General features: G+C 34.5%; 1 long non-coding RNA gene across 1 annotated transcript; it reads right to left on the bottom strand.

The window, feature by feature from the left end:
- Positions 1-53,295: 53,295 nt before the first annotated feature.
- LOC127561119 (uncharacterized) lies at positions 53,296-99,230 on the bottom strand. The gene is made up of 4 exons (XR_007953465.1): positions 99,116-99,230; positions 98,344-98,457; positions 58,323-58,355; positions 53,296-53,708 (listed from the first exon to the last, which is right to left on the bottom strand). It is a non-coding gene; the product is annotated as an uncharacterized LOC127561119 (long non-coding RNA).
- Positions 99,231-144,179: the final 44,949 nt, after the last annotated feature.

Here is a 144,179-nt window from a genome sequence, read left to right as displayed (position 1 = left end):
GGTGATTTGCAAAATAAAAGAAAAAAATCTATAATTTACTATCTTTAATGAATGAATTGAAAGCATTTAGTATTTAATATGTGACAAAAACATATATACCAGTGAAATCACAGGTCTAGGCCTTATCTTTTTATGTGTCAAGTGCTGTATGGGACTCAAAATACAAATGCAAAAAAAGAGATAGTGCCTGCTCCAAAGGAGCTAAGAATCTAAAAGTGGAAGTAAAATGGATGAAAGAATAATGAGCAGGAGGATCATTTGGTTTAGTGAGATTCTGGGATGGTGATTGGGAGTAGATTGATGCATTTTCCAATAGAGATGACAATATTGATTCAGTTGATTTGGAAATGGGATGAGTTGAGTACAGATATATGGCAGCAGAGTAGATTGCAAGAAGATGACCATCATGGATATCTTTGTGCCAGCTTTCATGTTTCACAATTTTCTCCCCTATTTGAAGTTGTCATCTTTTTCTTCACCAACATATTCAGTCAAAATCATATTTTTCCAAAGGTTTTTTGTATCTATCAACTTGCTAGAAAAAGGAATTGTCAATGCCCAATAAAACCAACTGGTGGATCAATGGTGACTGTCCCCATTTGGTAAGTAGTGTATAAAATCTATTTTTATAGGATGGGATGATTTTCTTTTTAAGAAGGCACGGAAGATCTTCTGGAGATTTGGTCAATCTGAACTCTAGGAGATTATAAACTGATAAATTACCATTAATTTCTTGTCCCATGAGACATAAAAGGCCATTCTATAGGAATCTAGGATGCTGTATCTTTAGCAGAATTACCACTATATTATGCTGCAGAAGCAGAAGGAAGTAGCATTGATTTTGATACATAATCTATGTTTTCAATCTTTTATTTTGATACATTTATTTTTATTGAATAGTATTGTTCATGAGCATTTCAGTTCTCTGTTTTGATTCCTAGATTGACCCAAGCAAAACCTGATTTTAATCACCTTTAAGTAATGAACTATTGCATTCATGGATAATGGTACAACACATCTACAAAACACAGATACAAACTAATTAAATAAAATATCAAAAACACCAACAAAAAAAATTCACTGCTTTTTGTTTGCTATATATACCAATAGCTGTCTTGTTCAAGTTGCTTTCCACATTAATGGGTGATTTATCCTGTCTAATAAATGCCTAGAGATATTCATAATCTGGAGAGTTCCTGATAGCACCTGTTTTCGAAGGTGAGTTCATATTTAGACTTTTACACCTTTGAAAGTTGTATCATTTGTGTGATACTGTTCCCCTTAAGAAATGAAATATTGCAACACATACTTACATATGTTGGGTTCCATTTTTATTGGGTAATACCCACAAAAATACACATTACATAGCTAGTCTGTCCTTGAAAGAACTGATTAACTAGTTGTCTCCCCCATCTTTTTCTTCGGCTACCTCCTCATCTTATCTCCTTTCTTCTCTACCTATTCCTGCCACAGAAACTTGCTTAAATTCCTCAGAAACATATCTTTGGTTCTATGTAAATACACACCAAAGCCAAGCAAGAAACATCCCCAAATGAAGAAGGCATAGTTTTATTTCTTTTTATGCTATAAAATTGTTCTTTGGACATTCTCCAGATATTCAAAGTCTTTCTTCAAATAAGATAAACTGAATGGAACATGATGCTCCAGATGTATGTTGATCCAAGTAGATTGTAATATAATCATCCCTTGATTTGTTCTGGACCCTTTGTTTTTTTGGCCACCATATTACACCATGGACTGACTCATCTTGAATTTGCTAAAACTCCAAGATCTTTTTTCTGACAAATTGCTATGTAGCTATGGCTTTCTTATCTTGAACTTGTGAAATTCATTTTTGAATCCTAGTTCATGTCTGAATCCTTACATATTCCTATTAAATTTCATTTTATTAGATCATCCTAATATTCTAGCTTGTAGAGATCTTTGGGGATCTTGACTGTCATTCTAATATCTTGACACATACAATAGGTATGTTTTCACTTTTTTTAATCTATCTTTAATAAAACAGCAATGGGCCAAACAAATCCCAATGGAAAATCACTTAAATGAAAGATTTGAAATCTCTTCTCACTCTAGATATATAATCCTATAATCTTTTAGCTGATATTGACTTATTTAAAGATCTTATAATTTAGGTAGTTCCCAATCCTATTTTTAATATTGTCATCCTATCCCCTTCTCTCCAAATTGTCCTCATGATGTCCCATCAGAATGCAAACTCCTTCAGGGCAGGAGCTGATTTTGCTTTTTCTTTGTATTTCTAGTGTTTATCACAATAGCTGAAATTTAGGAAGAGCTTCATAAAATGCTCACTGATTGAATGAAAACATGAGAGACTTTTTTTTTTTTTTGCTGGAATCAACTTTTTACGTAAGTTTATTTTTTTAACCATTACTCAAACTTAGCTTACATCCTTTAGTGAAAATAAAGGGAGATCCCACCCAATTATGTTGCTGCGGGTGAATCATACATTTACAGAACTACGGAGGTCATCTGATGAGCCTCTAAACCACAAAGCATCAAGGAATTATGTAATTTCCCCAAAATTGGACCACCCACTATATAAAGTATTTTTTGAACAGTGATCCCAGAGCTAGGTGCCTTTAAAATAGTCATCTCTAAAACATGACCAATATTTCTAATATCCGCATTGTTGATCTTCAGAGTTTCCATTTCTCAATTTCCCTACATTTTCTAGTATTGACTTCTGACATAGAAGTTTTAAGCCAGAAAACAGTATCTACCTAAGAAGAAATAGAGAAAGCCCAATGGCCAAGACATGAACTTTTTTTTGGATAGACAGGAAAAGACTTTAATGTGAAATTTGTCCACAAAAAAGCTTGCTCCCTCTAATTAGACCACATGCAAGCCACATGCAAATAAACATCTGGCCCTCTTAAATAATTTATACACCTCAGGAAAATCTGGATGAAACCCACCTGCTTCAAATTATACTACCAGAATGGAGAGGAAGTCAGAATTTCTTGACAAAGAAAAACAAAGTAAATAACTGCTATCTCCTCCCTTCTCTGCACTCCTCTCTTGCCCACAATAATGTAGGAGATGAAATGTCACATGTTCCAGCTGATTAGTTCTTTGGGGTAGCTATAGCCCAAGAAGTGGGATAATTTGTATAACTTGGCTGATTCATACTCTCATATACAGTGACTCCCAACTTTTTCAAGGAAGACAAATCTTAAAAAAAACAATAATAATAATGTGAGACATTTGAGAAGACCCTCACAAGCATAGAAGTTATAATCTATTTGTATCTACCTATTGAGAGGATCTATGATAAGAAAAAAAATCCTTGTTTATTTACCCATTGATTAATTTTAAAAGATTTTATTAATTGCCTACTTGTGTCAACCATGGGTGCCAAACGCAGAATTCACAAGAGAAAAGCTGAGGAGTCCTTGCTTATATTAGGATCTCATAAATACTTTTAAGTGAATCTTTATTTGGGAGAATACTTGGAAGAGGACCTCCTTCCACTTAATTCTCACAGGAATCCTTCTCAGTTTCCTCTGTTATGTATCACTCTCCCTTAATCTTCTTCCCCATGGGGCTCAAGAATTGGCCCTCTTTGGCCAACTAGTTATCCACTTTTGTTCGATTTACCTAAGTCCTCTACTGAATACATTTGTGACTTCCTCCCTCTCTTACTACCTAAAATAAACTTGTGGTTCTTCCTTAGACTTAGTAAAGATTTTTTTTTTTTTTTAAGTTTTGGTCTTGTTTTTCACTGCCAGTGGCTATCATGAAAATCAACTCTTCTCAGGGAGACAAGAAGAAAATAGAGGGAAGAGAAGAATGGGAAGAAGGGAACAACAGAAAAACTTGCTTCTTGAATAAAATAAAGATAAAAACCATAAAAGATTATAAAGTATGGATCTTAAAAATCTAAAATAAGACCTTTGGTCTTGAATGGTAATTAAGATTGTCTGCTGAAATCAGATTTAAGATCATAGGATTTTGAGTTAGAATAGAATTTCTATGTCATATAGTATATGATAAATTCTTTGTTTTATATAGATGACAAATTGATATTCAGAGATTCTGAGTGATTTATTCAAAACTCGGGAGTAGGAAAATCAGTATTCAACTAGATACTTTCTATTTGTGTACACACACACACACACACACACACACACCATATATGGGTATGTATTTATGTGTGTGTGTGTATACTGAACAACAAACAGTTATATATGTATATATATTATATGTATATATACATATATAACTGTTTGTTGTTCAGTTGTTATAGTCATGTCCAACTCTTTGTGACCCTATTTGGGGACTTTTTAGGCAAAGATACTAGAGTGGTTTGCCACTTCCTTTTCCAATTCATTTCATAGATGAGGAAACTGAGGCAAGCAAGGTTGAGTGACTTGTCTGGCATCATACAGTTAGTGTTTGAGATCAGATTTGAACTCATGAAGATGAATCTTCCAGACTCCAGGCCTGGCACTTCTCCACTGCAAAATTTAATAGTACCACAGATATACACATATGTATAATATAACTTGTACTGTTATTAATAGTATAGTTTACATATTTTTATTATATATACTGTATATGTATATATACTGTATAACATATATATTTAATATACTTTTAAAATATATATAATTAGACAGCAACTTTATATTTTATATATATGCATACATAAATACATACACAATATGTGTATATAGTTGCTTCCTAAATATATAAAAAATTATTTTGGCCTATGAGTGTCATGGATAGATATAATATATGGAATCTGACTCACTCCTCTTTGAGGAAGTGGGCATAATTATGTCTCTCCATTATATTTCATATATTTGTGGTCTAAGGGAATAATAGATTCCAAATAAAAAATATTTTTCCTTATTGCTCTCAGGTGGAGGTTATCACTTAGTTTATATTCACCAAATCAACTCCCTCACACCAAATAATGATTATATTAGTCTAATAATAAGAATAAAGACAGCTAACATTAAAATAGTATTTTAAGGTTTGCAAAGTACTTTACAAATATTATCTTGTTTTATCCTTACAACCTTGAGAAGTAGATATTATTATTACTCTATTTTACAAATGAAGAAACTGCAGTAGTAAGAGATTAAGTGACTTCCCCAAGCTAGTAAGTATCTTCACGTCAGGTTAGAATTCATGAATAGAAAATTAGTGAATAAATACATTTTCTTAAGCAAAACAGTAAACAGAATTCAGAATGTTACTCAAATAAGAATAAATAAAAGAATATACAATAGCAAAGTAGCTTTTTGAGATAAGATACCTAAGCTTAATGAAGAAAAAAGAATGATCTCATTGATCTTACTAAGGAAAAATTCCTCTCCATAATTTTGAGAGTTGCAAATGCTTGAAGTCAAGAGACACTGGCAGATACAGAGATTGAAGAGACATTCCCCTAAGTATCAGTGGCCATGAAGGTTCTGGGAGTCATTCAAAAAGTTTGTGCTTGTCCTTGTCTGTTGAATTGTATCTCCGGAAGTCCTTCAAAATTCTCCCACAATTTGAAGAATTCCCTTCTCCAATTATAAAGATATATAAAGGTACATACTCCTCATTTTCTCAGTCAATCAAGAATCTTATCTTCTTCTACACAGCTTCCCAGGAAGATCCCACAAAACAACTCTCTGAATGATGTAATTTTCAAACACTATGTCATACATTTTTTTTGAGGGGAGAAAGAGTATAAGCAAAGAAGAACTAGGCTGAGCATAGGTTTCCCATCATCCACTGGTAAAATCTTCTCTACTAAAGTTGTCCCTGGATACCTCCTCATGGCATTGAAGTAATTCTGGATAATTCAAGAATATACCTAAAAAGTTCAAGGTTGGCAGAACTTACCTACCTGGGAAGTTTTAAAATATGAACCCCAGTATTGAACCTGTAAGTTGAACTTGGACCATCCCAGCAAGGATAAGAGACTGATCACCATCATGGTTCATAGATATTGAAAATTTTAGCTATTGCAATTCTCAAAGACAAATCTATGATTGGATAATATTAGGAGAAAGGGACATGAACCATCTTTCCACTCATAGAATGTTGGACCACATGCCATTTAGGGTCAAGTCAGCCCCATAGAAGTCCCTTTACCACATTGGAAACCACAGGCTTAAGAGGACAGCCACCATTCTTCAATTCAATGTGGGTTGGACACTCTATTTACTCATCCTCTAAGCCTAGTCACATAGTTATGTCTGGTGAGATTCTTAGATTCTCTCAGCACCTTCTCTTTATATGTACCTTCTAGATACAGCTTGATTTAGCTCTGTCCTGCAACCTCATTGCAACACCCATGTTTTGGGTGCTATCATGATTTTTAACCAATGGGTGAAAATACTCCCTTATATTTCCTTTAAAAATAAATGAGCTTTAGGCTATTTTGCTATAATGTTGATGTTACCTCCCCTTCATTTTCCTTGTAGATGTTTATGGGTTTAGTATCCAGAAGATATCCCTTCACATATAACCCATTCATTTCTGGTCTAATCCATTTATTGAAAGCATATTCACCTATTGCTATGGCTAGTTCTTCACAATTTAGACATCTTCATCTCTGGTACTAAGTATCTTAGCTAAGTTTTACTGGTGATTATGAGGCTTTGGTAGAAGATATTATCATTCCTTAGCCTGTTTGAATCTTATTTGATCCTTCAGATATCTAGCATGAGATTTTCTCTCCTTGTTGCAAATTTCGTGTCTCCATTGAACCTCCCAATAGGGTTATGTTTGGGTCTGAGAGATGCCTTTAGGATACAGATGACTAACATATTACCATACTTTGAGTCCAATGACTGATCACCCTTTTCCTGGCTCAGGTTACCAGCCTTACCCACTTCCTCAAGTTTTCTTTGATGACTCATTGAGATATACCCCAAGGGCATTCTCTTTCCTCCAAAGAAATCATATCTTTTCACATTTAAAAAAAATACTTTTTATACACATAATGACAATAACAATTTCCACCAAAAGAGAGAGGTTTACTCTCCTAGACCTTAAAGTAGTCACCTGTCCTAAATATTCACTAATTGAAACCCTTAGCATTTGACTGTGATGTTTACTCCTAACAAAGCATAACTTCCTTTTCTTAAATAAGTTGGGGAGAGGGCCAAAGAAAAGGCACTTAAGACTCCTTGGATATCAAATAACTCTTACCAAAGAGCATTTTGTTGAGTTAAGTGTAAATGAATCGGAAACATATGTATTACATTTCTCCTAAGATGCACATGTTTAAAATGTGGGGAAATGGACTTGGCCAAATACATTAGAATTTCATCAAATAATCATTTAGGGTATTTAAGAAATCCACAACATGAAGGAGTCTGTCCATTTCTCCTTCTCTCTGTAGTGTTGTTGACCTTTGAGGAGGTGAACAATAAACCTTTACTGACTGTGTCTGTTTCCACTTATAATAGTATCATTCCAAGCATGATTTTGGACTTGCTAAGTAGTTAAAAATCAAGTCTAATCACATTTGTACAGTGCTTTGAGGTTTATAACATGTTTTACATCTCAATATTCCCTAAAGTGAGAATAACATTTAAGTAGTTCCTCATTAAAGCTACATACTTTGGAGACTTTTAATTTAATAAATAAAGAACCACGAATCATTTGCCATTAGAAGATCATTTAGCAGAAGTCTTTGTGTACCCAAATTAGCTTTTTTAGCATAGAAAATGTTTATGCTATTCACATACTGAAAAACCATATTTTAGGAGCTTTCACTGGTTCAGATAACTTCTCCATATCTTCTCAAACTGTAGAATTTTCCCACTTGTATTTTCATAAAACTTTTATAGAATTCAGTAAGCAAATTTTGCCTTCTATTTCTTTTCATAGTGCTTAGTACATTGCATGGTACATAGTAGAGTCTTTATGTTTATTGACTGACATATTTCGCACATGCTAGTATATTTTGGCTCTATCTCTGTTATATTTAATTTTTACTACATAATCAGTCCATCATCATCATATGTGTCCTTGATAATGTTCCCATCGTAGGAGCAATATCCTAATCATTATCTCTCCTTCTGTCCCATCCCATCCCATATAGTTTTTAGGCTCTCTTCCATAAAAGATATTGAGACACTCCTTGAAACTTTGTTGGCTTAAGGGGGTAATCTTATTGCCTGGGTATGAAGCAGTTGTGAGGGACTGAAGAGGCTCTCAGTTGTTTGCTAGTGGATCACTAATGGGATCTTTGCTCACCTAAATCAACTCTTTGTTGAATATTCTCCTCTTTAAGTTATTAAGCACAGTTATCCTTTCTACATCACAGGGGTAAGGGCACAGCACCCCTTCATCTGGAAAAGCCACATAAAATTTTTTGGCTCTTCCTTCATATCAAAGAGGAAGTCTGATTTTTTTCTTCTTTGGAAGGGGTGTTTATAGTACTTTATTGTAAAATTTGAGTTGACATTATATAATGTTATATGTTTTTATACTGAGTTTCTAAACTTTTTCTATAGAGTCTTCTGACTTTCACAAATCATCTGTGGCTTCAATAAAACTCCCCCCAAATGTTAATTTAGGTTGTTGGGTTTTTTTTTTTTTTTTTTGCCAGCTCATGATATATCTAAACCAGGATGGGGAAAGTCACAATGTGAAAGAATAATTGTAGATGTCTTTTAATAACTGTTCAGTGACCAATGAGTATCTTCTTTTGTTTCAATTTGTTGCTGTTATTGGGTTATTTCAGTCATGTCTGATTCTTTGTGAACCCATTTGGAGGTTTCATATCAAAGATGCTGAAGAGGTTTGCCATGACCTTCTCCACTTTATTTTATGGGTGAAGAAACTGAAGCAAATAAGGGTAAGTGGCCTGTTGAAGATCACACAGTTAGTAAGTGTCTGAGATAAGATTTGAATTCAGGAAGTTGCATCTGCTTGGCTCCAGGCCTGGATATCTATTCACTGCATTAATGTTGAATTAGCAAGGGACTAGCCCAAGTTAGGTCCATACTAAAACAGTCTTTAGGCTAACCCTTCAACATAAATCTTTGCTGTTAACATACTACAATTTACTAATCCCACATTTTCATTGTTATATGTTTTATTTATAATTTTTATCATTCTGGATTACTTTATGATTAAAAGTCATATATACCTTACACAGTCACTACCGATATAAAAATAAAAGCAATTAGTTTGGGATCATTTAAAACATTGAGTAATTTCCCAATTTTCATCCTTATATACTTCAACAACAATACTATATGATGATCAATTCTTATGGATATGGCTCTCTTCAACAATGAGATGAACCAAATCAGTTCCATTTGTTCAATAATGAATAGAACCAGCTACACCCAACAAAAGAACTATGGGAAATGAGTGTGAACCACTACATAGCATTTCCAATCCCTCTATTTTTGTCTGCTTGCATTTTTGATTTCTTTCTCAGGTTAATTTTATGTCATTTCAAAGTCCGATTCTTCTTGTGCAGCAAAATAATTGTATGGATATGTATACATATATTGTATTTAACATACACTTTAACATATTTAACATGTATTAGTCTACCTGCCATCTGGGGGAGGTGGGTAGGAGGAAGGAGGGAAAAAGGTGCAATAGAAGATTTTGCAAGGGTCAATGCTGAAAAATTACCTATGCATATATCTTGTAAATAAAAAGCTATAATAAAATTAAAAAAATCATTTTTGGCATCAGTTCATTGTTTATCAGAAATGCCTATCTAAGAAACATATATTGGGGGACTAATTTGACAGGTAGCCAATTTATCAGCACGAATGTGTTTCCATTTTGAATATGTTTCCATTCATATGTTTGAATTCATATATCTATTTTTTTTTATTACCAGAATGATGACATTTTTGTCATTTATTTTATAGTAGAGTTCACTAAGGAGACATTTTAGCATTCAAAGACTTAATTAAATTAATGTAGAATCATATAGGAAAAGGAACATTTAGACAATTCTAACATACAGAAGGAACACACACACACATATATGTATAGTAAAGTTGGACTTATGAATAAGACCTCCTTGATGTTGCAGGGAGAGCATAGCTCCTTATTTCACATTTTATTTCATATCAATATCCAGTGAATCATTGAATATTATTATCTCTGTGTTGTCTAAGAGCAGCAGGAGGTGAAAACTGATTCTTGCACAAAGCCCCAGGTTAAGAAATAAGGCTGGAGAAGTTAATACATACAAGAAAATATAAATTACTATAAAGAATTTTTATAATCCACAAATACTTTAGAATCTAAGCTAGAGAAATTCCATAACAATTACAAGAAGAGACTCAAAGCAAAAAAATATTTTTTCACAAGTACTGCATGAATATTTAGAAGGAAGAAAGCAAATGATTTTTTAAAAATGAAATTAAACATCTAGGGCAAAAAATAGAAGAAGACGTAGCTTAGAAAAGAAGATGGCAACTCTTATATAACAGATTCCCTGAAAATTAGAATAGTCCAAACACAAATCAATGACTTTGTGAAACAGCAAGAAATATCAGGAAAAAACCAAAAACAACAAGCAACCGATTTTTTAAAAAAACAATTTTAAGGAGCCTTATATCTATATATAAGCTTGGAAGACAGTTCAAGGACAAATAATTTAAGAATAATTAAATTCCTGAAAATCATAATTAAAAACATTCTGAACAACTTATTTCAAGAAATCATAAAGGAAAACTGCCCAGAAGTATTAAAATCAGAGGGCAAAATGAAATATAAAAAGAATTCACCAATTACATCATGAAAGAAACCACAAAAGGTCTTAGGATTGTTATAGTCAAAATCCAGAGCTCCTGTATAAAATAAAAAAAAAAATATTGCAAGAAGCCAATTTTTTTTTAAGGAATTCAAATTCTGAGGAACCACAATGAGGCTCATGTAAGATGTAAGGGAGAAGAAAGTGGATGGCAGTGGTGATGTTTTAAAAATAAAAAGGAATAGAAAAAATAGAAGGGTCATTGAAATGTTTTATAAAGTGTAAAGTGGTTTAGAAAAGGATTTAGAGGATGGTACAATTAATCACTTTTTAAAATCTATTTAAAATCTATTTAGAATAGACATTTATAATTTCATGTGCTATTCTCCTTTTGTGTTTTGTTTTGCATATGAAAGTGCTTTTGAGATTTTGTTGTTTTGTGGGATGTTTTTGGCATTTATTAAGCTTAGAATTTTTGAAATTAAATTTAAAAAACCCCAATATTCATACAACATCTTTTTTTCTAACCATTCTTCAACTAATGGGTACATACTTGCTTCCAGTTTCTCTCATCTAGACTATAATATAAATGATATTGTGAATATTCACGTTTATGTGAATGATTTCCTCTCTGATATCTTTAGGGATAAAAAAAATAGGATATTTCTAGGTCAAAAGGCACAATTTTGAGACATCAAGAGCATTATAATGCTGTCCTATAACCTCTCCAACAACTGTCATTTTCATTGTATTTTCCTTAATTTCTTATGTTGTTTTGGTACCAAGAAAAAGACAAGCAACAACAATAACAAAATCCCATCATCTGATGGCCAATCTTCATAGAATTAATTTCTGGTACTTTGACAATAGACACTGTCAGATCATTACCTAAAGCCTTCCTGATTTTGTATAAAATCTAGTAGACTTTGGTCTACTTGATAAAAGAACCTACAGTTGTCTTGATGCTAAATAAGGCACATACTTTTTGGACTGAATATAATGCATTTTTTTTTTTTTTTGCCATGGAAAGAGTGATTCATTGTACTAGATTAATCATAGCAGTGAGAGTGTATGTTTGAGAGCCTCAACAGTATCCTAGGACAGAAGCTAAAAGTCCTCTCATAACTTATTTAATTGTTAAAATTGAAATCATATAAAGAACTATAGGTTTTTTAGCTTGTTTGTCTTGAGTCTAATCAGTATTCACTACATATTCTGGAATATACAACTGTCAATTTTTGCTACTTTTTTTGTTTTTCATATTTGTCATCACCTCTTTTCTTCCTGTTAATTCAGAGTTGTTGGTCAAACATACTATTCATTGCCTTCCTCCATCCCTAGGCTATGAGTTGCTCATACTTCTCATTTCTTCAGGTAAGAATACCTTAATCTGCATTATAATTCTACATCTAGATGACATCAAGTGTATTTCCTGAGGGTATTGCCATGATTTTGCTGTATTTGTTTCTCATCTGTCAGGCTAAGTTAAGGTGTGTATGTGTGTGTGTGTGTGTGTGTGTGTTTGTGTGTGTGTGTGTGTGTGTGTGTGTGTATTTTGTTTTGTTTTGGTTTTTAGAAAAGTGTTTTTCACATTAAAATATATTAACTTATGGAATCTTATTGGAATGGGTCTTGGAAGTGATTTAGTTCAGTTCTGCCAACAAGGTCAGAAGTATAACTTTCACAGTAGGCAATCACGTCTTCATTTGACTGGAAAGGAGTGCCTTTGTGAGGCAGCCCATTTTATTGTTGAAAAGTTTTAGAAAGTTGCACCATATACTGTGCTAAAAATTGATTTGTTGTGACTTTTAACCATTGGTCAACATTTTAACCTCTGGAACAATGTGGAACATTTATTTGCTTCTCCATATATTAGTTCCTCAAACATTTGAAGATATTTAGCTTGAAGATGATGGTTTGCTTAAGGAAAAGAAGAGAGAGAAAAACTATTTCTCTATTTTTTCTTCTTCAGGATAAATATCTCAAATTTCTCAGTCTTTGTATTGGCTTTTTGGTCCCTCATTTACCATCATTACTGTCCTACTCTGAATGTTATAATTTGTTAATGCATCTCTTAAAATTTGATGCTCAGACATGGAAATTTCAGATGTAGTTTGACCCACTCAGAGTGTGGTACAATTATTTTTTTTATCTTAATTTACATACTCAGATGGGAAGTTCTATTCCAAGGATGTATTCAATCCCATTCATTCCTGCTCATCTGTGCATCTCCTGTTTTCATGACTTTCTACAAATTCACCAGAGGAAGCTCATCCAATGTGCTGGAAGCTCACTTCACTTTCTCTTCATATCATGAGAGATACTCATGTCATGAATACCAGTGGATATTGGACAGAGGGTAGGATAACTGTTAACACATCATCCCTCACTCTCACCAAGTAACTAGTCAATAGTTCTTTCTCATACTACAATTCCCTGTCAATGATCTTTATTCTTTTTCTTCTTCAAATTCCTTATTGATTGTATTGTGGCTTATACCTTTCATCCACATGTCTATTATTCTCTGTGTGATACACATGTTTAATTCTTTGAAAACTGTTACATACCATGTCTGGGTGGTATACAGTAAGACTGATAGAATGAGAATTTTTTTTATTATTATAGCTTTTTATTTACAAAACATATGCATTATATGCATAATTTTTCAAACCTGACTCTTGCAAAACCTCTGTTCCAACTTTTCCCCTCCTTCCTCACGCCCCCTCCCCTAGATGGTAGGTAGACCAATACATATTAAATATGTTAAGTATATATTAAATACAATATATGTATGCATATTTATACAGTTATCTTGCTGCAAAAAAAATGGATTTAGAAAGAAGGTAAAAATAATCTGAGAAGGAAAACAAGAATGCAAGCAGACAATAACAGAAAGAGTAGAAATGCTATATTGTGGTCCACATTCATTTCCCATAGTTCATTCTCTGGGTGTAGCTGGTTCTCTTCATTACTGAACAATTGGAACTAATTTGAATCATCTCATTGTTGAAGAGAGCCACATTCATCAGAATTGATCATTATATAGTATTGTTGTTGAAATGTATAATGATCTCTTGGTTCTGCTCATTTCACTTAGCATCAGTTCATGTAAGTCTCTCCAGGCCTCTCTGAAATCATCCTGCTGGTCATTTCTTATAGAACAATAATATGCCATAACATTCATATTCCATAGCTTATTCAGCCATTCTCCAATTGATGGGCATCCATTCAATTTCCAGTTTCTAGCCCTACAAAAAGGGCTGCCACAAACATTTTGGCACATATAGGTCCCTTTCCCTTCTTTAAGATCTCTTGGGGTATAAGCCCAGTAGTAACATTGCTGGATCAAAGGGTATGTACAGTTTGATAACTTTTTTGAGCATAATTCCAAATTGCTCTCCATAATGATTGGATTCATTCACAATTCCACCTACAATGTATCAGTGTCCCAGTTTTCCCACACCCCTCCAATATTTATCATTATCTTTTCCTATCATTTTAGTCCATCTGAGAGTTGTGTGGTGGTATCTCAGAGATATCTTAATTTGCATTTCTCTAATCAATAATGATTTTGAGTACCTTTTTCATATGACTAGAAATAGTTTCAATTTCTTCATCTGAAAATTGTCTGTTCATATCCTTTGACCATTTATCAATTGGAGAATGGCTTGATTTCATATAAATTATATTTTGGAAATGAGGCCTTTATCAGAACCTTTGACTGTAAAAATGTTTTCCAAGTTTATTGCTTCCCTTCTAATCTTGTCTGCATTAGTTTTGTTTGTACAAAAACTTTTCAGCTTGATATAATAAAAATTTCTATTTTATGATCAATAATGATCTCTAATTCTTCTTTGGTCACAAATTCCTTCCTTCTCCACAGGTCTGAGAGGTAAACTATACTATGTTCTTCTAATTTATTTATAATCTCATAGAATGAGAAATAAAAAGATGGGCCTCTACTTTAATAAAATGTTGGCATCATTAATAAAATCTTATGGTTTTCTAAAGGTACTCTATTTTGCTTTCTATCTTTTGTTTCACTCTGTAACAAATTCTTTCTCTATTTCTATTGTCTAACCCAGATGAATGCACTAATGTACAAGTGTTATCTATAAGTTGTCTGTCCAAATCTGCTATAATCTAGACATTACACTATAGGAGAGTGTTGTGCAAAAGCATAGACTTGGATCCTGAGTTATGCATCAATTGGAAGAAAACATGAAAATATTATACTTGCCTCTAAGTTTTTCAATTTTCCGTTGATGTCCAGGGATTAACATGTACATATTTTTGTTTTGTTATTTGTATTTTGCTTATATCATAAATTTCCTCATGAATCAACTAAAGTGGACAGTGGAATGATTAGATCTGGCAGGCTTTCTGTCAGATCTTGGCTACACACTGGGTAGAGAGCTAGGTAGCATAGTAGATAGAGTCCTAAGTTATCAGGAAGACAGTTCAAATCCTGCCTCAGATATTTACTGGCTGTATGACTCAGAACAAATCATTTTATCTCTCTTAATTAGTTTCCTCTTTTGTAAAATAAAGGTATTGGACTAGATGATATCAAATTCTAAATCTACGATTATTTACAAAAGGCTCATCTCATTAACCATGCCTCCCTTCAGCTACCTTCCTATGCCTCCGTGAAGGAATCTTCAATATAATGGATCGCTTTTAGTAATAGTCAAGACATTCCTGCTTTCTTCTTTTATCAATATGTCTTTTTTTGGTTCTGTTAAGCATGAACAACCATTCTTCTGAAGGTCAAGATTCCTATTTCATCGAATGTAAATCACATCCATTTATAGCTTCTAAACTCTTGATTAACTCCTATGGTGTCAGAGTTCTTTCCCTTTTTTTCTCCTTCATATTTTTTCATCCATTCTCCTCCCAACATCAGATTAAATTCTCTTATAATCCCTCCTAAATTTTCTTTTTCTTCCTGGCTTCCTTCCTAGATTATTCCTTCTTTTATATTTAGGAACCCTTCATTGCCTTTATAAGCTAGAGGGAGAAAGGTGTTCTCTCAAGTAGGTTCACTTTATTCTCTAAAAGGAGAAATAACGTGCATGCAAAACCCATAATTAATGACTACTTCATTTGGGAAAACAAACATACTTCATACCCTGTAGGTCCCTGGAACAGATCCCTGAGAGGCATATTTCATGTCTCACAATGAATCGTAGTACTTTGTGGCTTCTCTTGGGAACTCCCCTTGTAAACTGTGGTAGAAATTGTCCTTTCCCATATGTGTTCATATTGGTAATGGAACAGAATGGTTTTATACCTACTTGGGTCTGTCTTCTATCATGTAATTGTGAATATATAACAGATTTATCAAGGAATTCCCTAATTAACTCTATAACCTCATGGGGAAGTGAGTTTTGACTGTATTTCCCTGTGAAGAGTACAAATAGATGAAGAATCAATGAGTAGTTATTGCCTCAGTCAAGCTGAGACCTGGGAAAAACTTAGCTTTAAAAGGACAAGCTCTCTCCCTGTATCTGGGCCATCTTTATAGTCATCCTGATCTATATCTTGCCACTGTATTCAAATAACTCTGTAGGAGTGAATCAGGTCTTGTGAGATAGTCACCCTTTTATTCTGAGCCTATAAAAAGAAATTGACAATCCTGTTAGGGTTTTTGTTGTTGTTGTTGTTTTATTTTTAAATCCTTGTTCCTTTTACATTTTTTGCTTTTTTCACTTTCATAAGTTAAAGCAAAAGGCAATAAAATTAACAATAGATTTGGGCCTCTATGTATATGTAGTGCGAGGGGGAAGGAAAGAGGAACATTCCTTGTCCTTTGCTTAACACTTAGGGAAAAAAGATATATGCACCTGTACAACTCAAGCAGGGAGTTTTTGGACTCTAAGTTCCTATAACTATCCTTGGTTAGGCAATCGTTTAACCTTTCAGCCTGAGTGATGGCAAAAGAGATTAGAGTTTCTTGACCAAAGTAGTGGAAGCTCCTGAACTCCAGCCTCCTGGAGAGAAGGGGACTTCCTGGGAGAATCTTAGGACTCTCCCTTTTTTTTTTTTTTTTTTTTTTTTAACAAATCCAATTTTGAGGGATCTTACATTAATTATTCTAGTGAAAGAAAGAGAGATCCTGGGTAGAGGCAAATTCTTGGAGCTATCAAGCTGAAGAAGAAGCAGAGAACTCTAAACCAATATAGCTGTTGTTTAGTTTTAGGTTTTTTTTTTTTCTTTCAGTTGTGTGTGACTTTTTGTAACACTTTTTGGGTTTTCTTGGCAACATTGAATGGTTTGCCATTTCCTTCCCCAGCTCTTTTCACAGACAAGGAAACTGAAGCAAACAGGATTAAATAGCAAACAGGATTCAGTGACTTGCCCAGGGTCACATAGCTACTAAGTATCTGAATTTGATTTGAACTCAGAAAGGTTAGTCTTCAGGCTTGGTAACATACCCACTGAGCTACCTAGTTGCCATCATACAGGAAAGTAAGTCATGTAGTCTTTGCCCTATTCTATTTGTGTGAATTGTTCATATTCATCTAGGAAGGGGGTCGCCCTTCTAGCAACCTAATTTGTTTTGCATATGGATCAAGTACTGTATAAATCCAAGGATAATTCCATAAATCTGTGATACTCTAGGAATTCCTTGGACAACAAAGGGATTCTCTAGAATTGGGTATGATGGGAGAAGGGAAGGGCTGCTCCTCTAATAACTGAAAGTTAATTTCCTTTCTGATACATTTAGAAAGCACAAGATGGCACAAGAAATCTGAAGGATTGTGTGGACCCTGGGACTGAATGGACCTACCATAAAGGAATACTTATAAAATACTCTGAGTTCTTCATTCATTTCCTCTATTTCCATGGGATGAAATAAAGATCATACCTTGCTACTCTCAGAACTTATATGGAACCTGGGGATCCTTTAGCCTATATCTATAGAAGACTAGATATAAATTATTTTCATATACTTTTCCAGCAAAAACTCTTGAGTGAAGATAAATCAAGACAAATCAATATGATTTGGGGAATTTTCCTTAAAGCAGAACTTTAATGAAAAAAGCACAGAGATTTAATTTATATTTTAACATATTTAACATGTATTGCTCAACCTCCCATCTGGGGGAGAAAGAAGGGGGGGAGGAGGGGAAAAATTGGAACAAAAGGTTTGCAGTTGTCAATGCTGTAAAATTACCCATGCATAATTTGTAAATAAAAAGCTATAATAAAAAAAAAAGAAAAAAAAACACAGAGCTTGGGGTGCTGGGATATATTACATATAGTGACAGCCAGTTAGAGTCCAGAATACTGGACTTGGAGTCAGCAAGTCCCGAACTCAAACTGAATTGAGATATATATTAGCTGTATGATTCTAAGCTTACGTCTATCTACCCCAATGTCCTCATCTGTGGAATGAGGATAATAATAAAAATAATACCTCTAAGGTCCCCAAATTCATTATTCTTTCCATGCTACATGATTCTTTCTTGTGGGATCAATTAAGAAAGGTAATCTGTAAACTGAAGGTTGAAGATTCAGACTTAAACCTCATAGATCAGGAGAGGAATTGCTATTATTGCCATGATTAATAACAAAACCATGAGATTGAGGTTCTTATTTCCTAAATATTCAAGATTACAGACTTTCATGAAATCCAAATTTACAAGTATTCTTTTAACCAGCCCAAATAAAGCCTTGCTTTGCATCAGTTCCATTTAACAAGCATTCCTAATTTACCTAACAAGTATTCTAGTTAGAGAAAGGGAGGTCCTGGGCAGAGGCAGATGCTTGGGGCCATCAAAGCTGGAGAAGCAGCAGAGAAGCCCAAGTTATTATTGTTGTTGTTTAGCCATTTTTTCTTCCCCCACCTTTTTTCCCTTGTCTTCCCCCCCTTTCCTCTTACTTACTTATAACGTAAGATAAAATTTTACACCATTTTTACACTATTATTCTTGGAGGGTTCAAAGGCAAAATCTGAAAATACATGCTGCCTTCAAGGAGCTTACATTTTACATATTAATTAATTAATCAATCAAACAGTTAACTACCTATGATATACTATGTATCAGACACTGTGTAAAACTATGTTGTCAATGTATCAATCATCAAGTGATACTAAGCCCTTACTGTATAATAATGTAACAGGGTTTGAAGAGTTTATATTCCAAGACTACTACTGGTAGTGGTGAGGAATAGCACATTTCTATATAATTATGTAATAAATACTAAGTACTTTGTAGAGGATGGGGCCGGGGGAGGCGGGGAGAGGGGGAATGAAGGATAGCAGAAGAGAAAGGGTTGTATGCAGAAGCTTACATTCCAGAGGTTTGAATGATATTATTTGGAGTGAGGAGGGATTACATTATATCCATGGTTGGCAGTCACTAACAAAGAATAGATTCAGGAAATGGAGCGTTGTGGATAAGGAAAGTACAGTTAGAAAAGGAGCAGTAATAAGCAAGTGGCCTTGATAATGAGAACTGATTCCAGTAAGTAAGTAAAGATTTTTTTGGAAGGAAATCTCACCCATATGAAAGAAAACCAATTGAGAAATAATAAACTAATGGGAAAAAAAAAAAAAACAACAAACCATTGCATTAATGATTAGAACATAGGTTGGAGTTCAGCCTCAACTAAGTCTATCAACTTCTTCAGAAATGAGTTTATGCATCTGAAATGTGTATGCTAACTTTGCCATTATTATCACGGAAGATTGTAAGGACAAAGAGAGATAGTACATATGAAAGTCTTTTTAAAACCATAAAGCTTATGTGACTAGTAATAGCTCCATATAGCAAACTCTGTGAGATCAGCTATACAAATATTATCTTTCCCATTTCACAGATGAGGAGACTGATGAGGCTCAGAAAAATTATCCAACTTGCTTCACATCACATAGCTATTATGCACCAAAGTTGAATTTCATCCAACCCCAGACTTTTGACTCCAAGCTCAATGTTCTTTTCATTTTTTTTTAGTAAGGCAATTGGGGTTAAATGAATTGCCCAGGGCTGCACAGCTAGTAAGGGTTAAATGTCTGAAGCCAGATTTGAACTTGGATCCTCCTGACTTCAGGGTCGGTGCTTTCTCCACTGTGCCATCTAGCTATTTCCCATTTCTTTATCCCTTAGAAAAAGTTATTTTGATCACTATAAGACATCAATTAACTTTGATTTAAAAAGTGAGTCTTAACAATTTGATAGCATTTTATACACTCTGATTTTCAACATTAGCAAACCATAATAATAATTGATATGATAACAATTATAATAGAGCTAGTTGGGTGGCACAGTTGATAAGGCACATAGTAATTACTATATAAATATTTATTATTATTACCAATATTGTGGTTGCAATACAGGTAGGAGACTGTCAGACATTTGTTGAATTAGTGAGCCACTTATTGCCCATAATGTCAAATGACATTAAATACTCTATTTGAAATTGCACTTTAAAGATATAAGCTCAAGAAAAATGTAAAGGATCATTATTATTTTGCCATCAGGGGAATATTACCTTCTTTCACATTAAAATTAGAGTCAACTATAACCCAGATTTTTAAACTCTGGTTCATGACTACATATGGAAGCTTGTAACTAAATGTGGTCATGAAGTTAGGATTTATTATCAGTAAATGTTTGATTTACATACCCATTTTATATGTCTATATACTGAGATCACATAAAAACTTCTCAGGTGAAAAGGATTGTGAGTAGAAAAAAATTTAAGAAACCCTTAATTATATCATTTCCCCTGATGGAGTTGACACAGCTAAAATGATTTTCCTTAAAAGAAGAAAAAACAATTTTATAAAAATCATTGCTTTCTTTTTCAGATGAGGGAATCAGAAGTTTTGATATATTATGGTTGATCTTAAATTGCCTTATGAACAGATGGTCCCTAAAATTATTTTGAATTGATTCATGTTCTGTAACTTCAGGCATTTAGGTATCACAGTAGATTTGAGACTTGGCAACAGGAATACCTGAGTTCAAATCCTTCCTCAAATACTTAATAGATGTGTGATCCTGGACAACTGGCCTTCATCAGCATCAGATTCTTCATCTATAATGGAGAAAACTGTAGTACCTATTTCTCAGGGGGTTTCTATGGCTCAAATGAGATATTTTTTTCTTGTAAAGCATTTTATAAACCCTATGCCATAGAAATGCTAGTTATTATTATTATCTTTCCATAACTTTGAAGAAGAAGTAAGAATTGAGCATTCTAGCTTTAGAGATGTAATAGAAGAAAATAGGAGGCTTATCCAAAATCGTTGTTCTTTGAAGACATGCTATGGGAACAGGGGCCAGATAGTGAGCCTGTGCTTCATTAATTATGGTTGAAAGGATAAGGGGATAGATGTAAGAGAGGTACTTGTAAATATTCCTCCACCCAATTCACTAGTGAGCTTCTTGATATAAATCATTTTGAGCAGCTGGTCATCTGACTGAGCTGGAATCTTAGTTCAAAGAAATCAGTTGCCCAAAGGATAAAGATTTTTCTAAGGAAGTAAAAAGAGAGCAAAGGAAATGATGAATGTGGCTGAGTAAAGTATGATCTCAGTGAGACTGATTGAAATATAGTGAAGTATTTGTATCCCCAAGGAATTGGTCATTTTCTCCTTGTTTACTGAGCATCTTAATAAGTGTGTGTGCAATGTCTATTTTGGAAGTAAGAAAAAGGATGAAATCTCTTAATGAGTCAAACTTCAACTATGCTACCTTATTATGAAGAGTTTTGGCATTTGAAATTAAATTCAGAATGATTCAACATCTGGAAAACCAGTTTGAAAAAAGCATAGCAGAAGGAATAAAAGGTTTTAGAGTAAGCAATGAGTTATTTAGAAGGCTGAAAGATGTGTGGTGCTGATTTTTCCTCATTGTGGCACCTTCTCAAATGTGAGAAGCATACCAAGAGTTTTTTGTGGTTGGGTCAGAAAATTAGTGAAGTCTCAGAGATGCTGGCTACTTTGAGGATCCCTAGAACCCCTTCTCCATTTTCATGAATAGAAATGGAACATTGGCTCATGGGCACATTGCCTCAATACTCCAGGAATGGGGAAGGAAATTGTTTTTCATTTGGAATGCTAAGCATTTATGAGAATAATATTTGAGAAGCCAAGCTAGATACCAACCTTTGGTGGTAATGGTGAATGGAGATATTCTTTGGGAAAAAAAAGTAGGAATTGGTAACATATTTCACTTGAAGGCACAATATCAAAGCTAAGTCTCCTTTTCTGCTAAGATAGAATGGTTAATAGGGAGTTATAACTCAAAATAGATAAGGAGATGATAAGAAAGTATCTAATTGATGTAAATGAGTCTAAATCACTAGTCTCAGGTGGGCAACATTCCAAAGAGTTTGCAGATGTGACTGCTGAACGCTGCAGTGTTTGGAGATTCTGGTAGATAAAACTTTAGAAGAGCAATTTTAAAAGAGAAATTTTAAAATGTTGCTGCTTTAAATTAAAGACATACATTTGATAATGCTTTTTGGTCAAATTTCAGAACAGATTATTCAAAGGATGGTTTGTGAGCAATTAGAAAGAAAGAATCATTAAGAACCAGTATGGATTCATTAAGCACAAATCATTACTATTTTTGACATAAATATTAGACTAATGGATCAGAGAAATATTATGCACATAAAATATCTATAGGTTAATAACGGACTTCACAGAATCTCCTGAAATATTATTTGGACAAGATAAAGATGACACCACAAATGGAATGATAGTTCAATTAGATGGCTCAGAATATACTGACTGATATGAATTAAAGAGTGTTGAACACTTTAACTCTGAAGAGAGTTTTCAGATAGGTAGATCATCTAAAACTAGAAGAGAGACCTTAAATATGTTAAATGATAAAATTGGGAATTTAAAAGATGTCAGTGGGCTGGAATAGTGGTTTAAGCTAAAATTATAGGATGCCATAAGTATGCAAAAAACTCTAGCCTTGGATTTAAAGAAGTACAGAACAAAGTAGGCATGGTGAGGAAATCATTACTAAAAGGTTCTAGCAGGTCATAAATTTAACATGAATCAACATTATGAGATGGGAATGAAAAAATTTACTGTTATCTTAGCTGTATTAGCAGACAGTATTAACAGTAATGACAAGATTATATGATGATCAACAGTGATGGACTTGGCTATTCTCAACAATGCAGTGATTTGAGGCAATTCCAATAGACTTGAGATGGAAAATGCCATCCATGTCCAGAGAGAGAACAATGGAAATCATAGTTTTCAATCTTTTTGTTGTTGTTTGCTTGCTTTTTTTCTTTCTTGAGGTTTTTTTCCCCCACATATTTAATCTATATCAGATTGCTTGATGTCTTGGAGGGGGAGAAGTAAGAGAGAGGGGGAGAAAAACTTGGACCACAAAGTTTTACAAAAATGAATGTTGGAAACTATCTTTACATATATTTAGAAAAATAAAATGCTATTGAAAAATAGACTGCATTAATAGAAACATAGTATTTAGAGTGAAGGAGTGAGAGGAGGATATGATAGCCCTGCTGTTATTCTTCAGTTGTGTCTGATTCTTTATGAATCCAAAGATCATAGCACACCTGGCCCTTTGACATTCCAAGGAGTAGTCAAAGTTAATTTAAGTATTAGCTGATCTGGGGTAGTTAGGTGGTACAGTGGTTAGGGCACCAGTCTTGAAGACAGGAGGACCTGAGTTCAAATGTGACCTCAGACACTTAACATGTTTTCTGTATGACCCTGGGCAAGTCACTTAACTCCAATTGCCTCAGGGAAAACAAGTATTAGCTGATTTGGTCTGGCTGTCCAAGGGACTCTTAAAAGTCTTCTCAAGTAACACAGTTCTAAAGAACTGATTCTGCCATGCTCAACTTTACTTGAAGTTCAGCACTCATACATATATTGGAAAAAACATAGCTTTGACTAGATGGACTAGGTGAATTGGCAAGGTGAATTCTCTGCTTTTTAGTATTATGTCCAGATTTGCCATAGCTTTCCTTCCCAGAAGCAAATGTTTTTAATTTCATGGCTGTAGTCACTTTCTACAATGAACTTTGAACTCAAGAATATAAATTCTGACACTACTTTCAATACTACTCTCTATTTGCCAGGAAGTAATGGGACCAGTTGCCAAGATCTTAGTTTGCTTTTTTTTTTTTTTTAATGCTAAGCTTCAAGCCAGCTTTTATGTTCTCTTCTTTCACTCTTATAAAAAAAGTTTTTTAATTCTCCATTTTCTGCCACCATTATCTGTCAATTCTGAGATTGCTAATATTTCTCCTAGCAACCTTAATTTTGGTTTCTGATTAATCCAGCCTGGTGTAATGTATATACTCTGTGTCTAAGTTAAATAAATGAATTGGCAATTTTCCCAATCTTGGACTAATTGGTTATTACATGTTTGGCTCTAACTGTTGCTTCTTAATCTGCATATAGGTTCTTCAAGAGACAAGTAAGATGATCTGGTATTCCCATCTTTTTGAGGATTTATCACAATTTGTTGTGATACACATAGTCAAAGACTTGAGGGTAGTCAGTGAAACAGAAATATGATTTTCTGGAACTCCCTTGCTTTCTCCATAATTTATTGAATGTTGGCAATTTGGTTTCTAGTTACTCCACTTTGAAAACCTGCTTGCTCTTCTGGTAATTCTCAGTTCACATATTTCTGAAGCCTTAAGCATAATCTTGCTGGTGTGTGAAATGAGCACAATTAGTTGATGTTTTGAACATTCCTTGGCATTTCCTTTCTTTAGGAATGGAATATAAACTGCCCTTTTTCAATCCAGTGGCCACTATTAAATTTTCCAAATTTGTTGGCATACTGAATGCAACACTTTAATAGAATAATCTTTTAGGGTTTTAAATAGTTCATCCAGAATTCTGTCATCTCACTAGCCTTGTTGTTAGCTGTGCTTCCTAAGTCCCACTTGATATCATTGTCCAGGATGTCTGATTTCTTGTACTATTATACAAGAAATATATCTGATATTTCTTGTATAGTTCTTTTGTGTACTCTTGCCACCTTCTCTTAATCGCTTCTGTTTTTGTTAAATCCCTGACATTTTTGTCTGCTGTACTATGCCATTATTAGGGCACATTTGGACTGTTGTGTCCATGTTTGGTATTTTAGGACAGATATTTAAAGCCAGGAAGAAAACAATAGACTGAGGGAACTGGAAAGCTTGCCATACAAGGATCAGTTAAACAAGCGTGGAGTGATTATCCTGGAGATGAGAAGACTCAAGACTTTTTTTTTAAGCTTTTTATTTACAAAACATATGCATGGGTAATTTTTTAAACCTGACCCTTGCAAAATCTTCGGTTCCAACTTTTCCCCTCCTTCCCCACATCCCCTTCCCCTAGATGGCAGGTAGTCCAATACATGTTAAATATGTTAAAGTATATGTTAAATCCAATATATGTATACATATATATATATATATATATATATATATATATATATATATATATATATATATACACAGTGATCTTGCTGCGTATGGAAAATTGGATCTAGAAAGAAAGAAAAAAACCTGAGAAGGAAAACAAAAATGCAAGCAAACAATAACAAAGAGTGGAAATGCTATGTTGTGGTCCACACTCATTTCCCATAGTACACTCTCTGGGTGCAGCTGATTCTCTTCTTTATTGAACAATTGGAACTGATTTGAATCATCATATAGTATTGTTGTTGAAGTATATAATGATCTCCTGGTCCTGCTCATTTCACTTAGCATCAATTCATGTAAGTCTCTCCAGACCTCCCTGAAATCATCCTGCTGATCATTTCTTACAGAACAACAATATTCCATAACATTCATATACCACAATTTATTCAGCCATTCTCCAATTGATGGGCATTCACTCAATTTCCAGGGCTGCCACAAACATTCTTGCACATACAGGTCCCTTTCCCTCTTTTATGATCTCTTTGGGATATAAGCCCAGTAATAACACTGCTGGATCAAAGGATATGCACAGTTTGATAACTCTTTGAATATTGTTCCAAATTGCTCTCCAGAATGGTTGGATTCGTTCACAATTTTACCAACAATGTATCAGTGCTCCAGTTTTCCCATATCCCCTCCAACAATCACCATTATCTTTTCCTGGTCATCTTAGCCAATCTGACAGGTATGTAGTGGTATCTCAATTCTGAGATTGTCTTAATTTGCATTTCTCTGATCAATAATGATTTGGAGCACCTTTTTGTATGGCTAGAAATAGTTTCAATTTCTTCATCTGAAAATTGTCTGTTCATATCCTTTGACCATTTATCAACTAGAGAGAGAAGACTTAAGACTTTGTCAAGAAGAAGCCTCATATTGTAGTCTTTTAGGAATTCTTAGAACTAGTTTTTGGGACTTCAGAACTGCAATCACTTCAGGGTACTTTCTGCTACAGGTTACAAACCTTCCCTCCTGACTCCAAATCAGGGCAGAAGACTCATTGTTTCCTATAAAAAGGGTTGAGGAAAGCTTCTCATAAAGAAGGGTTAAAACATTTCTTTAATGTTATAAAGCAAAAGAGATGCAATCGTCACACAAACCTGGGATTTTTAATCTTTTGTTTCCTGTTTTATGAATTCAATTCTGTTTTGGGGAGGAGAGAAAGAAAAATACAATAGATAGACAGAGATAAAGGAAGACAAAGAAGCAGGAAAAGAGAGATAGAAATCAACATACCGAAGGACAAAGAAAGAGAGTGGAGAAAAGAGGGAGGAATTGAAGAAGGCAAGGGAGGGAGGGAGACAGACAGAAGACAAGCAGAGACAGAGATAGAAACAGAGAGACACAGAGAGAAACAGAGATAGACAGAAACAGAGACAGAAACACACAGAGAGAAGTGTGAAGGGAGGAGGGGTAGGGAGAAAGAGACAGAGATGGGAGAGAGGGAGGGAGAAAAGGGGAGAGGGAGAAAGGAGAAAAATGGGAGAAAGAGACAGAGATAAAGGCAGAGCCAAAGACAAATAGAGAGAATTGGTTAGTGTTTTGGCTACATTGATAGCTAAATTGGAAATTACTGTTATCTTATTAGTTGGCCATTTCCCATCTAATATAGTTAATTTCTTTTTATATAATATTATTCAGTACTTAACCACAAACAGTTTTTCTCTCTCAAATGGAAACATGAAACAGAGAGGGAAAGAGACAGAGATGGAGATAGAGAATCAGAGAGAGAGAGAGAGAGAGAGAAGAGAGAGAGAGAGAGAGAGAGAGAGGAGAGAGAGAGAGAGAGAAAGAGACACAGAGACACAGAGAGACAGAAACAGAGAGAAAAAGATAGAGAGAGGGAAGGAGGGAAAAAGAGAGAGAGAGAGAGAGGAAAATTTTGAAGCAGTATGACACTCATGAGCCCAGTATCAGTACTGACTGTCAGAGAAGCAGTGGTTTGCTTTGTTTTTTAATCTGGACCAATTTGTCCCTCCTAAAACAGTTTAAAAATTTCTTACTTCTCCAGTTTGCTCCCAAAGGGTCATCATATTAGTAACTGATTTATGATGGATACTTGAGAGGATTTAGCTCATTTATAGCTCACAGCTCATGAGCTCAGAACACTGGGGAATCTCAGTTTCCCCAGAAACAGAGATTACAGGCCACCACATTTTTTGTGGCATTTTTGTCCTTATTTGCCTCATGGTAAATAAAGTAAAGAAACAGTTATGCAACATTTCCATATAGTTATTTCCATAACAACCATCTCTGTTTTCTGATACAAACTGACTTCTACAAATTCTTTTTAGTTACAATCATTTAAAGATACTGTGGGATTTTTCAAAGGTAATTTTGACTGCATTCAATTTTTCCTTTATGTACTGTAGAATTTAACTTATATGTAATATAATATTATATTGTATTGGAATGCTATTATATCATTCTTGATATTCTCACTTACATGATGAAAAACATTTTAGGAAATATGCTTCAGAATTAAGAAATCACATGATCCAAAGATTTGTAGACTACATAGAAATCTTATCTCTCTGTTTCATGTTTCCATTTGAGAGAGAAAAACTGTTTGTGGTTAAGTACTGAATAATATTATATAAAAAGAAATTAACTATATTAGATGGGAAATGGCCAACTAATAAGATAACAGTAATTTCCAATTTAGCTATCAATGTAGCCAAAACACTAACCAATTAAAACAAAGATAAAAATCAATACCAAAGTAGGGGGAAAAAGACTACAATTTGGAAGATTTGTCATACCATTAAAAGCAGCTCTAAAGACCTATTTAAATAAGCTATTGATGTTGAAAAATAGGGAAAAGATAAAAGAACAAGTTATTACTATTTTCTAAGGAGGGATAACTAATATAAACTATTCACACAACAAGAGCAGAACCTAAAAATCACTCTAGTTAGTAGTCAATTGATTTCCTCATCAATCAAAGTAATTTGTCAATTAAGAGTTATAATGTTTTATAATAAGAACTTATTTGTAAAATATTACTGATGAAGATTATGAGCAATGTTGCTTCACAAAACTTCAGAAATGATGGTAAAAGGCAAAACATGTTTACAGAAAGTTTGGCAAAAGACCTAACTAAGCCATATGATACCAAGAACATATAGTGACCAAAATTATATAGTGAACAGATGAAAAAGATACAGATCTTTCAACATAGCTATAAGAAACTCTTTTCTTCATAATGGCAATGGTACCACTAATACTGTTTATGCTCAATATAATTAACAAGAGTTAAAAAAAAATCAACCTATATGTTTCCTTTCCTATCTCTTTAATTTAAAATCTTTGTGTCTGATCTACACACATATCAAAGGCAGCCTTGATGAATGTCTGAGAAAGAGTCAGATAAATTTTCTCAAATAATATTCTGAAGCAGATAAGATTTTTTTAACAGTTGATCTATTAATTTAAAAAAAGAATACAAAATTCTATTTTGCTTATTCTTTGCTGATTATCAAATAGCTTTTGAATTAGCAATGAAAAATGTGACCATGAGTCTAAATCCCAACAAGATGTCTTTCATTTATTTGTTATTTTACTCAATGTAATATGAATTTTAGAGACTATTTTTTTTTATTTTTGAATTCCCAGCACTTAGTAACAGCATATGGCAAATAGCAGACATTTAATAAATTGTTTTTAATAGAAGAAATTTTAAAAGTTTGCATATTTGTTAGTGAATATTCTTATGATATGATTGGTTGATAAATATACTATGAAGAAATGAGGAATATGAAAGCTACAAAGAAGCATGGGATGAATATGTACATATATATGTATATATATGTATATATATATGTATATATGTATTCTATGCATAGAATAAATCCAAGATAATTTAAGGAATAAGATTAAGGAAAGGCTTCTCATAGAAATTGATGTTTGAGGAAAATCTTAAAGGAGTTTAGAATTCTATAGATGTAAGTAAAGAGAAAGGACATTCTAGACATGGGAATTGGCTACTTTCAAAGCAGGAATAGAGACAGAGTCCCTGTGTGAGGAATTGCAAAAAAGGCTACTTTGGCTATACTAAAGGGGTCTAATATATGAGAAGGCTGGCAAGGTACATAGGATTAAGTTATTAAAGACTTAAAATGTAAAATCTATGGCCCAAATTTGGGAGAGGTGCCTGCTTCCCATTGAGGACACAGTTCTGGGATTATCTAGATTTGGGGGAATCTGAATTCTAAAGGGACATGATCAAGTTTCTTATACTCACTGCTTCATCACTATCCCAAACATAGTTTAGGAATGGTTCATATCTAAGTTCCAGAAAAATTCTCAATTTACAAAGTAGATCAGGTATAGAATTATTTATTTCCTCTTCTATAGAAGAAATGCTTAAGACAAAAAGAATCACAAGTACATATTGACAAATATGTAAAAAAGACATGGTAACCATTATTCCTTTCTGGTCTCCTAGAAAGCAAAGATTCATGGGAGACTTGTGGAACTACTGAACAGTTCAGTTTTTAAAAGTCTTACTTTGAAAGTTTTTCTTTCATTTCTGGCCTCCCTCTGTGCGCCTAACAAATCCAGACCTTTGGACAAACTAGGCTATAATCAGAGCCTTCTTAATTCTTTTAATTATAGGATTTTTCTGTCATCTTCTCCAAGAAGTGATTGAAGAGTTCATTTCCTACTGGGCAACTGGGAACCAAATTCAAGTGTTTCCAATTTCTCAATCTCTCTTCTATCCCTAAAGCTAGAAATAACTACTTCGGATCATTACTTAATCACCTGAGTTTAGGGAAAGGAATAGAAAGCAAGAGAATTAGTCTAAGACATGAGGTTCAATCTCAAACTGATCTAGGCAAACACAAATTCACACTACCATGAACATGCAGTTACCATTTTTGAAGTTGGGGAGGGGAAAAGATTCCCCTCACTGCCTCGTAGGAGGTCAGAGAGATGGCTTGTTTGAATCCCAATTGATGCAGTATAAAAAGAGAAAGAGAGAGAAGGAGAGAGAGAGAGAGAGAGAGAGAGAGAGAGAGAGAGAGAGAGAGAGAGAGAGAGAGAGAGAGAGAGAGAGAGAGACACAGAGACAGAGACAGACAGATAGAAAATTTCTCTTTTAAAGCTTCCTGAGTGCATAACAACTTCTCACTTACATATCAATTTGAGATAGACAAACTTTCCTACCCCATCAGAAAAGTGAAGAAAAGGACCAACCACAAGCTTCTGGTTAAACAGTCTTCTCAATAAGAGACTAGTAGTACATACTTAATTCCAGAGGTAGCTGAAACACATATTCCCAGATACAACAGTCTTATTTCAAAAGCCAAAGAAATTTATATTTTATGTTAGAGGCAGTACGGATCTATTCCATTCATGAACTACAGATTACTTAGGCATCCTAGAATTAATGGACAGTAATGCTCTTTCCAGTTTTTTGTTACCATCCCTCCCCCCAAACAATGCTATTACTAGCATAGTTTGGTATATGTTATAACTTTCCTTTTAACACTGATCTCTTTGAGATATAGTGTTAGGAGTAGGATCTCTGGATCAAAAATATAGATATTTTAGTCACTTTCCTAACTTTTCAAAATGATTAGAATTGTTTTAAATAGAATTTATATTTTTTGAACCATTTCCTTAAAGTTACCTGTGTCTCTTTTAAAACTTTTAAAAATCTATTTCATGAATATACTTTTCTAGCCTTCAAAGAACACAGAATTTTTCTGGGCAGATCACTATTAGTTCATGACCCACATATATTAATTTTTAAAATGACATACTAAAATTTCTCTGTTCTTATCTCCCTTGAAAAGTCCACTGAGATCTTTATTATTTTTATTTGGTAAATTTTTTTTTGTATTTGTTCTGACAACTTAGAGTATTATTTTTTCTTTATAATTATAATGTTGAGTTTAACTATGGTGCATCCAGGAGTGTTAAATCTTGAGTTCTTTCTTTTTGGGGTCATGTGGGTTTTTCTCTGTATTTTGCCAATTGTTTTTGTCAATTCTGGGAATTTTTCTTTGATGATTTCCTGGAATTTAGAGTTTCTATTGCTTTTACAAAAAAATTTCTGGGATGTCTGTAATCCTGAGATTGCTTTGTCTTGATCTATCCTCCAGGCCTGTCACTTGGGTCTGTATGTTTTCCAATAATTTGGATACTTCTGTAACTATTCAAACTTCAATTTCTAATTGCTCTGTACTGTGTTCAATTCTGTTTTTTTCTTTGTATTGTCTATGATTTGTTGTATGTATTTTTAGAGATATTTTTATTATTTTCTCTTTGTTGGTCATTTTCTTAATTCCTCAAATATTTTTTTAAGGTTTCTTTTAATTTTAGCTTGATTTCTTCTGTGATTTGCTTTCTTCAAATTCTTTTTTAATTTAGGTTTGTGGTTTTATTAGCATTGCCAGTCCTTGCCTAATTTCTTTGAATGTTCTATTTATCCATTTGAGAACATCTCTTGGGATCTGTCTAGTAATTCTTTTGCCATTTCTGTTGCTTGATCCTTCAACTACTTCATTCACTTGCTCTGTAGAAATTGAAAAAAAAACTGTTTTGCTTAGCTCTTTTGAAACTTTTGGCTGACTAATTTTTCTCATGTGTTTTTTAGCTGTTCTCCTTGGAATCTTTGCTTTATTGCTTTGATTATTGTTTGTTGTTAGCATTCAATCAACTCTGTAAAAATAGAATGTATACACAATAAATTAGATATAATCTCAGAGGGAAAGTATTAAGATTAAGGAGGACTAAAAATTACTTCTTGCAGAAAGCAGGATTTTAGCAGACTTGAAAGAATCCAAGGAATACAGGACATGGAAATCCAATGGAATACAGGAGAGAAATAATATTTCAGGTATGAGGGTTAGATAGTGAAAATGGAAGTTGGAGTGTCAGGTATGAGGAACAAGAAGACCATCATCACTGGACAGTGAAGTACATGGAAGGGAATAAGAAAGGAGACAATATGCAAACAAATTATATCTATCAATCTATCAATGCAGAAAGTTGAATAATTATACACAATTAGATATGCATATAAAAATAATTATACATATATAGTAAATATAGGTATATGTATATGTTTATATATGTATGTGTATATATGTAATTATATTACATATATTAGTATATGTGTGTTTGTATAGCTAATCCTCAACTTTTGCAGGGGATATTTCTAGAAAATGTTATAAAAGTCAAAAAGAGGAGGATCAACTGAATAAGGGAAGAGTATTGAGTCAAAGTTTTTTTGCAGTCTTCCAATGCCTTAATAGAGACTCATCATGAGTCTAAATATTCATCACCTGGTAGTCTTCTCATGACGACCTGTCATCAAATTTAGAGATAGTGGCCTCATAGCTCATTCTTGGGCATATCCTTAAAGCCTTTATAGCTTGGTAAGAACTTTCTTCATGGCACAAAAATCAAAGTAATAGGATATTATAGAAAGATCACATTATCATTAGCACCATATTGTTAAGTTTAGTATTTATACTTTCAATGTGCTTTTTAGTAATTTTTTTGTTTATTCACTCCACCAATCTTTAAGACTTCCACAGGTTGTTTGGTTTGTTTTTTTCCCCCCAAAATTATGTAAATTGTCTAGGGTGACTGGTTAATAATGAGACTGAAACAGTCTGATTCAGTGTACCTAAATTAAAAGTGCATTATTTATCTCATGATTTTATATTTAGTTCTTTATCTTTGTAACAAGCTAATTAATTTACTGTATTTATTCAGCTTACCTTGAGAGTATGCTTTTTCCATTGTGTTTCAGAACATATGCTTACATATAACATAATACTCACTATTATTGCTCCCCAACAGACTTCTACCCCCTAGATACACAATTTATTGTGCCTGAATAGAATTCTATGGGTTGAAAGTACTAGAAATAGGGAGAATAAATGATTGAGGCCAATACATATTTTCCATACCACTGCATTTCATTCAGCCCATGAGGTCCATTAAAGTATTTACTAGTGGAGCCAGATGTGTGGTCTGTCTCTATTGCTTTCTCTTTATCTTTAATTTTTTTTGGCAAAACTTCATATCCAATGATGACATCTAAATATAGAGTTTCATAATTAGAGACATTTTCCTCAATTGTTTTCTTGAATTGCTCTGACTTGATCATGTTATGAGATTTTAAACATCTGCAAAGCTCTTAATCCTTGCAAAATGTTAATTGGATTTCAACTCATCTTTCAGCAATTCTATTTTCATTCACCCTAATTAATTTCTCAAATTCAAAATTAGTAGGACCCAGAACAATTTTCTCTTTCTGGTTTACTTTTCTCACAAGTATCTGAAAATGTTTGAAAATGAAATAAAACAGAGCAGCCCCAATCAAGTCCTTAATGCTTAAACTATACTCTCACACTATACCAGCAGTTTTAATTGAGCTAAATTGAAGTTTGGGTTATATAAAGATTGTAATCCAGACCACTAAACTACTGATGAGCAATTTGGAGCCAACTGACTTCAGATGAAGCTCTGGACAGCAATACACCCCTATGAGAATACCTTCCAGTTTCCATATATATATATATGTGTGTGTGTGTGTGTGTGTGTGTGTGTGTGTGTGTGTGTGTGTATTTGTTTACATGTAGGATCCCCCATTGGCTTGTGAATTCCTTGAGAAAATAATTCTGGTTTTGCATTTTTTAAAATGTCCTCAGCTCTTAGCCCACAGTGCATGGCATATAGTAAGAGCTTAATAAGTTCTTCGAGACTGACTAGTAACTGAGGTGCTGCTTTGGTAGAATTTTGAAGACAAGAAGTAATTCAAAGAAACAGGGCAAGAGTAGGTAGTATGGCTATATGGAATGGGAGATAGCTGCTACAAAAGTCACAATAGAGAGAAAATATTCTATTTGTAGATCATCAAGTAGACTTGATCAACAAACAAACAAAAAAATAGGACTATATTTTCCCATATTCTTGATAGAATTTTGTTTGGTCAGTGGAGCAATATGACATAAAGGGAGTAGTAAAGTTGGTCAAGTGCTGAAGTAATAAGATCTGCAACAGAGAACAAAAAAATCAGATAGATAGCAAGTAAAATAAACAGAAATACTACCTTACCAGTCCAAGCCAACCACAGATACAAGGGGTGGGTCAGATAAAAAGTCCAACTAAGCAGGATGTTTCAATTATCTTCTGAGTATTTTATTGGGATAATCTTTGAAAATTCAGAGATAACTCCATGCCATGGTTGGATATTGAATTGCAGAGGGAATAATAATAATAATAATAAACTTATTATTGCTATTATTACTATTACATGCTTAATTGCAGTTTTTGGAGCAACTTTTATTAGAAAGTATGTAGAATTAGGGAAATTAAAGGAAAAATTTGTCAAGATTCTCCAAATTAAGTCAGCATATACCTTGATAACTGTTGACTTGATACTCTGTAAGCATGGTGAAGGGTATGTTGGACAATAAAATTTCAACTTAATCTGTTTAAACAATCTATAACAAACAATGGGAAGTGGGAAAAAGTAAAGGCATAGATTCTATTACTGTTTTCTAGAGAAGTTTAACTTATGTAATATAGTTTGAAGGTTAAAGATATAATAAAAGAGATATCTTTTGGCCTGATGATCCTATGTCTATTATCTAGATTAGAAGAAATTTATAGAGCTACTTCATTAGGATGTACATGTGGGATAGATGATATGAGTTGGAAAATGAGTTGTCTAGAGTTGAATAGGCAGAAGAGATAAATGAGGAGGAGGAGAAGGAGAGAGAGCCTAAAGATTGATTGAGGAAATTACAAAGGTTTTTTTTTTTTTTTGAGATAAAACTTACCTTTCCCCAGAGACAAAGATAAGGATAAATTGAGAAGTATTTATAAGCACTTACTGTGTGCCAGGAACTTTGTTAAGCACTGAGAATACAAATATACATTGAAAGATAGTCTCTACCCTAAAAGAGCATACAGTCTAATAAAGGCAACAACATATTAAAGGGATATGTGAAAAGCAGCTCTGAAGTATGCAAAGTCAAAAGCAAAACCTGGAAAAGAATAAAGATCAGTCAGCTCGGACTCTCCCCAGGAAGAAGATAGCCAGCATGGAGGAACTAAACATAGGATGACAAAATCTCTGGAGAAGAGGAATGTCCTAGAATAAGTAGACTCCAGTCACTGGAGGGAATTCCAGGTGAGACAGAGGCTGAGGCAAGGTAGCAAACTCTAGAAAATCTGAATCACAGCTTGGAGAGGAACAAAAGTTCATTGGTTGCATAACAACACCCATCAGTGTGGACCTGTATCATTAGACATGTGATACAAAAGTCTTAGAAGAATTAAAAATCAGTATCACTGTGAGAGCAATGGAAAGACATATGGTAGGTATGAGCAGTCTGAGAAACTTTGAAGAAGTTTAAGATGGCTAATAATAATGATGATGATGATGATGATGACAATGATAACTCACTTTTATCTAGTATCTACTATGTGTCAGGAATTGTGTTAAATGCTTCACAATTGTTAACTCATTTGATCTCCACACCCCTGGGAGGTAGGTGCTATTTTTATCCTGATTTTAGAGATGGTAAGGAAACTGAAGCAAACTGAAAGACCTTTATAATTCCTTTCCTTATAGCTACTTCACTGATGTAGATGTAGCCTTGCATTCAAAGATCAGAGTATAAAATCTAAAAAAATGAAGGGAGAGAATGAGACTAAATTATGAAGTATTTCAATCATTCAACAAGTCAGAGAGAATGATAATGTCATTAGCTGTCAAATATATGTAAACAGGCTCTTCTAAAGTACTTTTATGTAAAAGTACCTGCAATTTAGAGATTTGTCTATTGAGATTAAGTGATTTACTTTGTCATATACAAATGACTTGAACTTAGCCAGCTTAGTCAGGGCTCTAAGGTTGGCTCTTAACTCTTCATATTATTTCTTTGCGATTGTTCAGTCATTTTTAAGTATTGTCTGAGTATTCATGACCCCATTTAGAATTTTCCTGGCAAAGATACTGGAGTGGTTAACCGTTTCCTTCTCCAGCTCATTTTACAGATGAGGAAACTGAGACAAACAGGGTTAAGTGACTTGCCCAGGGTCACATAACTAGTAAGTGTCTAAGTCAGGATTTAAACACAGGAAGATGAGTTTTCCTGATCCTATGCCTCTATCCACTGTGCACCTTTATATTATTTCTTCAAAATGTAGCAATTTTTCATACATTCTTGTATCACAATTGGCCATTTTCTAAGTATCTATTTTGTTTCTAGTTCTTTGTTAACAAGAAAAGGCTTGTTCAGAATATGATGGTATAAATGGGACCTTTTTTCCCTCCCTCCTTGGTCTATATGTCTAGTTTTGGGATTTTTATGTCAAAGGGCATAGTTATTTTTAGTAATATTTTGTACAGCAATTTCCAAAATGTTTTGTAGTATGGTTGGACAGATTCATAGCTCCAACATTATATGCCTGTCTCCGCTGTGGATTATTTCCATGTCATCTTTGCTAGTATATTGGGTGTGAGATCCTTTAATATATATGTTGTCTCTTCTGATAGAATATAAGTTTCCTGAGAGTAGTAACTGTTTAATTTTTGCCTTTATAGCCTTGGTGCTTGAAATTGGCATGTTGAAGGTACTTAAGAGATACTTACTGATCAAAGTACTTCAGAGTTGTTTTGATTTATAGTTCTCCTATGTTTAGTGTTTTGGAGGAATGTTTTATATAATTATTAACTATTTGGAATTCTTCTCCTGGGAATCATTTGTTGACATCCTTTGACCATGAATTTAAGTTTATGTACTTTTACTTATTCTGTATATTTGGGTATTTATCCCTTTTAGAGATAATTAGTTCAGGAAATTTTCTTTATCCTAATTGTATACATTAATTTTATTCATGCAAAAGTTTTTCAAATTGCTTGTAATTAAAATATTTTATTTTATCCTTTATGATCCTTTTTATCCTTTATTTATCATCAAAGGATGATCCTTTATGATCATCCTATTTGCCATATTTGTGAAAAATTATTTCATTCTCTTTTCATTTTTAGGCTACTGTCAAAATAAGCAAAGAAGAAATGGTCCAAACTAGAAACAACCTCCTGTTCCATCTTAGACAAAGGGAGAAACTTAAAAAAAAAAACCCTAACAACCCACGGATGTTGCCAATTCCCTGTCTGTGACTCTATCTCCAAGATATCAGTTAGTAAATTGAGATGATTATTACATAATTCAAGTCCCCAAAAGGAGAAATTTTTTTTCACTTTTAAAAACAATTCTTTTTAGTTTGAATGTCTTCAATTCTTCAGTTTCCCGAGTATAGATGTAACTCTCAATACATCTTTTAACTCTAAATGAGAACTGATTGAGAAAAAAGTGGAAAGGATCTGTTTAAAGATATATTAGAAACTAATTGACTTGTAAAGATGTTTGCTCTTTGCTTTCAATACTTTTACCTTGATGCAGGGGGCAGCCCAAAAAGGGAAAATATTTGAGACCATTTTCTTTTTGCTATACCAGCTAATTAAAACATCATGTTTTCACAGCTCCAGATGTGCAGGGGCAGCAGTGGTGGGCCTTTCTTATAGAATGTATTTACTCTATAGACATCAATCACACATACTGTTTATTTCGGATTTTAAATAAAGGCCTGCCAATCAACCTTAATTTCTTGACACCTATTCTCCAAGGCCTTTGGATGTAACCTAACAAAAACAAAACCATTCATTCAAAAGTGAATATCTACTAGATGTACTATGCTAGATATTGCAGGATCTGCAGGAAAAAAAATCACAGAACCATAGATTTGGAATTAGAAGATACTTTAGAGGTAATTTACTCCATCCCCCTTATTTCACAAATGAGTAAATTGAAGCTCAGGTAGATCAATGTCATTCTCTGTATTTCTTGCCCCAGCACTTAATGTAGTATCTGGCCAGTAGTTCAATAAATGCTCTTTGATTGAAGTTAAACAGGCAGAATTTGAAGCCAGATCTTTCAATTCCAGAGCTAAAGTTCTTTATCCACATCATAAACAAGACATGATCCCAGGCCTTAGAGATTATATGCCTTTGGTTTTCTTTGAGAACAAAAGAAAAATGACAACAATTTAGTTGGGTATAATGTGTTTAAAAATAATAAGAGACCAATATAAGATACTATGATGAAGTGCATGAAAGGCAGTTTTGCATAGTGTTTAGAGAGCCACTCTAAGAAGCAGAAAGACACAAATTCAAGTCTTGCTTTTGATAAATAGTGGCTATGTGACCATGGACAGATTGCTAAAATCACTTCAGTGTCTCTGCCAAGAAAACCTCAGTTGGGGTTGTGATGAGTCAGGCATTACTGAAGACAAGTGTACAAAAATTTCTGTTGAGAAGGTACTAGAAAAGTGAATGGGGAGGGTTAGGATGGAGCCTCATCTCAGGAAGTGGAACTTGAATCAAACTTTGAAGGAAGGTAAGAGGAGAGTAGTGGGGCAGCTAAATGGCAGTAACTTCCTTGGAGTCAGGAGGACCTGAGTTCAAATCCAGACTCAAGACACTTAATACTTTCTAGCTGTATGACCTTGGCCAAATCACTTACCTCCAATTGCCTCACCAAAAAATAAAAAGAGGTGAGTACAGAGTGCATTCTCAATAGGGTGAAGAACAGACTGTTCCAAGACCTTGAGATATGGGATGCAATGTGGAGGGACTGACAAACTGGGTCAGTTTAAATGAAAGGCAGAGAGCAATAAGGAGACTAATAAACCTGGAGAGGCAAACTGGAGTCAGGTTATGAATAGCTTTAGAAGCCTCCCCCAAAGGGAATTTATATTTTATTGCAGAGATAAGAATATAAACATTGGAACTTTTTGAGGAAAGGAGTGACATGGTCAGATGTGTGTTTTAGGAAACTCAATTTGGCAGCTGGGTGGAGAATAGGTTAGAGAATAGAAAGCAGAAAAAAAATGTGAAGGAAAGGGTATTATGAAGTGAAAAAAAGGGCAATTAAGTGGTTGTCAGGGATGAGAGAGAAGATAGGATTGAGGCTGATTGAGACTTTAAACTTCTGAAAGAGGATGGTATCCATAATAGAAATAGAGATGTTGAGAAGTGGAGGAATTTGGAGAAAAATAATTGTATTCTTTCTGAGTCTGAGTTGCCTATGAATATTCAATTGAAAGTATTCAATAGGCAGTGTCCTCTATAGTGGAGTTGAATCTTTCCATTCTGAACCGCCAAAGTCTATGCTCCTTATCCCTGAACAAGGTAAAACATTCCATTTTTGTAACTCTCTCATTAAGGTTCAGCCTTTTTAATCAGTGATGGTGCAACTTGACTCATTTAGTGCATTACATCTAGATGATACTAAACTTTGAAGCAAGTATCTACTTCACATCTCATCCAACTGTTTGTCTGTTTAGGTCATCTGCCTGCCACCATGCATACCTATACCATAATACATCTCAAATTCTTACATCATCCTGGTTCAATGATAGCTTAAATCTTGTTAAAATTAAGAATGAGAATTTGTGCAAAAAAAAAAAAAACACCTTAAGACAGGTATATGAATGTATGGAATATTTTTGTGCTTTTAAAATGAAGATTATTATGGGTTTAGAGAAACTGGGAAGCCTTCTATGACCTGTTATACAATGAAATGAACGGAACCAGGAGAACAATTTACAAGATGATCCCAATCACATAAAAGAAAACAACTTTGAAAGACTTCAAAAATCTGTTTGGTGCGGTGACCAATCATCAGGAGAGTATTGATGAATTCCACTTCTCACCCACTTCTTGGTAGAGGTAGAGAAGAAGACAAACATTTTCAGATACTACCACCATGTTGATATGTCTTGCTTGACTAAGCTTAATTTGTACAAAAGAAACCCTTGGAGAGGTGAGGGGGAAATTGGTGGTTAAGGATAAAGAAAATGAAAACAAGATGAAAACAATTGAAAATAAGGGGGGAAAAAGAAAAAATATACCAATAAAGCATTTTTAAATGCACAAAAGAAAAAAAGTTCAGGAGACAAAAAAGGCAAATTTATATAATTATAATCTGTATTTTAAAATCAAAGATACATTAAAAAGATTACAATATTACTTTTCCCCTTCAGATATGAAAATGTTCATGTTCATTAAACTCATAATTAAAAGAACAATTTTTAAAAATTGATGGAAGAAATATCATATGGCTCTAATCTCTTTCCCATCTTATATTATGGTGTTCCCCTTTAGGTACTTTGGTTTCAGTCAAACCAGGCTACTGATTATTTCTTGATCTTATTCTACCCTCCTCAAATGAAGAATGTTATTCTTCGTGTCTATGCTGAATTCTTCCTGCATTTCTAGCTAGTGAAATCTTTTCCAAGATCAGGCTCAGATGCTACCTCCTTCATGAAGTCTTTGTGGATCTTTTCACTAAATTATAGTTTTTCTATGCTTATCCTACACCTTTTCTAAATAATAACCTCCTTGAGAGCAGAACTGTAACACTACATAAATTTAATCAATTGCCAGATCTTGTCCTTTTCCCACTTTTTAAAATTAGATCCCTTTCTCCCAACTTGCTCAGTATAGTTCTGACCTTGATAATCACAATTCTTCTAAATGGAATCTTGAAATCTTAAGTACTTCTTCCCTTTAAACTAAAATTGTAGTGCCAATGATTTTTCTAAAACCTTGATCTGACTTTGTGATTCTCCTACTCAATAAACTTCTGTGGCTGCCAATTACCTCTAGGATTAACTCTGCTTAGCATGTAACATTCTTCACCATCTGGATGCTTTTTACCTTTCCAATCTTCTTACATATTATTTTTCTTTATATAATCTACAACCTAGTTATACTGGCCTACTTACTGATCCTTAAACATAGGACTCTATCTCTCATCTCTCTGTCTCTATACAGGCTGGACCTTATACTTGGAATCCTCCTTCCTCACTTCTGCCTCTTAGAATCCCTGGCTTTTTCAAGACTAATGATAGCAATCACTTTTTTGTAGCCTCTTCAGTCTATCAAGTACTACTGTTGTTCTTCCTAAGATTACCTTCCATCATTTCAGTATGCATCTTGTATAGACTAATTTATATACATATTTTTTTCTCATTAGAATGTAAAGTTCTTTAAAGATAAGGATTTTTTTTTTTTGCTTTTCCTTTATATACCCAGAACTTGGCACATGCCTAGAACATAATAATGTTTTTAATAATTTTTTTGATGAATTTTTAAAAATCTTTCTGTTCTCATATCCTAGAGTACCTTAGTCATATTAAGTGCATAATAAATATTTATTTCATCAAATTATATGAGAATCGATGTGTTAAATGAGATGAGTATGCTGTGGTATGTCCTTATTTATTCAGATAATTGTCTCAGTACTCCCCTCACTTTGTACGTATAAGAATACTTCAAAAGTCAAAGAGAAGAAAATTGCACACTATAAAAGCATGGAGTGCCCCGCAAATCAATGAGCACCAGCTTTATAATTTGACAGGTTTTGCTATGTTATGAGTCATTCATTTTTCAAATTTAAATGAAAATAAAGCATTCTGGTAGAATATTTAGTTTTCTATGCAGATCAAGCAAAGGTAGGAGTAAGAAAAGAAGTGGATTTAACCTGGGAAATTTTCTTAGAAAAATCTTCCTGACATAGGAAAAGAGAATGAGCAAATGGTACTCTGCTCCAATTGGAGAGAATAGCACTTTTAGCTTTCCCAACTTCAAAAGTGTCACTGGAAATGAGGCATGAGGAACATCAAATCTAATGTTTTTGGCACGATGAAAACCAATGATTCTGTCCAAAAAAGTTTACATGGAAAAGAAATAGCATTGGCCATGACTTTATTTGAAATCCATGCCTGCATTAACATCTGGACAGCCAAAGCATATGAAATGATAAATTTGTGAGTAAGTGGACTGAGGGTAAAAAGCAAAATATGGAACTAAATATTTTGAGGAAGCAAATGTTCTTTCAATAGCTTTTGTGGAAAAAAAAAAAAAAAACCAAGAAATAACAAAATCCCACAACCTGACCCAGTTTGACTGCATTTGATGCCTCTGAAAATGAATTGAATTGTCCTTAAAGCACAGGATACTCACAGAGTCTCTGAAGAGAGGAGATGAGAATTCAGTGTATTCTTCCCATGTGGCTGTAACATGATGAGACATACAACACAATTATCATTCAGGGATAAAAGTATCTGGTCACATATGTCATGTCTTGAGCTAAAATTGTAAATGTGTTCGTCAAGGATAATCAGTGAGCAGATAGTCTGTGTTCTTTGCAATGTATCCTCACTATTAGATAAATTAAATAAATACCTAACTCAATCTCATTTAGCACCACATTGGCCTAATACTGTGAGGAATGGGCAATGGGTATAAAATAAAGGTCCCTGAACTTAGGAAAATTTCATTTCATTTGATGGGACAGAATGAACAAACCTGTAAGAATCAAAGAGTGGGACAAGACAGAAGACATCATAGAGCTAATCATATTCTGACAATAAAGAGAGAAGTATTTGATGTGAATTCTGAAGCTAACTTAATTCTCTTCCCTTGTCAGGAAATACCAAAATGTTCATTTTAGAAATTTAGTTTCCTAGACTGTCTTTTTTACCACAGCTAAAGCCACCAGAATGTGCCCAAACTGCCTTTAATATCATCTTCAAGATACCTATGATGGAAACCTAGGCTTTTCCAGACTGCCTTTGTTAATATCTCTTCAAGGAAATTTAATCTCTAAATGTGTCCTTGTTCATGGCTTTATTTTTCCTCCTCCCCAAGAAACCCACAAATTTATGTTTCCCTATAAAAGATGTGCTTATGATGAAGATTTTTGCTCAATATTGCACAATAAAAGAGGACTAAGCCTCGTTTAAGGCACTATCCATCTAATAGCATCTTCCCCCAATAGCTGTGATTTCTACTAGGGAACTCATCTTTCCCCTTCTTAATTCACACAATAAATAGCATAATTTTGTAATTTATGATGGATATCTTTTCAAGGTTGTTCCATATCATGAACTGAATCACTATCATACTATTTTCATTTAATATTTTTTCAATTTTTTGCTCTCTCCTCTATTTCTCCTTACTACTCCTGGTGTCTCTTTTACTTCAATTGTAGGGTAGAACAGATACCTTATGGGGACCTGGCATTGACACCAGGAAGACCTGGGTGCAGGGCCTGCCTTTAATACATTAGGTGTGTGATACTGAGTAAGTCACTTAAATCTCCACCATCCCCAGGCAGCTCTCAAAGACCAAGTTACCAAAATATTGAATTATTTAGTAGAGGAAGTTCTCTTAGCTGGAACTCCCTCTATTTGTTGACATCAAAATCTGACAAAAAGAAACAAACAAAAACCAATAACCCAATCTGACAGCAAAGCTCTAAGAATTCAGAGATGAAGAGATCAGTACAGGTGGAGATAGTGGGGAGCTGTTTGTCCTTTGTTCTTGAAGAAGACAAATAATATCAAGGAAATGATGCCATGACATGCAAATGAATTAGATTTAAGTGAGGAAGGACTGTGCAAGATCATCTGCCTCATTTTCCCCTAAGAGCCTTCTGGGTCCAGTGGCCAGATATAGATCAAGACAACTGGAGATGGTCCTCAATGCAATGGGAGATGGGAAACTTTGGTCTTTTTAAGTTAAGATCCTCTAAAGATCTCAGCTTAACTGAGGCTGCACCCATTCAATGATTAAGACTAGGGAGCTAGTTGGAAAGAATAGTGGTGGGTATAGGAGGCAGCACTTTACTCTTACTTTCTTAAATCAATGAACTCCTGAAAGGAAATCTTCCTTGACCTAATTAAGGTGAGTGAGTTGTACCCACATGAAAGTTAGATTAACTTTGAATTAATATTCCCTAAAGAATTAAATTTATTTCCTGTGGATTTTCTCTTAGGACATTTGCTTGAAGCCTAGGCATCATTATTTATGTTTTTCTTTGTTGTTTTTTTTTTCCTTCTAGATTTTTTCCCTTTCAATTTATTAAACATCTTTATTGTTTTTCTTTTTAATTTTTTTTATTAATAATAGCTTTTTATTTTCAAGATACAGGCAAAGATAGTTTTCAGCATTCACTCTTGCAAAATCTTGTGTTCTGAATTTTTCTCCCTCTCTTTCCTTCAATCCCTCCTCCAGACAATAAGTAGTCCAATACAAGTTAAACATGTTCAATTCTTCTAAACATATTTCCACATTTATTATGCTGCATAAGAAAAATCAGATCAAAAAGGCAAAAAAAGGAAAAAATAAGCAAACAAATAACAAAAAGGTGAAAATACTATATTGTGATCCGCATTAAGTCTCCATAGTTCTCTCTCTGGATGCAGTTGGCTTTCTCTATCACAAATCTGTTGGAATTGGCCTGAATCACCCTATTGTTGAAAAAAAGCCAAATCTATTCCAGTTAATCATCACATAATCTTGGTGTTGCTGAGTACAATGTTCTCTTGGTTCTACTCACTTCACTTAGCATCAGTTCATGTAAGTCTCTCCATTCTGCTGATCATTTCTTATAGAACAATAATGTTCCATTATATTCATATACCATAATTTATTCAGCCATTCCCCAACTGATGGGCATCCACTCAGTTTTTCTTCTAGATTGCAAACAAGGTTTCTTTCACAAGTTAGTGCCTCATCTGTATTAGCCTCTGCATTTGGCAATTCAGACTGGGAAAGGCAATGAAACAATCAGGGGTCTTCCTGACAAGACGCAGATGCTTCAGAAAGATGAAGACTAAAGAAAGATGGACAGAATCTTGAAAAGCCTGAAGAGATTGTCAGACCTGGACATTCACGACAATGAAGAATAATTGCTGGACAAACCTGACAGTTTTTGTTTGGCTCTGCATCCTGAATCTCCAAGCCTTTTGGAAAAGTTTCTTCAGGATGTCAACTTGATTTACAAGGTGGAAAATACATGTTTCCTCCATGGTGTATTGTCCTGTGTGCCTGTCATTGAGAATGTTCTACATTGTGCCTGTCATGGCTCAGGTTTCTCCTTCAGTTTTATCTAAATGGGCACCATCTTCTCTATCTGACTGAAGTAGGGATATGACATCATATCAGATGACAGAAAACTATTCAAACCAACCACAAACTTCATGCATATGGTGGACATGCACGCACACACACACACACACACACACACACACACACACAGACATCTAGGCAGAATGGAACATTTGTGGGCGAGCAAGGGCAAAAAAGCATGGGAAAAGTCAAGGGAATTTGAGCTTTGCAGTGCCTTATATTTGGCAAAATGCCTCCCACTGTTTTTCTAATTTGGGGTTCAGCCACCCTCCCCAAATGTTTTGCTAAGTGCTTTGTCCATTTCAACTTACATTTATTAGGAGAGAAATTTAAGCTACATGATGCCAATTCACACTTAACTTTTCAACCTAATTACTTTGACAGAGCTCTTTGCTGTCTTTATTTAAGGCTCCCTTTAGGCTATGGTTTTATTCTTCCCTTTTGGATCAAACAAGAGGTATTTCAGATTTAATTGGAAAGCCATAATTTGGAGATTCCCCAAACTGGAGGGAAAATATGTTCTCTTTTGAGTATGAGAGGGTCGAAGAGTCCTTCATCCCATTTACATGTTATGTTTCTTTTCACATGAATTGAGTAAAGAAAAACCTTTGATGGATGTCAAACAGTGGTTCTCAAACTTTTGGTTTCAGGACCCTTTGATAGTCTTAAAAATTATTGAGGACTCTAAGGAGCTTTTGTTTATAAGGATTATATCTGTCAACATTTACCATATTATAAATTAAAACTGATAACTTGAAGTTCTTTATTCATTCATTCATTTAAAATACCCACAACAAAACTTTTGCATGTCAATATAAATATTATTCTTGAAATTCAAGGATGACTTTTTGCTATTGCCAACACTTAGTGTGGCCTTCTCAGTATCCAATCTATTCTCATAAATAAAATCTATTTTCCAAAAGAAAAAAAAATAGTGTGAAGAGTGTGCTTGTTTTACATATTTTTGCAAATCTCTTTTATGTCTAGCATAATGGAAGACAGATGGATTCTCATATCTGCTTCTGCATTCAATCTGTTGACGATATGTTGTTTTGGTTGAAATATATGCAGAAAGCCTGGCCTCACCCAGTTGGAGAGAGAGGAGTATTTTATTAGGCAAATGATCTCCTGGCTCAATTAGGAAAATAGTTGTGATCTGGTGGGTCCCCTGAAAGTGGGAGAAACCCCCTCAATCCACAAACCAAACTCTGTGAACTACGGATATAGATCAGTTAGACAATACACATCGGCTCAGTTTCTGCTCAGAGAAGCTATTTCGATGGTGCTTCTCAACACATCATAACACCTTTTGCCCAGATTATTATTATTTACATTAAGAGGGGGAATGAAGGAACGTTTAAGCCCAAGGCACACAGTACCACATGCCTGTCTGTCATAACCACGAGCCAAAGATGTTTCACAATGAAGTACATTGTTGAGCCCTAATACTGGAGAACTGGAATAGTCCATCGCCTGATGTCTGCTTAACGAATGCAGGCTAAAGTTGCTGAGTATCCGAACAGTCTTATTTATGAAGCAGAGAGTGTTTCATAAGCCACATCCGCAGAGTCAAGAACATACCTGCTTGCATTGGGTTTATTTCCCCATAAATTTGGCCCTAGATTAAAGGACCATGTGACACAAACACTTTTTGCTTCATGGGTATATTCCTGTATAAAATCTCATGTTTTCACAAGACTCCACTTATTTGATCAGGAGTAATTTTTTGCCATTGCCAACAGCTAGCGTAGCCTTCTCAGTGTTCGATCCAGCCAACATTTACAAAAGTCCAAGTTAGAAACCTGTTGTTGGGAAATTCCAATAAATGAAAAAGGTGCCATTTCTATAATGAAGTCATCCCTTTGCCAGAAGAAACTTGTTCCAAAGTGGAGGTGAATGGGTATCCTGCTTCTTTGGCTCTTGAATCTTCTACAGAATATCCCAAAATAGGCACATGGGGATGCCATATGTTCCACAAATCCTGCTTGTACCATATAGAGGAGTGTGTGTGAATGAGCATCTGTATATGTATAGCAAGATGGCGATCTGGAGTCATATTATTTCATAATTTGACCAAGAGGAAACTGGGATGAGAATTTGGGGTTTTGTTTTATTATTTTTCTTGATAACATTTATCTAATTTGGCTATCTGCACAATTACCACGCAGGGACAAGACATTATATAGAGATAGCCATTGCTTACCAGATTGCCAAGAAATCCAACCCTAAAGTTCTACGCTATCCTGGTTCAAACAATTCATTTGGTCACAACATTTAGAAGTTTTTCCTTAAGAAATTACAAAATGACTAACAAAAGCCTACCTTTGAATCACATGGTTTAGAGATGGGAGGAATATTAGAGTCCATAGAGTCCAATTTCATTTTATAGATAAGAAAATCAAGACACAGGAAATTTAAGTGACTTATTCAGAGTTAATTGGTTAGTAAGTATCTACTTGAGGGAAGCCTTCTGGATTCCAGGTCCAATGTACCATCTGCTCTGTCATTCTGCTTCTCTCACAGCATTCTCTTATAGATGGCAGTCCTGTTAATGGCTGGCACAGACAAATAAAGACAGCCAGCCCAGACGAGAGAAAATTAAAGGTGTTTGAGTGACATTCCCAGTCTTCCAAGGATAGTGTTGCCATAAAGTATATTGTACTCATTCATGCATCTTTGCATGAGATCCTCTCTCAATAAGCCCAACGTCTTCATTTTACAGATGAGGAAACTGAGGCCCTTAGGATAAGTGACTTATCTAAGGTCAAATCATGAGCCAGAATTTGAATCCTGATTTTCTGCTTCCCAATTCAGATTTTTTTCCAATGTACCACTCTGACTCCCAAGGAATTGATGCTTAGAGATATCCCTACAGAGATGAAAGCCAAAGGCCTAGTTTTTAACCAAATGAGGTTCGTTAGGCAGAAAAGCTTACTGCCCTCTACACCACTGGAACAGATGTGGGTGATCATGGGCCAAGGTATCTTGGCAATGCAGTCAGCAGCAGAAGTGCTGACGCTAAGGGCAGGTGGCACATCCCAAGAGAAGACAGCCCCAAATGTAAAGGAAAGCATGTCCAGAAATCCCATTGCTGCGTGGGCTTGGAAAATTCTCCCTGGAGCAGACAAGTGCATGACCTAGAAAGGGAAATCATTTTTCTCCTAGAGAAAATAGTCTGGTGAACCTCTCCTGAAAAAAAATAACATGAACATTTCAGGAATCCCAGAGAACAGTGGAAGCTCTAATGTGGTGAAATTCTTCATGTCTTGAATATTGAGGAGTTTGGATTTCTTAGTACAGGCAAGGAAAGTGAAAACTGATTATGTCAATAGAGCCCAGCTCCTTCATCTCCAGCTGCAAAGTGACTCACATCAATTGTCAGTAGGGTCTCCTGATACAAATTGAAATTCTGATTTAGAGAAATGAAGAAGAAAGTTCTATCACCTTGTAATGATTAGTATTTTTCCAAGGAAAATGAAGATATTTCTGCCCCTGTGAAATTTCCTACTTTTAAAAAATTGTAACTTCTAACATTAATTATTAAGTAATGACCATTTTCTTCTTTTCTGTCTTCTCACATGTTACACATTCTTGCCTACTTCTTTCTTCCACTCCCCCAACCTCCACTAGACTATAGTCTCAATTGTGTGTGTGTGTGTGTGTGTGTGTGTGTGTGTGTGTGTGTATTCCTAGACCATAGCACTTAGTTTAGTTCAAAGTATTGAGTAAATGCTTGTTGAATTAGATATTTTCTGCTCTTCTCTCCCATCTCATATGTTGAAGAAACTAATTCCCCTCCTTTAGCTTTTAGATCTCATATTGTACTATTTTTCTTTAGACTTTTTTCTTTTTTGTGAGTGGGGGAAGTCCTCTGCCATTTTATTTTATAATAGGTCTATTTTGTTCAATGGTACTTTGAATTCTTCAAAAAAAAAAATTTAAAAAGAAGGCATGGTCCTTTTTTAAAAGACCTGGAAAGGGCTGAGGTTTATTTTAACCATTTCTATACAAAGTAGCTCTTACACCAATGATGAGCTTCCAAAGCGGGGGAGTGGCTTGATAAAAATGTGTGGCTGCCACAATAACCTTTTTGAAAATAAAAATAAAAGAGAAAGGTAAGAAAAAATTAGGGAACTTTAGGAAAATTACATGTCATGACTTTACTCCTAATCTGAAAGAAAAAAGAAATGCTTTAGCCATAGAAAGAATAGTGTGTACCAATCATTAACTATAACCACAGGAAGCCTCCAAATAAGACATTTAGCACCATAATGGAAGAATAAGTTGAAAATTTCTTCTTCATCTAAAAAGAAATGGCAATTAACTGCAGTTATAGGTAACAATCCAAATTTGACTTGCATCTAGGCATTTTTCCAATCTTAACTTTCAATTGTAGATTGTTGTCATTTATAAATATAACTTAAAGATTAATTATGCTATTTTCAAATTAGATAAGTTATAATTGCATAATTTCTTGGACATTGTATATACTCTTGGGAACAAATTTTATTCAATACTTTCATCAAAATATTTTTAGAAACAAGTTCCTAGATCCAAATTAAGAACCTAAATAGTTGATGGACACTCTTCATTAGGTATGGGAAAATAAATGTGGAATCCATAATAAGAGTCCACTTTTATATAGATGACATGATTCATAGATAAGCTTATATCTTATTTGATTCAAGTCAGCAAGCCCTGATTGAGCCCCTACTATGTACTCAAAGGCCAGTTGGATGATACCATGGATAGAATACTGGGCCTGAAGTCAGAAAGACTCATCTTCATGAATTGCAAAACTAGCCTCAGACACTTACTAGCTGTGTGACTTTGTTTGCCTCAGTTTCCTCATCTGTAAAATGATCTGGAGAGGGAAATGGAAAACTACTCCAGTATCTTTGCCAAGAAAAACCCAAATGGGGTAATGGAGAGATAGACATGACTGAAACGACTGAATAAGAAAACATACCAGGTATTGTGTTAAGCTTAAAAAAACCCCCAAAACTCAACCCATCAGCACTGTCCTGTCTTCAAGGAGTCTAATGTGAGTAGGGGAAGTTCCTTACTATTTTATTTTAAAATAGGTCTACTTTGTTCAATTGTATTATGAATTGTTCAGAAATCCCACACATTGAGATGATAAAGCCCAGCTTAATTCAAGCAAAAATTCAGCAAGTTTGCTTTCTCAGTTTAGGGGCTTACAAGATTGTGATTTGTTGGTGTTTTTGTTCCCATTGTGAATCTCATAAGTAACAAAGTTGTAAAATGCTTGACTTTAAATATTCAAGTTGTCTCTTCTTCTCTTACCCAGGGACTCTGATCTTGAACTGTGCTGGGAATGAAAGAAGCCTAGACTCACATTTTAAACAATTGACATTCCTATCAACTTTCTATATCAAATATATTCTTTCAGAAAATAAACTTTTAAAATGTATAGTTTGTCTAAATGAAGGGTATGGAAAATCTTCCTTTTTTAAAGGAAAAGAGAACAAGTATTTATTAAGTACCTGTTATTATGATGAGTATATTGTCATTATAGATAATGCACTTTGGTGGCTGAAGATTTAACTTAAAGTCTCATTATGTTAACAGGTAAAAGGCATTAATAAAATGGATAAAAAAGCAAAAATTTAAGAACAGTTTTCAAGTGTCCCCCACATAGGAAATCTCTGCCCATCTCCAAACATTTGGCCTCTGTAAGTCATGGGAGTGCTCAAGGGAGAGGTTAGGATCTGGAATACTGCCTTGGATTTGGGACTGTAAACATAAGGAAACAGAGAGAGATGCTTGGATCAGGGTCCCTAGTTTTAGGTCCCAGTTTAGGACAGGGAAAATAAGCAGAATGTAGGCCTAAGAATGGTCTTCCTCACCTTCTCACCAATTCAGAGGTTTTTTTTAAAAAAAAACTTTTAAAAGCTTTTAAGCTGCCACTTTCTGGCTACTATTTCCTTCTGACCTTATGCTGTTTGCTTTTTGCTTGCTTTCTGGCCTAGTCTCACCTCTATATGCTATTTATTACCTACTTACTGAAGAAAGAGGCACAGATAATTGTCTCCATTAATTCAGAGTTCAACTCCCAAATCCACTGCATTTTTTTTTCCAGAGAAGTTGTCACCTATCCAGGGATAGGCTAGTAAATGTTTAACAAGTAGTTTGCCAGAAAAAAAAAAAAAAACCTTTAAAAACAACAAATTTTTAAGTCCAATCTGCATTATTCCAGCACTTTTTGGACAATCAACAAAGCAATAAATCAAGCTCTGATTTGATTAGCATTTGCCAATTTCTCAGGTGTAAATATTCACACTAAAAATTTAATAGTCATCTCTCCTAGGCCTCTTCTGGCTGGCTCTATATCCCTGAAACCCTGAGAAAAATAGCCAACAAAACTGACTTTAAAGGACAACAGAAGAGGAAATGGAGAATTGTAGAAACATGTATGTTTGTATTCACACCCCACAGCTTTCCAGTGTTTCACCAATCAGTTATCCCTTGCTGGGAATTTCAGGGCAAAGGGGGTGGGGAAAAGGAAGAAGCTATCCTCGGATCTCAACAAGGAGAAATGCCATCGTAAAAACTCCTTCTATGCTTTGTTTTCTTAAAATCAGTTAAAATAGAACTGATGTACCATGAGCTATGTGATATCTCGGTCAGAATCTACTGGTTATGTGTTTATTGTTAGACAGACATTGTGTCTTTTCAGTCAGACAGTAAGCTCCCAGAGGACTTTCCACAGTGTTTGAAGAAGTACTCAATTTTTTATTCAATTAAGTGAAACTGAATGTAAATACTCCAGTAGGGTAAAGAAGAATTGGACTTAACTGAAAAAATGACTGAACAGCAATGTCTCTAACAGGAAGGGAATTAGTATATCTAACTGGAGGGAAGATGGTGTGGTGGAAAGAATCCTGAAGAGGAGCTCAGGAGACCTAGTTCTATTCTCAGCATGATGTTGTTCAATTTACTTCAGTTTCATCCTTGATAGAACAAGAGAGATAGACTAAGTGACCTCTCTCTACCTCCCAAAGTCTATGATTCTAATTAGGAGCAGTTAAGTGACACTGGGGCTAGATTTGGAGTAAGAAAGAGCTGAATTCAAATTAATCCTCAGACTCACTATCTATGCAATCTTAATCAAGCCACTTAATCTCTCTCTGCCTCAGTTTCCTCTGCTGTAAAATAGAAATTATAATAGCATCTATCTCCCAAAGTCATTGTGAGGATAAAATGAGTTCTTAGTGCTTAAATAAATGTGTCTTTCTTTCCTAATCAATATGGGAAAAAGAAAGGGATTTTCTAGCAAATCTATGTGGATGTTTTCAGACACCAAGAATTGAAAGTTTCTCTTCTATGATTGAAGAATTAATTGCCTTCATGCTGTGGTATGAAACACAGTGGAGCTAGTAATTCACTTTTTATTGGAAGCTGCTAAAATACAACCACCTATTATCAAACAGTAAGAAAGAGAAAGCCAAAGCAAATTGGGAGACAAATTATTTCCAAGAAGCTAAATTTAAAACAAACAGTTGGTACATGTTGCTCCTGGGGGCAATGAGGTGGAGCGGTGGTTAGAATGCTAGGCCTGGAGTCAGGAAGTCATCTTCCTAAGTTCAAATCTTAGACACTTAGAAGCTGTATGACCTTGGGTAAATCTCTTAACTCTGCTTTAGTTTCCTAATCTATAAAATGAACTGAAGAAGGAAGTGGCAAACCAACAAGTATCTCTGCCAAGAAAACCCCAAATGAGGTCACAAAGAGTTGGATATGACTGAGAAATGGTTGAACAACAAGAGCAATGGCTCTTATAAAATCAACCAGATAGGTGGCAAAGAATAAGAAGAGAAACTAGAGAACACTTCAGGATTGAAATAATAGAAGTTATGATGCATTTGAAGTGTCCTGAGACAGGGTATTATAAATTGACCATTGATAAAGGATGTTAAAGTTTACAAAATACTTTCTATACAATTTCCCATCGGATTCCTTAGTCTTAAGTGCTACAGTTGTATAATAGTAGTAGGTAGCCAAGGAGTACAGCTTATCAGAAGTACAACATTGCCTCATTAAACATATTAACCCTATAATGAAGAGCAACTCAGGTCTCTTTAAGCTGGCACAAAAATAGACTCAAAGTTTTTTTGTTTATTTAATAATGATGATCTATCATAAAGAAAATGAAAAGCAAAAAGCTCAACTTTCTATTTAAAATAGAAAAAAATCTATATAAACAAAGCAAACACTACCTCTTGGAAAAACTAGAGATCTTCATATAGTTGGACTGGATGTGCAAATAGACTTTCAGGTCATGTAGACTTTTGTTCTATTATTAAACACTTGCTTATGTAAGCTTGTGATGTATGTTGTTGTTCATCCTTTGTTTTTGAAGAGGATCAATGACATCATGAGTGATCTCCTGATTTGCACATAAATTGGATTTAAGTGAGATAAAGTTGCACAAAGTTGTCAGCTTCACTTTTTCTTCCAGAATCATTGAAGTCCAGTATCAAGACAAAAGTCAGCATGATTGGTGATGATCTGGAATAAAATAAATAATTTTGGCATCTTGGATATCTGACAAAGCTCTAAACCTCAACAACACCTTCTTTAGCTCCCTTCATGGCCATTGGAACAAATTGTTCTTAGTCATCCATTAAGCTAGAAGAAATCTTCACATGCTTGGGACAGATATTTGCTTAACTCACAGATTTTAGGTTATCCATAACCTGATTTATCTCATCCCATAAGTTATATATTGATCCTTTCCAAAAAAACTGACATAAAATACATGTCAATTTTTTAAAGAAAGGATTTAATATATAAGAATAGTTCCCTGCTCTGTAAGTAGGGCATTATACCAGAAATTTACATACATATTTTGGATTGGGGCTTATTCACCTGCCCAAATTTGTTGGATGTTTGGCTGTTTATGAAGCTCAATTCACTGAAGTTAGGGGAAATTTTCCTCAGGGTTCAATAAATCTTTTAAAGAAATTGGGGGATATGGAAATTGTTATAATGAACTGGCTCTGGCTTGAGTTTGATCTAGATTAGATGAGAAGGGTCTCTTTTCCTTTTGGTTAATCTAAAAATGAATGGGAACAGGGATCTTAATGTTTATCTTGGGTGTTTTTTTTTTAAGATAACTGATTCCTCTTTCTCATATCTCATATCTCATATTTCTCTTATATCTATATCCATTGATCTGAGATGAGGCATCATTCTGTAAAATTTCTAATGATTGCAAAGTCTTGGTGTTATCCAAGTGATGAAATGGATGTTGTCACTCCATTGCATTTCTGGTAAATTTTTATTTAATTCCTTGTTATCACTGACCAAAGATAAAAAGAAGTTGAATTTATTTGTTCAAAGATTATGGAATCTATACTCTTAAAGACCTATACATTACAGACTAATTTTTCCTCACAAGATTTTAAGACCATTATTGAGACTTAGTTTCTCAGAAGGTTAAGGTTTGAGCATTGCTGTTGTTTTTTGACGGTTTAAGTATGAAAAAGCTAGGTATAACAGTAGGCGATTTCTCTCTCAGGTATCTTTTAACCGGCACGAGCAACAAAGAGGCTGAGAATCTATACTCAAATGAATTTTTGGTGGATCCATTTCCTGCTGTGATTGGGTAAACCTTTGATACCTGTTAAATTCAAAATTTCATTCCATTCTCCAAATAATAGACAAACTTGACTCAGGTCTGGCAAACCATAATACCACTCCTTAACTGTCAGTCTTTCTTTACTTCTTATTCTCCTATGGTGTCCTAAAAAAAGTTTTCAACAATAGGATTTCTTATTTGAAAATCTATAATTATCTCACTGAGTTTGCTATAGACTAGAATTTCTAGTGAAATAACACATTACCAGATCATGGAGTAATTTAGAAGCTCAAATTATAAATAGCTGTGATAAATCATTTGTATCATGTAAGGATATTCAATCATCTTAGCACAGATGTAAAGCAATTGACTATTTCTCTTCCTCATTCCCAGACCACATTACCATTCCTTCTTATAAATAAGGATTACCAATTATTAAGAAAATTTTGACCTATTCAGTTTTTAATCCGGTCTGCTTTGCCCCTTATTTGGCAGCCTGGTAGCCCCCACCTTTGGATACTTAACCATATTGGGGCCAGATGTAGTTGGGATACTTAATAAACTATAGCCTTAGTACAACTCAGAATTCAAGAGATTTACCAGCCTCAATCTTACCTGGTAGCAGGGATTGCAAGTGTGTACTTGCACATGTCCAGCAAATACAAAGTACAAGAAGTACTCAGCACAGTGCATGGCACATAGTAGGAGCTTAATTAATGCTTATTTCTCTCTTTCTCCCCCAATCATTATAGTCCAAATCATGTGTAATGAGGTTACATTTGTATTAGGGTGATAACAGTGAGAATAGAAGAGATAGATAGGAAAGATAGGGTAGATGTGGAATTGATAAGTCATTGACACTAATTGTGACACTAGGGGGCTGGAAGAGAGCAATTACAGAAGAAGGCAATATGATGTAATGAAAAGAATTTAGAATATCAAATTTGAGGTTGAAACATTGAAGTTTGTGCTATTTCATTCTCATCAGATGGTGACAATGACAAAAAAGAACTTATCAGATACTGGAAAGGATTCTGGAATTTCAAACTATGCCCAAAAAGCTATTAAATGGTTTAATCTTTTGACCCACTGAAACCACTATTAGAGCTACACACACAAATAGATCATAGAAATAAAGGTCCTACATATATAAAAACATAGCAACTCTTTTTATGTCAGCAAAGATTTGGAAACTAGGAGAATAGCACCAATTGGGGAATGAATGACTGAAAAAATTATGGAATATGAATGTGATAGAATTGTACTAAAATAAATGATGAGGGAGTTGTATAAATATCTGGCAAAACTTATATGAATTGATACAAAGTAAATTGAGAAGAACCAAGAGATCAATTTATATAGTAACAACAATATTTTAAAGATTATCACCTCTGAAATATTTAGTAACTCTGATCCATGACCAACCACAATTCCAAAGAATCATACATGAAAGGCTATCCATCTTGTTTTTTTTCCTGTTTCTTGTTTTTTTCTTGAAACATAACTAATGCAGAAATTTTTCTTATCTATACATATTTAAAACTTAAAATATATTTTATTTCTAATTTATGAAATAAAACAAGCATTTCTTTAAAAACCAAAATGCAAAAAAGAGAACAGAAAGAAGTCCAGAAGGAAGCACAGAAAAGATAGGTTTGAAATCTACAAATTGAACTTATATTCTTTTTTTCCCCCTGAGGCAATTGAGTTTAAGTGACTTGCCCAGGGTCACACAGCTAGATTGAATTTATATTCTTTTTTTTTTAATTATAGCCATAAGTAATTTTTCAGCATTGACAGTTGCAAATCCTTTTGTTCCAACATTTTCCCTCCTTCCCTCCTCCCCTTCTCTCAGATGACAAGTTGACCAATACATGTTAAATATGTTAAAGTATAAGTTAAATACAACATATGTATACATGTCCAAACAGTGAATTTGCTGTATAAAAAGAGTCGGATTTTGAAAAAGTGTACAATTAGCCTGTGAAGGAAATCAAAAATGCAGGTGGACAAAAATAAAGGGATTGGGAATTCTATGTAGTGGTTCACACTCATTTCCCAGAGTTCTTTCAATGGGTATAGCTGGTTCAGTTCATTACTGCTCTATTGGAACTGATTTGGTTCATCTTCATTGTTGAAGAGAGCCATGTCCATCAGAATTGATCATAATATAATACTGTTGTTGAATTATATAAAGATCTTCTGGTCCTGCTCATTTCACTCAGCATCAGTTCATGTGAGTCTCTCCAGGCCTTTCTGAAATCATCCTGCTGCTCATTTCTTACAGAACAATAATATTCCATAATATTCATATACCACAATTTATTCAGCCGTTGAATTTATACTCTTGAAAAGAAATAGCAAGCTTTACATAATAGAGTTCTGCAGTTTTATGTACAAACTGCTCATTTAAAGTATTAAGTTCAGAATAAAAATAAATTAATTTTAAAAATAAAAACAAAACAAACCAACAAAAGATCTGGGGCTGAAACTCAATTCTGCTATTTATAAGCTAAGTGATATTGGCATTTCCCTTTTCTGGGGGCTCTATTTTCTCATTTGTAAAATAAAAGATTTGGACTGGGTGATCTCTGAAATAACCCTTCCAATATTAAGTCTGTGATCCTGCAATACCAAACTTTTGAATGTGGGATTTTAGGTAAATTATGTCCCTGACAGAAGAAGAAAAAGGGACAGTTTGATTGTTGTTTGCTTTTGGAATGGAAAATGCACCATCAAATTAAGAAAGTTTAAGCAAAGAACCACTGTCCAGAATCTTCCAGATAACCTGCTTCTGGCTTATGCCTTTGTGTGTGTGTGTGTGTGTGTGTGTGTGTGTGTGTGTGTGTGTGTGTGTGTGTGTATGGATTATTTGACTATGGCAAATCTATCCCAGATTTCACACAACTCCATAGATTTCTCTACTAAAGGCATAAAAACCTTGCTAAATAAAGGAATTTCTTGACTTTTTCTTCTTTGATTCAGAGCTTAGTGAGAACATCATCATCTCAATCATTAGTGAGATCATCATCTCAATGAGTGGGGAAGGACAGCGAGATCATCTTTCTTTGATCTCTTTAGGGTATAGACCTAATAGTGGTATCACTGGGTCAAAGGGTATATACGGTTTAATAGCTTTTTGGGTTTAACTCCAAATTGATTTCCAGAATGGTTGGACCAGGGGTATGTGTGTGTGTATGACTAAAGTAAAGCTGCCAAAAGAAAAATAGAGGCACTCTCCTCCCTTTCCTATACCCTCATCTCAAGTCCTAGTTCATAGTTCATTACATTGATCTCTCTTTCTTTTACTTAATAGTTCTATCTTCTGAGTTTTCACCACTTAAGTTTTTCTCCCTCTCTGAGTCAAAAAAAAGGAGAAGAAAATAGTTTATAGAAACTAAGCAACACATTGAAGTCTGACATATAGGAGTTACACTTCTGCAAAGAAGGGAGATTGATGTCTTCTCCTATTTCTTTTCAAGGATCAAGCTTAGTCGATATCATTTTACTTGCTGTGCATTTGCAAAGTTGATGTTACTTACCAGTTAATTATGATCCCTGGGTGGGTCTGTAAGCTGAAAAGAAAAAAAAAAAAAAAGAAGAAGCTCAATGTGGATCCAACAGTTGTTTTTCAAACTGAAGATGTGTGAAGTCTCTCCTTTGATTTGTTACTATGGCAACCATCCCAAGTGTCACTATTGATGGCACTGTCTCCCTGACTCAAAGTTGTCTCAAAGCCTTTGTTCAAAATGAGTAAGCTCTCTTTTTCAGTTCTGTGGTGCTTGGTTCTAATTAAAACTTGTCACAGGCTAACAACTGAGTTCAATGACTTGCCCTTCTACCCCACTTCCTCCCCTCTCCAGATACTTCTGGGGCTTCCCCCCTCCACAAAACAGAAGTTGAGTAAAAAAAGGGGGGGCTGCTTTTTCTGGGGCTGCTTGGATAGTATTTCCAGAAAAACTAAAAGGATATGAAGTGATTAAAAAAAAAAGAATTTGGATATGACTCTGAATGAAAGATATTATAAGTTTAAAAATGAATAAATATAAATAACTGTTCTAGTACAAGCATTCATTGCATCTATAGTCTGCAGAGCACTGATAATTGAATGGAAATGTATGTAGATTTTTTTTTTTAATTTCCTGGGTGGGAAAGTATAACCTGATTGACAAATGTAGAGTAGGGATATAAAACAGCTTTTTTCCTGGTGGGGCAGTGTTTTGATTTCCAACAACTGACTCCCTAACAATGGGCCAAAAATATGATGTGGACTAATCACAACTGACTTCCAACACACAGGGTTTTATTCTAATACCTTCCAAAGAAATTGCTGCTGAAAACAATTAACCACATCACGGATATCTATTTATAACTGAATTAAGTGATTACAATATAGGACATTTTAAAAAATGGAGTCATAATTCATTTTTATTTCTTAAGCCACTAAGTAGAGGAAGGGAGGCAAGTTATGTTGGCAGAGACTATTCCAATTAGCAACTGCTGGCAGAAGGAGACCAAAGAAAATCTCTCTGTACGTGTCTACGTGGCAGAAGAAAATAAAACAATGTTTTAGGAAAAATTAAATTGGTTCCTAGAGAATATCTTAACAAAAATGACAAGTTATATATACAATCAACAACAGATTTTCTCCAACTATGGTAGAGATTAGGGTGTTTGTTTTCTGTTGGTAAGATGTTTTAGTCAAATTGGTTAATTAGTACTCCCAAGATAGTTGACAAGGTCTGACCATGTCCTATCTGATTGATAAGTCTCTCATCTTTCCTCACTGTTAGTAATTATCATGACTAGTCTGAGCACATATCAGAATAAATCTTAAATTCATCTCATCTTGTACTTCTTTTGACGTCCAACAAAGATTTTTAGATGAACTCTTCCAACAACTAAGTAATAACCTAGTTTTTATAAACAATAATGATTTTTAGATTTTATATGCATAATACTTTGAGTATCTATCACTTTCTTTTCACTGAAAAGGTCTCTACTTGAATTCAGGTTCTCAATACTTTTCCATCTGACCTATTGCAATAGTTTCCAAATTATTTTAGAACTTCCAATGTCTCTCTTCTATAATCTGCCCTCCAAACAACTGTCAAATGGATACTTCTAAAAATAGGTCTGATTCTTCTTTTTTCATGAAATTTCAGTGGTTTCATATCTTTTTTAGAATAAAACACAAAATGCTCAGTGGGGTGAACTGGTACATAAAGACCTTGTCTTCATCTTTTGCTTATTTTTCTTCTTGGAATCTTTACTTTTTCTTGAAGGTACAATTCAAGTATCAGTCACAGGACTGGGTTGGGTGTGTTGGCACATTCTGGGGAGAGTATCCCATTTTTTCTCATACAAGGGCCAACAGGAATGCTTCTCCCAAGCAAGTTTATGGTGCTACATTCCATATGAAGTCATGCTCCATTCCCCACAAGTTGTTGACATTCTCTTCCATAGGAGCTCACTTTGTATTGAATTGTATATGCTGTCTATTTATTTATTTGTGAACATTCTATATCCCACCTCACAATAAAATGTAAATTCTTAGAGGGCAGAGACTGTTTTCTTTTTTGACTTTGTCCTTACCGCCAATCCCAATTCTTAGCACAGTACCTGCTATATAGCTTGTATTTAATAAATATTTATTAAATTTTCTTGTGAACTAAAATCTCTTATTTGATCCTGATAAGATTTAAATTCCCACAACTATCCCTCCTCTCCCCCCCATCACTCTTGGTCCAGTGCTTGGCACACAGTAAGTGCTTAATAAGTGCTTGTTGCCTGCCTACTTGTCTCCTGATTATCTGATTATACGCTGTACCTTTCTTTTTTTACAAGTAGCAATAAAAAATAATCAGTGAGCAAAAGAACAGAGAAAGATAAAAATTTGAAATTACTAGACAACAAAAAATCCCATTTACCCAGCTGCTCATTAGTAAGTAGTCATCCAGTTTTGGTTTTGGTCAATACTACTTAAGAGTTTAGACTGCAGTCCCTCATAAAATCAGATCAATCCCATAGGCCACTCAGTCTGGTGTTCTACTTTTCACAATGACAGAGAGGATATTTTAATAATAATACTAAAACCTTATAATCATATAGCACTTAAATGCCATCTGTGAGGACTCACTTTGAAGTGACATCATGGAAGACAACCATCTGTTCACATTTATAAATGGTTTTGTTTAAGTTCGTCTTGAAGTCATTTATTTATTTGTTCCTTTATTCATTTATTAACAGCAAATATTTCTTTGAAAACTTTTTTACAGATGCTTTTTTAGTTTTCTTTGACATTTATTTCCAAATATATACATCCCTTAGCCAGTGAGCCATCTTTGAGAACAAAAGTTTAACAATGAAAACAGTGGGAATGGGGAGGAGGTAAGGACAATTTAACCAAACCAACACATCCCAAAAATCTACTTGCATACTTCAAATGCCACATCCGAAGTTTCCCCACTATTACAATGAAGGGAAAGGTATATTTTTTAAACACTTCTCTGGAGCCAAATGTTGGTCATTATAATCATAATACCAAAGCAAACACATTATTGTGTGCTTTTTTTCAAGTACCATCTGTTCAAGTAATGAGATTGCTATTTCCTGAATATCTCCCTATCATTTGTTCTAAAACAACACCTTTCTGATTTCTAGGGAGCCTATATTTGTATTTAAATGTGAGAGATTCTCATCAGAATTAGCTCAAAAAGGAAATAACATACAATGAGCCATTTCCAGTGTACCCCTGCCTCAGAGTTTCTCCTCTGCCTATCATACCAAACTATCTTTCCCAGGTAAAGTTTAACTAGACTGAACAACTTTGGGCAGTTTCCATTATTCATAGGATGAGAAGAAGACAGGTGAGCCTTCAAGGTCCAAAAAAAAATCCCATTACCTGGGTTTCTTTGAGAAAAAATTCACTTGATGTGAACCCATTCTATGCCTTTTTCTCATTTTAGAGAGGTAGTAGTAGTAGTAGTTGTGTGTGTGTGTGTGTGTGTGTGTGTGTGTGTGTGTGTGTGTGTAAGAGAGAGAGACAGAGAGACAGACAGACAGAGAGAGAAGGGAGAGAGGAAGAGAAGGAGACAGAGGGAGAAAGGGAGAGAGAGAAAAAGAGAGAGATAGAGGGAAGGAGGGAGAAACAGAGAGATCCTTTGCCCCATTTGTCCCTGATTTCACTTCCTGGTAAGACCCCAATTTGTGCTTAGATGTTGCAGGTTAGCCTCAGCTGTGTCCAGCACTTATGTTGAAATCCCTCCTATTAACTCTAAGGACTCTATTGAGAGCTCAGATGTAACATCAAACAACTCTTATTATGGATTTGGATACCAAGGACAGCATAAAAAATATAATAAAGAAAATTCTCTATCTTGGAAACATTACAGCTGCAAATTTGATGGATCAGAAGGCCCCAGAAATAGCTGAATGGTAGAGTAAGGTATTGGGTCTGGAGTCAGGAGGACATGGGTTTTCATACTTTTGCTGTGTGATTCTGAAGTCATTTAAACACTCTTTCACCATGAGCCTTCCTGCATTATTGGCCATCTTTTCAGTTTTGGAACTGTAATCAAAAAAGTACCACCATTGAAAAAGGTGTATTAGTGTACTACCCTTTGGCTCCATTATCCTTCATTGTAACTTTTCAGTGCATAATATGGCTTCTTGGGCAGTAGGATTCGCCTATATGTGTTATCTCCCCCTATTGAAATGTAAGCTCTTTCTGTCAGGTATTGTTATTGCTTTTCTATTTGTATTCCCAGATTTTAACATGAGACAATTTAACATAACACATAGTACATAATAAGCATCCTATAAATGATTTTTCATTCATTCATTCAGTAATTCAAGGAAAAAAACTATATGCCTAAACTTTGAATAATTGTAATATTTAATCTTGGTATTGGAATACATACAGATAAGATTTTTCTTGACTGAGAGAAGATGAATTGAGAGAGTAGAATGTCACAAACATTTTCAAATATGATCATTTTTCCTCAATTATTTTTGCTTAACTTTTTTTTTTTTTAATAAAGGAAGGTTATACTGGAAGCAGCAGGGGTGAGTATGTCTACAAAGAAAAGATTGCCTTGTTAAAATAAAAGGCAGCAGTAATTATATGTGTATATACATACATATATCTTAAAGAAAAGTATTATGGATTTCAGTGGCCTGACTAGAAATTTTGTTTCTCCCATAAAACATTTGCAGCAGAGAAGGAGTCAGGTATCATCTCAGTGGCAAGGGTAGAGATGTCTGTAGAACTCTGCTATTGATATCGATGAGTCCCCACAGAAGCATCCCACTCAACATGATATTGACAAATAATTAGGCTATTTATGTCATTTACTTGCATGGCTTCAGCACCTGGCATTGCTTCAGCAATCAACTTTGCATGCAAGACATCCTCCTGGCAGCTCCTTCCTGGCAAAGGGACAGCCACGGTACTTCAAATAACATCTCTGATTCTTATGGCCTTCTTTCCACCTCACTTTCTCCTTCCCCTCCCCCTTCTGATCAGATCAAAAGCATTCTTTCTCTAGGTCTAAATATACTTTGTGGCATTGGAGCCAACTCTTGTTTTTGTCCTGCCCCCCCTCTCTGACTTGAAACTTGAACATGGTACTCTTAGAATGACTAGACAAGTCAGCAGGCTGAAAATCCTTGGCTTGTTTCTCTTCAGACATGGTGATGACAGCTAACAGCACTTGAGAGTCCTTGTTCCTATGCCTTAATTGGGGAACTATTCCTTGTATCCTATACTGTGCATTTTTGTTGGGAGCCTTCATGGATGTTCCTGGAGCAAGGTCCCCATAGTCAAATTAGACTTGAGGCTGGAAAATTAGGTCTGTATGATTTGCATGCTGTCATCTTGAGTAGGAAGATTTCTATTTCTAGGGTCCCTGTTTCTGTGTTAGACAAGCTGTAACACATGGGATGGACAAGATTTTATACTATGGTCCAATTCATATGTCTCTTAAAACATGTCCCTATTTTAAGGACCTTCCTTCCTTCCTTTCTCCCTCCCTCCCTCTTCTTTCCTTCCTTCCTTCCTTCCTTCCTTCCTTCCTTCCTTCCTTCCTTCCTTCCTTCCTTCCTTCCTTCCTTCCTTCCTTCCTTCCTTCCTTCCTCCTTTCCTTCCTTCCTTCTTTCCTTTCTTCTTTCCTTCATTCCTTCCTTCCTTCCTTCTTTTCTTCCTTCCTTCCTTCATTGAGAAGAAAAGGAAAGAGAATTGAGAGAGAAGAAAAGGAAAGAAAAAAGGAAGGAAGGAAGGAAAGAAGGAAGGAAGGAAGAAAAATTCCTTTTCTTCTCTATCTCTGTCTCTCTGTCTTTATCTCTGTGTCTGTTACTGCCTCTGTTACTGTCTCTGTCTCTCTGTCTCTGTCTCTCTCTGTCTGTCTACCTCTCTGTGTATCTCTGTCTGCCTCTCTGTGTGTCTCTGCCTCTCTGCCTCTTTGTCTATTTCTGTCTCTCTGACTTATCTCTGTTTCTCTGTCTGTCTCTGTGTCTCTCTGTCCTTTTCTGTCCTTTTCTCTCTGTCTTTGTCTCTGTTTCTCTCTGTCTCTGTTTCTCTCTCTCTCTCTGACTCTCTCTCTCTCTCTCTCTCTCTCTCTCTCTCTCTCTCTCTCTCTGTGTCTATCTGTATCTATTTTTGTCTTTGTGTTTCTCTCATTTTTCTCTTCTAAGTTTTGAAATTTAAAATTAATACTAAAAACAGCAAAACAGGACAATCTTCTTTGATTTGAATCTGCAATCTTCAGATGGCTGAGAGTTTAATGCCAAGGTAGGAATGACAAACACAACAGTTATTAGACATTAAGTGCACATTGGTGCAAGGAACATCCACATTGACCCAGGATTACAAAACTGTTCCACCTGACTCTAATCTGTGAGTAGTGGGATTAAAGGTTAATCAATGTCTCATTTACAAGAGCCTATTATGTACCCTTCATATTGTTCTCATGCAGATTTGGCCATTAGGTATGAATTAAAAGTATATTTGAAATAAAGATCATAATCTTTCAGTGTCCATCTGGCATAATAACACATATTAACTATGAAGGGAAGTTGTGCCATGTACTGGAGAAAAGTGATGGGGATTCAAATTATGGCCTTTCCACTCACTATCTCTGAGACTTTGGACAAGACATTTAATGTCTCTAGGATTCACTTTTCTCATCTGTAAAATGAAGGTGTTAAATTAGAATCACAGAGACTCAAAATTTGAAGGGAGTTCAAGAGTCATCTAACAATTTATAATATTTCCTGCTCCTCATCCTTGAAAAGTAGTTATACAAAATCTATTTGAAAGTTTCTTATGAATGGGAATTCTGAAGAAGCCTGTTCTACCTCTGGGCAACCTGAATTATGAGTTAAATGTTCTCCTAATATTTTGCCTAAATTTTTCTCTCTGCAACTTCCAATATTCCTAATCCTGCCATACTAGATCACCTAGGAGAAGTACAAGTTTCTGTCTCTATGAAAGCCTTCTTCTCTAGAATTATCTGTTTTTTTTTTTTTTAAACCTATTTCCTGTGGAATGGTCTCCAGGTCTAGCACTATTCTTGTTCTCTTCTGAAAGAACTTAAACTTGTTGTTGTTCTTTTAAAAAGGTACTCTTCACAGCTTAACATGGTCATTCTAGATGTGGTCTGACTGAGAGAGCATGAAGAAGGGCTTCTACTTCCCTTTTACAGCAATTCAGCCTAATAATCTCTAGGTTCTTTTCAGATCTGAAACCAATGAAACAAAAAATGTTTATGCAATCATTTTCCAAATTAAATTGTTTTCCAAGTTGTCCTGCAGGGTCAATATTTGGGTAGAACATGTAATATTCTACTTGAAATAAAAAGATTCATTATCCATTTCTACTCTGGGCAATGCTCCAGCCACCAGCCCAGATAGATAACTGGCCCAAAGATTCAGAGAAAAAGGCAAGTTTGGGACCAGAGTCAGGGTGGAGTTGAAAAAGGGAGAAAACACCAGGAATGGGTTATTGGATGTGGTTCCACAACATGATGGTGCAATATTGGGCCTGAAGTCAGGAATATTCATCTTCTTGAGTCCAAATCTAGCCTTGGATACTTACTTGTTACATGACCCTGAGCAAGTCACTTAACCCTGTTTGCCACAGCTTCCTAATATGCAAAAATGAGTTGGAGAAAGAAATGGCAAACCACTCCAGTATTTTTGCCAAGAAAATTTCAGATGGGGTCACAGAGAGTCAGACATGACTGAAATGATTGAACAACAACAGCCTCTTATTGGGGGCTTAGAACACTTTCAACCCACATCTTCTAGATACATATGGGCTGACTCTGAGTCACAGTATCAACCCCATAGTCCAATTGATAGTGACACAAAGATTGATGGAGGGGGAAAGTTTAGTTCATGAATCAGTAAATCAAAAATTCAGAAGAGTAGAAGGAAAACATGCTTGGCTATTGACTTTTCATGTCACTTTCTACCATCTTCTGAAAAATTCCAAAACTATAGTCATATTAATGAAGAACTGACGGCACATCATATCATAGATCCAGAATTGTAAAAGACCTTGGAAAAAATGCTGTCCAACCTTAATGACAAAGAAAAAGAGATCCAAAGTTTGTTCATGGTCACAACAGTAGGAAATCTCAGGGTTGGATCTGAGACAAGTCTCTAACTCTACTATAATAACCTGCCTATATAAATTCTCATTACCAATCTCCTTTCATTAGAGGAGGAAAAAAATACTTGGGCTTTTTCTGTTTATCTGAGCTGCCTTTCTATATTAAATTGTGAGTCAGGGAGGGCTCTTTATCTCTGCTTTGTTGTTTTCATTGCTAAGTGTGACAGGATGATGCATAGTGTTCCTCTTCAGATGATTCAGCTTTCACTTGGAATGGCAGCTGTATTCCCAGGGGAGAGCTAGGGAGAGGAAAGTGTGGCTGACATTTCCATGGTGCCTCTAACAGTGAATGCTGTCTTATGCTCTGCTATTGGGCTCTTTGCTAATGTGAAGTGGGTGAACTCTAGACTCAGATTTGAGGAACCCTGAATTCAAATCTCAGCTCTCAGAATTTACTAGCTATGACACTGCAGGCAAGTTACTTAATCCCTATGAATCTCAGTTTCCTCATTTGTAAAATGGAAATTACCAGCAGTAATCTCACAGGATTATGAAAAGACACAAATAAGATAAATTGAGTCAGGAAGACAATGTTTTAATACTGTTTCAGACTTTGTGACTTTGTAACTTTGGGCAAGTCACTTAATTTCTCTGCCTCCATTTCCTCATCTGTAAAGTAACAAGCAATTTTCTCATAGTTATTTTGAGGATCAGATGAATTATGTAAAGCACTTTACAAACTTTAAATTCCTATGTAAATGCTAACTATTATTATATGCATGTCAATAATTATCATAGCATATATAGATTAAGCCTTTAATTGAATTCTTTCATTAATGGATTATCATCATTAAAAATCTCATCAGCTTTTTCATTATTGATCTCATTATTGATATTATAATTCAAAGATGTCCCTTTTGACAAAAGATTAGTTTTATTTAAGAGGCACAGATCTTAAAGATATAGAGCTCTGTAGGACAATGATGGTTAGTGGACATGACTGGGATTAAAATCTAGCAAAAGATGCTGAAGAAAAATGATAAAATTAGTAGGAGAAAATAGTACAATGAAAACCAAGAGAGAAGAGAGAATCAAGGGGAAAAAAATGATTGCCAGTGTCAAAATCTGCAGAAGTCAAGAGGGGTGAGAATTAAGAAAAGAGCATTTAATTTGGCCATAATAAGATTATTAATAACTTTGGAGAAAGCAGTTTCAATTGAATGATGTGGCTGGAATTTATCCTGAGTAAAATCATCATTTGAAGAAGAAAATAAAGGGACAACAGATACAAAAAAAATGATGAATATCTACAAAGAGATGTTATTCCCTTTTATAAGCAGTGGAGTCACTACATTTGAATTCTAATATCAGAGTTTCTAATATGCTATATCAAAAAGTTGATATGGTACTAAAGAAAATAAAAATGGGAAGAGGTGCTTAACTAGACTGAATATATATATATTCCACTTTGGAGGCAATGCAATTTTTCCCAATAGTATTTTATTTGTCCAAACACATTAAAAATATTTTTCAATATCTATTTTTGTAAGATTTTGTGTTCCAAATTATTTTATGCCTCCCTCCCTTATCTTTCCCTTCCCCAAGACAGTGAATAATTTGATATAGGTTGTACAGAGCCAATGAAGTTTTGATGTTTTTGAGGCATTGATTCTCAAGGATCTTAAAAAAGAAAAGAATACTAAGGTCTGAAAAAGTTTTGCATCTCATTATTGTCCTCAAAAGCAGTGGAAAGAACTCCAATAATCACTGACCCATATGCTTACTTCCCAATTTCTACTTAAGTTTTATGAGATAATTATACTTTTTAATTGTCACATAATTTAAAAAATTATCAAATACAAAATATCAGTATATCCATTATTTGTTGATTATGTTTTTAAAAAGCATTCGATTAAATAATTATCATCTTTAAAACTCTTCCAATTAGATATTTCTCATACATATATCTAAGTCAGATAATATTTCTTGAAAAATCTAATATATCAATAACTTTATTAGATGACACTGTGATTACTAATATCTAATCAGGCACAAAATAGTGAGATATATACTCACCAAATAAGTTTGCCTCATATCAAGTATAAAGTACTTAAAGATGGTGGGGCTTTCTAGGTGCTCCTGCCTGTGCATGAAAATGTATGATATCAAGCCTCAAACTTCATGTGAAAACCATCTACATACAGAGCTTCCTAAAAAGATGATTTAAAAAAGAGTTTGGATTAACCATATACATGGGAAAAGCTAAGTGGATGAAGAATGTCTATTGTCTAGGTAATAATAATAATAATAATAAAAGCTAAGTAGATGAAGAATGTCTATTGTCTAATAACATGGTTATAGCACAGAGCTAATCCATCAGTATATATATATATATATATATATATATATGGATACATATACACACATATATACATACATATATATGTCTATGCACACATATATGGCTGTGTATGTATATATTTGCATAAATAAATATATTTATCTATTTACTTTCCCAATTTAAAAGTCTTTTCTCAGTCCCAACCTTCTTGATCTTTCTAGAAAATATACTGCCAAAAAAAAAAAATGAGCTTGACCCAGAGTTGAAGAAGCAAGGAAGAATGGACTGGATTTCTTTTGGGAAACAATCTTATCGAGCTTCTCCTTGATGCAAAGGCCCATGTTTTGGAGCAATATTATGCCAATGATACTATATGTCCTACAGCCATATAGTTTCAGAAGAATTGAAGTTGAAGATTGCATAAAAAAGCAAAGGAGATTTGCATGATTGGCATTTGCAAGTTATGATACATCTCACACACAGAAAAACTGAACAGAAGAATCAGCATCAAGAATGTTATTCAAAAAATGCATGATCAAAAGAAAGAGATGGGCAACATGATAAAAAGAAGAATAAGAGAGAAACAGAGGGACTATTTATGTGTTTCATTGGTATTCATCCAATGTTAACCATTTTCCTGCTTCTAGAAGAAACAAGGTCCTCTGTTGGATGGTTCCTCTAGGAAGAAGTTATAAAAAGGCATGCACAATATGCACTAGCATGAATATAGGTGCCTATTGTACTGCTGGGGGTGATGCTGATATCAAAAGATCAAAGATTTGTTGAAGAAGTTATTTTGAGATGGAATATAAAGGGGAGAACCTAGATTAAGTGACACAAAGAGAAACTTTCACATACAGAGAAGGAAAGAGAAGGGAAGGAAAAAAAAAACATTTATTAAGTAACTACTATATGTCAGGAACTATGCTAAGCACTTTGCAAATATCGTCTCATTCCATAAACCAATTAGTTGGTCAGTTGATTAATTCTTGAACATTCAGGAGAAAAAAAAGGATTCAGGAATTGTTGTGCCATGAGAGATAATTTGATAGAGTATGAAGAAGACATTTAAAGCTTATGGCATAAGATCAAGGGTAGAAATATGAAGACTATATCACAAAAAAAATGAGCATATAAGCAAATGGTCTGAATAATAAGTAAAAAAGGAGTAAAAAAAAATAATTTGATCACCTGGTGTCTCCTCATGAAGAATTTTGTGTATATGAGTGTCTTGGCTCTGCCCTGTTCTGTTATTAGTAAATCACAATAAGATCAACTCATAAAACATCACATTGCAGTGGAAAGAGACTCTGTTTTGGAATTAGTTAAACTAGATTCCAATTTTGCTTTGGATGTTTATTACCTGTGTGATTTTGGGCAAAGCTCTAGATCTAGTAATCTATGAAGATCTTTCAAATCTTTCATTTGGCATTCAAGGAGAAACTGAGAATTCTTAAAGTAATAGATGTCAGTGGTGAAGAGGAATTCGAGAAGACAGTGTTGAGCCTGAGAAGCCAAAAGGAGGCTATCATTGGCTTGGTATTTGTGGTCAGAGTGGAGCCTAAGCCTGGGGAATAAGGATGGAGAGGCGCAGGTGGCTGGAAGAATTACTAGGAAGGGAGCAGGGATGGGATTAGGCTGTAAAATGATGGCAAAGAGAAAGAAACAGAGGTGAGTTAATGAGGTCGCTGATGTTTCTTGCTGGTGCTTTTAATAACTTGGCCCAATTTATTGCCCTAACTGAAGACACATTCTCCATGAGATCAGAAAATAATCTGCCCAGTTGTTTGATCTTAAAAACTAAGCCTGTGTTTGTAATAGGAAACTGAACTTCAGTGACTGTGGGATGAGTCACATTAGAACTTGATATGTCTCATGGAAGGGTCTCTTTTAAGGAAGACTGGATTAAAGTTTTGGCCTCTAAGGTTATGCGTTCAAATTCTATCTCAGACCTTATAAAAACATTAATCTGAGGAGATGTTTCTAGCAGAATAACCTAGAAGAGTTGCATATTTCACAGCATTGTGAAATCATAGATTTTGCTCTAGAAAAGATTTTAGAGGTTATTTAGTTTAACATGTTCCTTTGCCAGAAGAAGAAAATGAAAACTTAATAAGGTTGAATGACTTGCTTCAGATGCTGTAGGTAGGAGAGTGGGTATTCAAACCAAGGTTTTCTGATGCTAGAGCTAGTGATCTTTTCATGATACCATACTTTCTCCAGTCCTAAACCATTTAGAGAAGCATCCATCGGTATGACTGACTGTAATTAGGGGAAAAATACAATGAGCCTATCTCTGACTCTAAAAGAAAACCCGCTTTATGAAACAGGACTGCAGTTATCAACAGGGCAGGGCAAGGGAATGAAGACAAGCTCTATTATTGTTTTTACTCAGCAATGACTGTGACATGGTCAGATCACCCTCATTGTTTGCAACTATACCATTACTGCAAAGTTATAAGTAAATTGTAATTTTCTTGTGGTCTTTTCTTCCTCTAAACTTTGACAAGCCCAATCTATCAAGAGACATCTTTTGAAATTGCCTCTTAATTAGAATCTCACAAGGGAAGTTAAAAAAAAAGCCATGATCTAATCTCTCAGTTCAGTATTTTGTGTTGTTCTTATTCAGGTCATCTCTGGCTCAAATAACTGGAAAACATTAAAAAATTTTTAACATTGTAATCCTGCTTTCCTTTGACCTTGCTGAGGGTCTATGGAATTTATAATTATTTATGAAATGCCATTACACTAGCCGCCTGGGGATTAATAAGAAAAGTAAATATGATGAATGTCTCCTCATCTAATTCAATTCAATTTAAGAACATTTGTTAAATGCTGATTTAACTAATCCCAGAAAAAGCATAGAGATATGGATATGAAAAATGACATAGTCCCTGCTCTCCATTGGGGTGCAGTCTAATAGAGTGACTATGGCTTATACATGAATAAATATAATATAAGTCAGATAAAGAGAATGAAATGAAGAGAGACAGAGACAGAAAAGGATTAGAGACAGAGAGAAGACAGACAGCAATATTTTGAAGATGAAAAGATCACTGTCATCTGAAAGGGATAGGGGGATCAATAATAATTCAGTGGAGAAGGTGGCTCTAGAATCTGTAGTAAGAAAAGATTACAATAAGCACAGGCAAGAAAGGGGTATGTTTCAGACATAGAGGGATGTTCTCTATGAGAGTAAGGAAGAAGAAGAGAGAAAGTTGATATTAAAGAACCATCATGTGAAGAAATGCTTTGTAATTTCTTGACAAAATGAATAAATATGTTTTTGCAAAAGATAATTAATGTTAATAGATTAAATAATGTAACTGTAAATGGTATTCAGTAAAACAATGGAATGAGTTTTCAAGCCAATAAATCTAAAAAGAACCCACCCCCTTTCCCCTTACTCCTAGAACATGAGGGAAAATATAGTTCACTGTTCTCTGGGGATTTGATTTGCTAGTGTGAGTGTGAGTTGGGATAGGAACTCCCAAAGTTTATAGAGATAAGTGCATTTTTGTTCAGCCTAAGCGATGACTTGTTTTTGAAGTAAGTTTAAGTGTGAGTTTTCAGCAAAGCATCAGGCTCTTTGGCTTTAGAGCTTTGACTTGAATGTGTTCTGAAGACCAAAGTGTGAACCAAATCCTGAAGAGAAGAAAACCTTCCCAGTAGAAATATAGGAAACTATAGGGGCTAAAGTACTTTGGAGTGCCTGATCTCAAGATTTTGAGAATGCATGCCAAGACACATTACAATGTAATCTATTCAGAGATGAAAAATGGAGAAAGAAAGAAAAATGTTCTTGCAGTTTAGGACATCCCTGAATCACACAGCTGTCTTGTGGTTTCCATTTTATGCTTCTCTAAAATGGGTTTATTAAAAAAATAAGAAAATAAGTTTATTATACTGTGCCATATTTAACATGTATAGGACTGTTTGCCATCTGGGGGAGGGGGTAGAGGGAGGGAAAGGAAAAAGCAGAACAGAAGTGAGTGCAAGGGATAATGTTGTAAAAAATTACCCAGGCATGGGTTCTGTCAATAAAAAGTTATTTTAAAAAAAGAAAATAAGTTTATGAATCTTTCAAAATTGAAATTTGATAAATAGATTTTCAATATTATTTTATATTCTTAGTATTACTTTCTTTATTATTTAACTAATAAAGAAAAGGAAGCTCTTTGATTTGGACACATTTAGATGATTTTCAATTGCTACTAAGCAAAAATAATGATTATTTGAGAGACAACTCATTCCATTTGCAAGATTCTGAATTCATATCATTAATTCACTAAGTATAGTAGATGTGAGACTGATCTGGGACTGCAAGTGACTTGAAGATACAGCTTCAGATATTTTTCTGCAAATACTTTATACTTAAACTACAAGAACGAATCTGTAATTGTAGAATTTTAATTATCAGATCCTGAAACCAGTGCTCCCAAAATCATGCACCATGGGTAACTGCATATTCATGAAGGTTAGCCTTGTTGCCATTATATTTCACTCCTTACCTCACCTTTCTTATATTTGAGTCTGGTCTTTATCTGCTATGACTCCATTTTTCATCCCCCTCTTTCCTTCCATATTATGAAACACCTTTCTTTCCAATTTTCTGCTTATTTTTATGCCCTTTCATAATTTCTCCTGGCTGGTCTTAGCCTCAGAGAAGTACAACTGGCTTGTCAAATACAAACTAGCTCAGCCTAGATCTTCTGATATCTAGATATCACTAGCTTGCTAAAGTCATAATCCTAATGAATAGCTCTTATCATGTCACTACTCAATTCAAAAACCTTCAATGACTCTACATTACCCCTGGGATAAAGGGAAAGAGATATCTATATCTTTATCTTTATCTACATCTATATCTCTATATTTAGTGTGGCATTTAAGATCTTCCACAATCTGATTCCAAACTACCTTTGCATGGTTATTATGCTTGCTTCCCTTCATTATTTCCATTGTATGCTTTATATTTTCCTCCCTTTTCTCTCTAACTCTTCTAGTATCTTCTCCACAATTCATCATTTTCAGAATATGGTCCCTTTTTTTCTTAATTCTAGAATGTCCTCACAGGATCACTAGTTGAAATCCTGCCTATTCTTCAAAGCCTATTTCAGTGCTAACTCTTCAATAAAATCTTCATTGATCTCTTAAGTTGGAGTGATTTCTCCCTTCTTTGAACTCTCATATAACTTTGGAGCTTTCTTTTTCACCTAACACATTCTAGCTTAAATTGTAAGAAGTAAAATTCCTACTTGAGAAAAAGGATGGGTATAATTTTCTTAGTGTCTATCAGACATTACATTCCAATAAATGATTATTGAGTTGAATTGAGTGGTTTTAGGTGATAGACTTAATAGGGTTGAGAACTTTTAGTAGTGTGGTATAGAAACAAATATTGTTTTTCTCCATTAGTTCATGTCCTGAATTTAATCGTGTTCCCAGAGTTATCCCAAACAAAGATATGATAAAAATTGGTATCCCTCCCATCTCAGTTTAGCCTGAGAATGTGGTTCAAACTAGACCTGAGGCTGGTGTGTTTCAGATGGTTAAATCCAAGTAAGATTCATGAAATCAGTCACGTTTGTCCTTGGCATTTTCCTGAGTCCCCTTTTTACTAGACTATGTTGCCTTATAACAGATCTTGGTCTCATCTAGCTATAACTTTTGAAAAGCCTCTGGCCCATGAAGTCTTTTCCTGGGAATATTCATATTTAATGGGAATTTCTGAAGGCCAAAAAAGAAAGTTTTTAAAATTCAAAAGAAAATACTGTATTTTGCAATGTAATTTTTGTTCAGTCATTTTTTTTTTCAGTTGTGTCTGACTTTTTGTGACCCCATTTTGGAATTTTCTTGGCAAAGATTCTAGAGTGGTTTGCCATTTTCTTTTCCAGTTCATTTTAAAGATAAGGAGCTGAGACAAACAGGGCTAAGTGACTTATTCGGGGTCACACAGCTATATAAGTGTCTGAGACTTGGTTTGAACTCAAATATTTCTGACTCCAGGCTCAGTATTCTATATATTACACAGCCTAGCTCCCCTCACAATGTAGTAGGCATTCAACAAATTTTGGCTGATTCATTAGTCAATTAACTGATTAATTTTTGAAAAATTTAAAGTATTTTATTTTTACAACTACATGTAAAGATAATTTTCAACATTTATTTTTGTAAAATTTTGAGTTCTAAATTTCTTCTCCCTCTTTTTCTCCCCTTCCCTCTTCCCCAAACAGCAAGCAATCTGATATAGCACATGTACAATCATTTTAAGCATATTTCCATATTAATGATGTTGTGAAAGAAATATCAGACCAAAAGATAAAAACTATGAAAAAGAAAAAGTAAACAACAAAAAAAGGAAAATAGTACATTCCAATAGGCATTTAGTTTCCATAGTTCTCTCTGGATGCAGATGGCATTTCTCTCCAAGTCTATTGGAATTGTCTTAGATCTTTGTATTGCTGAGAAGAGCTAAGTCTATCATAGTTGATCATCACATAATTTTCCTATTACTGTGTACAGAGTTCTTTTGGTTCTGCTCATTTCACTCAGCATTAGTTCATGTAACTCTTTCCAGATTTTTTTGAAATCAGCTTGCTCATCATGTCTTACAGAACAATAATGCTCCATTATATTTATATACCATAACTTATTTAGCCACTCTCCCAATTGATAGACACTCAATTTCCAGTTCCTTTCCACTACAATAAGAGCTGCTACAAACATTTCTACATATGTGGTTGCTTTCCCCTCTTTTATGATTTTTTGGAGATCTAAATCTAGTAGTGACAATGCTAGATAAAAGGTTATGTATGCACCACTTTATAGCCCTTTGGAAATAAAGCTACTCGCTTTCCAAAATGGCTAGATTAGTTCACAACTCTACTAACAATGCATTAGTGTTCTTTTTTTTTCTACATAATTTATTAATTTAGTTTCAGGTAAGATAAAGATCCTAGAAGGTGCTATTTTGGTGGGATAACTTCTTGGTTCACCATAAATCATACCACATCAATGGACACCTAATTAATCTGCTTATTCCAGAGGTCTGTCCTAATATTAAATTTATTATCTAATACAAACCTAAATGGGAACTCAATATTATGACATCACTAATTTTTAAAATGTCATTCATTTTTCAGTTGTATCCAATGCTTGTGACCACATTTTGGTCTTTTTTGTGTTTTGTTTTGGCAAAGATACTAATCCACCTCTGACTCAGAATTCACATCTGGAGAGTACTTTCTGTCTGCTGCCCCTTCCTTTAATTGAATGATTCTTCCTAGATCTGCATCAAGGAGGGCACCCAGGCCGATTATCTTTACATTTCCCACTCTTCCAGACTTTTCCATCATGCAATTAGTACTTTCTCTTCCCCTCCCTCTCTCTCTTTTCAGAGTTCTTTTATATGTTTTTTTCCCATTAGAAAGCATTATTTCTTATCAAATGTTTACTCTGTGCCAGAAACTCAGTTAAATGCTAGAAGTACACTTAGTAGAGTACCTGGCACACAGCAATCATTTAATAAATGCTTGTTGACTAACTTGCTGATTATTTTTCCTAACTCCAGGTCCAGTTTGTTATCCTAGCTACTTGTACTACCTAGAACCTCTGCCTCTTATTAAGATTTTTTTGTAAACCAATCCTTTATGACATGTTAGGAGATTATAAGAAAAGGGAAATGTTAAGAAATTGAGGGTTTAGAAAAAGGGAATAAGGAAGGAAAGAAAGGAAGATGAAAAAGGAATGAAGGAAGAAAAAAGGGGGGAGGGAAAGAAGAAAAAGAAAGGAAAAAAGAAGGAAGAAATGAAGGAAGAGAGAAAGGAAAGAAGGAAGGAAGGAAGAAATAGCCTTTATTAGGTACTCATTATTGTCTAAAACACTGAGCTAAGTGATGGGCATAAAAGTAGAAAAGACAATATATGTTCTTAAGTAACTCAGAATTAATCAATAATTGTTGCTGGTGGTGATGAGGAAGATGGGCTTTCTCTCCAAAATGTTTTCTTCCCTTAACCATGTCTGAGGCGCTGGACTAGCAGTAGATCTGGTAGTTTGGAGGATAGTTCTATTATCAAAGCTCTTGGATTTGAGGTCCTAAGATGTTTCCGGGAGGGTTTGGAGGGAGATGGTGATTAAGTTGGTGACACACATTATCTCCTGCTTTTCCCCCGGGGTGCCTCATTACTTAGGTAAGTGATTGAATAGGCAGTGATGACATCGAAAGCACAGGCTCTAGGTTTCCAAAATGCATGAAATTTTTTTCTAATGTCCTTTAAACAAGTTAAACACATTTCATTTCTTTCTTTCTCTATGCTGTACAGCATAGGAAACTGTGATATCATGAAAATATTTTTATAAATGGGTACCTAAATAATCAGACCCACCCAGTACTAGAGCTCTTTTATTGCAGTTTTTTCTTATAAATCTCATTTAAAACTCAAATGGAAAAAAAAAAAAGTGAACCATGATAGCACAAACATCTCAACTTGGAAATGACTTCTTTATTTATTTTACTACTTAAAAACAAAAGACCAAATTCATGGAAGTGAGAGATAAATGGCCTTGATCCAAAGCCAGCATTCTACTGCAAAGTTCCTATTCCCTTTATTCCACTGTCTTGGACTCCTTAGAGCTCAATTTGTCTAAAGAGCTAAGCTATAGAGGTAAATCTTTTTAATTCTTTGCTTTTATTACCTTATTAACTTCTCAGAAATCTACCATATACTCATTACTTTTAAAGTTGCACTAATATACTTGTTTTCTATTTATATCCTTCATCTTTCTTTCTTTTCCTTCCTATTCTCTTCTTTCTATACAGATCAGACTTATAAAACACCTAATTTGTACCTAATGCCCTTACTGTGTATTAATGTACATTGTAGTTTTCCTTATTTATGCCCCATCTTGTCTACAGATAGCAAAATTCCATGAAGACAAGGTCTATCTTATCTGAGCCCTGTATAGTTTAAGTATGTCTTGTCTGAACCTAGTTAAAATAAATACTTGCTTAAAGAATATTTGTTGAATGTTTATATCATTACAGGTCTTTTCTGCCCAGCTCCTAATTTCTAAAGTAGGTACAACTCTTTGATTTTGTTCCTTTTTCTGGTTTTTCCTCTACACTGCCTTGTAAGAATTCCCCCTTCTACAGTAATCAGTATATGCTTTATCAGTGATCATGGATTGGTTGATTGATTTAAAGCTATTTCATTTCTTGTGAAACTCAAATTCCTATTTCTTTTTTAAAAAGACATTGGAAAACAATGATGATTTTAAGGCACTCCCATATACTTTAATGCATGTTTTTGAACAGTAAGAGGAAATTGATCTTAGCAAACAGTAAAAACTCTAATATAACTTTATTTCACACACACACGTGCACACACACACACACACACACACACACATACACACACACAAGTTTATCTCATTAAATTACTCTTTGAATTACAATCTCCTCTTGGAATCCCTATACCAAAAGACCAAAATTTTGAATTTCTGTCTCTTTTCTTGGGTTGTTGTTGTTGTTTTTTAAAACCTAATTTCTGAAACTCATTTTATTGTTTTTTCTTCTTCCCTTTTCACGAGACAGCAATATAGATTAAGCATATGCAGTTCTTCTAAACATATTTCCACATTTATCATGCTGCACAAGAAAAATCAGATCAAAAAAGGAAAAAAAATGAGAGAAAAAAAGCAAGTAAACAACAACAAAAAGCTGGTGTTCACATTCAGTACCCATAGTCTTCTCCCTGGATGAAGATAGCTCTCCATCACAAGTCCATTGGAATTGGCCAGAATCACCTCATTGTTGAAAAGAGCCAAGTCCATTGCTATTGATCATCACATAATCTTATTGTTGCTATGTCCAATGTTATTTTAGTTCTACTCACTTAACTTAGCATCAGTCCATGTAAGTTTCTCCAGGCTTTTCTGAAATCATCTTGCTGATCATTTCTTATGGAACAATAATATCCCATTACATTTATATACCATAACTTATTCAGTCATTCCCTAACTGAAGTACATCCATTCAGCTTCCAGTTGCCTGCCACTACAAAAGGGCTGAACATTTTACAGGGTCCTTTTCCTTTTTTTTATGATATTGAGATACAGACCCAGTGGAGACACTGCTGCATCAAAGAGTGTGCACACTTTGATAGCCCTTTGGGCATAATTCCAAATTGTTCTCTAGAATGATTAGATCAGTTCACAACTTCACCAACAATGCATTAGTGTCCCAATTTTCTTACCTGCCCTCCAACATTCATCATTAACTTTTTTTTGTCATCTTAGCCGATTTGAAGTGCTACCATAGAATTGTCTTAATTTGCATTTCTTTAATTATTAGTGATTTAGAGCATTTTTTCATGACTAGAAATGACTTTAATTTCTTCATCTGAAAATTGTCTATTCATATTTTTGACCATTCATCAATTAAAGAATTACCTGTTTCCCTATACATTTGAATCAATTCTCTATATACTTTAGAAATGAAGTTTTTCTCAGAAATTTGGATGTAAATTTTTTTTCCCCAGTTGAAACCTCATTTTAATGGTACAATGGAAGGAGCAGTGGCTTTGGTATCAGAAGTTTGGAGTTCAAATCCTCTCTGTGACTGTTACTAAATGTGTAATCTTGGTCAACTCAACCTCTCTAAGCCTCAATTATTCTAGAATTAGAAGTTTAGATTAGATAGGACTCTTCCAGTTCTAGATGCATAATTCTTATTACAATAGATGGGTCCATATAAAAGCTTTATTTGAAATGAACTTTTGTTAATAGAATCCTATTTCCCCACTGACTTAACATTTTTATTTCACAGGCCCTTTTCTTTCATTTGTATTCATCATAGATTGGATTGAATAGATTAGTGGTAGGAAAAAAATATGTCTACTATACACCAACCGCTCTCCTAAAATGTTAATTTATTTGGAAAGCAACACATAATTGCAGTGTGGGGATTAAAAGAAATTAAAGAATTCCTATGAAAATTGTCTTATACTATTGTGGTAAAAAGGATAGAAAGATGTGATCTGGACTAATGTCATAAAACTCAACAAGAAAGTGAGTCACTAAATCTTAAACAAGGATCCCTGCAGTTGACATGTTGATTTAGAAAATCACATATTAACTTTATTTTCTATAACATTTTAATTTTTTTGTTAAATGTTTCCCAATTACATTTTAATTTTTACAAATGTTCTACATACTTGAGCTGCTTATTTGAAATTTCTACTCTAGATAACAATGCAATTAAGTGGATTCAAAAATAGCTTGAATGACCATACACCAAAAGAAGATATTACTCATTTAATGTCAGCTTTGATGGTGGGCTAAAGTTGAAGAACCTCAAATATCTGTGCTTGTCTCTAGGCTGAATTTATTAGACTCTAATAAAGGCATAGATAGTATGTTTATCAGATTTCAGATGACCTAAAACTGGAATGGAGAAGTTAACCCAGTGGATGCCAGATGGTACCAAAAGTACTTGACAAGTATTGGGTTGAATCAAACATGAGTCAATTGAACAGGAATAAAAAGAAAGTCTTGCACTTGAGTTAAAAGAATCAACTTCACAAGCATATTATGAGGGAAATATGGCTAGAGCTGAAAAGAAGTGAGGAAGTTCCAATGTATTGAAATTTTAATTAGTTATGTGACATGACAGATAAAAAATTCTCATGGGATTTTAGGCTGCATCAAAAGTGACCTACTATCAAGGAATAGGTTAGTTTTGATGAGCTCTGTCCTGGATTATACTTTATCTAGAATAATTACTTTATCTGGAATAATTACATTCAGTTTTGGGTACTGTATTTTAGGAAGGGGGGAGTTAATAAACTGAGGAACATTTGGAGAAGGGCAATGAAGAGGGTAAAGGACTTTGAGACAATGTTATATGAAGATCTGAGACTGGTTAGCCTGGAAGATTAAAGACTTGATGGAAATGGGAATGATAATTATTTTCAAGGCAGAAGTTAGTACTAAATCACCCACTGCATCTTGGGCTATTGCCAGTTGTTTTGACTTTGTATTGAGCAGCTCTGCCTCATTTAAATCCAATTCACACTAAGTCAAGACATCACCTTCATGATATCTTTGGTACTCTGTGAACAAAGGAGGAATACTAATAACAACAAGGAATAAGGAGGTGGAAGTTTCTGTAAGGCAGATTTTGGCCTGATATCAGGAGAAAAAATATTTCTAACAATTAGAGCTATCCAAAAGCGGAATGGGCTGCCTAGGGGAAGTAGAGGGTTCCCCATTAAGAGAATTCTTTAAACAAAGACCAGATGCTCTCTTGTCAGCAGTATTTTAGGGGGAACTTTTCTTCAGGTATGGGTTGTATTAAAGAGAGAAAAGATTCTGGTACTAATTACACCCCTGTTTTGTTCTATTTATTTTTTGTGGAATGTGTAACCAAGACTAACTCATTACTGAATAATTAGGTCTTCCAGCCATGGAAGCAGCTTTCTAAGGATGATCCCAGGATTATTAATACAGCAGGGCAATTGGGACTTTGCCCCAAAGAAGGAGATTTAAAAGAAAGGTGGGAGGGGACTAGTGATTGCATTCTAGTGAAGAAGGTGAGGTAGTAGGACCTGGGAGTGTAGCTGTGATTTGGAGATGTGACAAGGACCTGGTGACTGAATCAGCAGAATGGAAGCTGCTCCCAATGGGGTTTCCAAGTTGGGGGGCGGGGAGGGATAGGGGAAAGATCTTCTGAGATCTACTGGAAGAACCATGCATAGATCCTAAGGACTATGACTTTTGTCTTCCCTGACTTTTTTAAGGTCTGAAGACAGGAAGAGTTGTGCAGAGGGGCCAGTTTGAAAGTGTTATAGGCTGCCCTGTGAAAGGAATAAGGGTGCCTTTTCAGGGATCCCAAGGCCTTTATAAAACCAAAAAATCCTGGAGAATAGGAAATACTTCTTTAGGCCCAGTATCTTCCTGTTCCCTTTCATCTCAGAAGAGAAGTTTGAGAGTGTGGGAAGGTTTTGGGGTTCTGCTGAAAGGCCATGCCTTCTTAGAAATACCTTCTTAGAAGGTCATGCCTTCCCCATTCCTAAGTCTATTTTTTCCCTTGAAATTTTGTTATCTCAAACTGTCAAAATTTAAGGAGTAGGATGGGGGTGGTAGTGATGGCAAAGGCTAAGGTATACTTAGAAAGAATAAAGATCCCCTTCCATCTTGGCTTCTTTTCTAGATTAGACATTAATGCTCTGGAGGAGTTTGTGTCTCCATGGAAATTAAAATGTCAACAATTTGATTAAATAAGCATTGGTTCAGGAGTGGGATAAATGGTCTTGTGATGGAGAGAGCCATCTGCACCCAGAGAGAAGACTGTGGGGACTAAGTGTGGATCACAACATAGTATTTCACTTTTTTTGTGGTTTACAAAGCATTTTGTTTTTTCTCATTTTTTTCTTTTTTCATCTGATTTTTCTTAGACAGTATGATAATTGCAGAAATATGTATAAAAGAATTACACATGTTTAACATATATTGAATTACTTGACATCTAGGAGAATGGGTGGGGAAAAGGGAGGGAAAAAATTGGAACACAAGTTTTGCAAGGATGAATGTGAAAACCATGCATATGTTCTGAAAATTAAAAGTTTTAAAAATAAAAATAAAGGATTTGGAAGAACTGAGTTTTAGTCTTTTCTCTGTCATTCACTATGAGTTTCTGCTTCTTCTTTTGTGAAATGAGGAATTTGTTTAAGATCATTTTTAAGGTCTGTCCAACTACTGTATTTATAAGATTGTGTTCCATTAGTTCCTTAGTTCAGTTTCAGTTTTGTTAAGCATTAAATAAGCCTTTCTTTATGACCTAGGGTCACATCTGTAGATTCTGTTTTCTCTGCTTTAAAATAAGGATGTAGGATCTCTTCCATGATTGTTTATGAGTTAGGAGAAGGTTAGTTTTGATCTCTTTTTTAGTCTCCTCCTTCTAAATATCTGTCAACTAGAAGAACAATTTATGTGACAATATTATAAAGAGAGATAATTTTGAACAACTTTGAAACTCTGATCAACATAATAATCAACTACAATTCCAGAGTATTCATGATGAAACATGGAACAAGATGGGATGGACTCAGAATGCAGGTTGAAGTTTAAATTTTGTTTTTATTATTTCTTTTTGGATAGGATCAAGGAGGGAATTCATCTTTTCTTGGATATACATATTAGTAATGGATTTTTTTTCTTCTTAATGTAGAAAATATTAAGATGATATAAGAGAAAAGAATTCAGACCTGAGAAGTTAAACTTAGTTAAAAGAATAAAATTATGGGGAGGGAGAAAAAGTGCATAGCAGAGAGCAAAAGAAAACTTAGAAAAAAAGCACAGAAAACAGGGTAACTTTGAAAATGCTGTATAGTATTTCCTATATAGTTTTTCAAAAATAAAACAAGGAGTGTGAAATGGAAATCCTGGGACTTATATGCTGTTTACATGGAAATGTTCTTTTTTTGATTCTCTGTATTGAAGTTCAAAATGAATAAAAATTGAAAAGCAAAAAAAAAAAATAATATGGATAACTGAAAACAACATTTTCTAGTTTGATGCAATACCATTCTACCCCTAACCTCAAATGATTAGGTTTTCCATTTGTCAAATGTGAAGACAAAAAAATGACCTTAATGCCCATAATCCAAGAAAAATCCATTGAAACAGGAAATCATCAAATGACTAGATTCTGTGGTAGAGGAGATGGTAGAAGACAATCTTTTTCAGCAGAAGCCTTGGGTTGTACAATTCTTTGTCTTCCTAGAGGTAATGGGATTAACTTCTTCTAATTAAAAATAGACTGTTTTAGGAACAACTCACTATAAAGAATGCTGCTTGTTTTAATTTGGATTGGTTTCAAACAAAGACTCCCCTTCCCTTCAACAAAATGTGTGTGTGTGTGTGTGTGTGTGTGTGTGTGCACATGTATGTGTGTATGTGTATCTATAAACATCCATACATCTCATTGAATTTGAAGGAGACCTTCTAGGTCATTTTGTACAACCTCTCTAGAGAGTCCCATGACAAGAGATTCACTATTTTTGAAGATAGCACTTCCCACTTTTTAAAATCTCTAATCATTACAAGGAGTGGCTAGATGGTGAGATAGAGCAGGAGGCTTGGAATAGATAGGATTTATCTTCCTGAGGTAAACGTGCTCAAACACTAGCTGTGTGACTGTCGCAAGTCACTTAAATCATGTTTGCCTCAATTCTCCATTTGTAAAATGTTTTGGAGATAGAAATGGAAAATCACTTCATTATCTTTGCCAAAAACAAAAATTAAAACAAGTACACACACAGATACAAAGGGATCATAGAATTAGACAACTAATGAAACAATTAAACAACAATAACGAAATTGTTAGAAAGTTCTTTCTTAAACTCAGCCAAAAACTTTTCTTCTTGAAATTTCCACTTTCTACTCCTCTGTCCTACTTTTCCTGCTGAAGCAACACAGATTGTCTACTTTTTTTTCCCACATGCCAACCTTTTATGTATCTGAAGATGACTAAATCTTCCCTTCTCCAAACCAAGAATTTAATAATTTCAGTGATTCTCTTGCAGCAATTTTTCCTCCTACCTTCCCCCCCCCCAACCTTGTCACCACTTGTGTAGGCTCTCTTGTTAGTTAATAGTCTTTTTAAAGGGTGAATCACAGAACTGATACATTTGCCTCGAATAAGGACTGGCTAGGGCAGAATCTAATGGGATTCTTCTTAATCTGGACAATATATATGTAAGCAAATAAGGGTATGATCGTATTAGCTTTGTAAGTAGTGATATTGCATTGCTTGCTCAACTAAAACATGAAAACTTTCAATTCTACTTCCCCCTATCATACTCCTGTAAATTACTAACAAGCCATATTCCATATTCTGTACTTGTAGAAATTCCTGCTAAAATTTTTATTTATTCTTATTAAATTCATTTTGGTTTCAGCTCAGGGTTCTAATTTGTCAAATTCTTTTTGAATCTTGATGTTATCATCCAGCACATTAGCTATTCCTTCCACCTTTGGATTTTTCTACCAAAGGGAAAAAAAATAAACAATGTCTTTATACAGGTCATTGGAGGAATAGGATTTATAATTTAGCTTTAATTTTTTCCTCATTGATTTTTTTAGGGGGAAGCCTAGGTTAGTCTTCCCCAAGAGGGCAAATAAAGGACACTCTAAAATATGGATTTTTATGCATGTATTTATTTTCAATACCATAAAATTCTATTCTCTATACCAATGAGTATTTATTTTGTGATAAATCAAATTGCATGTGTGATCATGAAGGCTTAACTCCTCTTGTAAGGCAGTTATAACAGGGGACCCAATTTTTCTAGGATTAGGGGATCTATTTAAAAAAAAAAAACTTGCCAAGGGAGTAAAAGTGTTTGGCTTTTAAAGAAAGAAAATCTTTTTTCCCTGTTTCCTACCATCTTCTCCAATTTGGGCTAGTAGGTCTTTGAGAGAGTACAGTACCTAGTACAAAGATTGGTACATAGTAGGTGATTAACAAGTGTTTATTGATGAACTGGTAGATTGAGGATTACTTGATGATACAAACCATTAGGCTAGACAACTAGATATTGAAACTAAATTGTGGGCATAGCTATGGGGTGAGATTGAGGTGAGTATAGTAGAACAGACACAGGATAGAAATGAAATTGGGTAAGCTAAGCAAAACAGGACTGTTTGCTTAAAAGGAGAATAGCCTTTGAGAAGCACCATGGTATGGTGGATAGAAAACTAGCTAGGAAGATTCAAAGAGACCTGGGTTCAAAGTCTACTTCAAAGACTTACCATTGGGGTGGATCTGGGCAAGTCACTTAACCTGTCTCAGCTTCCTTATCTGTAAAATTGGGAATAATACTAATTAACACTCTCACAGGGTTATTGTGAGACTCAGCCCATACAAATGTCAGCTTCCTTGTTGACAAAGTAAAAAGGTATAGAAGAAGAATTTTGATTCCCTTAGCTATGAAACCCACTTTCATCCATCTCAACTTATTTTCTTGATTGCTCTCTTTTCCCCTCAGCCACTTTACAATGTATCTTCCATCATCCCTCTAGTCCCCTTTTATGTTTTGTCTTCTCATATATAATATAAGTTACTGAGAAGTAGGAATGGTCCTTTTTTAATTCTCCTTGCAGTTATATCTCTAGCACCTGGTTTTCTGTCTGTCTCTCTGTCTCTGTCCAGTCTCTGTCCCTGCCTTGGTCTCTCTGTGTCTCCCTGACTCTCTCTCTCTCTTCTCTCCTTTATCTTTATATCTTTCTGCATATCTTTCTCTTTTCTCTTTATCTCTATCTCTGTCTCTGTCTTTCTGATTTTTTAAGGTTTTATATATCTGAACCCAAAGAATTTCAGCTACTGATTCTTAAGAAGATTTCTGATTGTGGTTGTACTAGGCTTCAAATCAATGAAAAAAGAGGTAATAATAAATGCAGCTGTATCATATGTCCAACCTATTATGAATCAGTATAATGAAGTCTCTTATGAAATAATACATTCAAAGGAAAATGGAGAACTGTTTTAGGAAGGTTATAAAAAGGACTAGGAACTTTTGTGAACAAAAGTAATTAATGCTTTTCACCCAATTCATGAAGAACAGTATTTATTTCAAAGGAATGACAGCATATTTCAACCTAGAATCATTTGTTCGTGTATGAAATGAACAAATTAGCCTCTTTGTAGGATTCAAAGACTGAGAATAGATACCTCATTTTAGTTTTCCTGCATGGGGCAGACATGAAAGTAATATGTTAGAATAGGAAGTGAAAGGGGGCAAAAGGGACTGAAGAGAAAGGTCTCTCAGAAGTACTGTGGGCACTGCCCCATAGACCTTTGTCTTCCACCTTTAGCAGAGGGTTGAATGATGTTTCAAGATATTTCAAATGCATTTTTAACTAGAAAAGTCATCATTTTATCCATTGGATAAATCACAGTACCTAGGACATTTCTATTAATATTGTGGAACAATTACTCACTTGTTCACACCCATACATCCATTGGATTTTAGAAGTGGAAAGAAGAACCTCAAGAGATAGTATAGTCTATCTCTTTCTTTTGGAAAATTTGGGGATTGTAATCCATAGTCACTCAGTAAATGCCAAAAATCAGGATTTAAACACAAGCTTTTGACCTCCAAATTCAGTGTTCTTTTAACTGCACCTTACTGGCTTTCAATATTGTGCTACATGTATTAATGATTGATATGATAGTTCATTCTTTTCTCTTATGCTAGACTCCTTTTATAGATTCTTAAATATACTTTTTGGTGTCTAATCTTACATGCTCTTAACAGGACAATTCTCCTAAAACGTTGCTTTGATCATGCTGCTGTGCTTAAAAAAAAAAATCCTTAATGGGCTCCCTATGACTAGCAAAATGGACTCACAATTGGTCTTTACTCAACAATTTTGTCTTTACTCATTCAATAAGTCCCTAAAGTGCAAAGAACTTAGACAAGTAGAACTGATGAAAAAGACAAATCCCAGAAACATTCTCTGAATTCATTTATATTCTACTGAGGAATATATAAGTAAATGTAAGATAATTTGAAAAGATAGTAAAAAAGCATTAATAACTAGAAGGATTAAGAAGGATTAAGCACACATAAAAGATGGCACCTGAATTGAACTTTTGATGAAACATAGAGATACAGAAAAGCTAGGGGTGTTGTAGACATGGGTGGGAGAAGAAGAACTTGTGTTAAGACATGGAGAAAACAGATGTAATTCTAAGTGTGGGGGACAGCAAACATGCCAGTTTGGCTAGAATATTCTAACCTAGTCTGTCCCTCTTCCCTTCTTCCCTTTTACCTACTAGACACATTGGTCTATTCTGCCCTAAAATGCTTCATACTTTCCCACTTCCATGCTTTTACTTACAATGTTCTAAACTAAAGTTTCATATCTGCTTTATTTTATCTATACAAAATCTATCAATCCTTTCAGAGTTAGCTCAAGTCTTGTCTCTTCCAACAGACTAAAGTCTCTCTCTCACCTTTGAAGAAGCTACAAGGAGAAAAAGGCAAAAGAGGCTAGAAGTATTTCTCTACATTCTTGCTTATTAGAGAGGATGATTGAAATCACCCAGAAAGGAATGCAAGGTAGAGAGCAGTGAGGAAGAAGTAGGGAAGACTTAAAATAGATAGACATTGTAGCCATGTCTCTTAACATAAAGACTCCAGCAGCTGCACAGAAGAGGCATATTTCTATGCATTTTCTCAGGTATTAGCAGGGACAAAGAATCCTGTTAACAAAAAGAACTGTGGAATGGTAATTAGGGACCCATTGATTAAGTGGCTAAAGGAAGAAGAGAACAGAATAAAAAAAGTAAATATAATAGCAAAGTAAGCACGTGTAGACTTGACACGGCCAATCAGAAAGGTTATTGCCTTCTTGGGGCATGTAATTGCGATGATGAGCTTGCCAAGTTTCATCTAACCTATCTGGAATCATAGATGAATAGGACCTAGATTATTGATTCACATGGAACAAATGCTCCTACCAGGAACAACAACAACAACAACAACAAAAACTCAAAACAAAATTTAGATTTCTTCTCTATTAACTTTAAGGTTTCAGAGAAGGAACTAAAGAAACTAAAGCATGGTATTAGTTTCATGTCTTCTTTAAGATGAGATGAACATTTTGGAAGAATAGAGGATGTGAGAAATAAACAGTTAGATAAAGAGTACATAAGACTGGGATTTATTTTTCTGGTTCACAATTTAGCAGACTCAAATAAATGATTTAGATAAAGAGTACATAAGACTGGGATTTATTTTTCTGGTTTACAATTTAACAGACTCAAATAAATGATGAGTTCCTGGCAAGGAATAAAGCACATCTTAGGAAGGTCAGAAAGGCTGTGTTTAGCAGAATGTTCAGCAAGTTGATCTTGACAGTTGAAAGAGAGAGAAAATACTTGTTAAAAAACATTAAGTTGCATAATGTGGAGGATTGTTAAATAAAAAGAACAGTACTGAAAGGGGATTGAATCACTGAAGAAGGCCAGTTCTCAGGACAAAACAAAATGAGAAAAGGTGATGAATAGCATGTAAGATCATGGTACATAGTATTTAGAACTAGAAGAGACTTTAGAAATTATTTAATTTAATACTTTCATTTTGTGGATAAAGAAATGGCTTTAGTGAGCATGGGTAAGTATAACTGAAATTTGGAAGGGAGAGATCTGTGACTATATTATACTCTAACACTTGAATGGATCTGTCATCAAATTGATTTGGGAATCTCATTCTCACAATCCCAAATTATACAGGTTGGAATTTATTCATCCCTATTCATCCTATATGACTTTTTTTTCATACCTTCTCTTAGCTTTCCATAGGGAGTTTATTAAACCTAGTGGGAGCCTTTTAAAAATCCTTTTGAGCTTGTGAGTGTACTGTTACAGCATACAGATGGTCTATTAGTTATTATTCAGTTTTGCTATGTGAATAATCCATCTCTTTTATGTGTTTCTTTGATAACAGCTTTTGTACTGCTTCTTCTCTTCAAATCATTGACTAGAATATTTCAATGAAGTGCCAAACCTTTATCAAAATAAACATATTTTTAAAAAAGAGGAAATAGCCATGATTTAATTGTGAAACTGTAGTAGAGGCTGACTAGCCAGAGAAATGTTATGAACAATGGCTTTATCTATATCGAAAGGAAAATCAAACTGTGCATATTCTTTGACTATGCAATACCACTACTACATCTGTATCTCAAAGAGATCAGAAAAAAAAAAGAAAAAAAAAAGAAAGGGAAAAGGGCCTACTTGTGCAAAAATATTTATTGCAGCTCTTTTTGTGGTGGCAAAGAGTTGGAAATGGAGGGGATATCCTGTCAGTGGGGGAATGGCTGAACAAGTTGTAGTATATATAAAGCAATACTATTGTGTTATAAGAAATGATGAGCACCACTTCAACATTGAGATGATTCAGACCAGTTCCAGTTGTGCAATGAGGAAGAGAGCCATCTACACCCAGAGAGAGAATCATGGGAACAGAGGATGGGACACAGCATAGCATTCTCACACTTTCTGTTATTATTTGCTTGCATTTTGGTTTTTTTCTCAGTTTGTCTTTTTCTTCCTTCTTGATCTGATTTTTCTTACACAACTGGATGGCTGTGTGAATATGTATATACATATTGGATCTGGCATATATTTCGGCATATTTGGCATGTATTGGACTGCCTGCCTGAGAGAGGGGATGGGGGGAAGAAAGGGGAAATTTTGCGACAGGGGTTATGTAGGGGTCAATGTTGGAAAAATTACCCATGCAAAGGCTTTGTGATTAAAAAGCTTTAATAATAATAAAAAAATGTTGAGCAGGTGAATTTCAGAAAAATCTGGAAAGACTTAAATGAATTGATGCAAAATGAAGTGATCAGAATCATAATATTGTACATAGTTAATGGGGATATTGTATGATGATCACTTATGATCTTTTATCTCTTCTCAGCAATAAAATGATCCAAAACAGTTTCAAAAAACTCATGATAAAAATGCTGTTCACATCTGTAGAAAACTGAAGAAAATTGAATGCAGGGGGTAGCTAGATGACGCAGTGAATAGAGCACCAGCCCTGAAGTCAGGATGGCCAAAGTTCAAATGCGGACTCAGATATTTAACACTTACTAGCTTTGTGACCCTGGGCAACTCACTTAACCCCAACTGCCTAGCCAAAAAGGAAAAATAAAAGAAAACTGAATGTAGATTGAAAGATTGAATCATGGTATTTTCACTTCTCTTATTTTTGTTAGGGCTTTTTTTTGGGGGGAGGGGCATCTATTTTTTTTCCACAACAGATGGAAATATATTTACACAATATAGCCTACATCAGTTGCTTAACATCTTAGGGAGGGGAGAGGTGACAGGAGGAGAAAATTTGGAATTCAAAATTTAAGGAAAAAATGAATGCTAAAATTTGTCTTAGTAATTGGAAAAAATAAAACACTATTAAAAATTCCACTGACTTTCTAATAAAGGTTACTGAACTGGCAAAGAGACAAAATGTAAAACTAATGTAAGGGAGAGGATTCACTGGACTAGATATCCGATAAAGGTCTTATTTGATTAGTGGCAGAACATTGATAAGATCTTGAATTGCCTTGTTGACAAGGCATTTGTCATTTGTCAAAGCATTTCATTTCTGAGAAAGCAAAGGGAGGAATTGCTATTCTGGAATTAGTCAACTAATAAGGAAGAAGTAGCTGTGAATGTGAAAAAAATGAGCAAGTCATATATAAAATTAATAGTCAATGAAGAAAGTGATGGATATAGCCTAGATATATACTCTAGGTTTACAGAAGATTTCCTTTAGAGAATGAGATTTCCTTTAAGAAGCTGAGAGATACTGGTGGTAAAATGATAAAAGACTCATAGGAGAATATGAAGGATGAGAAGATTTTTGAAAACACTCATTATATCATCACTATTGATTTTATGGCTTCACAGGAAGCTCTGTAATGAATTCATTTTTTAAAAGAACATATGCAAATGATGGAGAACAGGTACACAAACAATGATAAATATAAAAGAGTAGCATAAACAGACAAAAATTTCCTTTAAGAGTACTAAAGTTCAGAATGAGTGAAGGTTCACAGAAAATGCTAGTGAACAAAAAAAGGAGGCATTAAAAAGAAAAAGAGGAAGATAAAGATAGTATCCTTGTTTAAGGAAATTTGAAGTCAAGAGAAGCCAGAGAGAAAGCAACATTAATCAAGGCATAGTAGTTCCAATTTTTCTATTTAGGAGAAGCACCTTAAAACTGGAAAAATGAATACAAATCTAAGGAAAACTGAATGGAAGTCTACAATAAGTTAGGAGTCTGTAAAAGCTTATACTAGCTTTCAATGAGTTCACATTCCAGACACAAACAAATTACTTGTTAGGAAGATCTTACAGAATCACTTCTAGGAATCTCTGAGGAATCATGAGACATGATAGAGGTGCCAGAAGACTGAAGAGTGTTGTTCCAATTTCCAAAAGAAGGAGAAAAGATCTGGCTAATGCAAACAACAGAGCAATCAGCTTTATCTTATTTTCTGGCTGAATTCTAGAAGGGCTCATTAAATGGATGGTTTTCAGTATTTAACTTAGAAAGTGATGATCAGTGGGAGCCAGCATGCCTTTACCAAGAAAAATTCATGAAAAATTAATTTTTTTTCCCATTTTGAATAGAAATATTACACCATTGGAGCTGGGGAATATAGTGGGTATAATACAAATTGATTCAGCAAGATGTTTGATCTGGTGTCTTACAAAGTCTTTATGGACAAAGTGGGAAGATGTGGGCTAGCTGATAGATATTTTGGGAGCTTATTGACCAGCTTCATCCTAAAAAATATTAATTAATGGATCCATGTCAACCTGGAGAGAGATCTCTCGTATACTGGGCCTCATGTTTAACATTTTTATCAGTGACTTCAATGAAGACATAAAAAGCACATATAAAAGGGGAAGATTTGGGTGGAATACCTAATATGCTACATCATAGAATAGAAGTTCATGGATTCCTCAACAAGTTGAAATTTTAATGTCAGAGCCGTATCTTGATATAAATTAGGGCAGTTCAAATCAGAAGTCAATAGGACATGACAGTCAGACAGAGGCATGGTTTGATTTGGAGAGTTAGAAGAATGCTAAAAGAGAAAATCCAAGCAGACCTTATCTGGAAGGTTTAGCAGTAGGCTATATTAGTGTCTGCTCAGAAGCAGAATATTTGGCAGGTAAAGAGTTAAAGTGTGAAAGGTCTGACAGTAGGAAACAGAGATTTGATAAAAAGGACTAGGGTTTAGGGAAGATAGTCAATACAGGAAGTGAGTAATAGGGAAAAGACATTTTTTAGAATTAAAATACAAGGCGAAGGCTTGGTCAAAGGGAATAAGACCAGCGTCTAACTAGTGGAACCAGATAAAAGGTCAATAACAGGATTCTGAACCAGTGAGCAACTGGTCCAAAATTCTTTAGATACATCCTAATCCAAGAATGGGTTTTAGAGTTTGGAGCACTAGTAAGCTTATGGAAGGGAGTTGAATGGCTCTGCTATGCAAGTTACGAAGATACAAGGGCAAAAGATCAAGTAATTACCAAGGAAGTAAGGTAAAATTTTAAAATGTTAAATGTGAAGCCAAAATTTTCATGAATTTATAAAATTTTATGAGCTGGAAGGAGTGAATATTAATAAGTTCACAGGTACTTGAAATGTTGAAATACTTGTAACAAAAATAAGGAAAATAGGGGAATGATAATAATTTAAACATAACCGCATTAGAGAAGTCTGATGGAGAATTGAGTTTGTACTAGAAATCCTTCCTATACCTTGGACAAACCTGACTTTCTAATTCACTCCAATATCCTCCAATTCCCAAATCATGATATCAAGTTAGACTTTTCTTAAATAAACTTGAAGATGCCTCGGTGGCTTCTCTGATAAGTCAAGTCAGAAGGAGTGATTATTTTGGCTTCTATGCTCTCTCTCTTAAGAAACCCAAAGAAACTTTAGGATGTCCTGATCCCCAGTCCACTTTAAGATGTGCTGATAAAGAAGTATATTTTCTTGCCTCTTTAAAGAGAAATAATTCTTGAGTTCAAATCTGACCTCAGACATTTACTAGCTGTGTCATTTTTGGCAAGTCACAACCCTATTTGCCTCAGTTTTCTCATTTGTAAAATAAGCTAGAGAAGCTGCTATTCTGTCCCCAACCACAATTCTTGGTAAGGAGGCTTTATCTCCTACAGAGTAAAAATAAACACTTACTTCCCCCTAGTCTTCTCTACTTGAAGTTATTAACTACATAAGTTGGGTTAGATAGTCTCTGAAAATCCTTCCAGATTCTGTGATGCTTAGGATTTGGTATTCAAACATTCAAATTCATTTAAAATATATTTAAACAAAAATGTGGGGTTATTTTCAAAAGTAACCTCCTTCTTCATGCCAATTTTCATAGAATCATATATAAGTGAGAGTTGGAAGAGACTTCCCACTCCCTTATTTTTGTAGATGAGAAAACTGAAGGTCAGAAAGGTTAAATTACTTGTCCAGAATCATACAACTATTAAGTGACAAAGGAGGGATCCGGACCTTTCTTGTTGTGTTGTTTCAATCGTGACTGACTCTTCAAGACTTCATTTAGGGTTTTCTTAGCAAAGACACTGAAATGTTTTGCCATTTTTTTCATCTAGGTCATTTTACAGATGAGGAAACTGAGGCAAACAGGACCCAGAGTCAAACAGCTAGTGCATGTCAGGCTAGATTTGAACTCATTAACTTTTCTTGCCTCTTGGGCTGGTGTTCTATGTGCTATGGAATCACTTAGTAATCCAATCTGAACCCAGTTGTGTTTAATTCAAAGTCCAGTATTTGATTCACTATCCCATCATACATTTCTATCTTGCTTCTATCTTTAAATTAGAGGTTAAACATAGGAACCTATTTTTTTAAAAGAAGTTCCTATGTTTAACCTCTAGTTTATAATGAAGACCACAAGACTGGGAATTAGAAGACCTGTGTACTAGCCTTAATTCTGAGAGCAACTAATCATATGACCTTGAGTAGTGATCTGAACCATGTTTTTTACATTTGAAAAGGAGTTGGGCTAGGTAATCTCTAAAGTTTATTCTAGCATTAAATTTCCACAATAAGTGTGAAAAGGCTGTGAAATCTAGCTATACAAGATATAACGATTTCCAATGTTATCTTAGTCATTTTCTATGAGGAAAGTATTTAGATTCAAACTCATTTCTCACAAAAATAACTATCTATGATATCATAAACAGCTGTTGTTGTTTCTCTGGCAACCATACCGATTTCTTTAGCTGAGGGACGCCCATCAATAGGTGCACACATGAAATTATCCCACACATGCTGAATGAATTCTGTGAGGTCTCCCATAAATACATAGAGGAATTGCAGGTGTACATTTAAAAAAAAAATAGATGTGTAGAAAGAGACTTGTAAATAGAATCGTATTTAAAATGCAGGAGGGAACCTTGGTTTAAAGAAATCCTATGATGAACTCCCTTAGAAAGTGAATAATCCTTTTTTAAAGCTTCTCATATATAAAACACTTTGCAAGGAGCTGGAAGATATAGGAGAATTAAAAATTAGATGACTCTTGGTTTCCTGGAATGTATAATCTAGTCTCTTTTCAGTATACCTGGACTTGATTTAAAAAATATTAAATATGCTGAAATTAGGACACTGACTTCAGACTCATGAATGAAAAAATTTTGTTCCCATGACCTATCATTCTTGGTCAAATTTTCTTCCAAAGATTCACAAAGGAATGGTTTTTAGTGGGCCCCATTCTCTTCATGTTGCTTGATGTTGCTTAGATAGAGCACTCCCAACTACTGGTAAAACTGAGCTCGGTATGATTTTAAAACTTTAATCAGCTAGATAAAGACTAGGTTGGGCTGGAAACTTTTCCCCTTAGATTTGGAACTTTTAAAAGTAGAATATAAAGAGGAATAGCCTCTAATTAGGAAACACTGAGAAGTTAAGAATAAAGAAGATAGAAGAGGACAACAGAAGGGAGGACTTTTTTAAAATTATTAAACTGTTATCTTTGAGGAAAATAAAAAGTGTGAAACAGAACAAAAGAGAGAAATTAGGAAAATAACATTCAGAGTCATTTTACTAATAATAGAAAGTATAGATATTGGTCAACTCCCCTAAATAGCCCCGCATAAGCCCACTGACTCAGTGGGAAGTCGTGTTTTCACATTTATGAGAAATGTGTCTGTGTTTTACTTATTATTAACTAATATTTATATGGTGCTTTGCTGCGCTCTACAGTTGTTTTTTCTTAGGTCTGTCAAATTTGTCAGCAAACTGGTGAGTTGTTATCTAGAGGGTTCTTGGGGGTGTGAGGAGCACTGGTTGGAGTCTGTTGCTGTGGAGTACAAAACGCCTATTGTCAGTCAGACCAGGAACCTCCACTGAACTTTGGAAAATTGCTTGGTTTCCTGGCTCATCATGGGGCTTAAAATATGCTCTTTGAAAATCTAACCCCTTGCCTGTTGTCTTCTCAGATGTCCAGCCATTTCTATACCATTTGCAGTTTCTCTACCTTTTATCACAAGCTGGCTGGACTTCAAACATCTGAGTTTGTGCCAAATATTTCTGTAGCGCAACATTTCCTAATGATGCTTTGGCTCTACTGAGGGGACCTATGTCCAATTGTAGAGGTGCACTCTGACAGGTTACAGCTGTTTGTAGCAGTAAAACAACCAAGCCTTCTCTGGCTTTAACCCAGAGCTGCATAAATCATGGAGGAAGTTCCATGCTTGAAAAGAGGCTTCAGCCCAACTCGTGTTACCATGATCCAGGAATCATCCAAATTTATATATTCTGGCCGAATCCTGCCATAGATACAAAGTGTTAGGAGCCAAAAGGGGGAGAAAAAGGAATTTAGCCTTTAACCAGGAATACTAAGGGCTTCTGGTAAGGTAAATATGATACCACTAAAAATTTACCTCCTCTGATTTATTATATTTTCTAGCATGTCTCTAAGTAGGTTTCTGGAGGGCAGAAACCGTGTTTAATCAGTGGTGTTTAGATCTCAGTTATGCCATCCTGATGTCTGGCAGTGTGCTCAGAATAATGGCATGATGCTTTCTCACAGATGGTACCCTTTTCCTGCTCCAGAGGCCCAGGCTTTGGGATGAAAATATAAACCAGAGAGTCCAGGGAAGTGCAATTGGTCCCTGTGAGGTCCTTGTTCATCTAGAAGAGGGATGTCTTCCTCTGCCCTTAGTTGGAAACAGAAAATTTCCTATTGACTCAAAAGGTGGGCAGAGTCCCACATTAAAGAGGTGCCCATTAAATGGAGAATGGCTGGATATTGTAGCACATGAATGTACGGGATGACAGATATGAAAGAAACAGAGAAGCCTGGGAAGACTTAGGTGAATTGATCCAGAATGAAAGAAGAACCAAGAGAACAATTTATATCATGATCACAATCATGCAAAGGAAAGCAACTCTGAAAAACTTGGGAATTCTGATCAGTGCAAGGACCAGTCATGACTTCAGAAGAACTATGACAAAGCCTACTTCCCACCTCTTGGCAAGAAAGTAGTGGATGGAAGTACACAGTAAGACATTCATTTGCAGCCAACTTGTTGGTGGGTTTTGCTTTAGGTAGATAGAACGTTTATTTAGTGCTGACTGTGTGCCAGTTGTAGTGCTAAATACTGGAGATGCTACTGCTATTACTAATATTATTATTATGCTATTTTATACTAGATTTTATTGCAGGACTTCTTGAGCTTTTTCCATCATGATCCCTTTTTGTCCAAGAAATTTTTATGAGACCCTGGGTATAGAGATATATAAAGTAGTTGTACAAATCAAACATTTACTGATATGAGATCTAGGATAGGGTTGTGACCCATAATTCAAGAAGCTTTGATTTATTCTATAATTGCTAATATATATTACTAATATTACTATTATTCTAATAATAATACTAATTATTAAAATGATATCAATAATAATTATATTACTACTAAAATTACTATTATTTTATGCTATAATTTATCATATACTTATATGTTATGCTATACTCTATATAATATACTATGAACTATACTATACCATAATTTATATTAAATGTTATTATGTTGTTAATTCTATTAGTTATTAAAACAATACCAATAATAATTATAACTAGAGATATTACTAATAAAAGCAAACAAAAGAGTTCCCTCTTCCCTTTCTATTAGCTTATTTTTCTAATGGAGGAAGACAACATCTGAAGAAAATCTAGGAAGGAACAACAGGGAGATGGAGAGAGCTGAGGATATCAGCATCAGTGCAAGGCTGCTGTTGAGGAGACAAAGAAGACCAAAGAGAAAGTTGAATCAGAACTGGAGTGAGAGAACCTCAGATCATGCAGACTGAGAGCTTCATTCAGGAGAATGGTCTCAGGATGAAGGTATCTCCAGGATGGGAAGGCTACTAGGAAGAAGGTGGTGAATACTTTTTTGTTTCAAGGGAGGTCTTCCATTTGTGTATGTGTAAGAAGGTGGATTGAGGAAAGGAAGTGAATTAGTAAGCAGTGATAGAGTTGGAAAAAAAAGATGAGTTCAACAAAATTTTTAAAAATAAACAGAAGAAAAATTAAAGAATTCAGTTAACACAGACAAACCGGGCAATTTGATTATCCAGTTCAGTCATTTTTCAACTGTGCCTGACTCTTGGTGACTCCATTTGTTGTTGTTGTTGTGGAGTCATTTCAGTCATGTCCAACTCTTGTGATTCTATTTGGTTTTTTCTTGGCAACAATGCTGGAGTAGTTTGCAATTTCCTTCTCCAGCCCATTTTCCAGTTGAAGAAACTGAGATAAATGGGGTCAAGGGACTTGTAGGGTCACAAATCTACTAAGTGTCTGAAGCTAGACTTGAATTCGGGAAGATAAATCTTCCTAATTTCAGGCTTGGCACTCTATCACACTATGCCACCTAGCTACCTATTTGATTGTTACTTTGTTCAATTTAATATACACCTTTTAATTTAAAAAAGAATTTAGATTTAGAAACTAATTGAATTTCAATTCTGCAACTTACTAATTGGGTGATCTTGGGAGAAGCACTTAATCTCTCTGAATCTCAATTTTCTCCAGAAGAAGAGGTGGGTAGACTGGATGCCCTCTAAGATCTCTCCTAAAATGGTGAGTTTTACTTTATGGGGAAAAAAGTAATAGAAATTAAAAGAGAAAAAAAATGAGGTTTGATTATTCATTTCAAAACATGATTCTTAATTTTAAGTATCAAGTTCTCATAAATACTTGTGAAATAAGATTCATTCTATATAAGTATGATTTTTATATGTTTTGGGGAGCACATTTATGATATAAAAGGTATTACAATATAGAAACCATAATTATTTTTAAAAATTCTGATAACATTGTATTTGACACAGAAAAATAACTCAAATAAAAATGTATCTGAGGAAAATAAAGCAGGGGTTCTTCTTTTTTAAGTCATGGATCCTAATGGTACTCTGGTTAAGCCTATGAACCCCTTCTCAGAAGAATATATTTAAATACATAAAATAAAATGCATAGGATTACTAAGGATACCAATCTTATTGAAATATAATTATGAAAATATTTTTAAATGAGTTCAGGAATCTTAGGTCATTAAGCTCTCACTTTACAGTATTATATAAAAAAGCTATGGACACTTTCAAGTAGTTTGCAATCTAGTTGAGAAGATAAAAGAATACATAAGAAATTAAGAAACAATATAAATTTGTATATGTACTTTACCTATATTGATGAAATGGAAGTTTGGTTATGATGTGCCTGGAAAGGCAAAGGTAGAAATAAATGCTTACCCTTCACCATCTTGTTTCTAAATGATCCCTGCCTTAGAATGTTGGCCCACAAGGGGAAGGGCATTGTGCAGCAACTTTCTGTGTAATCACACAACAAAGGAAAAGAGATGTTGAAAGTCAGTGGTGGTAGATAAAGGGGATACAGTTTATTCAGTGATAAGACACAAGGCTGGTCCATGTATTAAGAATGATGAGTAACAGATGGAATGCCTGCCTTTTAGACTTAATCCCACAGGACTATAACTGAGAAGGAAGAAGACTCAAAGGGATGAGCCAGTGGTCAGGTTGTTCAGCCAGAAATGAAAACGGTGAATACATGGTCATCAATCTTGGTTGCAATGTTCTTTTCAAGGACAGATCCTTCCTGTTCACTCTACCAGTACAGACTCTACTAGTGTCATAGATCTCTTTAATAGGGCATCAGTAGGTAAAAAGAATCCAACTCTTGTTCTGAAACTCTCTTTCCCTCCAATGTATGTTACCACACTTTAGAGACTTAAAAGTTTTTCCTTTTCTTGGTTCTCTCAAAGTTTGGAAAGCCCTTCTATGTAAACATATCAATGTCATTTAAATTACATTCTCATTAAAAACACACTGCATGATGCTATGGAAAAAATGCTGGATTTAGAGTCAAAAGACTTAGGTAAAAATTCTACCTGTATTAATTATTATCCATGTGATGTGAGCAAGTGATTCACATCTGGATCTCAGATTCCTTATCTTTAAAATGAGAGAATTGGACTTGATTGATGTTTGAGGTCCATTCCAGCTCTAAATCTATGATCTTTTCATCTCAGTCTTATCTCACTTTTGAACTTCTTTTAAATCTGCTCCCTTGGACAGAAGAATGAGAAATAGGAACAGGAAATAGCAGAATCCCAAGATAAGGAGTAAAGAGTAGAGGTAGAAGTATTAGACTGGGAGTCAGGATTCCTAGGTTCTGCCACTAATGAGCTCTTTGAGAATAGGCACATGACTTAGTCTCTATATATTTCAGTTTCTTCACCAAATGGCAAATTTGAACTAGAGGAACTTTAAAATCTCTTTAGCTTCAAAAGTCTATAATTCTGTGTAGCTCATTGCTCTCATTGTGCTCAGAAGTGATGGAGATGAATAAACATTTGCATTTTATGTGTGTTGGGGACGCTATGAAGTACTGCAGAGATGCTCTGCCTGCTTTCGGCCAGTGATGGAGGATTTGGGCAATTTAGGGATAATAAAATAATCCCCTTATTGTTTACTGAGTAGGAAGACCCACTGATACAACAAATAACTAAAAGGAAGTGATCTACTCTAGGTCATTCTCTTCCCATTTGCAAATCATGCCAGGGCTAATTAAATCTGTGTCCTGAAGATTGGGGGAAGAAGATAACTAATCTCCTCCCCACACAGACTTTACTCCAGCAAATGGCTGCTGAAGCAAAAGGAATCACCTGGGCAGACTTAGACGCTAGATACCTCTTCTGCTTTATATTTCTTTGCCTGGTCATGGGTGATTAAATGACAATCTTGAGATGGAGGTGTAGTCTTGGCACAATCTTGTAATTTCAGGAGTATATGGATCCTGGATCCAGTTTATTGAGATGATTGATACTAAGGAAAATTTCTGAATTGAAGAAGATGACCATTAATCAGAGTTGAAATGTTTGCCAGGAGATTGGGAGCTGTTTGAACAGTTCCCAGTGGAGACAAAAAAAAAAAACTATTTAATAAGCATTCTGGGAAAATGCTTTGTTTTCATGACTTTAAGTTTCAACTTCCATGAGAATATAATAGTAATTACAAGTTTCAAATTATTGATTGTTTAAGTCTTATCAATGCCCATTTGTGTTTTTGTGCAAGCATTTTTTGTGTGTTTAGGAAATTAAATGTCTGTTCCATACTGCATTTGTATTGTACATGGAGAACTGTTCTGTTCCAGTGGAAGGCCACTCTTAAAGATACCCTAACAATCTGCCAAAACTAATTTCCCCAAGAAAGTGGAATGAAGGGTGTTGTTCATCCTTCATTATTGAAAAGGACAAATAACATCCTGAGGGTGATGTCTTAATTTATCTGTGATTTGAATGTAAATGAGGCAGATCTGCACAGCCTCACTCTGTCCTTCAGAATCATCAAAATCCAATGCTAAGACAAAGGTCAAAACCAGATGCAGTGGGTGACTTTTCTAAGGTCTTTCCTAGGTTTCAATTTGTCCGAAGCCATGACCATTCAATGACTAAGGGCTAAGTGAGAGATGAGACAAAATATAGCCTAATTTACCATTTTGGGGATAGGCATATAGAGGACCAAAGAGTGTGTTTTATATTTCTAGGTGGTAAATTTGATTCACTGTATATGTAGGGCCAAAGGAGATGGTTTCTTTAGCTGAGATAGAAAATTTCCCATGGCCATATCTTTATTTTAAATATATATACATATATATATATAACATTTTTTATGTGTAATGGGTACCATGAAACAATCCAGAGTTTCTCTGTTTACTTGAGGAGGACTTGTACATTTTAAAAATAATCAAGTAATCCCCTTATTGGCCACTGAGTAAAAAGATCCATTGATGCAGTGGATAATGCCTTTCTCTCCTATATCGTCCTACTCTCATCATTCTGGGGTTGGATAAGAATTCATATTTTTGTAGTGTGCTAAGATTTATAAATTATTGCCCTCACAAAAACCTTTTGAGTCAGTACAAGTATTATTTTTTCTGTTTTACATATGGTAATGTTGAGGTTCAAGAAGCAAAGGTTGAGAGTTACACATTGCTAATAGACTCCCAGTCTAGTGAAATGGGCCCCAAAATGGCCCAGAGTCTGAGATAGCTCTCTTTTCTTTCTTCAGGAATGGTGAAATGATGGTAAAGCAGGCAAAGTGAACTAACAATCATTTCAGATTGTCCACAGAATCTTAACTACTAACATTCTAAATGTGAGATCCTTGTCTTATGACCAATTAGTGGAAAGGCTACTTGAGGAATTGAATCTTAACATTTAAAGTCTTCTTACACACAAAATCAGTCAAAGGACTTGGCAGCTAAATGGGGAAAATGATTCAAAAGTTCTCAAAGAAGCAATGGAATTGGGACATGTGCAAATCTCATGTTGTGCTCACAGTAAACATTTTCAAAAAAATCACCATTTAAAAATTGACAACATCTATTTCAGAAGATGAAGAGTTAAAAAAAAATCTAGGAAAAAAGTTAGGAAGATCTTCCAAGTGGAATCATTGATATTTGAATTTCAGTGCCTTCATTGTAAAAGTGGGAATTAGTGAGAATGATATAAAATATGTTGGAAACTCTGGATCAGGAATAAGAAATGGGAGTATCCAAGGACTTGTAGATTACACAGAAACTTCACAGGTAATTTCAGTATCATTCATTGGATCTTCATTTACTATCTTACCCAATGATCTCATCAGCTATTAGTTCAATCATCAGCACTAGGCAGATAATTCCTAGATCTCTTTCTCTCTCCCCAATCTTTCTCTTGAGATTCAAAGCTCAAACCATCTTTTGGACATTTTGAACTGCATGTCCCATAGTCATCTCTAATTCAGCATGTCCCAAAACAGACTTTATCTTTTCCTTCCCTAATTTCTTTCCTCTTGCTAATATTCTTATTAGTGTTGAGGGCACCACTATTCCCCCAGTCACAATGTTGCTCACATTGTTGCTGTCATTCTCAACTCCCCTAATTCACTCTACAAATGCAATCTTTGGTAGGTCTTGTTTCTACTTTTAAGACTTCTTCCTTCATTCCATCCATCTGTTATTTATGCCAAAAACATGATATAAGGCCCTCACTACTTTAGGCCCAGAACATTGCAATGGCCTGCTTGGTCCTTTGGTCTGAAATCACCTTCTACTTCAATCCATCCTCTGTTAAGCTGTAAAAATGATTTTTTTGGGTGGAAGGCAAGGCAATTGGGGTTAAGTGACTTGACCAAGGACATAGAACATATAATGAGACCCAGTGGAAGGTATGCTCATCATGGATCCAGACTCAGGATTCTGGAAACCACTTAGCTTCCACTAAGATTTAGGTAAAAACAATGAAGTAAAGAATGTCATTTGAAAAATGTATAATTAACAAAAGAAGAAAAACTCTCCACAGGCTATACGTTCCACACATTTCCTGGGCATATCAGGAGAAAATAAGGAAAGTCTGCAATACACTGAATGGACCCTTTAGGTGAACATGAGTATGGACACAAATGAAACTGCCACAGTCTGAATGCACACAAATAGGTTGTTGGCTCCAGCACTGTAGGAAATATTTGTATCCTCTCAGTTACCTGAGAAAAGTGGATTCGAGAATATTGATATTATTTATTTTATGAGGGTGCTTTCAGGAAAGTTCTATGCAGGTTTCTAAGTATTATACAAATGAGTTATTTTTAATTATTTATGTTATTTGGTAGTTTGAACCTTAAAATCATATTATTATTTACAGTACACAAGTTTATCAATTTAGCATGAAGAGTTTTCCATATTATGGATTCCCCTTATGAATTAAATCCAGATCCATACCAAAAAATAAAAATAAAAAATACAAGTTAGCTTTTTATTCTCTTCTTTTAATCTCCTTTCTCTTCTCTCCTTCCTCTTTATCCTCTGTCAAAGTAGATGAGTGGAACAAGGGATTGTGAAAAGGGAGCTATCCTTGGCCTTCCCCCTCTTTTAACCAACCATTCTCTTGGCAGAACATAGCAGAAAAATGGCAGTGAATGGGAAATGAAAAAAAATGTGGCCAAAGTAAATAGAACAATGGAAGGGTCTGGAATGCTAGGACAGGAAACTTGTTTTTTCCATTTGAAGGGAAAAGGCAACAATTCTAAAGATGCCTTTATTCACTGGTCTCCTGATTGGGAGGCTGGATCCATCAGTTGGATGACCTCAGTTGGACAAAAACCAATACTAGCTTAACAGGAAAAATGTGCTCGATTTTTTGTTTTCCAGCTTCTAATAAAGCATTTTCATCTTTGTCCATGGGATGATGACAAGAACAATCAGCCTGGCCCACCCTCAACATTTATCTTATCTTTACAATTTCTAACAGTATTATCTGGAACAGGCTTGGAGCTGGATTATGAGGAGTTCTAATGTAGACATACACTGATAGCCCTCAGATTCTTAGCTATATATTTATAATTTATTATTAAGTGGTATTCAACCACTGTGGATTGAAGAAGCATATAGTTTAATGGATACAAGACTATCTTTATAATCAACATTTGGGTTCAAACCTTGTCTCTAATCCATACAGGAGAAGTATCTTTGTTTGCCACAAAAAAATCTCAAATACTTAATTGTTTATCTTCATTGGAAGAGGGGGTTTCTTCATGGAGAGTTCTGTACCAAAAGCAAAGACACAAAAAGTTGAATTTTTTGGTGAAGTCACTGTGATTTTGGGACTTTTTCTTGTGTAGAGATAAACATAATACTGTGCTATGATGAGAATTAATATAGTAAAAGCCTGAAAATATCTTTAGACTAAATTTATGACTATATTATTTATAATATAGATTTAAACTATATATAGGACTATATTTAGATATCTTTAAATAACTTTAAATATCTAGGGTCTCATCAATGAAGATGATTCCTCTGTCTTTGCAGATTGTAACTTTCATTAGGGCCAATAAATAAATAAATCAATCATCACTCAGCAGTCAAATTGTCTACTGATGTCTCTCCATATTTGCCTAGGTTTGTCACCAAAGGACAGACTCAATATAAAGTATTGTTGGGTCCATATTTTGAACTTACTTATCTTTTTAAATATTATTTATTTATTTTATTTTTAATTTATAGGATAAAACAAGCATTCCCATAACATAGTAAAATAAAAAAAAGTTATTGCCCTGGTAAGCCCTTCCAAGGCTTTTTTTTTGCCATATTTAGCACCCTCAAGAACCCAGAATCACCTCCACATCACAATGAAACATCACATTATGATTTTAGTGGAGAAAAGGATGGGACTGTAACTGTGATTGTGGTTGAACCTTTTCTTGGTTCAAGGTTATATCTCTCTACTAAGCTATATATTTTTTTCTCTTTGGGGAAAAAAGGGAGAAAGAGAAAGGGAAATAGACAGAGAGAGAGAAAGATAGAGAGAGAGAGACAGCGACAGAGACACAGACAGAGACAGAGAGAGACAAAGATAGAGAGACAGAAAGAGACAGAGACAGAAAAAGAGAAACAGAGAGAGAGAGAGAGAGTGGAGGGAGAGAGAATAGGGCAGCTAGATGGTGCCATAGTGTATAGAATACTGGACATGGGGTCAGAAAGACTCAGCTTTGTGAGTTCCAGACCAGAGTCAGACACTAATTGTATCTTTTTGCCTCAAATGAAATGGAAAAGGAAATGACAAATCACTTCAGCATATTTGCCAAGAAAACCCCAAATGCCTGTCACCAAGAACTGGATGCAACTGAAATGACTCAATAATTATTAATTAGTGCAGTGGGAAGAGCACTGAGTCTAGAGTCAGAAAGATCTGAATTCAAATTCAGCCTCAGATACCAGTTGTGTGATACTGGGCAAATCACTTAACCCTCATTTTCTTTAGTTTCTCATGTATAAAAGGGAGATACACTGGAGAAGGAAATGACAAACCATTCTAGTATCTTTGCCAAGAAAACTCTATGGACAAAGTCCATGGAATCTCAAAAGTTGAATACAATTGAACAACAACTATTATCATTTGTATATGCCTTTACCAAAAAACATAAATAAGGATTTTTTTTAATGAAGCAGATTCATAAAATATTATTATTTATACAATTGTAGTCAGAACAAAAAAAATTTGTCCTATTAGCAAACAAAATAATAATTTTAAAATGTGACTTATTTCATACTTTAATTTCTATTTTGTGTTTTATAATGTATATAATATATTAATACTGTAGAACATGTATATGATTTGTAAATAGAGAGAAAATAACAATAAATACATACATTTTGGGAGTACACAATACTTTTTTATGATAGTGGTTATATAAAAAAAATTAGAGACCACTGAAACATAAGTTATATTTCCTCCCTGGTGCATCTGAACAGAAACAGTTGGCCTTATTCCTCCCCTTTGGTGATCTTTCCTCTTTGGGTAATTGGAATACAGATTGGTGGGTGGGGAGGAGGAAAGACAAAGAAAGAATGCAAAGGGAATTAAGGCTCTCCCCTGAATTCTGAGAGGGTAGAGATGACATACAACCCCTAAATCCTGCAAGAAAAAGGAAACATATTATACTTGCTCATCATAATCCTGGATGCAATTGAAGATAGAGATGCTTTTGAACTACTCAAGAAGAGAGTGCTCCTTTAGCTCCTTGAAAGCTCTTTGTCATGAAAGGATGGAGTCTGTGGGATCCAACTGTCCAAATGAATATTTTAGGAGGAATGAAAGCACTCTGATACTGAGATTGAAAACATGATTGACGGAGAAGAGCTCTGAAGTGATTGTTCCGTGTGGGCCAAAATCTAGAAAATTAGTCCCCATGGGAAGTTAAGTCCCACCATCTGAAAAGTCAGCAACAGAATAACCTACAAGAAATCATGTAAGAAGTACAACAACTATGAAATACAGTATGTCTTGGACTGACACTAGGGTGTTATGGAGCATAGTGATACTGAGAGCCAAATTACAGGTGACAGTGAGTGGAAAGAACTGGATAACAGCAATTGATTCCAAGTGAATGGTGAGAGCTGTTAGGAAAAAATTCCATGTATCACAAAGGAGAAGAGTTATGATATAGAGGGGAAATCCACAGCTTCTTCCTTGGCCAGAGTCCTATCTAAGGCAATATTCTAAGTCATAGAGACCATCCATATCTGAGTCAAGGGATTACCCAGAGAGACCCAGGTCTTTTAACTCCAGATCCAGACTTTCCATTATACCACACTGTCTGTCAATTAATAAAGTCTCAAAAACATTTTTTACCTCTTCCCCATTCTCAATTCTTTACCTTTCTAAAGCTCTGGTATTGGCAGAACACAGCAGAAAAAAAAATGGGAGCAATGGGAAATGAGAAAAATGTGGCCAAAGTAAATAGAACCTCAGAAAGCCTGGAAAGCAAAGCAGGAAGCTTGATTTTTCCATTTGTAGGAAAAAGGCAACAGTTTTGAGAACTCCTTTCTTCATCTCCTAATAGGTAACAAATGTTTCTTTGTGTCTATACATAATTGGAGTTCTTTTGGGTGGGTAAGCTGTGAAGTAGACAGAATGGGGACATCTTGGTGGGAAAAGGGACAAGGAATTATAAGGAAATAATGAAACCCAGTGGAAGGTATGCTCATCATGGATCCAGAAGACAAGCACTGATACTAACTTCATAACTATGACCTAGGCTTCCTCATCTGTGAAAGGGAAGAGCAGTACTAAACTACTTACATGGTTTTCAGGGGCATGCTTCAGAAGCCCTAAAACTATATGAAAACATGAACTAATATGAAGGAAAAGAAGAAGGGGAATAGAAGAGTTAGCAAAGCTTGTAACGGTATTCGAGTAAGAAATTCAAGATTAGAAGGAAGATTATAAAAATAGAAAAATTGTAAAAATGTATAGTCATAAATCTTGGAAATGGGTTGAGGAATAATCAATTGCATCAGAAAGGATCAATAGGAACAGAGAAAGCCTCTTAGATATTTTAAGAAGAGAGGAGTTATTTAAAAGAGATTAAAGTACTTGAGCTTGAGTACTCTGCAAATAAGCAGGTTAGTCCAACCTATTGGCATCATGTTCAAGTCTGGGCCCCCAAATATAATTTTGAACAAGAGTTGAGCCCTTTTACTAATTTTTTTTGACAAAATAAACAACTCTCAGTCTTTCTGGAACATAGGCAGCTTTGGCCGGTGTGTGTGTGTGTGTGTGTGTGTGTGTGTGTGTGTGTGTCCATGGAGAAGATTAAGAGGTTTCCAGGAGCTCCCACTTTTTATTCTATCACTTGATGGCTCCCCTTAACCCTTAACAAACAAAAGAACTTTTCTTGGACAAGTTAGAGGGCATGCTAGATCCCTGGGTTAGCAATGGCAAAGAGAGAGAGTCACGTTCCTAGGAAGAGGAGTTTATGGCTTTTACTGACTACTAAGCTTAAGCATTTCCAAAATAAATACATTTACTAAACCAAAAGTTATCTGAGATCTCACCCACTCCATAAACGTAGCATTTACACATAAGACTCAGTCCAAGCTTTCTGCCCAAGTGGTTGGTAATCATACTCAGAGAGCAGCTTATTTCTTCTTCTCATAGGAAGCCTTTTCTACTCCAAGTTAAACTTTTAATTCAATTCAATTGAGTTCAGTTCAGTCCAATTCAGTTCAATCTGATTTATTAAGTTCCTGTTATGTGTTCAAGTTTTGCTGGATCTTGTATAGAAGAGGTGGGAGGAGGGCAGTAGGGAGAGCACTGTGTAAAAATATCTTAAAACAAGTTTCTAATTCTCATAAGCTTCACAATCCAGTTAATCATATAAGTCATAAATTCAAGAAACTGAAAAACAGCATTAGACCATAAGTATTTGTGGGGAATGATATAATCAGTATTTTAAGAGTTCTGAGGAAGGACTATCTATACCTGGATGATTCCAAGAGCTTCCAAAAACAAAATCCTCTGTAAGATCAGAGAAAATGAAGTCTTCTATGGGGCCTAAAGAGACAAAGAACACTGCAACAATTCAACATTTCTGAAACCTTTATTTTATGAAAAGCACTCTGCTAGATTTTGAGGGGTCTACAAAGATAAATGAGACTTCAATTCAAATACCTGAATGTCCCAGGGCCTTGGTTCTCCAATAATGGAGTGAGGATTGTGGACTAGGATAAAAAATGTCAAAGACTGGGCCCGTGCACCAAATATGGCCCACAATACTTCTAGTGTAGTTAAACTGGAATAAAATATAATTGGGAAATATTTAACAACATAAATAAAAAGATAATAAATCATAGATAATGTTCATATATTATTTTCTAAGTCAATATGTGACCTACAGAGATTTTAATGCATAATTTCATGGCTCCTATTTCTATTTGAGTTTGACACTACTGAGTTTGATACTTCTGAGGTCTTTTTAAAATCTTGACCTGTGTTTTCTGTCCTCAAAGACTTAACAATCTGAAGAGATTAATTAGAAGAAAGAGATAAGATAGATGAGGGGCAATAATATCTCGGGGGGAGGGGGGAGAAGTCCCCAGAGGAGACAATGGGTACAGTGAGTATGAATTAGTGAGAAAATTAGCTTGGGTATCTATAGCAGATGTTTCATGATGGGGATCAATAGGAAATTAGACTAGAAAATGCAGACTCTTTGGAGGATCTTGAACAATGAGAAACTATTAAAGATGACTAAGGGAAAGTCTTTTTATTTTTTCAATTATTTTTTCTATAACTTTTTCGTTATGGTTCCTTTCGGCAGTCTGATGAAATGTATGTATTTCTTTCAGAAAGATGTTTTAAAATGCATAAAATACTTATGATACAAAAGAAACCAATTATATTGAAATAAACATGTAACCTTTCCCCCATCCAAGTTTGTGATCCATTAAAATCGATCTATGGATTCCTTGGAAAAAACAGGTTTTCTCCTGTTTCTTATGTTGGATGGTGATTAAAAGCCTTCCAACTGACTGATGGAGACTAGGAGAACAATTTATAAAATAACAAAAATAAGAACAGGATTATCCTCTCATAAATGTTAAATCTAATAGACTAATAGATATGTTAGTGAGGAGAGTCTGGGACAAGCATCCATGAGGAGCCTGCTTACCCAGGGCATGCATCTGGAGGGGCACTTCTTGATTCTGATATTGCAGAGCTGTCTTCCGGTGATGTCATTAGACTGTTCTCTCCTGGGTCTGCTCTGTATTGTGCAACATGATTCCCTTTGTGCTCCAGTTGGCTTTCAGTTTCCCAGCTATGTTCAGTCACCTAATACACTTTCCACTCGTCACTGGGGATGTTGTGGTTAGTAAGCCTTTTTCCAGTAGAGGAATGTGATAGAACTTTCTGCCAAAAGCCATGAAATCTTCCCCATGGCTAGACTGCACAAGGAGGTAGTAATTGCCTAAGATAAGATCATGTCTATCCTTTCAATTCCTTTTTCTTCTACACTCTTTTCTGATAATCTTGGTTCAACTCCTATCAGACTAAAAAAAATCACACTCCCCGCTGGCTGTTGCAGGCATTCCTAATGCTCTACTTCTTTAAATGGAAAAAAAAAACCTAAGTAAAAATTGTGGGAAGGAAATTGCTTTCAATTTCTCCTTACTATGTTTCTCTGTTCTATGTAACACAGAAAGTCTGGGTTGGTTAGAGAAGACTAATGAACTTTTTTCTACTAATCACCTGCTATAACAAATCCCAGTCAGGTCTCTCTCCCTCATTCTTACTCTTTTTGGAGTCAGGGAAAAGGGGAAAGATTTCATTAATATAAGAATTTAGATAAGGATCATATAATATAATTATTTAAGGATATGTAATATAATTATAATATGAAATGATATAGAATATAAAAATATATAAGGATTTATATAAATGTTTCCATTAATACAAAGAACTCTTTCTACTGGTCTTAGTCAATGTCTGCCATGTGAAATATAATCTTAAGAGTTGCCTCAGGGCAGTGAGACATGACTTACATAGGCCATAGAGTTAATAGATGTGAGAGCTAAGACTCACACACAGGTCTTCTCTATTCTGAGGCAAGTTCTCCAACCATTATATCAGTGCCTTTCTCCAATTCTAGTATTAATTAGTTATCAGCTGTTTTCTCATTTGAACCTACACACTCTTGCTTCTGTCCGTTTGCTGTTCCCCTCACTTCTACAACATTCTCTTCTTATTTCTGTCCATTGATATTAATTCTCTGCCTATTCTTCAAGACCAGCTCAGGTGCTTCCTCTTTGAGGAAATTTTCCTTATTCACCTCCATTGAAACAAATTTCCTAAATCTGACTTTTCCCTCTGTTACTCTCTACCTTTTATCATATTTGTTTGTGTACACATTACTATTTGTGAACTTCTCAGTCTGGCTTCCTACAAAGATCAGGAAGAATCTTATCCAATAGGGAGCTTGGTAGATTAGAAGTCAAATGAATTAAGTAGAAAAATGGAACAGGAAAGAACTCTATCATAACACTAAGGATATCAGCCCAGATATAATAGTCCTTTTTTCCTGCTGCAAGATATGTTTTCTATATCATTTAAGAACTACTTACACTGTCAATCAGCAATATCCTGTGACAGACGAATGAAGATTAGTTAATCAATGAAGTGTTAGATGAATGGCTATTACAAGAACCCACAAGGATATTACAAAAGAACAGGAAAGTTTCAGATTGTAGCCCTGGGGTTATCTGAAATGGATAAGGAGTCTTGTTAGCACATTTTGGTCAAAACAGAGGTTCTCAATCACATACAATATTTTTAAAACAGCTTTGTTCTTCCTCCACTTTAAATCTTCTCATTTGATTATAAGCTCCTCAAGGGCAAGTGCTATTTCAATTTTGTATTTGAACCTCGGGTCAGTGACCTTTAGATCAGTGATCACCAAAGTCATCTGATCTTAAACCTGAAATGAGAAAATGCAGAACAGATCGAATGAAAACCAATTTTCACTCCAGAGAAAAGAGAAGTCATTATCTTATTGACAATGTGGCTATTGTGTTATCTTGAATTTGATAGGTCCTTATTAAATTAAATTCAAATTTTGTCAACTATACACCTTTCAAAGGCTTGTCTTATCCCCGTTTTCCTCTTCCAACGGATAAGAGAATCTTCTTTCATCCTTTTATACATTTATAGGTAATCATATGAGATAATGCATAAAATACTTTGTATAATGGAACAATAAAAATGGGAATAGGTGGTGTTAACACTACTGATAGGTAAAAATTTTCTCCTAGATTCTAGTCCTGTTTTTACATTGGTTTACTGTGTGACAGAAAATATAGGTCTGCTTCTTTGGGCTCTCTGAAAAAAGCAATTAACACTACAATACTTATCCCTTTCAAAGGAAAGTCTCAGAAATCATTGATATTGACATCTTTGGATGAAACACCACAGAATTCTTCCAATTATAGGGTTACTCAAAGATGCCCCTTCCCCTGGGTTTTTGAAATAAGAACCTATGGTTTGCACAGAGAACCACTAATCTCTTCTCTTAGAGCACTCTGCATTAAAACATATGTGTGTTTCTTTGTTCTGATGCTTCTTGTCACATGGGACTTCTTTTGTCACCTGTGTGCAATGGCAAAAGAATGACTGAATCAGCACAATGTCAATCAAAGTGATAATTAGAGAATCACAGAAATCTTCCCCAGCTCCCACTGGGAGGGCCTGTCCCAGAATTCAATACCTTCATTATAGACTGATAAAACAAAATTTCCAAGAAGAAAGAGAATAGGATGTGTGAGGGAGTTTTAAAACAAAGATACTCCTATTGTTGAAAGTTAATAAAGTTCTGTTCTTACTGGATCTTGTTTCTCTTACTAGAGTCCTAATGCATTTGAGAATTATCTTATTTCACCAAGTCATTTACTCAGGAGAGAGGTCTCTGAAGCCCAGTACAAGTTGGATTTATTTGCAACATTGAGTAGTAAGGTACTTTAAACTCAAAAATGCTGAGGTCTTTCCAAAATTTGATAGCCTTTTTTTTAAACAATAAAACCACTAAATTAACTTTTTCAACATAAATAACTTTCAGTCACTTCTGAATCACTAGTTCCATTGGCTGTATGGAAGTTTCTGTGTTTCTCTTCAAGTTCTCTGTTCTTTGTTGGTGGGGGCACCAATAAGACAATGACCTTTCTTTGTTTTAGAATGAAGATTGGCTATCATCTGATTTATTCTGCATTTTCTCATTTTGGTTTTAAGATTAGATGATTTTGGTGGTCTAAAATTAATTTTAACTCAATTTGATTAATTTAGAGCAAAAGTATATTTGAGTGCTTCACCACCCTCACTTCATACTCAAAAATTGTGCAATGACAAAAATGTGTATCTCACTGAGGATGAAAACTTTAATATCCATTATGATTTACCTTCCATCTATTTATCCAGTTTTATTTCATACTGCTGCATTTATTCTTTGTTCCAGTCAAAGTGAATTGCTTCCTGAAATACTACTGAAAGGTAAAGACAAATAGAGACAAAGAGAGACACACACAGATTAAGAAAAACAAATAGAAAAGGAAACAGCAGTGGAGTGGGAGAGAAAGAGAGATAAAGAGGGCATTAAATCAATCTGCTGAGGAAAATGAAGGGAATAGACATGGGATATAAAAAGATGGGTGCTCTGGAAAACTTATGGTGTCTCCATTCTGGAGAAATTGTACAGCTTTTCTATAGAGGACAATGAGAGGATCATTGGAAGGTAATGTGGAAGTGTGTAAGTTAGCAGCAGTATTTTGAACTGACTACAAGGGTGAAGTGGAAGATCAGGAGTCCCATATGGCAGTTAGAATCATTCAAACAAAGGCCTGCCAGGCTGGGGCCAAGAACTTGTTTGTGGGGAGTGGAGGATGAGAAAGATTTGGGAAGTCTTGCGAAAGGAGAAATGGCAGAAAGCCTGGGATTTTAGGGAACCAACATGCTTCTAATGTCATGTTGAGTGGATTGTAGAACTAATAGGAAGATGAGTTTAATTTTATTTTCTTTGGCTTAAAAATTATCTTTGAAATGCAAACTAGCACTTTTTTGGTATAATTTTTTAATATTCTTTTCTTTTTTTTAGCAAGAAAATTAGGGCTAAGTGACTTGCCTAGGGTCACCTAGCTAGCAAGTGTTAAATGTCTATGGCTATAATTGAACTCAGGTCCTCCTGACTCCAGGGCTGGTGCTCTATCCATTGTGCCATTTTGCTTCTAATGTTCTAATATTCTAATACTAGTGCATTAGAATATTGAGTGTTACAGTTAGGTGTTTGCCAGTTATTTTCTACTACATCATGAAATCCTGGAGGACAGGTATCTTTGATTGATTGACTGTATCCTTCCCAGCACTTTCCACAGTAATTTATAGACAATTGATGCTTAATGAATAAATGTTGAGCTGATAAACAATAAATCACTATAAAAGAGAAAGCGAAAGCAAGAGATTTTGAGGGTTTGTATCAACCACCAAACAGATAAATCCTAAAGTAATTGTGAAATTATCATATGTACATTCCTTTTTTACATTTAGCATCTATCATATCAAATGCCTATTCTTTTCATAGACTTTTACCAGATATTGATTATAAGGGACAGGACAGAAGGGGAAATATAAAAAAGGAATGATGAGGATGACAGTTTACTATTATATAGTATGAAGTTATATGTGATCTTATTTGATCTTACACAACAACCATGTGGGAGGTGCTCTTATGGTCCCCATTTTACAAATGAGGAAACTGAGGCTCATGGAATTAAAGTGTCACCAACTGGGAAGAGTCAGGAACTGAATTCAGATGTGTCTTCCTGGCTCCAAAAATCAGCATATTAGTCCCACCTTTAGACAGTCAATGATTTATCTGAGTAAGAAACAAATGGAGTTTCGTCAAGCAAAAAATAATTAGAAGGTAGAAGTGAGTTGCAGGTACAAAAATTATAAACTATATTAAATTGGATAGGGAGGATGATCCATATGGAGTAAGATCTAAAACGAATTCTTAGAGAAGTTAAGTATTGACCTGCTTTATGAAACAAGTTGTTATGCTTGATATCAAGTTGATAGTAGAAAGAGTTTGAAAGGCAGAAATGTAGGAGAGATGATTATTTTAAAAATTATTAAAACGTTTTATTTACAAAACATATGCACAGGTAATTTTTCAACATTGACCCTTGCAAAACTTTTTGTTCCAAATTTTTCCCTTCTTTCCCCACCCCCTCCCCTTGATGTCAGGTGGTCCAAAACATGTTAAATATGTTTAAATATATATTAAATCCAATATATGTATACACATTTATACAATTATCTTGCTGCACAAGAAAAATTAGATCTAGAAAGAAAAAAAAAACCTGAAAAGGAAAACAAAATGCAACCAAACAACAACAGAAAGAGTGAAAATGCTGTTATGATTCACACTCAGTTCCCATAGTTCTCTCTCTCTGTGTAGATAGCTTTCTTTATCACTAACCAATTGAAACTGGTTTGAATCATCTCATTGTTGAAGAGAGCTATGTCCATCAGAATTGATTATCATATAATCATGTTGTTGCTATGTATAATAATCTCCTGGTTCTGCTCATTTCACTTAGCATCAGTTCATGTAAGTCTCTCCAGGTTTATGAAATCATCCTGCTAGTCATTTCTTACAGAATAATAATATTCCATGACATCCATATACTACAATTTATTCAGCCATTTTCCAAATGATGGGCATGCACTCAGTTTTCAGTTTCTAGCTGCTACAAAAAGGGCTGCCACAAACATTTTTGCACATATGGGTCCCTTTCCCTCCTTTAAGATCTCTTTGGAATATAAGCTCAGTAGAAACACTGCTGGGTCAAAGGATATGCATAGTTTGATAACTTTTTGAGCATAGTTCCAAATTGCTCTCCAGAATGGTTGGATTCATTCACAACTCCACCAACAATGAATCAATTTTCCCACATCCCCTCCAACATCCATCATTATCTTTTCCTGTCATTTTAGCCAATCTGACAGGTATATAGTGGTATCTCAGAATTATCTTAATTTGAATTTCTCTGATCAATAGTGATTTGGAACACCTTTTCAGATGACTAGAAATAATTTTAATTTGTTCATCTAAAAATTGCCTATTCATACCCTTTGACCATTTATTAATTGGAGACTGGCTTGAATTCTCATAAATTTGAGTTAATTCTCTGTATATTTTAGAAATTTGACTGAATTTGAATAGAGTAATCTAATATCAGAACCTTTGGATGTAAAAATGTTTCCCTAATTTATTGCTTCCCTTCTAATCTTGTCTGCATTACTTTTGTTTGTACAAAACTTTTAAACTTAATATAATCAAAATTATCTATTTTGTGATCAATAATGATCTCTAGTTCTTCTTTGGTCACAAATTCTTTCCAGGAGAGAGGATTCTTTTGAAGGTACAGGGGAGTATAGCCAGGAAGAATGAGAGGAAGTTGAAATTTCAGCTCCATATAAAAATTTTCTTGGAAATTAGAGTTGTCCAAATATGAGATCTTCAAGCAGAGATTGGACATTATTTTGTTCATAATATTCCAGAGGAGAGTCTCATTCAGATATGGATTGCATTAGAATGCCTCTAAAGCTACTTTAATAGTCTATGATTCTTTTATTCTATGATACTTTACATCAAATAGAGTTCCTTAAAACTTGTTGTCCAACATAAAATTTGGACTTTATTTACAAAATAAATTAATTGATTCATGACATAATGGGAATCCCAAATTAATTAATCAATCAGCAATTATCAGCAATCTATTGTATGCAGAAGTACTATTTTGAGCATGTTGCTGAATCATTTTTTTCAGGCATGTCTGATTCTTCATGACCCCATTTGGGTTTTTCTTGGCAAAGATACTGAAGGAGTTTGCTTTTTCCTTCTCCAGCTCATTTTCCAGATGAGAAAGCCTAAGAAGAAAATGTCAGGCAAATCTTTAGGGTTTAAAATTGCAAAATATATGTCAGAAACAGAATTTGGACCTTCGGCTTCCTGACCCCAAGTGCCACATTTCCTCGCAAGACCTCATTGTGCCCTATCCAAATTCATTTAAAAAAAGTTCTTATGCTTTCTATTAACTGGGTTTCTGTACCAAAGTTTAAAAGTCTCAAAATAATTTTTTCTTAGATTTTCTTCCTTTAAATAGGACATTGTTTGTGGTCAAGATATTCAAGCACATCTTATAAAGGCACTTGGTCTAAATACTTGGGCATAGTTTATAAAAACACTTTTCTTATCCATTATGGAGCTCTGAAACGATTCCTTAAATTTTTTCCCCCAGAACCATCAGGCAGTGTCCAGACTCCCAATAGTATTAGGTTTAGTTTCTTGCAGGATATTATAACTGAGCTAGATAATTTCTAGATTATCCTCCCAATTCCAAAAGTCTATTATCTTATGATTTGTTTTTAATATTAAATGAGAGAAAAGTGACAGGCAGGAATTCCTAGGGGCTCAGTCTAGACACCAGTATTTACCAACCTGTCTAAGGAACAAAGAAAGGCCTGGAGGGACATAGCAGACAGTCTCCTGGAGCCCAGTTAGAAAGGAAACCCTTTAATGAAAAGCAAATCAAAATTATAACGGCAAAAAAGTGATACCATTGATATTTTGATTTGTGAAACAAAATTACCTTCTTTTCATTACATCAAGTAGACTGACAAGAAATAAATATAAGATCAGAAATCTATGATTTCTTCCAACCATCATATATTGCCTATAGATATCTATCAGATTATTGGATCAAATCCTAACAACTGGAATTTGGTGCAAATGCTCTGGGCAGAGGGAAGGTAGGGGGGCATTAAGGGGATGGACTAGACACATTATGAATAAAGAAAAACATGAAAATGATTAAAAGTTTATTTATTTAATATTTTTTCTTAACTGTGTAAAAACACATGATTCTTACACTTAATTCAAAGAATCATAGAATCCAAAAATTCAAATGGAAGATAAAATCTACTCTAATGCCCTGATTTTATACTGCAATGAGCCCCAAAGCAAAATGACTTATCCCAGAATGCATAGCTTTGGGGTATTTTTTCATTTCTGGTTAAAAATTAAAAACATTATGATTTATGCAATTGTAATTTTAAAATTGTTTTATACTGAATTTAAATAGAGAAATCTGTCTAATATCAAATAAAAAGAAAGTGGATGGGGGACATCCCCATTTCTTTTCCATTAACCTCCAAATGAAATTTAACATTCCATCCATTATTTAATGTCCTTTCCGACCATCACTAATTATTTTATTACTTTTTTTTACTAGATGTATCTGTATGTAACAACAGTTCTGGAATATTTATTCTCTCAAAAGCCTCTCAAAAAAAAACCTCAAAAAATTTTGGAAAATAGATCAGTAAGAATAGTATGAACAGAAGAATCACCAAATAATTGTGACACACATTAAGATTACTTATTTTAGATAACATATGCAAAGTGATTTACAAAACTTAAAGGGGTAAATGTATTAGTTATTAATATTGCTACCAGTGCCATTGTTATTGTTGTCATTATTATTCTTTTACATTATTATTCTCTAATGATAAAATGAAACAAAATCAGAAGTTAATTTACTCACATTCAGTCCCCCCCAAAATTGAAAATTAAAATTGCAAAAATTATTTTCCATTATTTTCTTCCAGAAAAGCTCTTCTAGATGTGAGCTTCCTGTTGTATCTATTGATCAACTCCTGATCATTCCTATTCAAAGCTCTTTCTCTATTTCTCTCTCACTTCTCTAACATTCTCTCTCTCTCTCTCTCTCTTTCTTTCTCTCTCTCTCTCCCTCCCTCTCTCTCTCTCCTTCTCTCCTTCTCTCTCTCTCTCTCTCTCTCTCTCTCTCTCTCTCTCTCTCTCTCTCTCTCTCTCTCTCTCCTTCTCTCTCTCTCTCTCTCTCTCTCTCTCTCTCTCTCTCTCTCTTTCTCTCTCTCTCTCTTTCTCTCTCTCACACACACACATCATACACATGTTTACCTTTAATCAGTCATCCAAATAATAATTTTTCTCAAAACAAAAGGCAAATGCCATATTAAATAAAGTGGCAAGATGTCCCTTGTATATGTGAGATCCAGTTTCCTACAAGTTAGTAATCAACATTAATGGTGTACTAAGAGTATCCATACAGAGTACAGAGGCAGAGAGAGCTCCAGTCACTTCTCTCTAATGGCTTGAGATACTCAGTTTTATATTACTTTCCTCATTTCAGTGCAAAATGCACTATCACATCTACTTCCCCTCAACTTTATATGTCTTGTTCTTCCCCACTTCTGCTCTTGTACTAGTTACAGAACAAACACAAATTTGCTTTCTAATGATCCCCAAGACCAGTAACAGATAATTATCTGTCCTGTCTCCAAAGAAAGTAAATTGAAAAAGCCAGATTTTATTTTCCTTTTTTTCCTGCTTCTTATACTATATGTATACATGTGTAATATACACTTGTTTGTGTAGAACATTTTTAAAATTTTATTTCAGAAATAGTAGTTCTGTCGATCAATAAAACTTCTCTCTCTGATAAGTATTTCTAATTTAGGAATTGTAGCCTTTTACTTCCTGATATTGAGGAACATATGTGGCCCATGGACATTCTTGAAGAGTACATTCTGGAAACTCATATGAACAGAACATACTCTGACATAAATGATCATGGAGTAAGTGTGGCTAAGGCAATTTATACCTCAAACTATTGAAGAGTTTCTGGTGATACTGGATAAAAGCCTTTTGGTAGTATTGCCAGGTGATAGATAATATATCTCCACCCTATATCATGTTTGTTCTCAGCTGAGTTTTTCCAAGGGTCTTGATTGTCAAGCTGGTCTCTGCTACCATCTACTAGAATAATAAGCCTTTCTTTGCTAGGAAGCATCACCTTTATTTTATGCATAGCCAGGGGCTATGAACTATCTGACTAAATCAAGCAACCAACAAAAGCCAGAAAAATGCCTCAAGTTAACAAAGCCTATTCTTTTTTTTTCAATTTCATTTTTCCATATACATGCAAAGATAGTTTTGAACATATATTTCAGTAAAACTTTATGTTCCAAATTTTTCTCCCCTCTCTCCAAGACAGCAAGCAATCTGACATAAGTCAAACATAAGCAATACTTTTAAACATTTCCATATTTTTCATGTTATACAAGAAAAATAAGATTGAAAGGGAGAAAAAACCCATAAGAAAGAAAAAAAACAAAGAAAAAGACAAAAATACTGTGCTTCAATCCACATTCAATCTCCATAGTTCTTTCTCTGATGTGATTGACATTTTCCATCCCAAATTTTTTGGAATTGCCTTGAATCAATGCATTGTTGAGATGAGTCTGTTATAGTGTACGATGTTCTCCTGGTTCTGTTCACTTCACTTAATATAAGTTCATGTATATCTTTCCAGGCTTTTCTAAAATCAACCTAATCATCCCTTCTTATACAGCATAATTTTCCATTACCTTTCTATGCCATAATTTATTCAGTCATTCCCCATTTGATGGGCATCCACTCAATTTCCACTACAAAAAGAGCTGCTACAAACATTTGAACATATGAGTCCTTTTCCCCTTTTTTATTATCTCTTTGGAATACAGACTCAGTAGCAACACTGCTGGTTCAAGGGTAGGCACAGTTTTATACCCCTCTGGGTATAGTTTCAAATTGCTCTCCAGAATAGTTGGATCATTTTACAACTCCACTAACAATGCATTCATATTCCAGTCTTCCCACATCCCCTCCAATATTTACCATTCTCTTTTCATATCATCTCGGCCAATCTGAGAGGTATGAGATGTCTCAGCTATCTTAGTTTCCATTTCTTTAATTAAAAGTGATTTAGAATTTTTTTTTACTAGAAATGGCTTTAATTTCTTTATCTGAAAATTGCCTGTTCTTATCCTTTGAACATTTATCAATTAGGGAATTACTTGTTTTCTTATAAATTTGAGTCTCTTCTCTATGTATTTTAGAAATACACTGGCTGTAAAAATTTTTCCCCATCTTTTTACTTTTCTTCTAATCTTGGCTATATTGGCTGTTTGTGCAAAACCTTTTTAATTTAATGTAATCAATAGTATTACTTTTGCATTTCATAATGTTCTTTTGCTCTTATTTGGCCACAAATTCCTCCCCTCTCCACAAATCTAATAGTTAAATTATCCCTAATTTTGCTTATAGACCCATTATGTCTAAATCATAGATTGACTTCAACCTTATCTTGGCATAGGATGTTAGATGTTAGTCAATGCCTAGCTTCTGCCACATTGTTTTCCAATTTTCTCAGCAATTTTCCCAGATGCTAGAACCTTTGGGTTTATCAAACACTAGATTACTATAGTCATTGACTATCATGTCTTGTGCATCTAACCTATTCCACTGATCAGCTACTCTATTTCTTAGCCAATACCAAATGGTTTTGATGACTGCTCCTTTATAATATAGTTTTAAATCAGGTATGGCTAGATCACCTTCCTTTGAAGTTTTTTTTTTTTCATTAATTCTCTTGATATTCTTATCTTTTTGCTCATATTGATGAATGTTGTTATTTTATGAATTTATTGACAATTTGATTCAGTTGACACTGAATAAGTAGGTTAATTTAGGTAGAATTGTCATTTTTATTATATTAGCTTGCCTACTGATGAGCATTTGATATTTTCCCACATGTTTACATCTAACTTTATTTGTGTGAAAAGTATTTTGTTATTGTGATTCATATAATTCCTGTGTTAGTTTTGGCAGGTATTCTCACAAATATTTTATATTGTTTATTATTATTTTACATGGGATTTTTTCTATCTCTTCCTGTTGGGCTTTGTTGGTAACATATAGAAATGCTAATGATTTATGTGGGTTTACTTTATATCTTGCAACTTTGCTAAAGTTGTTAATTGTTTATAGTAGTTTTTTAGCTGATTTTCTAGGATTCCCCAAATACACCATCATATTATTTGAAAAGAGTAGTAGTTTTGTTTCCATATAACTTACTCTAATTCCTTTTTTTCTTTTCTTATTGCTAAAGCTAACTTTTCTAATACAATATTCAATAATAGTGGTAATAATTTGCAACCTTGTTTCATCCCTGATCTTATTGAAAATGTCTCTAGCTTATCCTCATTACATATATGTTTGCTGATGGTTATAGATAGATGCTATTTATCATTTTAAAAATCTATTTATTCCTATGTTCTCTAATGTTTATTTAGGAATCGGAAATTGGGAATTTATATAAAATGCTTTTTCTGTATCTATTGAGATAATGCCATGATTTTTGTTAGTATTGTTATTGATAATGGGCAATTATGCTGATAGTTTTTCCTGATATTGAACCAGCCCTTCTTCTGGTATAAATTCCACTTGATTAAAGTATATTGTTCTGGTAAATTGTTGTAATCTCTTTGCTATTTAATTTATTTCAATTTATATTTTAACAATAATAATACATATTACTTTTTAATCTATTTAAGATTTTTCATTAATATTCATTAGGAAAATTGTTCTATAATTTTCTGTCGCTGTTTTAGCCCTTCCAACAAACCTATTTTTTTTAACCTTTTCTCTGGGTGCTGACTATAGGTCCTTGGTCTCAGGCAGCTATCTGGTATTGTGTTTATAAAATTCATTTTAACTCCAATTATAAATCTGTAGTCTCAAAACTTTCTTTATGGACTTCTTCCAAATAAAATCAGAGACAGGAAGGATAGATTAGGTGAGCAAGTCAGCCCATTTCCCTTTTGGGTTGATTCATTCATATTCCTGCCTTTTAATATGAAAACTATATCATTCCTGACTACCTTTCTCCTGGAACAATCCTTTCTCTTCCTTTTATAATCAATGCCTAAGAATCTAAAGGAGGTCAATAGGTAGAGAGCATTTGCACTTGAGGTATGTACAATTTCTACAAGGTGTAGAGACAGCCCCAAAATGGAAGACTCCTTGACATTTGCATTTATTTACTGTGACAAATCCACCTTAAAATCTTTCCATTAGATTGGTTCTACTATTCAACAGGGAGGTGCTTACTAGAACTTACTGCCACCCATCAGGATGCTGTTTATACTTGCCCCTAAGCTAGTTTCTCTGCTTAGGATGGACTCTGAGAATGAGGTCCATATCACAATTATATAAATACATATATAAACAGATAAAGGAATAAAATAGTAATCTTTCTCTATGGTAACATGATAGGCTAGTCCCATGGAAAGAGTATTAAGTCTGTACCACTCCCTAGACATGCATTCTTGGACAATCACTTTACCTTCTGGGCCTTAATTTTTTATGTGTGAAATGAGATAATTAGATGAGATTACATTTGATATACTTTCAAGTTCTAACTCTCTACCTAGATAGTTTCTATAAAGATCAGTGTTCCTATATATTTGTATTAGACCATGAAATGCAACATATGGAGACACCATTGAATTTCAGGGGTGCCAATTTCTTAAGCAGCTGAAAAATGTTTCAAAACTGCAAATATTTCATCCTGTCCTAAGTATTTGGAGTCTTAAGTTTGGCCCCAAGGTAATGCTTTTAATTTCTCTGTGCCTCTAAAATAAGGTGCCAAAATTCTAGGATGCTGTAATGATTCTTTTCTTTTCTTTCTACCAGTTTTCTTTTTCAAAAGAGTGGAGGAGAGTGAGTATAATGAAACAGTGGCCCATGGAAAGTTGAGTTTATTCATCTTCCTAGGAGCTTTCAAAACAGGATATCCCAATGTTCTATCAGAAGCATTTAAAAAATGAGAGCTGTTTTGGCAGGAGACGAAGAGGTCATTTTTTCCACTGGAAAATTATTGTGCCGACTGATCAAAGGCAGCAATTTCCTAGGTCCACGTGGAAGTCTGTTGGCATAGCCATCCCAGACTCCTGCTCTGTCAATTGAATAAATGTGCTGGAGTAAGACTGAGGGTGTGATAGACTTACAGAAAAGAGCAGCCAAGGCTATATGGGAGATTTCTCCTCTTTCCTGATCACTTCCTAAATTATTAATTAATCCCTTCCAGGATCTAGTAAGACACTTACACAAATGTATTGGGACAATTGGTGGAACATTGAGAGTCTAAAAAATTGGAAGTTCAGCAACTTGACAGTTCTCTGAATTTTGAAAAGGAACCTACATTGGCTTTGTTCAGTCTTCTCCATCATGTCCAACTCTTCATGACTCTATTTGGGGTACTCTTAGCAAAGAAACTGGAGTGGTTTTCCATTTCCTTCTCCAGCTCACTTACATATGAGGAAATGGAGGTAAACAGGGTTAAGTGACTTGCCCAGGATCACACAACTGTTAATATGAGGTCAGATTTGAACTCTCCCTATTCGCCACCTGAGTTCCATAAGCAAGTATATTTATAGAGCTGCCTGGAGGCAGTGAGGTAGCACAGTGAATAGATCTTAAACCTAAAGTCAGGAAATCTGAAGTTCAAAACTAACTTCAGACACTTACTAGCTGTGTGACTTTGAGTTAGTCAATTAATTCAGTTTCCTCAGCCTTAAAACATAGATGATAATAATGAGGCCTATTTCCTAAAGTTGTTGTATGAATCAAATAGCATAGTATTTGTAAAGTATTTAGGAAAAATAGTAGATACTTCACAAATTGTTTCTTTCCTTCTTCATGCAGGAGAATCATGTTCCTTATCAGGTACCTTCAATTATGAGAGTCCCTGATTCTAATCCACTTGTTTGACATAGACAGAATGAAGAGTAGGGATGACCATTTCCTTTAGTTTTCTCATCTGCAAAATGAAAAATTTCATCCAAGGCTCCTTCAAACTGTAGATCTATATTCTAACCCACAGATCAACTATATTAAAATACTTGCATTCTTCTTCATAGAGACTATACAGTGAGGAAGCTTACAGTTGGGTATAGTGGAGGGAACACTGGACTGTGAATCATGAGAAACTAGATTCTAGCTCCAGCTTGATCATCAAATAGCTATATGATCTTTTATAAATCAGGTCACTTTTGGGGGGCCTCATTTTCCTCATCTATAAATTGGTGGGCATGAGTGGGATCTCTACACATCCTTTCAGCTAAGACAATTCTATGATTCTACCTTATTCTGTATTTCTTTCTGTCTGAACTAGTTCATAAATCTGGGGGCAGAAAGTTCTCTAACTTTGTATTAAATTAAAACAGAAACACAAAAGATCTTCAAAAGGGATGAATGAACCCAACCATCTTTTTGGCAAAACTAGGTTTGGCAAAATTAAAAATGTATTTTTCAAAGCCCCTTCCCCCTTAATTTTTCAACTGTTGTTTATTTTAAAGGAAATTTCATCCATATGTTTCTGATTTGTTTACACTTGAATCATCAACATGTTGTTTTGTAAGAGCTATTGTATGTCCAAGGAGTCTTTTGAGACTTTTAAAATACATTTTTTAAAGCCAGTTTTCTTAGGAACAGAAAGTCACATTTTGCCAAGGATAAACAAACCCCAAACAAACTTGGTTGAAAAATTCAAAAATTCAAACCCTCAAAGTTCAAGTGGCTTTTGATCATGGCAAAATATGTTCTCCTAGCCTCAGTCCTTTTAAACCAAACTTATTTAGAGCTTAAAGTAGATTCAAATTGGGTTCAAATTCAGTTTAAGGGTTTGGCAAAGATTTGGGACCATTCCTATTTTAATTTGAAAATGTGGATGCACAGATCTGTCATAGCAATATAGCTAAAAAACAAACAAATATTGTTTTTTTACTATTAGTATTTGGTATAGCCCCAGCAAAAGAATATCTTTGTTTCCTTAAGACCAGCCTAACAATGTACAGAGAAGCTCAATGCCAGTAGGCTGGATATTTGGCGAAGAATTTTTTGGCCAAGGAAAACTATGAAATAAAGTAAAATACTAAATATGTCTCAGTCTTGTACAACTCTCTCTATATCTTCTGCAAAGATGATGAACAGAGTATTGGGGGAAAGGGCAGAGGTATTAAGAATCACAAAGTTTATTCAGTTCATTTATTTATAGATATAAACATTAATTCAGCTATTGAAAGTCTATATGCAAGATCTTCATAAAGTGACCAATTGGATATACTACTAGAGGAACTGTGTCATATGAGTACTGAAAAACTTATAATACATGGAACAGATGATATAAGATTAGTTGTGTGTTTATTTTGGAGAGGCATAGAAAAGAGTTGATGGAATTATTATTATTATTGTTGTTGTTGTCATTGTTATTATTCAAGAAATGTCATTTTTTGCTTTCTTTTGAAAATATCTTTTATATTTTCAGGTATTGGTTTTTCTTTTTCTTATTCCCTAAAAAGAAAAAGAAAAACCTGTGTCAAGTAAAACAAAAATTCATATTAGGCTTGCAAAAAATTGTCTCATTCTAGATAAAAAGTCCTTATTTCTTTATCAAAAAGGGAGTTACATTTTTCATTATTGATTATCTGAACTCATGATTGATCATTGTACTGATCAGAGTTGAGAAATGTTCTTTAATGGGACATTTGTTTTCCTCATATTCCACTGTTCATAATAAGCATTTTTAAGATCATTATACACCAAAATCTACAGGTGAGAAGGAAGAATTAGACGCTCTAGATGAAATCAGTGTATTCTTTGATATTCAGTCACTTCAATGGAAAGATAGACATAAGGAAGGATGACAAAAATATATTGAAAGAAATGGTTCTGAAATATGAAGTGGAAATAAGTGGAGCAAATGGCTCATGGATTATACAATGCCTTATCTTTATATAACATGAATATTTTTGAAGGGAAAATTTGGAAGAGATGGACATGGAAAGTGCTAAATGTCATACAAATTGAAAAATGGCTATATTTTAAGAGACCAGAAACAGTTGTTTATTAATGTGAGAATACTTTCTCAATCTTTATATATTTGGATCAATTATTGATTAGAAGAAAACAGTTTTAAATGAGACAAATATTTGGAATGCAATCAAAATAATCTTGATTTGATCTATTTAAATAAGCTATTGGTATCAGGGGAAGAAGAAGAGAAAAACAGATGAAAGAACAGACATCTACACAAACTACTTTGATTTTTACAAGGAAGCTTAAGTCAACCATCATAAAAAAGATATCATCTGGAAGTAGATCTCTTCGATAAAGAGAGCTAATTCAGTTTCAATTGATCAAAGATGGGCAGAAGCAGCTACACTCAAAGAAAGAACACTGGGAGATGAATATAAACTGCTTGCATTTTTGTTTTTCTTCCCGGATTATTTATACCTTCTAAATCCAATTCTCCCTGTGCAACAAGAAAACTGTTCGGTTCTGCACATATACTGTAACCTATTCAACATGCAAAGGATTGCTTGCCATCTGGGGGAGGGGGTGGAGGGAGGGAGGGGAAAAATCGGAACAGAAGTGAATGCAAGGGATAATGTTGTAAAAAATTACCCTGCCATGAGTTCTATCAATAAAAAGTTATTTTAAAAAAAAGATATCATCACTCATCCCCTGAGGTGGGGAAAATGGCCTGGAAATTGCCATGGCCAGAAAATATTTAATTTTTATTACCAAGTGGATATTTCAGTCAAGAAAGAGATCAGCTTTGGGTGAGTGCAAACTTATTCATAAGATCTTAAGGAAGAGGATGCCTGAAGGTTTTGAACAATAATATTGAGCCTTATAAGACAGCAAAGAAACAGTAAAAGCAGAAAATTATTTATAAATTAGAGAGGCACTCAAGGAAAATCATCACATGATAATTGATTGATTAATTTAGAGATGAAAATGGATAGAAGTCAAAACACTGTTATAATTCTTTTCTTCATCAATTACAGAGATCACATCATATTCAAATGCTACTATCACAGTGCCAAATCAGAAGTAGATCTGAAACAGAAAATAAAAGATTGTCAAAAAATCAACTGGGCTAGATCAAAATGAGAAGATGAAGAAAATAAAAATTTTAGCATGTTCCAGAATCAATTTTCAAGTACCTATAAGAGAGAAAAATACCAAAATTTAAGAAAATATCCTATTGTTACCAAAATCTTTTTTAAATAACAAAAAGGAAGTATTATTTAAACAAAGCAAAGAAAAACAAATCTCAGCAATTATGTATTATGAGTCAACTTGTCATGGTCTAAAGAGTCTAAATGATAAAGATTTTAATGCCACTTCCATTTCTTAGTGAACTATTATATAGATAATATTAGGCAGGAAGAGCTAGATTCAAGTCATGCCTCTGAGACATACTAGTTCTGTGACTTGCAGCAAAAATTTCTCAGTTCCCCAATCAAATGTTCAAGATAATAAAATGGAAAGCAAGAGTCAATCAGAAATACCAGAGGGAGTTTTCTCATTAGCAATTCCTGTTTCAGTGAAATCATAAGTCTGCTACTTTCCCACTTCTATCTCTCCTTTCCCCAAATTAAAAAATATATATATTTCCTTGGCACTGAAGTAGACATTGTGGGAAATCAAAAAAAAAAAAAAAAAAAGAGCATATGATCATGGATCTGGAAGGAACATGAGATCTCATCTAATCCAAACACCTTATTAAGGTTGAAAAATTTGCCCAACATCACACAGTGGTATAGCTGGGCTTTGAATACAGATCTTCTGACTCCAAATATACACTATTACACCTATGAGCTCTGGCCTTATTAATCATGGTACTTACTGTCAAGAGTCCAGCGTTGCAAATGACTACTGATTCGAGAAATAGCTGAAGCAGGTAGTAAGCACATGGTGAGATAAGGCAACATATGTGGTTGATAGAAGAATTAGTTAAAAGGAAGACTGTAGACTATTCAAAACAACAGATTGCTTTTAAATTAGTCTAGGTCAGGTATGACATATGCCAAGGCAATTGGCTGGTATAGGAGTAGATTAAAATTGAAGAACAAGTTTCAGTTCATCAGAGGAAGTAGGTCAGTGACATAGGGCTTTGGCCCAGACGGTCAGAGAATTTACAGCTGAGGCAGCCTAGTACCCTGGATAGCTCCCTGAAAAAGACATTGTACTCAAGTTTGAAGACAGAAATTTTATCTTCAGATCCTTAATCTCATTTAGTCAATTCTTTTCTGTCTCTGTCTCTCTCTGTCTCTGTTTCTATCTGTCTCTGCTTCTGTCTCTCTCTTTTTTTCTCGGTGTCTCTATCACTCTCTCTGTCTCTTTGCCACTCTACCTCTGTCTCCCTCTCTGTCTCTGTTTCTCTCTTTCTCTGTCTTTGTCTTTTTGTATCTGTCTCTCTATCTCATTGCTAAAGAGACCTCACCTCTTTTTTTTCATGTCCTATAAAACCAAGAAATAATCCTCATCCCTCCAAGGTGTTTTTAATCCCTATTAGAAGACAGCTTGACTGAGAGACTATCATTGTGTTCATGACTTCTAGAACTATAGCAGATTGGTCATGGAAAGAAAGGAAAAAAAGAGTGCACTATCAACATATGGCTAATTCTCTAAGAATAATATATCTTATAGGCTAGTGCTAGGGAGGCAATAATTATGTGCACAAAACTACACAAAAATCAGTGTTAGGTATGCTGGGGAACTATAGGATATGGTGTGTATGTCTAAATGGGAAGGATGGGATCAATTAATAGAAAACTTTGAATGTTAGTCTAAGGATGTTTTACTTTATCAGACGAACAAGAGGAAAATATTACAACTATCTCCACCACTACTACAACCACCTCCAGCTTCACCACCATCACTAACACCAACACCATTTCTGTATCTACCACTTACTACCACCACCACCACCACCACCACCACCATCACGATAGCAAGAAATTACATAACCTTTAAGTTTTGCTCAGCATTTTATATGTACTTTTTCAGTGATCTTTAAAACAATCCTAAGAGGTAGGTTCTATTATCATTCTCATTTTATAGATGAAGAAATTAAGGCAGACAGGAGATTTACTTAGCCTAATATAGAAAAGATATGCAGCAAGAACATTATAGGTAGCATGTAGCTCAGGTAGATATAGCTACTCTTTATTTGCATACAGAAATATGTTTGGACATCAGTGAAGACTCCAACTCTGTGAGAATGGACATTTTTTATCCTTCTAGGTGATGAAAAAGCCATATCAATATGACAGGGGTTATCAAGAAATTCAGTAAAGGGAAGTGCAGCTTGTTGCATCCCCTTTGTTCCCACACAATCATAGTTTTGACTTTATTGTCACTTTTGTAAAAATTACACTATTCCACATTTACAGTGGGGAAAAAAAGTTTTTGCTAGATCATGGGTCTAACACAACAATGAACTCTCTACCCTGAACCTTTAATTTACTTTAACTGGCCTTTTTAAACTGGTACCCATTTTCACACAGGATAAGACTGCAGAGTAACTGATTACATATGAAATTGGTTGATCTTGCAAGTTGGTGAGTCACTTCAATTCACCAAGTATTTATGGAATGCCAACCATAACACCACTGCCTTCTGAGCAACTGTGTTAGTCATAAGCTAAGGGTGTGCTGAACTCCCTGGACCACCTGCAGCATCTTAGTATTCAAACTGAGAAAACCAAAGCCTCACCTGGAAAGTCATATTTCTGTTAATGACATTCTCCTTAAATCTCTATTAAGTATCATCATTTGAATGTTGTACCCTCATTTTAACTAACATGTCCAAATATGATCTCTAAAAATGGACCCCTCCCAATTTTTTTAATGGAGTCACAATTCATTCAATTCCCTAAGCTTTAAATCAGGGTTATATTTTATTCTTTCTCCTTCCTTGTATTCCAAATCCTATCAATCACTTCCATAACATTTTATCCCTTTAAAATAGCTTTATTACTTGCCTCTTCCTTCCATTCCAGCTATGGAATTTCAACCAGATTAATCTCTCTAAAATATAGTTCTGATCACATCATTCTTCTGGGCAAGAACATTCCTTTTCTTCCCATCACATATATCTATGAGTTAAATTGGTTAATTAAGAAACCTCAGGAGAAGTGGAACAAAGATAGCAGAGATGTAGAAAGCAGTGCAATAAACTCCCCTCCACAAGCCCCTCCTTAGAAATTCTAGAAAAATTTATCAGATTGAATTCTGGTGGGAAAATCCAGAAAGAAAAGGCATAGATAATAATTTTTCAGCCTAGTTTAGTCCAGGGAGAGAGAGAAAAATATGAGGTCACTGAGGATAGGGTCTGACTAGATCAAGCCACACAAAAGTACTACAACAAATGTTGGAGGAAGAGGCTAAGCATAAGGACAAGAGGATGTCCCAGACTCAAAATGGGTCCTTGAATGAGGGACAGTTGAAAACTGGCAGTTTTGTCACCTACTATCACATTCTGGGACACAGATCCAGGATGAATTGAGAAGGGGACCTTTGTTGCATAGCCTTTCTTTGATTTAAAGAGTATGAGTTTATTATGGATAAAGGAGGAAGTTTAGAGGCCAGCAGCATAGTGAAGTGCCTCAGATTCCAGACATGCAGTCTCACATTTAGTATGTAGTCCAGCCTGCAGAGAATCTTAGGCCAATTGGAAGTCTCTAAATCTGTTACTCTGAACCAATAGAACTTCCCCAGGAGTGAGGAGGTACTAAAGACTGAGTCCAGTGGTAATGTATTTTTGCAAAGACATAAACTCAGGTCAAAAATTTGCACATCTGAGAGCAGAAAGGTAGTTAATCAGACTCTGGTCTAGATAAAAATCACTTTAGGAAGAGTGAAAATTTGCAAGATTTGAGATCCTGGAATAATACAACATTTAATACTACTGCCAACCCAAATAACCCAGACCTTCCTTCTAAAAGTAAAACAGAACCCAATCCTAATACCAAACTTAACACTGGAAAATAGGCTAAAAGAATAAGAAAACAAAACAAAAATGGAACTCTGTCATAATGAGCTATGGTGGCAGGAATGCTAAAGACACAAATACAAAAGAAAATGATTCCAAAATATCTCCATGTATTGCTTCAGAGGAAAACATAGCTTGGGCACAAACTCAAATAAAATTCTTAGAAGATATGAAACAAGAATTTAAAATATTTGTTTTGGCAAGTGGAATGAGAGAACTTGAGGGAAAAAGTAGAAATGATATGAAAACTTTAGAAGAAAGAATTTGAAAGAGAATTAATAATTTAACACAAAAAAATATAAAACCTCGCCCAAGCCACAAACTCCTTGAAAATTAGAATGGGCCAGAGAGAAGCCAATGACTCAATAAGGCAACAAGAAACACTAAAACAAAATCAAAATACTATGGAAAACAAGAAGAAAATGTAAGGTATATTATCACAAAAAAGAAATCAAACAGATCAAAAAGAGAAAATTTAAGGATCATTGAATTATTTGAATGCTATGACCCAACAAAGAATCCAGACATTGCATTTCAAAAATTCTTAAAAAGAAAACTACCTGAATCTCTTAGAAGCAGAAGGCAAAGGGGAAATAGAAAGATACTTCCTGTCCCCTCCTGAAATCCTTAAATTAAAACTCCCAGGAATATCATATCCAAAATCTAGACCTTACAGATTGAAAGAATTCAAGCACTGAAGAGCCATAGCTAGCATCACACATGATTCAGTAGTCACTGTTGTAAAGGAATAAGAAAACTTGAGTAATGATATTTCAGAAAACATGATATAGACATAACAAAAATAATTTATTGAGCAAAACTGAGGATAATACTATGAGGAAAAAAAAAACTTAAATGAAATAGAGAATGTTCAAGAATTTCAATGAAAAAACCAGAGATGTGGGGAAATTTTGATATTCAAACACAGGAGTGAAGAGCCACATAAAAAGGTAAACAAGAATAAAAAAAAGACAAAGGTCTGAAAAAAAGGATAAATGGTTTACATTCAAATATGGGGAGATAATACATATGTATCCTCTGAACCATAAAGCTGGGATTTAAAGAGGTAGTCCAGTTGCTGTTGCTTATCTTTTATTTTCAAAGAGGACCAGTAACATCACAGATGATGTCTTGACTTTTGTGTGTATTGGATTTAGGTAAAGAAGGTAGCCTCTAAAGTATCTTTCAGCTCTAAATATATGATCCTATCATCACTCTAAGCAGTTAAATGGTACTATAGTTCACGGAATGCAAAATCTGGAGTAGGAAGGGACAAATTCCAATCTGGCTTCAGACATTTACTAGTTGTTTGAACATGGGCAGATCTACTGTAACGATCTGAAACTTTGAGTTGATGCACTGAGATTGGACAACTGAGCACTTAAGGCTAATTACCAATTGGACAATACTCTATTAGCATATACTTGGAAAATGGCCCTTCCCACTATTCTGCGCTGGTTCAATCTTTTGGTGTATACAGAGAATTGTGGGAAGGATTAGGGGGTGGAGTAAGATGAGCCAGAATCACTTTGGCAGTAGATGAAAAGAAGGAAGATCGTGGAGATCCTGTATCCATCCTGTTCACTTCTTCCCTGAAAGATCAAGAATAAAGACCAAGGACTTTGGCTTATCCTGACTCCGGCTGATTCTAAGGCATCCAGGGTGCTAACTTGGTCTTCACAGTTTACCTTAATCCATTGAAAAATGAAACAGTAAACCATTCCAGAATTTTTGTCAAGAAAACACTATGGATAGCATGACAGGCTATGGTTTTTGAAGAGTCAGGTTCTTGAAGAGGTAGACATAACCAAACAACATCAGCCCTCTGCTTTACCCAACTGGTGCATTCATTGTCCTCATAGACTATTTTGACATTATCTACCTTATTTCATTTGTTCTCTCCTTCCTCCCCCCCCCCACTCCAACAGCCACCTATCCAATATTTTCCCAACCTTTAAAAGTTGGCTCAAACACTGCTTCTTTTGACCATCCAAAAGTGACCTCTTCTTTTTGTGAATTCTACTAGCATTTGCTTGTGTCAATCATTTGGAAGCAATTTTTATTTTCTATCTGATATTTATTATTATCTTTTAAAATGTATATGGTGAATCCCCAAACTAGGATCCTGTCTTATTCATCTTTTCCCTGTCACAGGGCCTTGTCCATAATTGATACTCAATAAACATCTGTTAAATGAAAATAAAATTTTAAAATGTCTTGTTTAAGTCTTTGCATGCAATTCCAGAAGAGTGTATCGAGTCAGAAGTGACTTTGCCACAAGTAACCATAGTTATCAGAGACATCCACTTTCATAGAAGATTACATCTGCAAAAAAGGAAATTGATGGGTTGTCCAAGGGTTGAGTAACCTCATCAATTTCATGGAAGAAAACTGCTCATCGCAAAGGGAAGTTACTAATTGTAGGGAAACAGACACAGGAGCCAAGATCAAGATCATCTAGACAATGTCTAATGATTATTAAAATCTGCAAAGGAAAAAAAAATTCTTATTAGTTTGCCATTGAATTATGTAATCACCATTTGATTGTAACCACACAAATGAACAGAAATGATTTGTGTGATTTATTTTTAGAGTTTACTAATATTACTAATAATTTGGTAATGAAGATGATAATGTCAGAGAACCAGCACTTATTAAGCATGTACCATGTGCCAGGTATTGTGCTAAGTGCTGGAGATAAAACAGGCAAAAAGACAATCATTTCCTCAAGGAATTTACAATAATCCAATGTATAGGAACAACATGTGAAAACTAACTGTAAACAAACAGGATAAATTGGGGATAGTCGCAGAGGAAAGGTATTAGCATTGAGAAGGATTAAAAAAAGGCTTCTTTCAGAAGATGGAATTTTAGTTGGGAACTGAAAGAAGCTGTAGAGGGCAGAGGAGATGGGGAGACGGGGAAGAAAATTCTCATGGGGAATTCCCATTAATGAAAATGCCTGGAGTAGTGAGACAGAGTGTCTTATACAAAGACTAGTAAGAAGAATAGCATCAAAGGATGGTAGAGTACTTCAAAGGGAGTAAGATATGATAAAATTATAAAGATAGGAGGTAATCAAATTAAGAAGGGCTTAGAATGCCGAAAGAAGGATTTTTACTGTTAATACTGGAAGTAACAGAAAGCCACTAGAATTTACTGAAGAGAGGGTAACAGTTTGACAGAAAGATCAGTTTGACAGATGAGTGGAGGATGGAAGTGGAGAGACTTGTGGCAAAGAGACTGATCAAGTAGCTATCGCAATAATCCATGCCTAGATGATATGGAAGCCAGTACAAAAAGGTGGCAGTATCAGAGAAGAGAAGGGGTTATACAAGAGCTGTTCAAAGATAGAATCACAGTTTTTGGCATAAGATTATTGGTGATGAACATGAAGATGATGATGATAATGATGACAACAATGATGAAGTTCAATAACTTGCTGTAGATTGCAATTTAGCAATTATTAAATAATAAGAAACGTCACTAAATAGTTAGAATTCTACATCAGAAACTTACAGTTTTTCACATATAAAGAAAACAAATCTTTGTCCTATAAATATGATGAATGAGTGAAGGAAGGAATGGGGAAGAAAGGAAAGAGAAGAGCCCTTTTCTAAACACTTAGTATGTACCACAACAGTGGTAAATACTTTATAAATATTTTGCCATTTGATTTTCACAAGTCTAGGAGACAGTGCCTTTCTTCATTTTACATATTAGGAAACTGAGGCACATAGAGGTTAAATGATAGGATTACTTAAGATAACAAAGTAAGTATCTGAAGTCATATTTGAACTCAGATCTTCCTGCTCCAGGTCCAGTAAACTGGTAGAAACCACTGTCCTAAACCCCAAAATATTTTTGAGAATTCAAAAATTACTCTATATATGAATCTGAGTATAATCACAAATAACTCTATAGTTCATGACAGCCCAGGAATAACTGACTCTTAAAATTTTTTAAAATGTTTTTAATGAATATTGTCATATCAAATTCTCATAATTAATGAATTATTTTTTAAAAATACTTTATTTTTTAAATTTCATGTAAAAATAAATTTTAATATTAAAAAAAAAACTTTTGAGTTCCAACATCTGTCCCTTCTTTCTCCCTAATTGAGAAGGCAAGTAATTATATATGGTTTACACATGTCCAATCATGTAAAACATTTCCATATTACTATTGTTATGAGAAAGAAATTTCTCAATTAGGGAGAAAGAAGGGACAGCCTTGTCAAAGGCTCCCATTCCCCTCCCCCCCAAGAAAACATCAAGAAAAATAAAATTTTTAAAAAGTATGCTTCAAATTGTATTAAGACTCTCTCTCTATATATATACACACACACACACATACACACACACACACACAATATTCTGATTCTGTCATACTTTTTAGATGAACATGCTGCCATCAATCAAAAGTAAATATATTTTCTTCAGTTTCCCACAATTACTCTCAATAGGGCTGAAGAGAAATTAGTACAACATAGCTCCAAATTACCGAAATTATAATGCACAATTAATGATAGACTTTTGTTTATCTCTACATCAATAAGTATTTTTTAAATTTTAATTCCTATGATATATCCTGATATTTGGGATGGTGTTAAATATATAAATTAGTTTTGTTAAAATTGTCATTTTTATTTATTGGCCCTGACTATCTATGAACAATTAATATTTCTCCAATTATTTTAATCTGTTTTTATTTGTATAAAAAGTTTTTTTCTCCATATAATTTTGTTTATATAGTTCCTGGGTTTGTTTTGGCAGGTGTACTATAATAGCAAAATTCATTTAAAAGAACAAAAAAATAAAGAATATAAAAGGAAATATTGAAAAAATATAAAGGAAAGCAATTTAGTGATATCAAATTTTAAACTATATTCTAAGGAAATAATGATCAAAATTATCTGGTACTGGCTAAGAAATAGAAATGTAAATGAAAATAAATATAATAGATGTACAATTTACAGTAGCAAATACTGTTGGAAAAGAAATCTAGAATTAAGCCTAAAGAGTTGTTTAACTATTTACCCATTGACCCAGCAATACCACTATTAAGTCTATTTCCAAAGATGATTGGGGAAAAGGAAAAGAACCTATATATTTTAAAATGTTTAAGATAGATCTCTTTGTTGTGACAAAGAACTGGAAAGTTACAGCAGCAAAGACATATAAAATATGTATTTGTATTTGACCAGTGTAAAGACTTAAAATTTTGGGATTAAAAACTCATTATTTAGGAAAAATTGCTGGGAAAACTGAAAAACTGTATGAGAAATTGGGGCATAGACTAGTATCTCACACAATTTATCAAGATAAGGTCAAAATGGATACATAAGTTAGCTATAAAGAGAGATGCTGCAAGAAAATTGGAAGAACATGGAACATATTACTTATCAGACTTTATTTTATAGGTGAATAATTTATAAATAAACAAAAGATAAAAAGTAAAGTTAGGTATATGGGTAATTTTAATTACATTAAATTTAAAAAGGTTTTGTATTAAAAAAATATATAGCCAGGATCAGAAAGAAAACAAAAAATCAGAAAGCGGGGAGGGAATTTTTATAGACAGTTTATCAAAAAAAATCTCATATAAAAATATAAAAAGAACTTTTTCAAATCTATAAAAATATCAATCATTCCCCGGTGGTAATTGTAACCAATTACCAAGGATATGAACAGTCAGTTTTCCGATGAAGAAGTTTCCAATGAAACAATTTATAATAATGAAAAAATGCACTAGATTATTATTGATTACAGAAATGTAAATTAAAACAATTTGAGATATCACTTTATACCTATCAGATTGTCTAAAATGATTGAAGGGAAAAGCAATGTTGGAAGAGATGTGGAAACATTGGGACACTGATTCATTGTTTATGGAATTGTGAACTCTGAACTATTTTGGAGAGAAATCTAGAATTAAGGCTAAAGAGTTGTTTAACCATTTACCCATTGACCCAGCAATACCACTATTAAATCTATTTCCAAAGATGATGGGGGAAATGAAAGGAACCTATATATTTTAAAATGTTTAAGGCAAATCTCTTTGTAATGACAAAGAATTGGAAATTTCAGGGATGCCCTTCAATTGAGGAATAGCTAAACAAGTTGTAGGACATGATAGTGATGGAACATTACTATACTATAAGAATGACAAGTTCTTTCAAATGATCAAGGATGGACAGAAACAGCTACACCCAAAGAAAGGACACTGGGAAATGAATATAAACTGCTTGCATTTTTGTTTTTCTTCTTGGGTTATTTATACCTTCTGAATCCAATTCTCCCTGTGCAACAAGAGAACTGTTCATTTGTGCACACATATATTGTGTATAGGATATATTGTAGCCTATTTAACATATATAGAACTGCTTGTCATCTGGGAGAGGAGGTGGAGAGAGGGAAGGGAAAAATCGGAACAGAAGAGAGTGCAAGGGATAATGTTGTAAAAAATTACCCTGGCATGGGTTCTGTCAATAAAAAGTTATTTAAAAAAAAAAAAAAAGAATGACAAGTTCAATGATCTTAGAAAAACATGGAAAAATTTGCACAAAATAATGAAGAGTGTAATGATCAGAACCAACATTATATATAATAACAGCAATATTGCTTTAAGAAAGATTTTGAGTGAATAAATTATTTTAACTATTATAAATACTCAAATAACTAAGTGGACATATGAAAGAAAATGCTATCTACATCCAGAGAAAGAATTGATAAATAGAAGTATATAGAGAATAATTATATATATTTATATGTGTGTGTGTGTGTGTATGTATACACACTTACCTATTTGTATCTAATGGTAGATTAGGGTGGGAGGAGGTAAAGGAAAAAGGAAAAAAAGAAAAAATTTGCATGATAATTTTGTTGTATATTTGAACATATACAATATGCAAGCTGTACATATTAGATTTGTAGTTTCATGTGCAATCATCTTTTTAATTATGCTATGTAATGCATATGCTTATTTTATTCCATAAATAAAAAATAAAATAAGTTTTAAAAAAGACCTAGCAGAAAAAAATCAAAGCAATGTAGAAATGGGATAAAATATGTAATATTTACCTTATATTTTCTGCTTCTGCAGTTGTCCCATTGCATTAAAGATAAGGTAACATTCCAAACTTTAGTTGTAAAGAAAACAAAACAAACAAACAAAATCCAAACCTTTTATCCAATTGTGCAATAGTACACAGAATATTAAGCATAAAAATATTAGATTAAAGGGACAGGTGATGATATAATATAAAAATAGTAATGGGGGCTCATACTTATACAAAGCTTTCAAGTTTTCAAAATTCTTTCTTCTCCATTACATTGTGAAGAAAGAAGGGTGCTTTACTATCCCCATTTTATAGGTAAGGAAAATGAGACACAGAGATTTGTGCTTCAAGATCTAATAGATAATAAGCATAGAACTGGCATTAGAACCTAAGACTGGTTCCTCTTACCTTATGTACCCATGTAGTATATGCCCATGGATTTACAAGGCTAAGCCTTTTTATGTATTTTTTTTTAACTTTGTCTTCACTTGGTATATGTTACTACATGAATTCTTTGCCTTTGTTATGGCTTCATGTTCCAGGCAATTTGTCTTCCCATAAGCATAGTTAACTGAGAGAATAATTATACTGTGCTTTTCCACTCAACTACATTTTTTTTCTATTAAAATATTACTTACTGGGAACTTTTTCTTTAATTTAATTTTCATCCCGTATTCCATCTAAGTACTTCCAATTACTATTCCCATTGAGCTTTGCACTAAGAGTTTTTGGGAATTGGTTCTATACTTCATAGGAAGCCTATAAAAGCTTAAGAACTAAGACAAACAGTCACCTCTGTTATTAAATCCCTTCCAATTGCTGGAACCTCCCATAAGTTCCTCTACATACTTTTTTCATCCCTCATGATTTCTCTTTGTCCAGATCTTTGACCATTACTCTGTTCATCCTTCCAATATTCATTATTATTAGTCCTTATTTATTATTCTGGGTTTTCATTTTCTGCTGGTTCTAGTCTATATTTTCTTTATATATGTACTGATTTGCCCTAGTCATAGACGTAGAACTGGAAAGGCCCTTACATATCACATATTCCAACTTCCACTCATTTTACAGATGACAGTGCTGAAAGCCAGAGAATTTAAATATCTGCTCAAGATCACACAGGTAAAAAGCTGCAGAGTCAATTTTAACACAATTACTCAGACTCCAAATTCTAGGTTCTTCACTCTGCCACATCACCCCTTTTGTTTGCTCTTACTCTTCGACACTCCATCTTTAACATTCTAGCCTCAACTTCATTGCCCCCAATTCCTTGCCTGACTTTTTGACACACTATCACCAACATTCAGGTGTCACAAAATACTTCATTAAAGTAACTAACTGGAAACATTAAAAAGCACTATATTTGAACATACTAGGCATTTTAGAAGAAGATTTAAAGAAATAGAAATTCAAGTATAATTAGGTACTTTGCTCATTAATCGTAACTGTTTTTAAATGATATTTAAATTAACTTTAATTTTCTCCAGGCATGAGTATGACTGACTAATTCACCTTCAGTCTTCTAAATTAAAATGGTCTCTCCACTCCCATTCTATACTATAGAAGGATTTTCTTCTTTCCTTTCGCCCTCCTTTTCCTCCCTCTCTCCCTCCCTCCCTTCCTTCCTTTCTTCCTTCCTTCCTTCTTTTTTTCCTTCTTCCCTTCCTTCCTTCCTGTGTTCTTTGCTCTATTGATTGGGTATTGAAATACTGAAATGAGTTAACCTAAATTTTGTTTTCACATGAAACTACAGACCAAATTCTGTAGTCTTGTGGCTACTTTATGTTATTTCCAGAAAAGGTGTTAGATTGTCTCCCTAAACATTCAAATCAAATCCCCTCTTTCTCTTCTCCACCCCTCCCACCCCCACCCTCAGCCATTATCAGTTCTATAAACTCTGAATCCTTTTATCGTTTTTTTCTTCTAAGGACAGAAATAGTTACAGAGAATTGCCACAGGCAAGTAGTAATTCTTTGTAAGCAGTATGACTTTTTTATGATGACCCTTTCCCCAATAAGGTTAAAAATCTTCTACTCTCTCTTAGCTTTGTAGCTAAGGCTGTTATTAGTAAGAAGTTGACAATGCTTAAATTTATATTGTTAAGCCCTAAAGCATTGTAACATCGATAATCTGCCTTCTGACACGAAATAACAATCATTTGAAGAAACTACATCGTTTTAAACTGTAAATGAAATGTAACAATGTTGTAAAGAAGGATATACAATGTTTTCTCCATACTTCAGAATTCTAGTCTGTTCTTCAAAAGAACAACTGGACTACATACAAAAGAAGTTTTACCAGAAGAGAAATTATTTTAAGGTTACTGAAAAATCTATTCTCAAGATATCCGAAAGGATATGGGGAAGATACCAAACACATCTGAAAGAGAGTACTGTTAAAAGAAAAAATGTAGCCTAAGAAATGCCGATAACTATCCACTAATATTATGATCATTTTATATATATATATCCATCAAAAACGTCCTTAATGAAAGTATGAGAAGATTACAGGAAAGCTGCTACAAGTGATGCTCTACAGTAGACCATGACTTTATCATCATATAATTGAAAAATAGAAGATTTATATATATAAAGATTTGATTTGGTAAAACAAAAAACTGCCTGATAACTTTTCTCCAGTAACCTTTTCCTCTATGAGACAAAATTGTCCAACACTTCCTAAAGAATATAATCACAGAGGCAACTTTGTTCAATGATTAATTGCAATAAGTAAGGTAAAATCCAGGAAATGGATACTCCTGAAAGGTGTTTCATTATTATGTTAAGAAAAGAATTCAGTTGTGAGAGGAATTCCTGAGGTATGATGAGGTTCTTTGGATTTTCCTTTTTTTGCATAATCCTACCAAGCTTCTTTCAGAAACAGAAATCTGTCTATCTTTTTAATATCTGTATTCTTACAGTGATTGTATACAGCTCCAAGTCAAGGAATGCCACATTCTCCAAAGAAAAAATTGTAGGTCATCCAAAGGGCAATGGAAGCACACAGAAAATACAGGAGTAGACTAGGAACAAGGAATTATGTAAGAGAAGTAGTATAAAGGAAATAATCCGTGACATGAATGGAATGTTCTAGATAATTTGGGAAAAGGGTAATAGATGGATAATCCGTTTATTTCCATGGTCAAGTGATGCAGAAATATGCCATTATATTTCTTTATTCAAGATTTATAGAAGAACATGAATGAATTATACAAGATGAGAAGGCATGGATGTAGTATTTGTTCCATTTAATGCGTGTTCACATAGAAGAGGTCACAAATTCGTCCAGATATGGAAACATCCTCAGCCTCTGAGATTTGCAGCTCTTTTAGCTAGTAAAATTCATTCAGTATCTATTAAGGCATACTGTATTAATTAAGTTACAAAGGAAGTAATAATGACAACATATTTGTATAATGCTTTATAGTTTGCAAGTTAGTTTCAAGTTCAGCATCTCATCTGATGCATACAACAAACAATCTTATAAAGTAGTATCAAAAATTTACTCACTTTTTCACAATTCATTCAATAAACATTTGTTAAGTATTAATTATATATAGTGCATTATGAGAAATAAAAAGATAAACATCCTTATTTTGCAGCTAAAGAAATTGAGGCTTTGAGATGTTAAATAATTGCCCCAGTCACAGGATTAGTCAACTAAAGATCTATCATTTGAATTCAGTTCTTTTGACTCCATATACAGTACTCTCACTATTTATTACAGTACATTTTTTTTTTGAAGTAGATCCAAAGGCATGCTCTTTGCCCTCAAGGAGTTATCTGCCTAATAAGAACTCTGTAAAAGAAATGTCAGAAACACTTCTATGGGGTAGAAAGAAAAGTGGGTGTCCTTTGAATGCACTTTTAATCTCAGAGATCTTAGTGTTACCATTTCTCACAAATGACATAAATATTTTTCCAACCTTCGGAACAAACAACTCTAACCACTGGAAGGACTATAATAAAGGGTGGAGGAAGCATGGAAAGAGTGAAAAGATGAGGAGTTAGACAAAGTATTGTGGTAACATAGAGAGTCAGGAAGGAAACTATTCCAGAGCAGATAAATGAAAACCACTAATGAATAAACCAAACAAAAAAGGCTCTTTCCATATAAACCAGAGCTACAGCACAGGAACGCCTTTGTGAACTAAAACTAGAGAGATGTGGTAGGAGAAAAGAAGTATGGCCAAGCCAAGCCTCGCCAAAATACTAAAGCAGAGGAACTTGGGTTAGCAACCAGTTATTTTCAACATTGCCAAAAATGTTGTAGCATGGGATCTTTGTTGAGTGGTAAGACTAGGTCATTGGGAGGATCAAAGAGCAAAATCATCTTAGAAAAATCACACTATCCCTTTGAAATAAGAGTAGAGAGCTGGACAGTAAACAGAAAATAGTAGAGATAGAGGGAATGAAACTAGAGAAATTAGAAAGAAGAGAAGAAGATATAAAAAAGATGGGAAAGGAGAGAAAGAAAAGAAGAGGGAAGTGTTAGAAAAGTGATAGAGATGAAAAGTAGAATAAGGAAGACAGAAAAAAAAATAACAGACAGGAATATTATGAGGATAAATGAGATATTAGGTAGGGTTTTTCCTGTAGGGTTGTGCTTAATTCCAATGATTGACAAGAATAGAGATTCAAAATTTTGCTTTTTTAAAATATTGGTTTCTGATAAGATAAAATGATTCCCAGTCCCTGACACAATAAGGTAGTGAAGGAACTGAAAAAGGATAAGATAGTGGGAAATGAAACTCTTCATTTTTCCTTCTTTTGTTCCGCTTTTGCCTCTTCATAAGTAATATGACAGTATAGTTTAGAATTGGGACTAAACTTAATGATGTTGGGTCTGAATGGATTTGGTGCCTATTTCCCTAGATCAAATCAATTGCAGCATCTGACTTTAAAGTGGATTACTCCTGAGGTTCCTGGCTGGACTGTAACTTTTAATTTTTATAAGAACTGTCTGATGGTCTGCCAATTGTGAATACTCTGTCCTATCATCTGGTTTGAAGGTTCCTTAAGGAAAGAAGCCAAAAAGAATTTGTTTTTTGTTATTTTTGCTCTTTAGGAATGTTTTCTTTCTCTAGTCTGACTGGGTGTGTTAATGGATTGTGCTTTTTTTTTTTTTTTTTTAAATGAAAGCCTTGGGGCTATAAACTAAAAAGATCATGGCCTCACCCACGCATTTTCCCTCCCATGTAAAGGACTAGAGAAAACCTAGAACTACAAGCAGAGAGATGAAAGAAATGACAAACCACTTCAGTATTCTTGCCAAGAAAACCTTGTGGACAATATGGTCCATAGAGTCATGAAGAGTTGGATATGACTAAATGATTGAACAATAACAACACAAGCAGAGAGAATCTCTACAACTTTGTGTCTAAGTGGCCACGAAACTGGAAGAGCAAGGCTGCAAAAAACAATGTCTAGCAGAGACTGCCCAGCCAGTGGAGACTATCCGCTATATGTGGCCAGCCAGGAACAAATCCAGTAAGAGCTGCATGTTGACTTCACCAGAAAACATTGCTATTCCTGAAGTGTTTAAGATGTGAAGTGTCCTTCCATGATTTACTTTAGCCAGATAAATTCCCTCTTTGTA

The sequence above is a fragment of the Antechinus flavipes genome, chromosome 1, assembly GCF_016432865.1.
Source record: "Antechinus flavipes isolate AdamAnt ecotype Samford, QLD, Australia chromosome 1, AdamAnt_v2, whole genome shotgun sequence".
NCBI classification, from domain to species: Eukaryota; Metazoa; Chordata; class Mammalia; order Dasyuromorphia; family Dasyuridae; genus Antechinus; species Antechinus flavipes.
The sequence above is the reverse complement of the archived record's forward strand: the minus strand, read 5'-3'. Positions and strand labels throughout refer to the sequence as shown.